Source organism: Bubalus kerabau, chromosome 23 (assembly GCF_029407905.1).
Source record: "Bubalus kerabau isolate K-KA32 ecotype Philippines breed swamp buffalo chromosome 23, PCC_UOA_SB_1v2, whole genome shotgun sequence".
Lineage (NCBI taxonomy): Eukaryota > Metazoa > Chordata > Mammalia > Artiodactyla > Bovidae > Bubalus > Bubalus kerabau.
Window position 1 is genome coordinate 33,993,596 of NC_073646.1, and position 107,665 is coordinate 34,101,260.

The 107,665-nt window shown below is 53.4% G+C and overlaps 1 protein-coding gene across 2 annotated transcripts; it reads right to left on the reverse strand.

The window, feature by feature from the left end:
- Positions 1-6,436: 6,436 nt before the first annotated feature.
- On the reverse strand, positions 6,437-81,915 carry CLIP2 (CAP-Gly domain containing linker protein 2). Of its 2 annotated transcripts, XM_055561917.1 has the most exons (17): positions 81,603-81,915; positions 59,588-59,777; positions 41,927-42,477; positions 38,114-38,238; positions 36,429-36,642; positions 35,196-35,393; positions 33,944-34,047; positions 31,682-31,742; positions 26,434-26,538; positions 23,579-24,514; positions 20,924-20,981; positions 18,163-18,246; positions 16,885-17,041; positions 15,220-15,379; positions 13,256-13,447; positions 12,671-12,733; positions 6,437-8,478 (listed from the first exon to the last, which is right to left on the reverse strand). In XM_055561917.1, exons 2-17 carry the CDS (start codon positions 59,709-59,711, stop codon positions 8,467-8,469), a joined length of 3,144 nt encoding a protein of 1,047 aa, XP_055417892.1. In that variant the 5' UTR covers positions 59,712-59,777; positions 81,603-81,915; the 3' UTR covers positions 6,437-8,466. The 2 variants fall into 2 exon arrangements, with proteins under 2 accessions (XP_055417892.1, XP_055417891.1); XM_055561916.1 differs by lacking the exon at positions 26,434-26,538.
- Positions 81,916-107,665: the final 25,750 nt, after the last annotated feature.

Here is a 107,665-nt window from a genome sequence, read left to right on the forward strand (position 1 = left end):
TGTCTCAGGGCGGGGATAGAGCCATTCGACAACTGTTTACTGAGCATCTACTATGTACAGGCACTGGGCTAAAAGTGAGGGAGATGGATGAGCAATACATACGGCCTGCCTCTGGGAGGGGCAGGTGACACCCAAGTTCAGACTGTGGTCTCTGCCATGAGGGGGTGGGGAGCGTGCAGGGGGAGAAAAACGTGTGTGTGTGTGTGTGTGTGTGTGCTTGGAATGGTTTCTCCAAGGCTGTGGGGTTTGAGCCACGATCCGAGGGCTGAGCCCAGATGAGGGTGATAGGTACCTGGGGGAGGGCCATGCAGGACTGAGGGATGAAGGATAAGAAGGGATGAACCTAATGATGTCTAGGGATACAGACCCGGTTAGAGGGGAAGATGAAGATGCCCCTGGTAAGTTTCAGGCTCAAGGCTTCTGGGGAAATTGGAGGCAAAGTGGTCTGCATAGGTCAGAGGCCAGGGTGGTCGATGCGACCGGGAGACCGAGGCTGTGAGGGACATCTAGATGGGTGTTGGGGAAGCCCTGGAGGCAGCGGGTCCTTCTCTCTGCTGGGATACCCGAGGGAAAGAGCAGAAAGCTTTGCCCAAGATTCCAGAGAAGATTCTAGAACTAAGTCTCCTGTTATTCGCTCCATGCCATATTGTCTCCTAAATTTACACTGGCCCCCAAACTTCTGAATTAAGACATTTTTCAGCCCCTCTTGGGGAGTAGGAGGGGGAACAGAAAAAAGTACCCCGAGTTGGGGCTGGCCAGGGAGATGGGATGAAAAAGTTGAGAGATTCTAGGTCTAGGAGGCAGCTCCACAGAGCGGGGTAGGGCCTAGAGTGAGGAGGGGCACATTGAGACCCTAGGTCCTGCAGAGTGGGGAGGCCACAGTGATGTGAGGGGGGGATGGGTTAGCTCCTGGTCTGTAGGGTCCTGGTGATGGAATGAATGTCCACCTCGAGCTGGCCTTGGTCCCACACAGATACTCGCATAGAGGCCGGAAGCAAGACCGGGAGGCCACAGGGGCAGAAAGCTGGAGGGCCACACGCTGAGACGTCTGGGCCCGCATTCGGTTCTGGTTTGTGAATGTGGCCATGTGCCTTCGTGCTCTGGGCCTCAAGTCTCCTCCTCCCTGTCCAGGTAGTGGATTGATAGGCGGCGGTGAGAGAGCCGAGAGCGACACCTGGTGGCGACTGGGAAGCATCGCAGGCTTGGCCGGTTAGATGAGTCCCCAGGCAGTCAGGGGTGTGTGTTTCATCCATAGGCCAGTTTCACCCCCAGTTCCCTCTGGAGGAGACGGCCAAGACCTCCCAAATGACCTCGAGGGTCTGGCTGATGTCTCCCCAGGTCAGGCAGAGTAAAGAGAGAAAGTGGGACCAGAGAAATCCCAGTTCCTGAGACCTGCTTCCTCCAGGAGACAGACCTTGTGTTATGGGGAGAGGATGTCACATTTGATGTCACAGCAGACCCATGTGGTGTATTCCACTGTCCCTAACAAAGAGAGAGGGGAAACATGGCTCTGTGAGGTTTAGGGGTATGGCCAAGGTTATAAAACCTGCTAAGTGACTGAAATTCAAAACCAGACCATCCAATTCTGTTTGGGGATTTTTTTTTTTTTGGCCATGCTTCACAGTATTCTTGCCTGGAGAATCCCATGGACAGAGAAGCCTGACAGGCTACAGTCCATGGGGTCGCAAAGAGTCAGACACCACTGAGCGACTAACACATATCGCAGCTTGTGGGATCTTAGCTCCCTGATCAGGGATCGAACCTGGGCCCTCAGCAGTGAAAGCACAGAGTCTTAACCACTGGACCGCCAGAGAATGCCCCACGCCATCCAATTCTTAAGCCTGCTCAGGTTCTTTGCACATCCCTGGGAGCCACTCTCCAAGGGCAGTGCTGTGAACATTGGGGCAGAGGTGTCGTGGGGACACCCTGCTCCTCTCTGCAGTCCCCAGGGGCTCAGTCCCACACCCCAGACACTGCTGTTCCAAGTCTTAATCTTCCCAAAGATTAATAGACCCCAGGAGGAGGGACCCAGAGAAATGCTCCCCCTACCCCTGCCCAACTCACCATTCCTAGCATTTCCCTTTGTGATCCTGACTCCTCACACTTGAGGACTGTTCTCCCCATGTACAGATGAGGACATTGAGGCCTTGCCCAGAGCTGCAGGTGATTTGGGGGGCCAACAAAAGACACTCCCGGTGGCAGGGCCAGGACAATGTGAACAACAAAGTAAATAGCAATTGTATTGGATAATAACACAAAGGACAGAATAATTATCTATGTGTCCACGAAGTGAAGTGAAAGCCGCTCAGTCGTGTCCAACTCTTTGGGACCCCAAGGACTATACAGTCCATGGAATTCTCCAGGCCAGAATACTGGAGTGGGTAGTCTTTCCCTTCTCCAATGGATCTTCCCAACCCAGGGATCGAACCCAGGGCTCCCACATTACAGGCAGATTCTTTACCAGCTGAGCCACAAGCGAAGCCCAAGGATACTGGAGTGGGTAGCCTATCCCTTCTCCAGCAGATCATCCTGACCCAGGAATTGAACTGGGGTCTCCTGCATTGCAGGTGGATTCTTTACCCGCTGAGCTATCAGGGAAGCCCTATGAGTCCATAGCAAAATAAATAAATAGATAGATAAATGGGGGAGGAGAAACAACTCTTTCTTAAGGAAGAATTCTAGTCAATAAATGGAGACAGAATAAATGGAGAACTAGCAAACCACTAGAATATCACAGTAATAATTACAGCAGGCAAGCTCTGCACACAGATGCAAAAATCAGTGGCAAGGGAATTCCCTGGAGGTTCAATGGTTGCAACTCCGAGCTTTCACTGCTGAGGGTGCGAGTTTGATCCCTGGCCAGGGAGCTAAGATGCCACAAGCTGTGCAGCATGGCCAAAAAGTAAAAAGAAAAGAATCAGAGGTGAAACTTTAAGAAGAAAGGGGGGCATTTGCATAATCTCAAAGCATTTCCTCCAAAATAGTTATGAATTATAAATGGACAAAAGAGTAAGTTGATGGTGGAGAATCCTAGCACACATTACCTTAACCAAGTGATCCAAGTTAACCCTCACTGGTAGATGATGAAATCAGGTACCCCTGATATGGTGCCCCGACAGGGCACATCACCTTGGGGCTCCATCTAATTCTGAGAAAACACCAAAGTGGGGGACATTGGGCGAGTGTTCTTCAAATGTGTCAAGGTCGTGAAAGACCAGGAAAACTACAGACTGGATGATGCCCTGTGGGATCCTAGCTGGAATTCTGGAACAGGGATAGTTAGAAGGAAAACCAGTGAAATTCAAGTAAAGTCTGTACTTGAGTTCACAGTACCCTACCGATGTCCGTGTTCTACTTGGATTGCAGTCCTGTGATCGGGCAAGAAGTTGACAGGAGAGGAAGCTGGTGAAGGGTGTGTGGGAATTCTTACAATTCTGCACGGCTGACGTTATCTTAACACTTCAAAGTTAGGAAAGTTGACCCAGGGGTGGTGTGGAGACACCCTCTGGAGTGGCAGGCTCCCACCCCCTCCCACCGTACCCCAGACCTGGCCCTGGGGGAAGCACCCTTGCTGCCTCTAAACTGGACTGTCCAGGGGCCCAGCAAGCCAGGGCTCGGGGCTCCCAGAGGCAGATGGAGAAGGAGCAACTTTTCTGCTTGGATGGGAGAGTACAGGAAACCACTGGGTGTATCCTTTAACCTAAGGGCTTCTGTGGACTCAGACTCCACAGTGCACAAGATTGGTTTTATGGTCTCCATTTTACAGATGAAGAAACTGAGACTCATGGAAGTGAAGCAACGCGCCTGGCCCGCAGTCAGAGGGTGGTGGGCTGGGCTGAACCCCAAGGGTGTCTGGTGCTTGGTCTCTTCCAGGGTGATGCAGTCAGAGACCACTGCCCGCCCCCCGCCCCGCCCTCCACCAGCTGAAGGGCTCCAGGCTGCCCTCCCAGGCTTTGACCTTGTAGCCACCTCTCTGAAGCTGCCCACCCCCCACAGCTGCAGCCCTGGGGCTTCCTACCCACCCACCCAGGCTCTGAGCACCCTGTGAGCAGGGCTCTGTGTGGCAGACTGTCGTCACCGCTTCACACCTGGTGGAGGGCCCCCTCACCCTGCTTCAGGTGCCCACCTTCTGCCCTCCACCTTCTGGATGCCAAGCCCTGGGCAGACAAGGACTCAGAAAGCTCCTTTCGTGAGATTCAAGCCCTTGTTCACCCAGCCTCAGGTCCCACGCACCCTCTGGTGGCAGTAAGGGCCAGAGACACCAGGCCCCTCTCCCTCCCCATGACAGTCCCTGTCTGCCCCCACTTCCTTCCTCCCTGCCACCCCTCACAATCCTTTCTTCATAGCAGTTAACATGGGGTTCCAATGACTGCTGGCCTGGGAGCCATGAGTGGGTAGGGATCTCACTCTTCTTTGACCACAAGCTCCCAGCGTTTCCACCAAAGGTTAAACTAGTCCCTGAAATGCTTTACCCTGGGGAGGGTGACCCATTCAGTGTCATTACCTGGCAGGGGACAGGGTCAACCCAGTGCCTTGGGTAAAATGGGGGAAAAACACATAGGTCACAGTGGTGTTTGGTCTCAGAGGAAAGAATCTTTCTGCAGAAGCTCTCTGAATTTCAAAATACTGGGATGATGCATTCTGGAAAAAGAGACCATTTATATTAGAGGCAGCGGAAGCCCAAGAATTGGGTGCTGTTTAAATCCAGCCCCAGGACTTCCCTGGTGGTCCAGTGGTTAGGACTCTGAGCCTCCACTGCAGGGAGCTGGGGTTGGTTCCTTGGTCAGGGATCCCAGGGACATGCAAAGAACATGAGCAGGTTTAAAAACTGGACGGTCTGGGGAATTCTCTGGCTGTCCAGTGTTTAAGATTCCGTGCTTTCACTGCCGAGGGCCTGGGTTCGATCCCTAGTAGGGGAACTAAGATCCCACAAGCTGTGACGCATGGTCAGAGCAAAGAAAACAAACAAAAAAAGAACTGGACGGTCTGGTTTTGAATTTTGGTCACTTACCAGGTTTCTTACCTTCGCCAAACACCTCATGGTGCTGCACAGCAAAGCAAACAAAAAAACAACAGAGAAACAAAAACAAAACCCAAAGACAACAAAACCCACCCGCAATCTGTCTTTGGTGAACACTGCAGTCGACAGCGCTGCTTTACTCCCCACCTTGCCTCCCTATCTCCAGCCCGGCTGTGCCCCCAGGGAATGACCTACACAGCCTCCAATAGGCTCCCTTGCCTTGGGTTCAGCCAATGGGAGGGGCCGGCAGAGGTTCAGCCAATGGGAGGGGCCGGCAGAGATTCGGCCAATGGGAGTGGTCGGCAGAAGGCAGGGACGGGAGTGGAGAGGCAGTTGCCGTCCTAGGGCTTCCATGATAGTTCAGTTGGTAAAGAATTCATCTGCGATGCAGGAGACCCTGGTTCGATTCCTGGGTGGGGATGATCCCCTGGCGCAGGGATAGGCTACCCACCGCAGTATTCTTCAGCTTCCCTTGTAGCTCAACTGGTAAAGACTCCTCCTGCAATGTGGGAGGCCTGGGTTTGATTCCTGGGTTGGGAAGATCCCCGGGAGAAGAGAAAGGCTGCCCACTCCAGTGTCCTGGCTTGGAGAGTTCCATGGACTGTAACCCATGGGGGTCACAAAAAGTCGGACACGACTTTCTTTCACTTTCTTTTTTCTCCTTCCCTACCGGGCCACACTGCCCGCTGGAATTCTGTCTGCAGTTGAGTCCCTCGTGGGTCCCTGTCCACACCTGAGCACACAGGCCCTCCTTTTAAATTCTCATTCCCCCACTGCACAGTCTCACTGCTTCCTCCAGGACTCTGCTGACGCAGTGCCCGACAAAGGGCACAGAGCTGGACACATTCAGCTGTTAACCTCGAGAGCCTTGTTTGGTCTCTATGGAGAGGGATGGGGGGTGGGAGGGACCCTCAATTGAACAGCCTGCAAAATGACCATAAAGCTGGCATAAGTGACTACGTGATCTAAAGACATCTTACTGCAGGGGGCAGCATTAGCTATCTTAAGCGTTCTCACTGAACTCATCAAATTTGTTAGGGGATCCATCACTGTTTTGTACAGGGGAGACTTCGATTTTTCCTTGTGGGCCCACTTACATCTCCAACAGATTCAAATCCAAACCGTCATGCCTCTCTGGCAGCCTTGCCCGGCTTACACTGCTGCCCCCTTTCTCTGGTTCTCTGCCACTTTTGTTGAGCTCCCTCTTCTCAGACAAGGCAGCTCAGTTCCACACTTGTTCCACACCAGGCCCCCTGAGGCCTTTATTAGCCATTCACATTTGAGTAAGAATTAGCTATCAGTCCACCAGGAGAACAGGATCAAGTCAGACTCCTGGAACCTGGGTGTTCATGAGCTAGGAGACATTGGGGGGAGGCCAGGAGGCCCACAGAGAGAGAGAAGCAGAAACTGCAGGGGTCCTGGACCTCAGTCACAAGCTTTATTGTCTCGAGCACGGACTCGCCACACTTCAACAATTCCACTTTGGGGAAGGGAAGGGGAGGGTGCAGGAGGGCTTGGGGAGGGGCACGGCTGAGCACGCACTGGGCAGGCGCAGATGCTCATGGGGAAAGCGCTTGCCACCTGCCAGCCCATCCCGGGGGCTCAACTCCTCTCAGAGTGGGCTTTTGGCTGTTAATAGACTAATCAGTGCCTCCAGTGGGCAGGGCAGCTGCCTGATTTTGCTGGAAAGAGTAGTATTTGACTCTGGGTTAAGCCACTACAGCATTGCTTCTAGACCGTTGTTAATGAAACCGCATGCAAGAGCTACCGAAAGCCAACGGGGAGCGAGGAGGGGCCGATAGGACTAACTGGCTGCCCCCGGGGTGGGCTGCTTTGGGGCAAGGACGTGAAGACCACCCACCTGTACCTGGGAGCACTCAGGGGTGGCCTGGGCACCACCTGCATACCTGTCCTGGTGCAACTGGGGAACACCATGCTGGCCCATCAGGCACCCCCTCTACCCCTAGGGAGAGAGGCCCGTAAGCTGGGGGAGGTGGGGCAGGCCTCCATGGAGACGCTGCAGCGCAAGGCAACCATCTGTAGGTCTCCCGGCTCTAGAGGTGGGGCTTCAGGCAGACGCTGGCTTTCCCATCACAAACGAGGCTGGAGTAACTTGGAAGGCTTGGGGGAAGGTGGGGAGATTTTTCTTCCCCAGTCAATCCTTGGGTTCTTTTCTTGGCTACAGGAGACAGGACTTAAAATACCCCAGGCAGACGCTTCGTACCACTGAAAGGGGACTGTTGGGCTGTGTGTTCAGATGCATGTGCATGGCCACGCCTCCCTGAAGGCTCACCCACGTGTACCTGGCTGATTCTGTGCACGAGGCTGCAGGCACATTTGTAGTGTGTGCAATCGCAGCCCTGCCAGGCCTGGGGCTCCATCCTGGAGCCCGAGGGTGAGCGTCCACGTGGTCCAAGCATGACTGACTGCAAAGGTCTCACCCACACGGCATGTGTGTATGCGTGACCCCTCAGTGTGCCGGTGCCAAGGGTCAGAAGGTGTATATGTCGGGGTCTGCATGGGTGAATCTGCCAGTGGGAGGCTGGTTTCAGAACATCAAGTCAACCCGGGGGACAGCACAGTCCTACCAGTCAAAACACACCCAAAGGGCTGGTCTGGGGCCTCCCTGTGACCTCCCTGCCCCAGCTCCAAGCCAGGTCTCTGGGGATGGGTGGGGGAAGGAAAGGGGCTTCCAGACTTTCCTAATACTGTGGCTCCTGGCCTTGGGGACCACCCTCCGGACATCAGCAGCTTGGAGCTGCGTGTGCGCTGGGGTCAGAACGAAGGGCCCACCTCCCAGCACTTTGAACCTGGGGCCTTGCTGGGCAGACGGGCCGAGGGGAACTTGTACCACTGTTTGCAAGAGGCTCAGTGTGTGGGGACAAGAAGCCCTGGGGACTGCCTTAGTCTGGAAGAGGCTGCAGAAAAGGGGGCCTCCTCCTGCCTCCAAATGACCAGACTTCTCTCCTTGGTGCCTGAAGGGGAAGCTGGGGCCCTCCTCTGGCCCCTTCCTGGGACAATGGCTCTCGGGGGTCTGAGAGGGACCCCCAGGAGAAGGAGGGGAAGAAAGGGAGTGGGGACACGCCCAGGGGCCAAGACGGTCCTCAGGGCAGCGCGTTCTGGGGAGAGGGGCCTGTTCGGATCACCCCAGCCTCCCCGAGCCAACTCCAGAAACTGCCGGGTGTCCAGGGCGTCCAGGCTGCAGGTCCTGGGGGGCCAGGCCAGGGCTGTACCGCTCTCTGTTGAAGGTCGTGCTTGAGGAAGCCTCCTGGTCCGGCAAGGGGGTCGGGGGTAGGGGATTGTCCACGGCGGTGGGTACATCATTGTTACAAACACTGTTCTCGTCTTCAAAGCGACAGTCCTGCCCCCTGCCTGGAGGGGGCGCCGCCGGGGCAGGCTGGAGGAGCTCTGGTCCAGACTGGGCCACTCCACGGTATCCCTCAGGGTCAGTGCTTGTCCTGCAGAGAGCAAGGGCTTGGTCAGCAAGGGTCTCAGGAGGCCCAGGGGCAAGGGGCAGAGGGGGTGGGGCGGGGCTGGGGGAGGAGAACTGGCTTGTGCCAGGAGTGGGAAGAACAGCACGTGCAAAGGCCCTGAGGCAGGAGCACTCTGTGCTGAGTGTTTGGGGCACAGCGAGACAGGAAGCGGGGTGGGAGTGGTTTATGGGAAGTTGAAGGGAAGAGGCAAGAGCAGGCAAGATTTACAAAGAGCTCTGAGGGCCTGTGTGGAGGCTGGATCCGAGGAAAGGAAAACTTGTGCTGAGACTCCAAGCCTCAGTTTTCACATCTGTAAACTGGGATGAACCCCGTGCGCCTTGCAGGACAAAGCCACACAAAGGTCTAGACATCAACTCCCAAGGGGCCCGGTACGGGTGGCTCCTCTGCAGACACAACCCTGACAGGTCCTGCTATAGCTTCCTGTTTCCACCCTGCTCTCAGGTCTGGTGCAGGTTCCCCACCTCCCCACATCCATCTCTCTCTGCTTCTCACCCCCAAGGCCAGGCCCTCGGCAGATGCTGTGGCCAGGGTTCTCTGGTCTCCAGGTGAGTGCCTGCAGCCATGGCCCCATCGGCTGAGCTGGAAGAACAAGCCTTCTTTCCTCCAGCCCAAGGCGCAAGGTCACACAGGGAGCCAGGGACAGAGCCTAACTGGGCTGGCACCTGGGCCCCAGGGGGGCTCTCTAACACTGTAGGCAAATGGCAGGAGCTAACTGTGGGGTGTGGGCCACCAGACACCCCCTTAATACAGAACCCAGCAAAACACATTCCCAGCAAGGGAGTCAGGCCCACGAAAGTCTTGGGAAACCAATTTTCCGCCCACAATTTTATAAAGCGTAGACTTTACAGAGACTGCTTAAAAAAGAGAGAAGATGCTACGTTTAAAATATTCAGTTGAAAAAAACCAGGAGGTGAAATTGAATATTAGAGCATGCTTTGTTGTTCAGTCGCTAAGTTGCATCTGACTCTTTGTGACCCCATGGACTGCAGCGCAACAGGCTTCCGTGTCCTTCACCATCTCCCGGAATTTGCTCAAACTCACATCCGTTGAGTTGGAGCACGCTATCTACTCCATTACATAATTTAGGGAGTTTCCTAGCGGTCAGGTGGTTAGGATTCCACCCTTCCACTGCAGGGGGCCAGGTTAGATCCCTGGTTGGAGAACCAAGATCCCAGAAGCAGTGTGGTATGGCCAAAAAGATTAAAATGAAATAATTCACGTGCTACTTTGCAACCATCACAATAAAGACAGCTCAGGCAAGATTCACAGACCGATGATGAATCCAGGGGGCATTTGAGTCAGGGACAGAGAATTCACAAGGTCTTCCAGGGTCTCCACTGAATATTCATTCAGAAAGAACCAGTAACCGTGCAGTAGGAGTCAGACAACACCTCGACCAGGTGATTAAGATTCACACATGGAATGAAGGGCAGATGGACATCACGTGCCTCAGTCATGATGCCTGGAGAAGAACATGACCTTGACCGAGTATTTCAGCCTGACTGGCAGAACCCGGCTCTAATCACCCCAAAGGACAGTCAAACCTCAAAGGAGGAATCTTCTATTAAACAAAGAGGGAGGGATTGTGTTTCAAAAATGCCAATGTCATCAAAATCCAAGCAAAATGGAGGAAATGTTCCAGATGCAAGGAGACTAAAGAAGACATAACAAGTAAATGCAACGAGCCTCATTAACCTTAGACTGGATCCTGGATTGGGGCAGGGAGACAGCCGTGAAGATACGCCAGGGTCAACTGAAGAAAACAGGTAGGGAGTATGACTGGCTGTATTAACAAATCTCATAACAGCATGACATTTGCTGAGATTGGTAACTGTACTGTGTTTATGTAAAATCACGGCCTGTTTCTCAGGGAATGCAGACTGAATATGCAATTATACTCAAATGGTTCAGAAAAATATTACATGCATATAACACACATCTACACACACGAGAACAAAAAGTAAAGCAAATGGGGCAAAATGTCAACCACGTGTTATGGGGGGAAAGAAGAGCTGATGCTCCAGGCACTATTTACTTTTAGTTTGTATCTGCATATAGGTATTTATGGGCATCCCTGGTGGCTCAGCGGTAAAGAATCCGCCGGCAAGGCAGGAGACGAAGGTTCGATTCCTGGGTCAGGAAGATCCCCTGGAGGCGGGCATGGCAACCCACTCCAGTATTCTTGCCTGGAGAATCCCCATGGACAGAGGAGCCTGGCGGGCTACAGTCCACGGGGTCGCAAAGAGTCAGACATGACTGAGCGACTAACATCATCACTTGCATAGTTATTTATTTATTTGGCTGCACCAGGTCTTAGTTGCAGCACGAGGGATCTTAAGTCTTCATTGCAGCCTGTGGGGTTTTCTAACTGTGGCCTGTGGGATCTAGTTCCCCAACCAGGGATCCAACTGGGGCCCCCTGCAGGAGCTTGGAGTCTTTGCCACTGGACCACCAGGAAAGTCCTTCTAGGTGCTTTTTTAAAATTCTTGTAACTTTTTTGTCAATTAAAAATTATTTAGAAATAAAAAGAATGTGTAGGGACTTCTCCTTTGCCTTCCAATGCAGGAGGTACAGGTTCGATCCCTGGTCAGGAAGCTAAGATTCCACATGCCTTGGGGCCAAAAAACCAAAACAAAAAAAAAGAAGCAATACTGTAACACATTCAATAAAGACTTTACAAATGGTCCACATTAAAAAAAAAAATCTTAAAAATACAACTTTAAAAAAAGCATGTATATATGTCAACTATATGTATTAGTCACTCAGTCATGTCTGATTCTTTGCGCCCCATGGACTGTAGCCTGCCAGGCTCCTCTGTCCATGGAATTCTCCAGGCAAGAAAACTGGAGTCGGTTGCTATTTCCTTCTCCAGGGGATCTTCCCAACTGGGGATTGAACTTGGGTCTCCTGCATTGGCAGGCAGATTCTTTACTGTCTGAGCCACCAGGAATACATTTTTTTTTTTTAAGTTAATGTGTACATAGATTTACAGACGTATATACACACACATAACAATCTTCGTTATTTGCAGGAGTCCTGTTCTATAGAATCAAACTGTCATGGAACCAGCAAAAACTGAACCATTGCTCTCAGTGGAAATACAAGGTTCCTGCAAATCTCTGATCTGACGTTTTCATCAATTGATCAACAGGTAACCATGTTTCATGCGCGCTTCTGTTTAAAACATTTCACTGAATATGTGTTGTTGACTCATTAATAATGAACTCAAGGCCGGCAGCACTATAACTCATGCCTGAATGCAGCTTCTCTAAAGTATTTTCTGGAAGGCACATTGCAGCCTTCCTGCACTTAGGAACTCTAGACGGCTCTTCTAGAACACAAGATGACGCTTGGGGACCATTTTAAACAGTGGAAATCACCAAGAAAAAAAGCATGAAAATGTGAGAAACGTGTCACTAAATAGACCGTGAGAAGGACACTTGTTTGCAGGATGTTTGTACAAGCACGCTGCTTTGTACAGGCTCGTTTGGGAACATGCCATGTCTCAGGCGATTACATTTTTCTCTGCTCTGCACGTGTCTGTGAATGACCACAAAAATGCTGTCAGTGTGGAATGTGGGGTTACAGATACATGTCACCAAGCAGGTGAGTTTGCAAACGGAATAGTTCGGACTGGCTGTACATGTGGACATAAACACACACACACACACACACACACGTGCATGCTTAGCAAAGTAATGTCAGCTTTGGTCATCTCTGGGTAGAAGAGCTACTGGTGAGTGTTTTTTTCTGTCCACGCTGCACAGCTTGTGGGATCTTAGTTCCCTGACCAGAGATCACACCTGTACCCCTTGCAGTGCACGTGAAGAGTGCTAACCACTGGACCACCAGGGAACGTCCAGTGTTTTCTTCCTTGTGTATTTTTGAGTTTTTTCCCCAAAGTTTCCAAATAGGTACATATTATTTTATAATAAAAGGTTTTTTGGAAAGGGGAACAAAGTTAAAAGAGCAGGATGGGAACTGAATCAAGTTTGGCTCCGCGGCCCCCCCTCTATGAGTAGCCCAAAGGCTCTTGCAAAATGTGTCTTTGTTCTTTTGCTGCCTTTTCAAAGTTTCCTCTCCAGACAAGTCAGCCTGCACGCGAGGGCCATAGGAGTGACGGAGCAAATCCCCCCGGGGACAGGGTGCCCCTTACCTCTTGTTTGTGGGCCTTGTCTTGCTGGTGGATGCCGTTTGCAGAACCAGAATTGCCGATGGCCTGTTAAGAGTCAAGGGCGAGAGGCTGAGCGAGGTGCACCAGCTAGCATTTCCCGGTTCGTCCACTAGATGGTGAGGTCTTCCCGACGGGACCATCGCAGGCTCTGAACTCTGAGCGTGCATTTGTGAGTGCTAAGTCTGCTAAGTCACTTAGTCGTGTCTGATTCTGTGCGACCCCATGGACCATAGCCTGCCAGGCTCCTCTGTCCATGGGATTTCCCAGGCAAGAATACTGAAGTGGGTTGCCATGCCCTCCTCTAGGGGATATTCCCTACCCAGGCATCGAACTTGTGTCTCTGTGTCTCCTGCATTGCAGGTGGGTTCTTTACCACCAGCACCACCTGGAAAGCCCAGAACTCTGAGCAGAGCCCATCAAAATGGGGAAATCTAGGCTCTCAGGGCAAGGCTGCATCTCCGCCCTTCGTCTGAGCTCCTCAGGATAAAGGCATGGACCCCTCGGGCTGGGACTTCCAGGGGGCAAGGCTGAGGCTCTCCCCCCAGACCTGGGGGGCACCCAGCTCACCTGGGACTTGTCGGGGCAGCTCCTCATGGCCTCCACGAGCCTCTCCACCTGCTGAGCCTGGTCCAGTGCGTCCCTCAGCGCGTCCTCCGTGCTTATCAGCTGGTGCTGCAGCCGCAGGAGCTCCGGTGCCGAGGATGAGGACGGGTCGATGAGGGAGTAGCGCCTCTGATCCGACAGGGACTTCTCTTTGTCCTGGAAGCAGCAGGAGAGAGGATGAGCATGTGTGTATGTGTGTGCGTGCGTGTGTGTGTAGAGAAGAAGAGTGTGTGTGTCTGTGCGTGCATGCATATGTGTGTGTATGCGTGTATGTGCTGCGGAAGGGTGACTTCTTCTCTGGCAGGACACTCATCTGTCCCACGTCATCTCTGGGTCAGGCCTGGGCATCACCAGGATGCCCCTCAAGCCTCCCTCCCTCACCTGAGGGTCCCTACAGAAGCATCTTTCCTGCTCCCTGCCCTGGATTCCCAGGTTCTATCAAATACTCCACGTTTTCCAAGTCTCCAAACCTAGGACCCCTCCCTCTCCTCTTTCCTTCCGGTATCCCCCGACTCCCTCCACACTGTCTTACGTGGGTCCTTCCTCTTCAGCCCTAGACCACCCATAGCCTCATCCCCTGAACCTCTCCTCAGAAACCCCCCACCGCCCTCCTCAATAGGACATTCCTTCCTTTCCCTTCCAAACGCTCTGCAGCTGACCCCGCCCACGATGGTGGAGGAGATGGAAGAAGAGGGGCCTCACAGGCGGGAGGAGAGCCCAGGACCCGCCTGCTACCACGGAGATGGGCAGACCACAAATCCTCCCTGCACTGCCCTCCTTGGGCGGGTGCTTCTAGGTCCTTCTGCTCTGCTCCGATCCTCTACCCAAACCTCCCACTCCATCCGAACCTCCCTCACTTAAGGAGGTTTCTAACCACCAAGCCCATCCCTAGTTCGCTGTGGTGCTGGGGACAGTACAGTGGGGACAGGGGAGAGGCTGGTCACGTGTAAACTTGACCAGCTTGTGGTTCATGGAGAAGGCGTGGCTCCGCCCCCTCCATGCAGCTCTCGGAAAGTCTTGGAATCAGAACTCCCAAGGCCCCACCACCCCCAGGGTCTTGGTTTCCAAGTCACACCCAAGCTCACAGCACCGTGAGGACCACAGAGGGGTCTGTAACCACTCTCTGCTGGGCAGACCTGCCAGGGCTGAAAGGCCGCAGAGCAGCTGGGCCCGGTGGTCCCCATGCCCACAATCTCGGTGCAAACAGAATAATGGACATCCCCCTCCCTTAACCCTGCAGGTCTAAGGCTGCTCCTATGGCAGCAGGCGGGTCCTGGGCTCCCCTCCTGCCTGCGAGGCCCCTCTTCTTCCATCTCCTCCACTGTGGCTGAACCCCTGTGGCTGGGCAGGTGGGCAGTGAGGGGCTTTGGAGCAGCTTCCCCTGACAGCAAACCTGTCCTCCTGGACCTAACCTGTCCACACCCTGGAGTTGACCAGGCCCAGGAACCGGCCACAGGCTAGTCTTGAATGCTGACCAATGGGGGATGGAGTGGGATGAGTCTGTCCTGTGCTACCAGCCTACCCCACCTGCACTTCTGGGGACTCCGCTCAGTCAGGCCTCTGTTCCCCTCTCGTCCCTGAGATGGATGCTTGAATCGCCACCGCAGGACCCTGAACAAGGAGCTGGCTTCTGGTTGATTACTTCCCTGGAAGGGGAGCTCACCACCTGGCAGTAGGCCACCCCATCTCTGGACTGGTCAGACTCTTAGGGAATCTTCTTTTGCACTGCATCACCCAGAGAGCCACACAACCAGCCATGACGTCTACAAAACCCTGCCAGTGGTTCTAGGGGGTTTTGAACCCTCACTGTGACTTGGCAGTCCCTGGGGTGGCTCCAGAAGGTCACCAATCTCCAAGGCCTGAATAGCAGGTTGCCCCAGCCCCTCCCTGGTGTCCCCTATCCCCAGGCCGCCCCCTTCCCCACGTACCAGCCCCGTCAGCTTTTCCCGCAGGCCTCGGATGTCATCCTTGAGTTTCTGCTCCTTGATCCGCCACTCGGCCTTGTGGACCTCCCGGCTCAGGTCCCTCTCAGGCCCCGGGGAGTGGCGATTGGCCTCCAGCAGCAATACCCGCAGTTCATTCAGACTCCTGTAGGGGGCGGGGGTGGACAGAACAGCAGTCAGTCTGGGTCCCTCAGCTCTCATCCTCCACACTTAGCCAGGTGCCTGAGACTGGCCATCCCAAGGGGGATTCTGGCTACCAAGACACAGCGTCTGTGCCGGGAGGGGCCACAGAGGAAGCAGGAGGCTTGAAACCATCGGACCACAGCTGGAGAGACTAGGGTTTAGGAACCCAACAGTCAAGAGGACTCAGCCTTTCTTAGAATTTTTTTGAAGTTTTTTTTTTTAAGAGAATATATATTTGTTTAATTAAAAATAGTACAGAAGTAGAAATATAATGTATACACAAAACTTTTATAATGTTGTAAATAAATGTAACTTCCATAAAATACTTTTTATTTACTTATTTTTTAAAATATTTATATTTTTATTTGGCTGCATCAGGTCTTAGTTGTGGTGCACAGGCTTAGCTGCTGTGCGGTTTATGGGATCTTAGTTCCCCGACTAGGGATTAAACCTGTGTCCCCTGCACTGCAAGGCAGATTCTTAACCACTAGACCACCAGGTAAATCCCAATAAGATACATTTTTAAGATAATAATAAAATTAAATTAAATAAAAAATAAAGCATTTTTCCAAGAGAGCTCACGGGGCAAGACATTTTAAATACCTGATATCAAATAAGTTTTATTTCCTACGTCAACTCTTAATTAACTGGCAGCAGCTGCCTGGAATACTGTGGTGAGATTGATTCTGAGGTCACATCTGGACTTTGCAGAAAAAGAGTGCAGTGATCAATTAGCAATGTCTCCCATGGGCAGAGGCTGGGAGAAAAGGACACACCCCTTTTAAGTTCTTCCCCTTGCCAGAATCTACTTTAGAGGAGGGGAAAATTCCCTCTCTAGGTGGCCATATGTAGTTAAAAGAATAAAGTAAAAGTTTGCTGGCACTGACCCTTTCCCTTTCTTCCTTCTTCCTACTCTGAATGATGGCACCTGATGGCTGGAGCCTCAGCAGCCACCCTGCAATCATGAGGAAGAGTCTAACAGAACCCAAGAGAGCAAAGGTGTTGGCATTGGTACCTTGAGCCACTGAACCAAATGCCAGCTGTAGCTACCTCCAGATTTCTTGTTATGTGAGGAAAATAAATCTCTACTCGTTTAATCTGCCAACACATTTCTAGCTGATCTCCCACTCCCATCCTAAGTACCAAAGAAGCAAGGAGCAGCTCATGGTAGCCTACATCAACCAAGGAAGGCTTCAAGGAAGAGGAGGTGGGAGTCCTCAATAATTTTTAAGAGTTTCAAAGGGTCCCCAAGACCAAGATATTTGGGAACCACTAATCTTTCCTATGAGCACTGCTTGGAGAACTGTGTTAAGAAGGATTCTGAGGCTTCGTTGGAGCTTAGCAGCAGACAGTATGGTGATCACAGGTGATGCCAGTCATTTGTCTACACCTTCAAAAAAGACTGGGTACTATTAGCTGGTGGAGTGAGGGTCACGCTGGTCTAATCACCGCCCACGGCTTACTCACCGCTCCTTCCGGAGCAGCTCCTGGCTGATGAGGACCAGCTGGCCCGAGGCATCATGGGTCTTCCGGGACACGGCCTCCAGCTCCGCCTCTAAGCGCCGCTTCTCTTTCTGGAGGGTGTCCACCTTCTTCTCCCCCGACCTGCACTTGCTCTCCAGTGCTGAGGCCAGCCAGCAGGGCAAGAAGGGAGAGGGTTGGGATCGCCAAGGAAACCTGTCCCACCCAGGGGCCAAGGCCCGGGCAGGCAGCAGGCTTTCCTGGGGAGAGGGGGGTGTTAACAGGGACACACACCACTGAGCGGACCTCCCTTGTCCTGCAGGGCCAGGCAGCAAGGGGCCGAGAAGAGCTACTTAGGAAAAGCAGACCATGGCCCCCACACAGCAGCCGGGCCCTCTGGTGTCAGGAAAGCAGTCCAGCCTTCGAGAGACAGGGGTGTTTACAATGTTGCCTGGATGAGGGAAATCTACAACTTCACCTTGGCCCCGGAGGAACCTGAGGTCAACTGACCTTTGTCGGGACCCATTAAGCCACGTGAACATGATGGGGAGTGGAGAGAAGGGGGGGTGAGAACCGTTTCCCAGGATGGGGGCCGGCTCACGGGCACCACCACGGGCATTCTGGTGGACAAGAAGCACGGCCAGTTCGTCACCAAGTCACAGATTCCAGGCCCCCTCCCAATCCCCCCGCCCCACCAGGCTACCCTCTGGCTTCATCCCCATTTCCCCTGGGCCTTGACTTTTGCTGCAGCCAAAGTCCTTCCCCTCCCAATTCTGAAGTCCTGGTATTTCTTCCAGGGGCTGGTGACCAAATACTATACCAAAAGGCAGAGAGATTGAAACCCAGGGGTCTTCAAGCCCAGAAAGAGATAAGTTGTGATGCGATTGCGGAACACAGGGCACAGAGGCCTGGCTCTGGGGAGAGAAGGTGGCTGGGGTCCCCCATTTGTTTTTTGTGTCTGTGCCATTCGGCCTATGGGATCTTAGTTCCCCGACCATGGATCAAACTACTGACCCCTGCATTGGAAGCGCAGAGTCCTAACCACCAAACCACCAGGGAAGTCCCTGGGGTCCCCACTTATATTACAGATGAAGTGTGGGCTACCATGCCCCCCTCACCGCTGCCCAGGTGGAAGTCCAGTGCAGGCCACCTGGGCCAGGCTGACTTCTCCTCAAGGCAGAGTGGGGAAGGGCACCCTGACCAGCGTCATCTCCCCCTCCCCCGCTGGACTGGCACGTGGTCCAATGAGAGCCCCCGCATCTGCCCGGAAGGAGGGAGACTTACCACTTACTTGGGCCCTGAGCATCTCGGTCTGAGATGTTAAGGCTGTCACCTCTTTGTCCCTTTTGTTCAGCTTGTCCTGCAGGCCTGGGGAGAAGGGAGAGATGAGGGGCCATCAGTACCCCAGAGCTAACAATGCAATCTGGTGGACGAGGGGCTGGCCCTCCCATCCGAACCCTAAAATGACATCACATTTGGCTTCCAGAGTCTAAGTTCTTTCTCAAGACAATCGACCTTCTGGGTGAAGTGAAAGTTGCTCAGTTGTGTCCAGCTCTTTCCAACTGCATGGACTATACAGTCCATGGAATTCTCTAGGCCAGAATACTGGAGTGCGTAGCCTTTCCCTTCTCCAGGGGATCTTCCCAACCCCGGGATCTAACCCAGGTCTCCTGCATTGCAGGCAGATTCTTTACCAGCTGAGCCACAAGGGAAGCCTGGGTAACCCACCCTGAAGAAGAGATGCCAGTGTTGTATGGTCTTGAGCAACTTAACTCTCAGACTCTCAGCTTCCTCAAGTGAAAAATGGGGCTAATAAAGGTGCTCATGTCACCTGGCCACATGCATTCAATACTGGATAGCCCAGGACAGTCATGAAAAAGATGCAAGCAAAGTTCTAGAAATGTGTTAACTTTCTGTACGTTAATTTATAAATTCAATGTGAAGCCAGTAAAAATGTCAGCCAGACTGTAATTTTTGTGAACCAGATAAGCTAATTCTAAAATCACTTGGAAAAAAAAAATTTTTAATAAGTAAATAAAAATTTTTAAAAAGGAAAAATATTTAAATAAAAATAAACAAAGTCACTTGGAAAAATAAGCAAGATCAGCCAAGAGAATTTGGCAAAAAAAAAAAAAACTTCTTCAAAGAATTAAACACACAATTACCATGGGTGTGTGTGCTCAGTTGCTGAGTCATGTCCGACTCTTTGCGACCCCATGGACAGTAGCCCACCAGGCTCCTGTGTTCATGCAATTTTCCAGGCAAGAATACTGGAGCGGGTTGCCATTCCCTTCTCCAGGGGATCTTCCCGCTCTAAGGATCGAACCTGAGTCTCCTGCGTTAGCAGGCAGATTCTTTACCACTGCGCCACCAGGGAAGCCTGCAATTACTATACAATTTAACAATTCCCCTCCCGAGTATATACCCTCAAAGAGCTGAAAACAGGAGCTCGAGAAGTATCCCCACATGCACTCTTACAGCAACACTGTTCACAGTGGCTGAAAGGTGGAAGCCACCCAGCTGTGCATTGACAGGTGAACGGGTAACAAAACTGGGCGTATGCATACGATGGCCTTTGGTCCCACATGGGAATGAAGCACTGACGCGTGCTATAATGTGGATGAACCTTGAATATATTATGCAAAGTGAATAAGCCAGACATAAAAGGCCACATGTTATATGATGCTATCTATATGAAATATCCAGAAGAGGCAAATCCATAGAGACAGACAGCAGATTAGCACTTGTCAGCAGCTGCAATGAGGGGAACATAAGAGAATGACTGATAATGCATACGGGGCTTGCTCTTGGAGTGATGAAAAAGTTTTGGAACTAGACAGAAGAGATGATTGCACAACACTCTAAATATATCAAAGCTCCTGAATGGTTTGCTTTAAAATGGTTGATTTTACTTAAATTATGTCTCAATTAAAAAAAAAAAACGGTGGGGGGGGGGGGACTTCCCTAGTTGTCCAGTGGCCAAGACTCCATGCTCCCAAGGCAGGACACCTGGGGTTCAATGCCTGGTCAGGGAATTAGATCCCATATGCTGCAACCAAGATCCAGCAAAGCCAAATAAATAAAAAAAGAACGGGCGAGAGAATTTTGAAAAAAACAGAGCCAAAGACCAGCCTTGCCAATAACTGAAATATAAATGAAGCTTCAAAACACTGTTAAAGTGGTACATGAACAGACAGATTGGTCACTGGAAAGGAAAAAAAAAAAATCTAGAGTCAATTACCTGATGGAATTTAAAGACAGTAAGTTTGGTTCATTCAAATCAGTGGAGACAGGGAGATGAGTTTTTCAAAAACGGTGCTGGGTTAAGTGGGCACTCTTGGGGAAAAAAATAAAAGTGGATCCTTACCTCACACCTGGAGTAAGAATTCTACATGAATCAGAGATTTACACAGAAAAAAAAATAAACCCAAGATCCCAAAAACAAAGATTGATTTTTAAAAATCTGCATGGCAAGGGACTTTCCCTGGTGGTCCAATGGTTAAGACTTTGCCTTCCAATGCAGGGCACGTGGGTTCGATGCCTGGTTGGGGAGCTATACTGTAAAACTTTTAAAATGGTCCACATCAAAAAATATCTTGAAAAAAAGAAAAATAACACCACCACACAGACAATCAAGTTCTCAATAAACAGCCTTTGCCCTCCTCCCATGGTGGGTGAGTGTTTGGTGCACACAGCAGGCGGCTCTTGCATGTGTGTGCTAAGTCACTTTAGTCATGTCCAACTCTGTGATTCTATGACTGTAGCCCGCCAGGCTCCTCTGTCCATGGGATTGTGCAGGTAAGAATACTGGAGTGGGTTGACATCCCCTCCTCCAGCCCATCTTCCTGACCCGGGGATTGAACCCGTGTCTCTTACGTTTCCTGCACTGGATGGTGGATTCTTTACCACTAGTGCCACCTGGGAAGCCCAGGCAGCTTTCACCAAACACCAGATGACGCAAAACAAAGTCGAACCGAGCTTGGAGGCAAAACCCACCAGCCTTTCCCCAAAGCCCCACATCCCACCAGGCCCAGTGGCCACTCACCCTCCACAGTCTCCTTCATCCTGATCTTCTCCCCTGAAATGTCGTTGGACTCAATCATCTGAAAGGAGAGCCCTGTAAGGGGGATGCTCGCCTCCCCGTCTCAGCCCCCAGCCCCAGCCAGCCCATGTCTCCCCAGTTCAAGGAGACTTTCATGGACTTGCTGTAGCAGGGGGCACAGATGTTCTAGGTCTGGCTTCCCTGACAAGAGGACCCCCGCTCTGCTCCCAGGGACCCCCAGGGCTGCCTACACAGCATCCATGTGATCACTGCCTGTCCTTTCCTGTTTGCAAATGTCTATCATATTAAACAGATGTCTCCTTCCTGGGGATGCCTACAGAGATGGGTCCTGGGACTGTTTCCACCATTATCCAGAGGCAAGACTTCCAGCCTCGGTTTCCCATCCATAAAACAAGAATCGACTGCCATGGGGCAGCGCATGCAGAGCACGCCTAGACAGCTCCCAGAGGGACTTCAAGAAACGCTACTTTCTTTCTCTGTGTGCGTGCACGCGTGCTAAGTCATTTCAGTCGTGTCTGACTCTGCGCGACCCTATGGACTGTAGCCCGCCAGGCTCCTCCCTCCATGGGATTCTCCAGGCAAGAATACTGGAGTGGGCTGCCATGCCCTACTCCAGGGGATCTAACACTTCCTTTAAAAAACAAACCCAGAAGCAAAGAAGCAAAAAAATCAACTAAGAAAAAAAAAAAATCTGTGTGGCAAACATCAACAGGCTCCTTGCTGCTTCTTGGCAGAAATTTCTGGCTTCCTGCACAAGCGAAGCTGGCCGTCCCCTGAGCCTGCAGTTTGCCAGACCCTAGCACTGCATATCAGGGCAGCGCGGAGTTGAGCAGGCAGTCACCTCCATCCGCCTGCCCCTCATACCTCCGCTCATACATCCCCAGCCCTACTTCAGCCAGTCTGTTGTGATTAACAAAGCCCCCTAGGTCTTTATTTATACACATTGCAGGAAAAACGAGGCACAGGTTAAACTTTTTTTAAAAATTCCCATTCTTACACATGAAAACAAAAATCAAGTTGTCCTTGAACTTAAACCTTTGAATCTGGAGGGCATGTGGGTCCAGACCAAGGTCCCACGTGTGTGGAAATCAGTGGGCGTTTCTAAGGTCACCACCCATTCCCTGGGGTGAGGTCTGTGACAGAGGGGCAGCAAGGCCATCCTGTGGAACCACAGCAACTCCCAACCTCCCTGCTAAGGGAGTCCAGGTCCTGGGGCCCCAAGCCTGACCCTCCTGCCCTGAGCAGCCAACCAGGCCGTGTGCACACAGCTAACCTGGGGCTCTTCTTCTCCCCTCTGCCCAGCATCCTGGGAGGGCATTTGCTAACAGGGGCCCCCGCCTGGGAGAAGGGGGCAGATGGCTGGTGCGGTGGGGCCTTAAGGCATGACACAGGCAGGCCTTTTACAAAAAAGGCACCCCCTGTATGGAGAACTTCTGAATGCTGGTTGCTCAAACACTGAATTCTGGATTAAATGTACAAGGGGAACCAGAAGCTCAAGAACCACTGGGGCTGATAACAAGGCAACCATCTTGGGATTTCCCTGGTGGTCCAGTGGTTAGGACCCCAAGCTTCTACTGCAGGGGCCCGGGGTTCAATCTCTGGTCGGGTAGCTAAGATCCTACAAGCCTCGAGATAGGGGGCAGAGAGTGGGGGGAGGCAACGATTTTGCTGCAAATTGTCCCTTCATATAAGACTTTGTCATTCCGGGTACTTCTCTGGCCCTTAGGCAGTGGGGTTCAACAGGAACTCTGCCACTGATGGGCAAGAAACTCCGGGAAAGCTACTCCGCCTTGGAATCTGGGTTTGCTCATCTATGAAATGGAGCCAATATGGACCCCAAGGGAATCCAGGTGAGATGGGGCATCCTAGGGCCTGCACCGGGTGTGGTGCCCAGATCCACTCACGAGGCCCTTCCTGGCCCACGGGAGCACCTGTTCTTGACACCTGGGGTCCCAGCCTCCCCATTGTGCTCAGCTGGGACTTCTAGATTTGCAGCAAAGCTGATACGGGGGGCAGCAGTCTCCCCAGAGTCACAGCCCTCTGGCCTTGCAGAGCCCACTCCCGGGACCACTCCCCTACCCTACCGCTCCACTTGGGAAAGTGGCTGCCAGACTGTTGTTCCGTCTTGTTGGGACTGGCAAATAGGGGGCCACCCTCAGGTCCCCGAGGTCGGCGCTCGGGTCGGAAATGGGACTCTCTTACCCCTGCCCAGGGGTGGGCAGGGTTTGCCTTCCACATCTCTGCCAGCCCAGTGCTGGAGCTCCTGGTACCAACACCTTGAGGAGGCCTGGGAGCCTGCACGGTGGGACGTGCCTACCAGCTGGGGAGAAGGCTGCTGCCCAGGGACACTCCTTTCCAGGCTGGCCTGTGGGGACCCAGCCAGGTCTGCTCAGACTGCTTGGGGGCCCCACGGTCACTCAGACCTGCTGCCCTTCTGAGAGAGGGGCCAGGGGCTCCTCCTCTGAGCCAGGTGCCCTGTGATCTCAGACTGGTATGCTCCAGGTGGGGCGGGCAACGGGGACGCTTCCCTGGGCTGCAAATAAAAAGGTCAACAGACGCCGGAACCCTCCCCCAGCAGGGCCCTTGAGCCCGGGGCCGCTTGCCGCCCCATGGGCAGGAGGGGCGGCGGCCACCTACATGGGTGTGTTGGGCCGAACACAGGGACTCGACGGCCTGGAGTCTGTTTTCGGTGACCAGAAGCTTCTCCCGCAGCCTCTCGGCCTCCTGCTTGCTCTGGGCTTCGGAGCGCTGCAGCAGCTCATAGTCCAGCATCTTCTTCTCGGCCAGGGAGATCTGCTCCTTGAGGAACTCGATGGCCTGAGCCTGGCCCTGGTACTCCACGTCCAGCTTCTCCAGCTCGCGCACGCGCAGCTCGGCGTCGCGGCATTGGTCCTGGGCCTCCTGCAGCTCCAGCCGGTGCTGGCTGGCCTGCACCTCCAGCTGGGCACACCAGTGCTGCTGCATGGCAGCCAGCTCCTCCTGGGCCTCCTGCAGCTTCTGCCGCAGGCCCTCCTTCTCCTTCACGTGCACGGCTGTCTCAATGTCATGCTTGGCCCTCAGGTTGCCCAGCTCCAGCTGGTGCTCCATCTTGATGCCCTCCATCACAGCCTTCAGCTCCCCAATCTCCTTCTGCTGGGCGCCGGGGCCCGAGTTCAGGGTGGCCTTGAGATCCTCCAGGGACTTCTGGTGGTCCGAGGCCAGCGAGTCCAGCTTGGACTTCCAGTTGTCCATGAGGCCCATGTTCTCGCTGGTGGCCTGCTGGACCTTGGCCTTCAGGTCCACCACCTCCTGCGCGTACTTTTCGTTGGCCGCCCGCAGCTTGTCCACCTCCGCCTGGTAGGCCCTCAGCGCCTTCTCATACTTGTCCCTCAGCAGGCCGCTCTCCCGCTGGCGCTCCTTGCTGGCCGACAACAGTCGCTCTCGCAGCCGCAGGGTCTCGGCGGCCTCAGGGTGGTCAGCGGGTGGTGGGCCCGAGAGGAGCAGGCACTGCTGCAGCTCCTCGATCTCCTCGCGACGCAGGCTGAGTTCCTCCTCCAGCTGCAGCACCCGCGACTTCTCGGCCACCGTGGTCAGCTACCGGGAGAGAGGGAGACCGGGGTCAGTGGGCCGCAGGTGCGGGGGCAGGGGGGCACAGGAGGACACGACAGGGGAAGGTCACGGGAAGGACACCCCATCCCATCTGAGCACCGCCCCCTGCCTTGGGCCCCAGTGATTCGGGAACTCAATGGTCCCCGCTGCCCTAGCTGGCTTGTGACAAATCCGTGGTTAAAAGAAACCATCTGGGGGCTTCCCTGGTGGGTCCAGAGGTTGACTCCACACCCCAATGCTAGAGGTGCGGGTTCAGTCCCTGAAGGGGGAGCTAAGATCCGCGTGCTGCATGGTGCAGCCAAAAATAAATAAATAAAGCAACCAAGGAAGAAAATGGTTGGATGGCATCGTCGACTCACTGAACGTGAGTCTGAGCAAACTCCAGGAGACAGTGAAGGACAGGGAAGCCTGGCGTGCTGCAGTCCACGGGGTCGCAAAGAGGCGGACATGACTGAGTGACTGAACAACAAAGAGGGGGAGAAAAAAAAGGAAACCGTCTATTTGAGGTTATGGTTTTCTTCAAGTTTAAATTATTTTTAAAGGGTGGACATGACAGAGGGGATTTTGCACTATCTTGCTCTAGAAAAGTCTCAGCTAGACTGAGTGGATTCACAGAGAGGCTGTTTGGAGGGGGTGGCCAAAGAAGGGTCTGCCATTTTAATGCCTAACGCAGAAAAAAATAAATAAATAAGGCCCAGACCCATCTTCTAATGGAAAACTCTGAGATCAGAGGCTCCACCTGCCCAAATCCACTTTGATCAAGTCGGTGGTCAGGGATTGCAAAATAATACACTTGAGAGTTTTAAATCTTTTATAAGCTTAGGGAATTTGTTTCTGCAGGTGATCTCTAGTTCAATAAACATGTTTTTGGTTTTTTAAGTTGGGTTGAACCCTTCCTAGAGGAAGATGCCTCAGTGTGGAGGGCTTTAGCCTGTCAACTGTTTCTGCAAGCAGCCGCTGTGTACACACGTGTGTACTGCACACGCAGTCACCTGGCAACGGCCAGCGTGTGGACAGGGACCGTGTGCATCTGCAGACACCCACAGGCACACGCACACTCACTTGTGTGCAGAGGCCAACCTGCAGAAACCGGTGGTCACTCACCCCACACCCACACGCTGTGCACAGTGGTTTTCGTCAATCACTGCCGGCTGTCTGTTTAACTCTATCACCAGGGGCCCTGCAGCTGGGCTGGCCAGCTGTTTGGAGGTGGACCTGCATAGGAGGCCGGCCCCTGGCATGCATGGTGGGCAGGGAGGGGCCAGTAGGGTCTACAGACTGGATTCAGACCATGCCCTAGGACTCCGGGGGGACTTCACTCCCACACAGAGCTTTCCCTGACCTAGGAACCACTCAGACCCTGGGGCTGACGGAGAATCATATGCCCTGGGGATCCCCTACTCCCTCAAAGTCCCAACACTCCTTCAGCCCCAGGTCCTTCAGGCTGGCCCTTCGTGCCACCCTATTGAAGACCTTGGATCCCCAGTCTCCTGACCTCTGCCTTCCCCAGCCTGGGGAGAAGGGAGGGGTGGATGGGTCCTCCACACAAGGGGCAGAATGTTCCCAAGAGCCCCCAGTTGCTGAACACGACAGAGCATTGTCTGGGCAAGGCATGGGTGGGGCGGTGGGAGAGACTCTCACAGGACCTTCCCCAGGCAATAGGACCACGAGCTGGGGCCCAAAGTCCCGGAGAACAAGACCTCCCCCTCCTCCAACCAGCATCACACGGCGGAGGAGCGCAGAAGCACGTTCCTAAACCGGCACTGCCCTCCTAGAAGGGATGCAAAAGGGAGAAACAAAAACCCAACAAAACTGGGAGAAGAGCAGCCAGAGAGAGAGAAAATAATAAAACGGGGACGCTGACAGGGGCGTTGGCGGGCCGAGGCGCTGGCAGCGGCGGTTACCCGGTTGTCGGCTAGTTCTCGGAGCAGCCGCTCGGCCTGCGCTTTCTCCAGTAGCAGGTTTTGCTCCAGCTCCCCGATGCGTGCGTGCTCCAGCTGCGTCTGGGTCTGTCCACCCAGGGCGGGTGGCGAGGTGGGGACAGGAGAGAGGAGCACAGGCGAGAGGAAGCCGGAGAAAGAGAGAAAAAAAGAGAGAGAGAAGCAGGTCATCTTCTGTGCGCAAGACAGGAGAACAGGTGGAAGGAAGAGAGGAGGTCTGGGGAGGTGCCCGCCCCTCGCTGCCAGATCTGTTTAAGGGCGGAGGACAGGCTGCAGCAACCTTGCCCAAGCTGGCCACTGGATGGGGCGACCACGGGCACCCGGGTCCCTTCTGTCACCCCCCACGTGGCCCTTCCTTTCGCAGCTCCTGGGGAAGAGCCCCGGCCTACTGCCCACCTCGCATCAGGGAGCCGAGCCCGTTTCTCACTTTAGGCACAGAAACCGGCGCCCAGGAAACCCCAGGATGGATGGATGAGTAAACGACCCCAGGACTCCTGGTCCCCAGGCCTGTCCTGAAGGTTGAACCAACTGAAAGGAAGGATTTCAAATACACCCACACCATCATGATTTCCCCCCGGCCAGCCTCCTAAGTGGAGGCCGGGCTGTGTCTCCCATCGCCCTGCCCTGAACCCGGCCCCAGTGGTGCCCACTCCCCGGGGCCCCCCGCCGCGGACGCCTGGTCTCCCGAAAGCACAAGGGTGCTTTTGTCCCAGCTTCACAACACCCGCTTCACACGCTAACAAAGCCCGACATTCTCAGGGCATCCAGGCTGGCATTTCGATTTTACCCCAACAGATCTGCGGGGGCAGCAGGAGGCTCAAGGCTCTGGGCATCCAGAAGGGTCTGGACCCCAAGTTCTCAGCAGGGAGAAGCCAGAGGGTTCGCTGCATCCTTCGGCTCAGCCCGTCATCACCAAGGAGAGACGAGGTGATAGCAGACCCGAGCGGCAGTCTGGGGAGGCAGGCTGAGCATCACGGCACTGCTGTGCAAAACCCAAGAATACACACCCAACACGACAAGGGAGACCGTGGCAGAGCAGACTGACAGAATCGCCTCAGCAACTCTCACGCAGTTCATCAAGAGCTATAGAGCCTTTATGTCCTTAGGCTCCCAATCTTATTCCTGTGAATTTTTCTAAAGGAACAAAGGTGTCTCTCTCTCCCCCAAGAGGGCAGCATGGCGCAGTGCTAAAACACAGCCATGCTTGGTCTCTTTCAGAAAGTTAAGGGCTAAAGATGGTTACTCAACCCCAGCCTCGCAGAGGCCATGTTCTCCCCTGCTTCTCTCCCCCTGATGGTGGGCATGGCAACCCTGCCCGGGACCCACACTAAATTGAAGGAAAAAAAAAAAAAAGTGAAAGTGTTGCTAAGTTGTGTCTGACTCTTTGCAACCCCAGGCACTAGACACAGCCTGATCACAAATACCACATTGGTGGTCTCAAGGGCCAGAAAAAGCCTCTAGCTTCACAATTTCAAGGTCAACTTCATTTGGTACCCCAACCACCGCAAAAGCCCCCTTCCTGTCACTTTCAGAACTCTCAGCCTCCTGTTCCCTGGATTGGGGTCTCCCTGTGGGCACAGGGGAACTCATGGGAGGTGCTTGCTTAATTTAATTAAGTTCAGTCCTAGGAGTTTGGGGCGGGAAAGCACCTCTGAAGGCTAGATTTTAGTGAGATGGACAATCTGGCTTTTATTCTGCTCCAAGGACACTGCCCAGGGCGTGAGGAGCAGCAGCCACCACGGTTATCCGCAGGGCGGTGTAAGAGTGGATGTAATTTTTGTCTCACACACCAACTTTAGAACCTACCCCATCCCACGGTGTCTCGGCTGTCTCTCCAACTCACAGGAGAGAGAGGCCATGCCAGCAGGACAACCTCAGGCTCAGAATCACCCAGCAACCTGGGACAGCGTGAAGCCTAGAACTCAGATGTCTGGATTTCGGAACCGGGGCCCCTCCCCAAACCAAGCCTGACTCCACGGAGGAGAGACATGGACTTCTGGCAACAACACGGAGCAGTGATGGAGGCTCCGGCAGTGGGGACTCCCTGTGTCCCCGCCCCCATCCAAATCCTGGAGGCTAGGTGAAGCCTGGCCTGAGTCTTTGACCTACTGTTTTTTCTCTTCTCCTTGCATGCACAGTGTCTACCCTACTCCAAAGCACAAAGCCTCTGCCTTGGGATGCCCTTAAGGTAACAGAGGCCTGGTATTATCAATCAATGGCGAGGGGCCGGCAGAGAGTTACCCCAGCTGCACAAGGGGCTCCTGAAGGTCGTCGCCCCTTTTCATCTCCCTGCAGGCCTCGAGCTGCACAGCCGGTCCCCAACAAACAGCTGATTCTGAGTTCTGTCTCTTCCTGTTACAGAGGGTGTTCCCAAGTCAATGAAAAATAACAGCGAGATGCTATCTAATCAACAGAACAATAACACAAGCCCCCTGGATAAATCCCCAAATTTCCCGTCTATTTCAGAACCTCAGAAGGTGACCTTGTCTTTGTACATGTAAACAGTTATGATGACGTCATCCTGGGTTCCGGTGGGCCTGATGACTTCCTTTTACGGTCACGTGAAGAGACACAGGGACACACAGGGAGGAAGGTCACGTGACCACGGAGGCAGGGATGCTGCGACAAGCCGAGGAACACCAGCGGCAGCCAGAAATCCTACTAGAGTTGAGAGAGAGGCATGGAATTGACCCTGCCCATACCTTGATTTCCGACTTCTGACCTCCAGCACTGTGAGAGCATCGATATATGTTGTCTGGAGCCGCTGCTGAATTGTGACAGTTTTTCCTTCTGCAGCCCCAGAAGGTGCTACAAATGCCTGTCACTTGCTCCTCCTGGGGGAGATGTCCTGTGGGTATGCTGGTGCGGAGTTTGGGGGAGGACCAAGGAAATCGTGGGCTTATAAAGAGCATTTAATGCCACAGACTGGACGCTCTTAGCGAAAGTGAAGCCTGGGACTGAGCCCCTGGACAGGCCAACAGTCAAGGTCAGAAAGGCGGTGAGAGGTTGTCATGGGACATCTCGCACAGTTGGGGGAGGGACGACAAGCAGAGAAATGGGGTCACATAGCTGGAGGGGTCCTAGGAGGAGCTCGAGGAGGTGTCTGGGGGCTTATTTTTGACTTTCAGGTGGATGGGGATGAGAGGGACTTGGGTCCATGTGCCTTCCGGTTGCCATGAATATGGTCACAACAGAAACAGAAGCAATGGGACTCCACTGCCCTTGGACTGAACTAGCTGTCCGTCACCGTCTGCCCCACCCCCTCCTCTCTCAGCCAGGGCTGATTGGATCTGGGGTGGGCACCCGATCCAAAGCGAGACAACCCATTGGCTAGCCTCGCTAGCCAATCAGATTCTCTCAAGAGGACAGCTGGGAGGCAGTAAGTGCTGGAGCCTAGGCGGGGCCGGGCAGGTGGATGTCAGGGCAGAAGGGAGGAGACGTGTCAAGAGATCTGCAGACACAGTGAGAGACAGACAGACTGACCAGGAATCATGAGAAGAGGGAGGCGAGTGAGAGGGGAAGAGACTCCGTTTCTGATGCTGCTCCTCCTTCCAGTTCTCTGAACTGTCTGCCTTTGGTGCTGTGAGATTTCCCTGCAGCCTTTTAGTAACCTGCCCGCCCACCCCCTACCCTTTGATGACTGAAGTTAGCAGCTACCAGATGTCTTTGCAATCACAGGTGCTTTTCCCGGGAGCGACCTCCACCCCCAATCCCTTCGGGAGGGCAGCCACCCCACAGAAGAGATTGCTAAATGTCAACCACATAACTGGCCCCTTGGCTAAGCGAGAAACTTATATTGGAACACCAGATGCCAGGCTGGGGTTCCTATACCAGATTGTGCCCCAGTAGCCATCCTTTAAGCTCAGGCAGCAAAACCCGTCCCAACAGGGGCAGCCGTCAGTGACCCTAGATCACACATATCCCTCCCCAGCCAGGGTCATTCAGGGATAGGACAGCCATTTGTACAATTTTGCTGAACGCTGGAAGTCAGAGGGGTTTTGACACGGCTCTTTCACAAAATCAGAAACCGTAGTTTCCCATCAGAGCTCAGAAATGATCCAGTGCAGTGATTCCCAAAGTGTGGTTCCCAGGTCAGCATCACCTGGCAACTCATTAGAAATGCACACCCTTGGATCCCACCCAGACCTACTGTATGGGCACTTGGGTCCAGAGTTCTGAGTCTGAACACACCTACTGGGTGACGAATTCTTAAGCTGGGAAATCACTGACCTGGTTCAACCTCCTCATTTAACAGAGGAGCAAGTGGAGGTCCAGGGAGAGGAAATGGCTGCCCAAGACCAGTTAGGGTCAGGACTGGAATGTGGAGAGGGACTGCCCTCTGCCTCATCTGATGGCTCTGGGAGTCCACATTTTCTGTCACCTTCCAGGGAGCAGGGAGGGTCATGGCAGAAAGGCATTCCTACCCACCTAACTGTGAGCAGGCCTAGTGAGCCCTGCAGACTCCAGACGGTTTGGTGAGGAGGGCTGGTGTCTGTCTTGGGTGGCAGGGGTCCTTAGGTGCTTTATTAATTGATGTGAGTGTCTTCCATCCCTCAGCTCAGAAAGGGTGGGTGGGATTGAAGAGGGAGAGTGAAATTCCACTGGTGCCCAGACCCCTTGGCCAGGTGGTGTGACTTGAAGAGGTGCTATCACTGGCATCCTTATGGGCTACACTTGGGAGTCAGGAGTCCTGGGTCCTGGTCCCAGTGGCTGCTGAGGTGCGCCATGACTGCATGAATCCCTTCTGCCTTTCTGAGCCTGTTTTCCCATCTATAAATTCTGTGACTCAAACACAAACTATTCCCAGCCAAAGTTTTAGCTGGAATTCAAGATGAACGGAGGGCCCAGGGAACACCTTTAGGGATACTGCCAAGAAAGAAGGGACAGGGAGCCCAGCCACCATGCCCTCAGGCCCAGCTCTGTGGATTCCCCGGGTACATCCCACCCAGCTGCTGACCAGGAAGCATGGCCCCTCTGGGGCTCCTGGAGCTGAGCCATTTGACTTCTGATGCCCGAGTCTCTCGTGATGGGCCCCTCCCCACGCTCCCAGGGTATGACCTGTGACTCTTCCCCAGTTTGTCTACCTCATGGTTCCCATGGCCCCCTCCCACATGGCTCAGAGTTGCTGCCTGGACCTCATGATGATTTTCCCTTTGAGGGCTAAGCCTGGGGTGCAAACCTGGGGGGAAATTTGGGGGCCTTTGACCATTACCTCCAGGTCTCCCTTGGTGATGGACTCCTCTTCCACTCGGAACTGCAGGTCCTCGACCTTCCTGCGGAGGGGGGAGAGGGGGCTGAGCAGGCTTCACCCACAGGGGTCCGTCCATGCTCCTGCTCAGTCGTGTCTGACTCTTTGCGACCCCCTGGACTGTAGCCCACCAGGCTCCTCTGTCCATGGGATTCTCCAGGCAAGAATACTGGGGTGGGTTGTCATTTCCTCCTCCAGGGGATCTTCCTGACTCAGGCACTGAACCCGTGTTTCCTGCATTGCAGGTGGATTCTTTACCCGCTGAGCCATCAGGGAAGCCATAAGTGACCCCTACTCAGAGGGGTGGCCTTTGCCAAGTCAGCAATGGCAGAGAGAGCCAAGGCCACCAGAAGCTGCGAGTCCACATTCAGAGTACCCAGAAGGTACTGTCCCAGAGCCTCATGGCTGATGGGGGTGGAGCCTCCTGGAAACCCCCAGCCCTCCCAATTTCCTGGTCCAAGCTCTACAGAGAGAACATGGACTTCTCTAAAATAGGAGTGCAAAGGAGACATTGCTTAAGGAAAAGATCCCCGGTGTTCTCCTTACTTGCTGCAAGTAATAAATCCTTTCTTCTCCTGCAAAATAGTTGTGTTTAATGCAGCATCTTGCCCCTCTAGGGTGGTTGTGGGAATAAATGATAGAATGGATAGTAAATGAAGCAGAATCAGCTCTGTTTTCATGATAGCAGGGAGCAGATAGGCTGCATGAAACAGTCTATGGGGAAAGACAGAGGGTGGGCTTCTTCCCCTGCTGACCCCATCCTCACTCACTCCTTCCGCTCAGAATCAGGGCCCAGGGTTCCAGCCCCCACCACTTGGGCTGCTCCCTGATGTGGAGGGCCCCCAGTGCCCTGCTGCAGGTGTGGGGCCCACCCTCAAGTACACTCACCCACCCACTCACCCCCGAGAGAGCACTGGGGAGAGACACAGGCACGTTACAGCTCACAAAGTGGCTGCTCCTGGGCCTCCTGATGGCTCTCAGCACACAGAGGATGAAACTGAGGCCCAGAAAGGGCCAGTGACCTGCCCAAGGTCACACAGCAAGCGCCGGGCAATGCTGGCCCTTGTACCCAGGACTTCCTGAACGCAACTCCCATGATGTCTCAGGGATCTGTTTTTGTTTGTTGGCATCAGGCGCGTTGCCATGGGAACCAATTGTGTGGGCCCTGCCGACGGTCTCAGGCAGATATAAATAAGCCCTCCTCTCTCAGAGTCAGACAGTAACAACAGCCCCTGGAGCACATGCCTGGGCTGAAAGCCCAAGAGCAGACCCAAGTTGGGGGAGGTGGGGGCTGGGGCTGGGGGCTGCCTGCTGCACAGGAGGAGCAGAAGAAGCTGCAGAAATCTGTATGTCAGCAGCTCAGAGACAAAGAGAGGCTCCTGGGCCAAAGGAAACCCTGGCCCTTGTGGGCTCTGAACCCCGCCAGGTGCTCCAGGACCAAGTCAGCCCAGAGACCCCACATGGAGGGAACACAAACCCCACTCACCACCCTGGCAGGTCACACAAAGAGCCAGCAGCACCACTAACAAGACTAGTGACCTCGGTAAGTCCCTTCCCTGCTCTGAGCCTCAGTTTTCTCATCTGTGAGCTGGGGGCAATACCTCCCTGGGTTAATAGTAAGACAGAGAGACGGTGCAGGTGAAGCACCCAGCCCGGGGGCTGATCCCCAGGTGCAAGGTGTTTCCAGTGGCCTTTTCCTGCTGCTTCTGAGCCTCAGTTTCCTGACACGTGAAATGTAAATGAAGCTTCAGGACACAGGCTTCACGCTTCACTGGGAGGACCTGCCTAGAGCAGAGGCGGGTATTCCCCGTGCTGAATTGGATCACGGCATAGGCACGTGGGGTGTGCGTCTCCCTAGTGAGAGGTCCACCCCCCGCTGCCCTCCCTGGGCGTCCTCATGATGCTGCACAAGCCAGGCAGGGCGGAACAGTGAACCCCACGTCAGGAAGGAAAGCGTGACAGACATGGTGTCTCCCAGGTGCTCAGTGCTGTTGTCGGGCGCGTCACTGGGGTTATCTTGCAAGTCCTCCCAACAGCCTGCAGAGGTGGGGGTCATCACCCCACTTTGCAGATGGGAGGACTGAGGCCTGCAGGGCTTGTGTCACCAGCCCAGGTGACACAGCCAGTACATGGTGGGGAGGCGGGGTTTGGGCCTGCTGGTCCCGAGCCATCCTCAGCGAGGCTCTGGGAGTGTCCCCCCGGGACGGGGCCCGGGGCGGCACGCACCTCCTCTCCTCCTCCAGCTGGTTGGACAGGTCCACCTTCTCTTTCCGCACGCTCTCCACCAGGAGCCGGGCCCGCTGCAGCTTTTCTTCTGCTTCTGCAACATACTGGGCCCCGAGCGGAGGGCCCGGACAGGGTCAGCCTCCTCCCGGGGGACTGGGAGCGGGAGTGGGGAGGGATGGGGAGCAGCAGGGGAGATGCGAGGAGACAGCCTGGGATCCCAGCCACCCCTACTCCCCCTCCAGCCCAGTCAGGCAGGAACTGTGGGTCTAGATGTGAGGGAAGAGGGCCAGCCTCACCCAGCGGGAACCTCAGGTCCACCTGCCCCCAGGACCTGCCCCCTCCCTCCACCCTTGAGGGCCTATAAGACCTTCTGTCTTGTGAATGCCCCTGTCACAGCACATACGTGAGCTTGGCCTTAATAATTCCAGAGCCCGAGGGAAGAGGGAGCTGGGCTCCAAATGGGGACAGGGGCCCAGGAGGGAGCTCCCAGGTAGGGGACAAGCGCCAGGGAAGAAGAGACACGTGACGGCGGCAGAATCGAGGTGATGGGTGATGCCTTCCTTCCCTGAAACCCAGCCCAGGAATCTGCTCAGAAACGTGATCTGAAATGTGGACTTCTGTACCTCCAAAAAAATTTAGTATTAGAAATTATTTAGAAAAAGTGAGGAACTGGAAAACCACGTGAACACCAGCAGGGAACAGGCCACGTGGGTAAGGACACAGCCTGTGATAGATGGCAATGCAGCCGTTCAAACGGGGAAGAATTTTCCATGACCTAGAAATCATGCTCGGGCTGTGTGTGTCAGTCGCTTCAGTCGGGTCTGACTCTTTGCGACTCCACGGACTGTAGCCCGCCAGGCTCCTCTGGCTGGCCTTGGGATTCTCCAGGCAAGAATACTGGAGTGGGCTGCCATTCCCTTCTCCAGGGGCTCTTGCCGAGCCTGGGATCGATCCCTGGTCTCCTGCATTGCAGGCGGATTCTTTACCGTCTGATCCACCAGGGAAGCCCTGCTCACACTATATGAAGTAGGGAAAAGCAGGATACGCAAAACTGTATCCAGGTTCTGGAGGAATGTGGGCCTGCCACTGGAAGGAAAATCACCAGGAGGACAGGGGAGGCTGGTAACCTGCATCTCAGTGTCTTTTGCACACCCCGAGTTCTCTTCTCTGAGCGTGAGGGATGGACATGACTGGCCCGAGGAGGCCACTGGTACCCTGCTGGGGACCCTACCGCCCCAGCCCGCCTACCCACCTGCTCATGCTGCGCCTTGAGCAGGGCGATTTCCTTCTCCACCTCGCAGATGTGGCTCGTGGCCTTGGCCACCTCGGCCCGCTCCAGGTCCCGTTCAGCCAGCAGCTGCTCTATGTGCTGCTGCTTCTCCTTCAGCGCCTCCTGCAAGGCCGTGGTGCCTGAGATCTTGCGGGCGTAGCGCGAGGAGGTCTCGGTGAGCTGCAGGGAGGTGCCGGAGCAGGCGGGACTCAGGGGTGTGGAGCTCCATCCAGACAACCCCCAGTTACCCCACAGGTTGCGGGGGCATGGGGCCCAAGTGCCTGGACTCTAGGGTCCAGCTCCTCCCCTTCCCAGGGCCCTAGACACTGCCTACTTACGTGGAGGGAATCGTGACGTTTGAGATCCAGGGAACTCCCCGCTCCCAGGCAAGTTACAGCCCCTGGGGCTCCTCCCCACCTCATGGCGGGGTCCCTCACCTGGGCCACCTTCTCCTGGACTAGGAGGAAGCCCGTGTAGACAGAGCTCTGCACGGCAACCTCACCTTCTCTCCTCACCCCAGGTGAGGTATCAGCCTTCCTAAACTGCTTGCCCTCCACCCGTATTACCTGCTCTGCATTTGTATGAACTTCTTTAATTCCTAAGAAAGGGTTTTAGACTAGTGACACATCAGTAATAGAAAAATAACAATAAATGTAAACGGGTCAATTTCTCTGTTACAAAAATGTACACTTGCTTTTTAAAACTTATTTCTTTGTTGGTGGTGCTGGTTGCGGCACCTGGGTGCTTGGTTGCTGCACGCAGGCTTTCTCTAGTTGTGGTGAGTCGGGGGCTACTCTCTAGCTGTGGCCTGTGGGCTCAGTGGTTATGGCTCACGGATTTAATTGCCCTGTGACCTGTGGGATCTTAGTTCCCAGACCAAGGATTGAACCCATGTCCCCTGCACTGGCAGGCAGATTCTTAACCACTGGTCCACCAGGGAAATCCTTACACTTTCATCTTTGTTCAAAAACTCCAAACTTCTACCTTAGCACCTGAAATGTACATTTCAGTTTAAGAGCCTAAGTTACCAAGTTTCCATGTTCTTTTATAGAAACTTCTATTAAATATTTAAAGGAAAAAAAAAAAACAAAAAAACTCCAAACTGACAGATGCCTGGAGCCAAAGCAAGTCAGAGGACGCCTGAATCTCTATGGCCCCACCCTCCACATCCCCATATACACACCAGGGTAGCCCTCCCCAGTCCCCCATCCTTACCAGGCCACTGCGGCTGGGCCGGCCACCCACGGAGGAGGCCACGGAGCTGACAGAGCTGATGGAGGAGCTGCTGGGACTGTGGGTCAGCGCCGACACACCCATGGCCATACGCTTGGTCTTCTTGGCCTTGGCCGGGCTGGTGGACGGGAAGCCGATGCGGATCACCTTGTGGATGGGTGCAAAGAGACCAAACTTGGGTGGGCACTGGAAGTACCTGGAGGGGCAGGAGAGACCACACTGCCATTACTGCCCCACAGCCTGGAGCCTGGCCTGCCTTCCCCACCTTTTCAGAGCCCAGCAAAGAGAGAGAGATTCCTCCTTGGGGACCCATCACCCGTACCCTAAGACCAATAGACAGGACTCCCAGAAAAGGAACAGAGGTGAGCAGGGTCTGCTATTCTGCACAGCCATTGGACATATTTCTGGGGAATGGGGGAATAACAATCAATGAACCCCTGCTCTATGCCAGTCCCTTTTCATAAACGCTCATTTCAATCCCCCAACCACTCTATTGTAATCCAGTTTTCACAAATGAGACGTGGGCTCAGAGAGGTTAAGGAACTTGCCATAGTCACACAGCTGGTTAAATGGCAAAGTTGAGAGTGGATCCAGTGGACTCCAAAGCCCTCAATGTTTTGGCTCCACTCACATACCAGAGGCCCCCAGCCACATCTGCAGCCCTATTTTCATGGCTGCCCCTGGACCACCCCCAGAGCCAAGGCTCTCTGCCCATGCAGCTCCCTGCATAGAGAAGCAGAAATGGGAAGGAAGCACCTTAGGGGTCAGGTGGGGGATGCTGACCAACCTTCCTCTGAATTCTGAATCCAAGAGTAAGTTGAGAGAAACATTCGCCTTGAAAACAGGAAGGCAAATGTTGTCATGGAAACTGGAGCATCTTCTCTCAAAACCTCTCTGGCAGCGGATTCCACACGGGACCGGGAACTAGTCCTGCACAGTTTCCGGCTCACCATGAAACTGCCACACCATCCCGCCACTTCCTGCATTCAGGTCTTTGTTCAGGCTGACCCCCAGCCTAGCAGACCTTCCTTCTCAGAGCTGTCCCAGCCTCACTTGGAGCACAGAATCCAGCCCAGGGATAAAAACAGGCTCGCGGGCCAGCTCCCCTTAGCCCCACACCCCTGACACTGCTCACTCATCACATCACCCTTCCCATCCCCAATGGGCCCAGGAACAGCCTTAGACCCTTTCGATCGAGAATTCCTGACAGTCAATTCCCTTTAATTAGAGATGCTGAGAAACCTGGGACCTAGCTGTGAGCCTAACCTTGACTGTAGAGCACCAAGCACTGATTATTTCCTGCGTCACCCAGGGCATCTCCCAGAAGCAGGGACCACTGCCTCTCCTTTTCTGGTACTCTCACTGCACTTAGCCAAGGTGGCATGGGGAAAGGGACACAGGGACAGATGACTCTCCTAGCACTTGCTCGTGACTCTCTGCGTGATCTTGAGAAATGACCTCTCTGGCCTTGGTTATCTCATCTGTGAAATGGGAGTGACAGTCCCACCACCTGCTTCCATGAGCTGCTATGGCAGCACCTATACATGGTATCAGGCACAGCCACCAGATGCTCAACACGGGCATCCTCAGATGCCCCAACCCCGTCCCCTGCACCCATCCCAGAAGAGGACGCCCCCCTTCTCCTGCCCAGGGGAAGCCCACCATACCTGGTGCCCGCCACCGCCCCATCGTTCTTCCCAAGGGGCTCGTCCAGTTCCACGCCACACCACTCGCCCTTGGCAAAGTCTGTCTCCCCCACATACCGCACCACGCCAGTCTTCGTCCCGCCAACCTGTTGGCACACAGAGAGACTCGGGTCCAGAGGATGCAGTGGGAAGAGCAGAGATGGCACAGGTACCCAGGCACCCAGGCTCATCCCACCCCTTCCTTCCAGTATGCAAGGTTTAGGAGAGATGGAGGGAGGTCAAGGACAGCAGGGAGGGATACAGGTATAACCAGTGCTTCCCAAGGCTGTCCTGGGTGGGAGCTCTGGAGTCAGAAAGACAGACTTGTATTCAAATGCTGCCACTTACAAGCTGTGTGAGCTTGGGCCAGTTTAACTTCTCTGAGCTTTAGCCCTGCTTCATCTGTCAAAAGGGCTCTGGTGAGGATTACGTACTGTTTGTGCAGTGTCTGGTACATACAAGAGCTCAATAAATGTTATCCTTAAAAAATGGCTTGAATGGGGGTTGCCAGGAGCTGGGTGGAAGGGGAAATGGGGTTATTGTTTAATGGGAATGAGTTTCAGTTTCACAAGATAAAAGAGATCTATTGTACTACAACAACATGAATCTATTACTTAACATCACTGAACTGTACTCAAAAATGGTTAAGAAGGTAAATGTTATGTGTATTTTATTTTTTTAATTTTAAAATTAATTTTTACTGGAGTACAGCTGCTTTTCAATGTGGTGTTAATTTCTGCTGTGCAGCAAAGTGAGCCAGCTATACACATACATGTATCCCCTCTGTTTTGGATTTCCTCCCCATTTAGGTCAGCAGGAGCACTGAGCAGAGTTCCCTGTGCTGCACAGTAGGGTCTCAGTTTTCGATTTTATACATAGCAGTGTATAGTGTATATGTCAACCCCGATCTCCCAGTTCATCCCACCTGCCTGTGGGTATATTTTACCACAGTTAAAAAAACTCATAGACCAGGCCAGTAATCTGGAATATTACTGTAAAAAATCATTTAAAAAACTTTTAGTTAAGTTTACATATATACATAACAGGGCTTCCCTGGTGGCTCAGAGGGTAAAGAATCTGCCTGCAATGCGAGAGACCTAGGTTCGATCCCTGGGTGGGGGAGATCCCCCGGAGAAGGAAATAGCAACCTACCCCAGTATTCTTGGCTGGGAAATCCCATGGACAGAGGAGCCTTGTGGGCTACAGTTCATGGGGTCACAAAGAGTTGGACACGATTGAGCGACTAACACACACGTATACATAAAGAGTCAAATACTTTCAAAGCCTTAAAAAGCCCCGGGAATTTCTCCACCTCTCCCCAGAAGCACTTTAACTCTTTATGATGTAGTTTTTGGTGTTGACTGCATATTTCTAATTGACATGCTTATGTTGCTACTTGTCAATTTTTCAGTTTGGGGGTGACATCCATTGACTTCCCATCAAGGAAGGGGAGGCTGAACCCACCCCTACTGGCTCTCTACTCTTCCCACACATCAACGGCTTCATTTGATCAGACTCCAGGCTGACGGTGCTGGGACTTAGGTAAACACTAGTCACAGACACAGATGGGTGGATACAGAAACTTTTCCTTCCCACGACCAATTTTCCCCACAGATAACAACTGTCTTCTACGATTGTTTGTTAGGTTTTCACACTAGATTAACCCCAAACTCTCTCAGCCCTCTAAAATCTCCTGCCAAGATGTGTAGAGCCATTGAGAACTCTATCAGATTCTTTCTGGAGAAGACTCTCCTGGAGCTGGGAGTCCCTCTGCTGCGTGGCCACCACTCCAGGGCCACCTGGCACCATCTCCCTGAGGAGTTCCTCTTCTTCCCTCCTGGGCTGGATTTCCCATTTCTTGGATGCAATATCTTCTGTTTTCTTGGTTTATTCACTTATTTTGGTAGAGCCTTCCACTGCTTTCTAAGAAGAGGTGCAAGAGGAAATAAAATATTTGAGCCTTTGCCTATCTGAAAAAAAAAATTTGCAGGATCTTAGTTCCTTGACCAGGGGTTGAAACCAGGCCAAGCCAGTGAAAGCACTAAATCTTAACCATTAGGCCGCCAGAGAACTCCTGAGTTGCGAAGTTTAGAATTCACATCTTCAATGTGTCTGGTGCATAGCTGGTCCTTAAGAAATGGTGGGAATGAAGTGAGTTCTAATCATGGAGCTGGTTCCTTTGAGGGTACACACCTGAGGCATACTTAGGGGTGTCAGAGAAGGTAACCTTTAGAAAGTCCTATTTTGGTTCACATAAATATGGTAGGGGCTTCCCTGGTGGCTCAGATGGCAAAGAATCTGCCTGCAACGCATGAAGTCCCAGGTTTGATCCTTGGGTCAGGAAGATCCCCTGGAGAAGGGAACGGCTACCCACTCCAGCATTCTTGCCTGGAGAATTTCACGGACAGAGCCTGGCGAGCTACAGTCTATGGGGCCGCATAACACCCAGACACAACTGGGCGACTAACACAAACATGGTAGATAAACACACACATTTATTTTCAGCCTTCCTTCAATTTGCACTAGAAAGACAGTGAAGGGACTTTTTTTTAAAGGTATTAAGCTCTCAAAGGCAGAGAACAGGAGAAAAGATGGTAAGACACAGAGCTGGAAACCCAGGGCAACCAGGTCCACAGGCAGCTGCAGGGAAAGCAGAAAAGCAATCAATGTTTCTCTCAGAAGCCACCTGAGGCAGATCCTTTTATAATTATGGGATGATCTTTATATATATATATATATATATATATATATTTTTTTTTTTTTTTTTTTTTTTTTTTTTTTGGACCACGTCATGCGGCTTGCAGGATCTTAGTTCTCCAAACAGGGATCAACCCGGGGCCCTCGGCGGTGAAAGAGTGACATCCCAATCACTGGATTGCCCGGGAATTCCCAAGAAATATATGACACGTACCCCCCGTTACAGTATCTTACAGAATAGTTTCACTGCCCTAAAAATTCTCTGTGTTCCCCAAAGACCTCGAATAGCCAAAGCAATCTTGAGAAAGAAAAACGAAGCTGGAGGAAATCAGGTTCCCTGACTTCAGACTATGACAAAGTTACACTAATCTAGACAATATGGTACTGGCACAAAACAGAAATATAGATCCATAGAACACAATAGAAAGCCCAGAGATAAACCCACGCATCTGTGGTCATCTAATCTACGATAAAGGAAGCAAGAATATACAATGGAGAGAGGGCAGTCTCTTCAATAAGTGGTGCTGGGAAAACTGAAGAGCTACATGTAAAAGAATGAAATCAGAACACTCCCTAACACCATACACAAAGATAAACTCAAACTGGATTACTAATGTAAGGTTGGACACTATAAAATTCTTAAAGGAAAACACAGGCAGAACACTTTCTGACATAAATCACAGCAAGATCTTTTTAGATCCACCTTCTAGAACAACAGAAAGAAAAAAAAAATAAAATAAACAAATGGGATCTAATTAAACTTACAAGCTTTTGCACAGCAAAGGAAACCATAAACAAAATGAAAAGACAATCCACAGAATGTAAATTGTACAACCATTATAGAGAACCCTATGGAGGCTCCTTAAAAAACTAGCTACAGGCCCAGAAAGGTTAAGACACTTGCCCAGGGTCACACAGCAACAGTCTCCAGGGCCCCCACTTCACTTGTCTCGCTGGCCCCTCTGTGGTTCTGACCAGGTGTGTGTGCCTCAGCCTGAATCCCACCCGAGGCCCGCGGGTCCTGGTCCCTGCCCAGGGCGGGGACTCCAGCTCGCCCACGTGGGGTGGGGGTGGGGTGGGGTGGGGGCTGGGACTCACCAGCACGCGGTCTCCGAGGCGCAGGTCCTTGTCGCCGCGTTTCACGGAGCCGCTGTCCGAGAGGTTGGAGCCCGACTCGTTGCCGGTCTTGACCGAGCTGTTGAGGACGCTTTCCCGCAGGGGGATGACGCGGCTGGTGAGCGGCGGCGTGGCGGTGCCCGAGTGCAGCGACAGGTTCTGGGCGGTCAGCGACTCGACCGAGTGGGCGTCGCTGCCCGAGCCCTCGGCCGCGGGCTGCCGCGTAAGCTTGGAGGGCCGCGTGAAGATGCCCTGCAGGGCCGGGCACTCGAAGTAGCGCACGCCGCCCACCGCGCCGTCGTTCTTGCCCACCGGCTCGTCCAGCACCACGCCCGCCCACTGGCCCGGCGCGAACTGCGTCTCCCCCAGGTACTGCACCACGCCCGGCTTCACGCCGTTCACCCACACGCGCTCGCCCACCACGAAGTCCCCGGCGAACTCGTCGCCCACCTCGGCCGCCTTGGCGCCGGGCTTCTCGGGGGCAGCAGGGGCCGCAGCCGGGGGGCCCGAAGCCTGCTTGTGCAGGGGGGAGCCTGTGGAGACAGGACAGAAGTGGCGGTTAGGGCTCGGGTCCAGGGAGCGGGTGGGGGGCTGGACCCTCGGCGGCCCCCCAGAGCGCGGTCTGGGAGGGGGCCGGTGCTGGCTGACAGATGGGTAAACTGAGGCAGGTGGGGCTGGGAGTGGGGCTTGAGGCGGGTCTCATGGCTCCTGGGCCGTGTGGGTATCCCCTCCTCTGCCAACCCCTCTGGAGGATTCTAAGGATGGAAAGCTCAGGACAGTGCCTCCTCAGAAGGCTTTCCACCCAAAATAAATAAGTAAATAAATAGAGTTATAGGGAGTTCCCTGGTGTCCTAGTGGTTAGGATTATGGTCTTTCACTGACAGGGCCCAGGTTCAATCCCTGGTGGGGAAACAGATCCTACAAGCCCCATGGTGTGGTCCCCCCGCCAAAAAAAAGTTACAGAGGACTTCTCTGGTGGCCCAGTGGTTAAGACTTCGCCTTCCAATGCAGGAGGTGCAGGTTCGATCTCTGGTCAGAGAGCTAAGGTCTCACTTGTGTGCTAAGTCACTTCAGCTGTTTCCAACTCTTTGTGACCCCATGGACTGTAGCCCGCCAGGCTCCTCTGTCCATGGGCTTCTCCAGGCAAGAATATGGAGTGGGTTGTCTGTGCCCTCCTCCAGGGGATCTACCCAACCCAGGGATCAAACCCACATCTCACATCTCCTGCACTGGCAGGCAGGTTTTTCACCACTAGGGCCACCTGGGAAGTCCTAAGATCCCCCAAACTCTGTGCTCAAAAAACCAAAACATGAAATACAAGAGCAGCAATATTGCAACAAATTCAATAAAGACTTTTAAATGGTTCACATAAAAAATATTTCAAAATTTTAAAATTTTAGAAAATTAAAAAAAAAAAAAACTTTCCACTGCTCGGGGTCACTCAAAACTGAGGGCAGAATGAACCCATGATGGAGGGTTACAAGCTGCTACTTCCTCACCCTGGTGGGCTCAGGCCCTCAGCTGTTAATCTGAGACCACCCATGGCCCCATGTAGGACTCAGATCTTGTCGGGGGGATCTCTATGCTCCCCACTTTCCTCCCCAGACAGTTCTGGGCTCCCAACTGTTCCTGGACAGCTAGCCACAGACATCTCAGGACAAGGAAGGAGCCAGTAAACCCTCTTACTCCACTCCTGTTATCTTCCCCTCCTCCCCCACCCCCAAGCTGCAGCCCAAGCCTCAGGGTGCACAGACCAGGAAAAGAGGGGTTGAGGAGTATGGGAGGTGGAAGCAAGCACTTAACCTCATTCCTGGTCTGAACTTCAGGCTCTGTGGCCTGAACTGGGTCCCCTGATTTTGCCCTTCTTTATAGAAAGAATGACCCTGAGGCTCAGGCATGGGCCTTGCCCAAGGCCACACAGCAGAAATGGGGATAAAAACCCTCGCTGGGGGGCCTGACTCCCAGGCCTGGGCTCAGATGTGCTATAAACTCAGAAAAAGAATAGAAGGGGGCCAACCTGCTTGTATACGTGTGTGTGCGTGCCAAGTCTCTTCAGTCATGTCTGACTCTTTGTGACCCCATGGACTGTAGCCTACCAGGCTCCTGTGACCATGGGATTTCTCCAGGCAAGAATACTGGAGTGGGTTGCCATACCCTCCTCCAGGGGATCTTCCCAACCCAGGGATGGAACCTGCATCTCATGTCTCCTGCCTTGACAGGCTTGGTCACTCACAAAAGGACAGAGCAGAGCTCAAACCCACCATGTTTTGTGCATGTCTGGCTCCTGGGTTGCATGCAGGGCCCCGTGTGCAAGTGTTTGGAAAGCCTGCCCAGTTAAACCTCAAGGTTTGGAGGCTGCTCCTCCTTCCTGCCAGACAAAGTATCAGGCAGGGAAGGACTCATCCTTTTTTTCTTCTACTCCAGAGGCTGATGCGGTTGTCAAACAGAGATGGGGACAGAAGGCAAGCAGACACTGCCATGCCCCTATCAGAGATGCTTGTGTTTCTGGATCTTTCCACAGGCAGCCAGTACAGGGGTCACAGGGGCAGCAGCTCTGCCAGCATCCTCCTGGTACCCAAGGTCAAGGAGGCCAGGGCCATAGGCCTGGCTACATGCTATCTTAAGGCTGGAAGGACAGAGCTCCTGGAGGATGAGGAAGTCACAAACTCCACGGCAGGACACACATACGAGGCCAAGCAGGCAGGGATCCGTCTGGGCCACTAGTAATGGTGGGAAAGCACGTGACCACCCAGGGCCTAGGCAGCCAGAATGGGGGTCTTAAGTGAGGGGCAAGGGGCTCCCTCTCAGCTGTGAGCTGGGCTCCCAGGAAATCTGTGAGCTTTGCTAGTGACCTTGATGAACAACCACAGTGACTGCACCCATGAACGGATGCCCTGTGCTAAGAGGTGGAGGTACAGTAGCTCATACGACCCTCACGGTCAACTGTGTGAAGTGATTTTGTGATCCCATTTTACAGATGAGGAAACTGAGGCTCAGAGTCATCAGTTGCTTTATCTAGGGACCCAGGCAAGAGGCAGCAGAGCCAAGCTCCAACCAAAGGCCTCTGGCTCTTGGTGCAGGGCACTTTCATTCATCCAACAAATGTGTACAAAACACTCACCACGTCAAGCCCCAAACTACAACCACTCTAACCTTGGACTCCCCTGCATGGACCCATTTCCTAGATTCTGGCCAAACCCTACAGTTCCCCTTCGAACAGGGAATGGTCTCATCTTATACTCTTCCTGGAGAGGGATGTGTCCTGTTTCTTGTGGGACCCTGGGTGGGTGGGTCCCCAAGGTTCTTCTCTCACACCCCTGAGATCCCCAGAGGTACAGGCCATGGTGGCTAAGGAAGCAGCCTCTGGAGCCCTACCTCCATCTCCTCGCCTGGCCTCCATCACAGGGCTGCTGAGCAGTGATGCACAGAAAGCCTTAGGAAGGGTGCCTGGGCCACACCAGTGAACAAGTGCCGACCATTCTTATTGTGATAGGAAGTGACTGATACTCAAAAGAAAGGATTAGAAAAAATTTAAAATCACAAAAGGCCCAGGGGCAGAAGAAGGGCTTCCAGGGAGATTCTGGTGACCTTGGACCAATAGCTCACCCCACGCTCTGGAGCATCCGACTTCATCCCACTGTTCCCCACACCTGGGCCGAGCTCTGGGTCCCCAGTTTTCATCTAGGACCATCCTGTTACCAGGAACTTCTACTGGGATCACACCTGTATGGGGACTGGGAACCCTGCAAGTTCAGGTGGGTCCCTTCCTTATAAAAAAAAAGCTGCCTCAAAAAGCAGTCATAGCGGGAGGAAGCCACAAATCAGATGGAGCTCCAACCCCAGGTCCTGCATAGCACTGCCCAAGTAGCCCATGGGTCATGCTAACAAGAGTTCAAGGTTATCATCATTAAAACAGCAGCTACCATTCATGGAGTGCTCACTCCGTGCCCTTGATGGACTGGGTGCTTTTTATATTCTTATCTTGCAGATTAGGAAATGGAGTTAACAAAACTTGCTCAGAGTTACCCAGGCGGGCGTATTAAAAAGCAGAGACATCACTTTGCCGACAAAGGTTCACCTAGTCAAAGCTAGGGTTTTTCCATTAGTCATGTATGGATGTGAGAGCTGGACCATAAGGAAGGCTGAGCACCAAAGAATTGATGCTTTCAAACTGTGGTGCTGGAGAAGACCCTTGAGAATCCCCTGGACAGCAAGGAGGTCAAACCAGTCCATCCTAAAGGAAATCAACCTTGAACATTCTTTGGAAGGACTGATGCTGAAGCTGAAGGTCCAATATTTTGGCCACCTGATGGGAAGAGCTGAATCATTGGAAAAGACCCTGATGCTGGGAAAAATTGAAGGCAGGAGGAGGCAACAGACGATGAGATGGTTGGATGACATCATCAACTCAATGGATGTGCGTTTGAACAAACTCTGGGAGACAGTGAAAGACAGGGAAGCCTGGTGGGCTGCAGTTCTTGGGGTCGCAAAGAGTAAGACACGACAGAGTGACTGAACAACAACCCAGGCCAGAGCCGGGCCCAGCTGGTCCGGCTCAGAGCCTCCTGGTAAAGCAGGCCCTGCAGGGGCTTGGTAAGCATCCGTGCCTTTCCCATCGCCGCTTCCAGAACACTTCCTGGAGCAGAGGGGCTCTGTGATGTCTGCTTAACCTAACAGCCACGGCCCAGGTGAGAGCCTACCTGTTGTCTGTGCTGAGAACACAACTGGGACCTCCGGTCGAGGGGGACCCAGCGTGGCTATTCTTGGCCAGAAGCTGCCTACTCAGCTGTCCTCCCAGCTGTCCCAGCCCACGCAGACCCCAGGTAATCTCCATTCTTCCTCAACCCCAACCCTCCCAGGGGTCACAGGCCCAGGGACCAGTTGTTTCAACAGCTGCTAAAATCCAGGAGCTAGGCAGCCGCACTTGGGTGTTCTGCTGTGTTTTTCCTCTTTGGTGGCCCAGGCTGTCAGGCACAAACCTTCATCAAATCCTCCACTCACCCCGGGGCAGCTGGCAGCCGCCTGAGCTGTGGAAGGCATGGCAACCCCACAGAGCCCCTTCCCTCCAGGGAGCCATCCATCACATGCTGGCTGGGCCTGACCAAGCCCCTTCTCAGGTGTGGGCCTTGGTTTCCCCACGAGACTATGAAGGGTGAGGTCAGAAATTGCTAGGGTTCTGGGAAGTACGGACATTCTAGAAGCCTCACCTCTTCTCCCAGAGGAGCCGGCATGTCGTCAAAGACCTGGCTGATGGGTTGAGCCTCTGGGCCGGTTCTGGAAGCTTCCTGAAGGCAGGGCCTGGGCCTCCCTGCCCTCTTAATTCCCTCAGGGACCAGCAGCAAAGCCCCAAGAAAGCAAAGAGCAGCGACGGACCTAACCCTCACACTAGCAGCTGATCCTTCCCCAGACAGCAGGCACAAAGGAACTGACTGCTGGTTTCAAGTTCAAAGTAGAACTTTGATGAAAAGGGCTAAAGATGTGATGTGGAGGGACAGCAGCGGGTCGTCCGGGGCAGTGTGGCGGGGGAGGGGTTGCCCAGATGAGAGTGCATCCTTGCCTTTTCCAGCAAAGTCTTTGGTCCCACCCTCCCCGGGAAGCCATTGCCGTTGTCCAATCACTCAGTCGTGTCCGACTCTGCAACCCCATGGACTGCAGCACACCAGGCTTTCCTGTCCTTCACTATCTCCCAGAGCTTGCTCAAACTCATGTCCATTGAGTCGACGATGCCATCCAACCATCTCATCCACTGTCACCCCCTTCTCCTTCTGCCCTCAATCTTTCCCAGCACCAGGGTCTTTTCCAATGAGTCAGCTCTTCCCATCAGGTGGCCAAAGTACTGGAGCTTCAGCTTCAGCATCAGTCCTTCCAGTGAATTCAGGGTTGATTTCTTTAGGATGGACTGGTTGGATCTCCTTGCTGTCCAAGGGACTCTCAAGAGCCTTCTCCAGCACCACAGTTCGAGAGCATCAACATTTCAGCACTCAGCCTTCTTTACGGTCCAATGGGCAGAGGCATTTGTCACACCTGCTGAATCTCAGCCACCAGGTACCCCATTCGTTGAGCGCCCAGTCAAATGCCAGCTCAGCCAGAGAGGTGGGGAATGCCAGAACCTCAGCTACAACTCTGTGTCTGGCACTCAGTGTCTGGCACTGCCAGACCTCCTGCCTGGCAAGAAGGCACTAAGGGCATAGGGGCCCGGGGTTGGGGAGAGAGGCTCACTGTGAATGGGGGTGGAAGCACCTCCCTGAACCTCTGCCCCGACAGTCACCTGTTCATTCCCTTACCTCCCCCGAGAAGCCTTCTGTGACTGCTTCACCCACAAGCCCACCTGCCTGCAGTACCCTTTACCTGCTTCATTCTTCTAGAGATCTATCCCATCTTCAAAAAGCGCATGTCTGTCTTCCAGACTTAAATGGAAGCTCATAATGTGCTGTGTTTCCACTCTCGCACCCAGGCCGGGATCCCATAGCAGGCCCTGAGTGCCAGCCACTCTGCACAGCTCGCACAGAATTGCGATCCACCTGGCTCTGTGCTGGGTGCATGGAACATTCACTTCCTGTGCTGCAGGGAGTCAGTCCAGGAATCTGAGGCTCACTCCAGGCACCTTCCGGTTCACCTGGTCTCCCTCCCGCTTTTGGACCCCCCTGCTGCTACTGCTGCTGCTAAGTCGCTTCAGTCGTGTCTGACTCTGTGAGACCCCATAGACAGCAGCCCACCAGGCTCCCCCGTCCCTGGGATTCTCCAGGCAAGAACACTGGAGTGGGTTGCCATTTCCCTCTCCAATGCATGAAAGTGAAAAGTGAAAGTGAAGTTGCTCAGTCGTGTCCGACTCTTAGTGACCCCATGGACTGCAGCCTACCAGGCTCCTCCATCCATGGGATTTTCCAGGCAAGAAGCAAACCTCCATCCCCCTTTGGTCCTCCCTGGAACCCACCTCCCCACCACCTCTCTCCTCTCCCCACACCGGCCCTCTGACAGAGGACAGAGCCCACGTGTGGCATGCACACCCTCCTGGCCCACAAAACACCTTCCTTCACCTCACCCCCTCCTGCTGTCGCCCATTCTCCTTCCCAGAAAACAAGCTTTTCTCTCTCTATTTAAATGCTTATTACATGGATCACTCAGGTACACTGCAGAAAAAAATTTCAAACATATAATAGTTACTGATTTTTAAAAAGGACCTAGAGTTCCATGGATGGGGGAGCCTGGTGGGCTGCCATCCATGGGGTCCCACAGAGTTGGACACGACTGAAGTGACTTAGCAGCAGCAGCAGCAGCAGCAGAGTTCCATCATATAAACATAATCACAGTTAACATCCTGAGCTTTGTTTTTCTAGGCTTTGTCCTGTGCACGTACGTGTGTGTGTGTGTGTACACAGTACTTAAAAGTTCAAAACACCAGCCAGGGTGTAGTTAGATACTTATTACTCGTAGACAGAGGAGGCTGGCGGGCTACAGTCCTCTGCTCTTCTTGCAGCGGGTGTTCTTCCATCCAGCAGCATCTAGAAGGGAGTGGTTCCATCCCCCGATAGGACTCTTGCTTCCTCATCCCTCTCTGACCCTCAGCTCCTGACCCCCACCCCTGACCCCTGGCTCTGGAAACTTCTGCAAGGATGCCCTGTCCTCCTCATTCACTGCAAGAGACCCTTCCTGGCCTTGTGGTGCCTGGCCCTGCTGTCCACGCCCCTCTCAAGGCTCCCTGCTCCCATGACAGCACTGGGTCCCCTCTGCCTCCCATTCCAGCCCGACCCCAGTGGTCCTCTCCAACGGGGCAGTCTCCATCTATCTCTTTCCACCTATATTCTGGCCAGTGGTGTGCTGGGAAAGGCTTAACTGATTCTCCAAGAGAAAATAATAGTAATATTGGGTTGGCCAAAAAGTTTATCCTGGTTTTTCTGTAAGATGCTATAGAAAAAACCAAATGAACTTCTTGGCCAGCCCAATAATAATAATAATAACCCTGATTTTTAGCCTATGCCAATTCCCATAATGTAAATTCTACCCCCGTGGTCCATCTCAAGATGCCAGCATGATGCCATTAAACACAGAGTTTGGAAGAGATTATATATAGTACTTCCAATATAGAGTAAAAAACCTCAAAAACAGGCTTCCCCGCTGGCTCAGCAGTAAAGAATCTGCCTGCAATACAGGAGGCGCAGAAAATGTGAGTTCGATCTCTGGGTCAAGAAGATCCCCTGGAGGAGGGCTGGCAACTCACTCTACTATTCTTGCTGGGAAAATACCATAGACAGAGGAGGCTGGCAGCTACCATCCATGGGGTGGCAAAAAGTCAGACGCAATGAAGCGACTAAGCACGCATGCAACCTCAAAAACACAGATGCTAAAAATCTTACTAGGAGTAAACAGTAGTATTTTACCAATAAAACAATAGTCGTATTAGTGGTATAAATTAGTGGTGTAAATGCTACTAGGAGTACTACTAGACGTCATAAGTTTTGAATATTTATTACCTTAGTTTATAATAGAATGTGCTTAATTTTAAGTCCACACACAATCTGATTGTTTAAATAAGGGCTGTGAATCTGGCTTGCAAAATTCCTGACAATTTCACAATTGGTTCTCATGAGCCAGCCTGGGCCAGCGCCAGCACACCACTGGCCATGTCCCAGCCCAAACCCTGGCTAGTGGCCCATCTGAGACCCATCTAAATTCTCCAGACCCTGTGAATGAGAGACAGGAAGAGGAGACAGAGAAAGACAAAGCCCCTGGCCTGTCTCCAACGCTGGGAGCGGGTGGGCAGGAGGCAAGAGGCAGGAAAAATATTCCTCTTCTGCGGTGAGTACCTGGGAACCCTGCTCCGCACTGTGCTCCCCTGTAATCCAACCGTCTCAATCTAACCCTCTCCTGCGCCTTTAGCTACTGTTTATATGCTGCCGTGTTTCTGCCTTTTTAAAAAAGATGTTAATAAATTCTCCTTGTAAAAGATCCAAGTAATGTGGACACAGTGGGGGAAGGAGAGGCGGGACGAGTTGAGAGAGTCACATTGAAACATACACATTATCATGTGTAAAACAGATAGCCGGTAGGAATTTGCTGTGTGACACAGGGAGCTGAAACCTGGTGCTCTGCGACAACCTAGAGGATGGGGTGCAAGGGAGATTCAAGAGGAAGGGAACACATACATGCCTATGGCTGACTCATGTTAATGTATGGCAGAACCAACACAATCAGTCTAGCTCAGTCGCTCAGTCGTGTCCAGCTCTTTGCGACCCCATGGACTGCAGCACGCCAACACAATACTGTAAAACAATTATCTTCCAATTAAAAATAAATAAATTTTTAAAAAAAGATCCAAGGGACACAAAAAGATGGAGAATGGAAAAAAAAAAGAAGATGGAGAATGAAGTTGAACCTCAGTTGTTCTCCCCAGTCCAGATCCCGTCCCTAGCTGCCAGCCTTGCCCTTCCAGCAGTTGCCTCCTCCTGGATGTCCTCCAGGACTTCACACTTGACATTCTGAACCACAGTGACCCTCCACCTCTGTCCTCCCTATCTCAGGAGTGCCTCCACCCACCCATTTTCTCAGGCCACTAACCCTCATTGCTCCTCCCCTTTCCTCCCATCTCTCCACTCCCAATCCAGTTATTCACCAAGACCTGGAAATTTCACAGAAGAAATAACTCCTAAATCCATACCTCCTTCAAGGGTCTCAGAGACCCCTTCTGAGATCAAGTCCTTGAGATTTCACACCTTGCCCAGCAAAGAAGCTTCCAGAAGGGTTTCCTAGCCTCCAGTCTCCAGCCCCCAGCTTCAGGCCCTCTTCCACAGCCATCAGAGCAAGCTCCCTGAAGGCAAACCCACCACATCCTCATTCCCCCGATTCACTTAACTTTCGATTTGGGGATCACTTTTTACGTTAACCTTTGACTTTTATGAGAAGCCCACGTTACTCGTGTAATAAAGTGAATAATGCACAATAAAAAACAAAATAGAATATTTGAGAAAGAAAATAATAAAATAGGGAATGTCATCTGCGGCCAATTCCCCAAGGAAATCATTTAGAAAAAAAAAAAACTGACTCAGTGTCTTGTCATTCACAAAACAAAACCCCCCAAATAGTAAGCAGTTATATAAATTATGATCAAGTCTTGCAGATTATTAAGTACTCTTTAAAAATAATTTTTTTTTAATTTTTCTTTCAAGTGACATGGGGAAGTGTTGATGATGTGGTATTTGGTTAGAAAGGGTTCAAGAGGGTCCCAAGGCAAAGTACACGGGCATGAATATCTAGGTGTGGGGGAAATGGGAACAGGGAACAGGATAAAAAGGAATCAACTTAAAAAAAATCAAGAGAGGCCTTGGAGGGACCCAGGGGCATGATGAAGTCAGCCCTCTGCCCATGAAGGCCAGAGGGGATAAAGCGTATCTGTCCATGTCCCATGGGGCTTCCCAGGTAGTGTTAGTTGTAAAGAGCCCACCTGTCAATGCAGGAGACATAGTAAGGACGCAGGTTCGATCCCTGGGTTGGGAAGACCCCCTGGAGGAAGGCATGGCAATTCACTCCAGTATTCTTGCCTGAAGAATCCCATGGACAGAATCCCTGGACAGAATTCCTGGCAGGCCGTGGTCCATGGGATCCCAAAGAGTCAGACATGACTAAAGAGACTTAACATACACATAAATATCCCATAGAACGTAGTTCCACACAGTGTTAATAGGTCTCATGAAAACAAAACCTTAATCTCAAAATTCAGACAAACTTGAGAAGCAGGGGCTTAAGCAAAGTTAAGGTGACTTTGCTGCAAGACTTGTCAAAGCCTTTAATGTGCAAATGAGCAGTGTGATGACTTAGGAGGGGCCGTGAATGAAGTGACTACATGGTTTATCATCCAAAGCCAGACACTGTGGAGAGAAAGCAGTGCTATTAATACAGTATCATGCTAAGACTGCCAGCGTAAACCAGGGCTGTCCCAGGCAGTACATGGCCACTCTGACCTAAAATTACAGCATTTTTCCTCTCTGTGTCACTTAAGGAAACCCTGCCTGCCCATCAGACCAGCTCCGGCACCACTCGTGGGTACTGCCACGGAGCTCCATTCTGCCTCGGTTTGCACAGCCTGCCACCCAAACTGCCAGGGTACACGTCTGCACCGCTCCACCCAGAACACTAGTCCTGGGAAGCAGGGTCCACACAGACCGCCTCTCCAGCTCCAGAGCCCCAGGACGGGGCTCAAATGCAGCCAGGCCAAGACCCTGATCTCCCCTCCGTGGTGAACCCGAAGTAACACACATAAATGCCCCACAAGCCCCACAGCAGCTTTCTGCTCCAAGACCCCTGCTCTCCCAGCAGGTACTCAACACAAAGGTCGAAGGAAGGGATGGGGTCTCCAGAGCATTCCACAACGGCACCAACTTTCCCCTTGCCTGCTCCACCTCCCATCAGCTCCTTGACAGCACCCGCCCATATCATCTCCCAACGCACCCTGACCAAGGCAGGGCCCACCCTCTGTGGCCACCACAGGCCCAGCATCTCCCCTGCTATGCTGTCCCCAGCCATCCATCCCCCGAAGAAGGGACCCTCTACCAGCCCGCTAGGGGTGGGTCCCAGCCCTAGGGATCGCTCAGCATCCTTCCTGAGCCCAAGGGAACTCAGAAGCCCCTCTTCCATTCCCCTTACTCCCAAACCAGGTGGACAGAGCACCTACCCAGCAGACTCGGCTGGGGCCCCAGGGAGACAAAGACACGGGAGACTTACCCTGGAAAGAGCAGAGCCAGGTCCCCATGGAGAAGCCCTGCTATGGCCACGCCAGCCGTGGCGGGCGGGCGCTGGCAGCTGGGCCCCTGCCTGCCCCTCCCTGCTCTCACCACCCCCCAACCATTCCCGATCGATTCTGGGAGCATTAGGAGGCTGCCCTGCCCCCCACCTGTCCACAGTCCAGCCACAGAAAAGCTCAGCTGGCTTGCCCCATCCTGAGGGCATAAAAAAAGTTTAGGATGTGGTTAGGGGAGGAGAGCAAGAGCGTTGACCTTGAAGGGCGTGCGTGCCGCCCGGGCCAGCACTGGCTCTGCAGGAGCAAGGGCTGGAAGCTCCTGGTTCCGCCCAGGCTTGCACAGCATCTGGGACAAGTCAGTTAAAATGGGCATGATGCCACCTACCCTCCTAGGGGGGACTTCTCAGGTGGCACTAGTGATAAAGAATCTGCCTGCAATGGAGGAGATGCAGGGACTTGGGTTCAATCCCTGGGTCAGGCAGATCCCCTGGAGGAGGGCAGGGCAACCCACTCCCGTATTCTTGCTGGGAGAATCCCGTGGACAGAGGAGCTTGGTGGGCTACAGTCCATGGGGTCACAGAGTAGGACATGACTGAAGCGACTGAGAATGTGTGCGCGCGCACACACACACACACACACACCCTCCTCGGGAGCATGCGGACTAAGCTGAGAGACACAGACCTCCAGGGTGGAGTGGAAGGGGGTCAGTGTCTAGGACCAGAGGCCAGCTGTGAAGCTCTGTGAATGCCCCATCCCAGGCATGGCTGGCGCTCATGTCCAGAGCACCCACAGGGTGTGGGGGCACCCGGGCCCCAGCTCAATAAGCCAGACCTGAAAAGCTCTGTGCCCCTTGGGGGAGATCATAGAATAAGAGGTAGACCCTGTCCTGAGTGGGCACTCCTTGTGTGAAGGGAATGCCCATGCACACCGGTCCTTGGTCTCCTGTCCCCGACGCTCCGAATGGGGAAAGGCCACAGGCCCACAGGTCACACAGATCTCATCCTAATACAGACAGATGGCTCCTCCCACCTGCCCACCAGCTCCAGGTCTGAGCAGAGCGTGGGACTGGACAGCACTCCAGCCATCCCAGCCGCCTTACCCCTGGTGGGGGGCAGTGGGTGCCGGCAGCCTGAACCAGCTTTTTTTTAAAAATTTCTTTCTTTATTTATTTTTTAGCTGCACTGGACCCTCGTTGCTGCGCTCAGGCTTTCTCTAGTTGCAGTGCGCAGGCTTCTCACTGCAGCGGCTTCTCTTGTCGCGGAGCACGGGCTCTAGAGAGCTTGGGCTTCAGTAGTTGTGGCGCATGGGCCCAGCCGCTCCACAGCACGTGGGATCTTCCCAGACCAGGGATCGAACCCGTGTCCCCTGCATTGGCAGACGGACTCTCAACCACAAGACCACCAGGGAGGTCCCCTGAGCCAGCTTTAGACGCGTCTCACAACCCCAGTCCTGCCTCTCTCTGGCCCTGTAACTCTGGGCAACTCAGCTGAGAGCGCTAAGCCTCAGTTTTGTCACCTTTAAAATGGACAAAAGAGCAGTTCTTTTCACTGGCTAGTTAACGAGAAAGAGACGTGAAAAGCCACCTGCTGCTGGACTGGCTTGTAACAAATCAAGTGTCAAACGCCATACCCGCCTAGATGCGACATCTCTGGGGCTAGACCACAGTGTGAGGGATGCGAGAGGGGAGAGACCCTCCAAGGACCCACCTGCCCTAGTTGGGGGCAAGGGCCAAGACCTCAACAGTGGTTTGTGGTCTGTCCCTTCGCTCAGCTGCCCTTGAGTCTCCTCCAGGTCCCTGCGGCCAGTCCTTGTTCCAGAGGGACACCCACGGCCTGGCCTGGCCTGTCCCCGACCTGAGGCTCAGAAGTGGACCCAGAAGGGCGAAGGGTCCTGTGCAAGCCCACCGTGGTCCCATCTTTCCCATGATGGCCCAGAAGTGTTGGACCACCGAGGGCTGCTCCTGACCCACAGCGATGACTGCCACCAGCAGCATCTGGGGGCCTGGAGGCCTGAAATCCCCCCGTTGTCTTCCTCAGGCCCAGGATAGAGCCCCAACCCCCAGGGAAGCCTGGGTTTCAGCACCCCATCTCCCTTCCAGCCCCGCTCTTACCCTGGCCCACTCACAACCTTCCAAGGACCCCTCAACCTGCTCTCCATCCATTCTAGTCCTCAGAGACTTCAGGACTCAGAATCTTCGCCGGGGCACCCTTTTCATGACCTCAGCTGGGCGGCTTCCTGCTCATCAACTCAGATCTTCAATCTGTGTCACCTCCTGAGCGAGTATCCCCCTGCCCCCGCCTGATCTGAAGCAGCCTCCAGGGGTTCCATCCCATCTGGCTGGGCTCCCCTGACCTCAACGCCCACCCAGGCCTTGGTCCACCGGTGGGTCCCAGACTCCCATCCTGTGCACCAGCCCTGACCACCTCTGGGCCAGCTCCTGGTATGGGAGACCCCCTCCCATGTCCCCCTCCACCCCGGGCCGTCCTCTCCCCGTGGGTCACCACTCTGGGAACCGACACAGGCTGGGGTGGGCTGGGGCATCAGTCCAGGCCCGGCCCTTGGCAGACCCTCTGCCCGGAGGCTGAGCTCATACTTTGGGAAGCTGCCACTGCCCTGATTCCCAGAGCAACTGCCCCCTCCAACCACCACCAGGCTCCAGCTTCTGCCAGACCCTCTCTCGGCGCCCCAGTGGCCACCCCCAGAGTCCCAGTGTCCCTTGGGGACGGGCACCTCCAGCACCTTGGAGAGCCGATGGCCAGCTCCATGGTATGGGTGAGGGAGCCCACAGGCCAATAGGAGTTGGGGGCAGACACCATCCTCCCCTGCTGCGGTCCCCCATCCCGGCTCTGCAGGGACTCTTGTTATGAGACCTGCAGCTGTGCCAAAAACGCCTCCCTTCCCCTCTCACAGGGTCCTCGCCCCGGCCAACTACTCCCTCCCCCAGCCCGGGGTCTGCGTCTCTCTGACCTGCAAAGGCAGGTGCCAGGGCAGGAAGGAGGCGGCACCCAGCACAGCTGCCCCCTTGGCCACCAGTATGTCCGTCAGTGGGGGGCGTGGCTCCTGATGGATCGGGCATTCAGGGAGTGGCACCCCCTCTGCCCAGAACAATCCCCCCTGCAGGATTGGGGTCCCGGCAGACCACCAAGCCACCACCCTCAGGGGCTCCCAGACCCGGGTGACCAGGAGGCAACCAGCAGGCCCCACAGTGTGGTCCGATCCCCTTCCCTCCAGGGACCACAACGATGGAGCCGTTCAAGACAAGACGGCAAAGATGACACTGCCTTAGCAGGGGGCACGTGCCACAGAAGGCAATGAAATGCCCAGCAGTCAGATGCTGGTTCGAATACAAACCATGCCTTAACTGCTTGAAACAACACGTGCAATAGCAAAGAAGACCAGAAGGAAATGGAGGACGATGGGTGGGGGGGTGTGATTAGGTTAAATGGAGGAGTAATGGGAGTTCCTTCTTTTATCATTCAGATCTTTCCGTAATGAGATTATGGATGGTTGAAAGGAAAAGAAATTACTCTCTAATGAGCCTTGTGCCTGCAGGCACTTAACGTTTATTAACTCAGTTGATTCCATGAGAGAAATGTTATTATCCCATTTGCGGCTCTGAGAGGTCAAGTAACTCTTTCAAGGTCACACAGCAGGGGCAGAGCTAGGAGGGACGTGAGAGCTGGGTCACCGCCAGAACTCAGGCTTCTCTAGATCAGAGCGGGGGCAAGGAGGAAAGAATCTAGAAGGTGCTATGGGCTCTCTTGAAGAGGGAAGAGGGCCAGCAAGGGGCCTCACTTAAGCCCTTCTCCAATCAGTGTGTGTGTGTGTGTGTGTGCACGCAAGCACACTCAGTTGTGTCTGACTCTCTGCAACCCCATGAACTGCAGCCCACCAGGCTCCTCCATCCATGGAATTTTCCAGGCAAGAATACTGGAGTAGGCTGCCATTTCCTTCTCTAGGGGATTTTCCTGACCCAGAGATCGAGCCCACATCTCTTGTCCCTCCTGCACTGGCAGGCAGGTTCTTCACCTGCTGAGCCATCAGGGAAGCCCTCTCCAATCAAGGGGCTACACAACTCCCGCCCGCACTAGACCGAGCTCAGCCCACTTGGTGCCTCTGCCCAGGCTCTTCCTCCAGGTCCCATGTCACCCTCCTTCACATTTACATTCCTCTCGCCTCCAGGCTGAGCTCACTCACACTTCCTCCAGGAAGTCTTCTGCAGCCCACTCATGGTGGTCGGTCCCTTGACCTCTTCACAGCCCTGGCAGTGAGTGCAAACATCCTCACCTGGGTGACCACATGCCTCCTCGCCCATCTCCCCAATCCCGTTCTTAACCCCTGCAACCCTCTCTCCAAGCTTGAAGGATGCTTAGCAACACCCAGATGTTCTCTGCCATAATAACATCTTCCAACAGGTCCCATCACACTTAAAACAAACCCAGTCCCCCTGCCCTTCATCACCTGCCTCTGCCGCCCTCCCCAACCTCATACGCCTCATTTCCCAATTCCCTCTATCATATTTCTTTTGATTGAAAATTTCTCAGCAGCTTCTCACCATTAGGATGGAAGTGAAACTCCCTGTATAACCCCAACTTGTCCCCCGCAACCAGCCTACCCCTATCTCACCGGCACACTTCCCACTGGTCACGTAGCCACAGTCGCTTTCTTCCCCTCCCTTATACTCACCACGCTCCCTTCTGCCACTGGGCCTTTGCACGTCCTGTTCCCTCTGCCTGGAATGCCTTCCCCTCCTCATCTAGTAAACCGTCACCCTCACACCTCAGCTCACACGTGCCCTCCTCAGGGAAGGTTTTGCTGACCTTCGGGACCGTGTCAGGCCCCAGTTAGAGCACCTCGTGATCCTCAGCACCCCGCCCCCACCAGGCTGGCAGTCCCCTAAGGGCTGGGACCACATCCGGTTTTGCTCAAAATGAGAGCTCCAGTGGTTAGGACTGCGTCCACAGAGCAGGCCCTTGATTTATATTTGTGGAGTGAACAGGATATTCTACAGCCATTTATAAATGATGGACACGTGAGATTTTTAGTGACATGAGAAAATCCACTTGATCATGTTAAAAGGGAAAAAGCAGATTTTCAGGTTGTATATGCAGCATGATTGCAAACAGCTAAGAAAAAAGGGAAAAGATAAAAACCAAAGTAATAATACCAGGTTGGCCAAAAAGTTTGTTTGAGTTTTACTGGTATATCGTACGGAAAAACCCGAATGAACGCTCTGGCCAACCCAGCAGTTGCCTTTAGAGACGATGACTGGTGATTTTACCCCCGCATCAAACTTCAACTAGTACACAGTGGACTATCTTAGTTTTGTCACCAGAAAAAGCCAACAGCTAATACAGCTGTCCTCAACCATTTGCCTTCAGAGCTGGTGCCTCCAGCCAGAGTGCCCGGCCTTAGCCCTGCCCTGCGGGCACCCTGTGCCCACCCGCAGGAGGTTACATGAGTAAAGCAAGCTCAAAGGGCATGGGTCTGGTTGGCACACAAGAAAGCTAGTGTGGGGGACCATCTCAGACCCCAGAAGGGGAATGAGTGGGTGCAGGGAGGTTGGTAGAGGTTGGAGTGCGAACAGGGCTGTGTCTTCCAGGCTGAGTGATGTGGGCAAGGTGCCATGCCTCCCCAGGCTTCCACTGCCTCGTCCCTAAGGGAAGGCAACAGCGGTACCTGCCTCCTGGAGCTGGAAGAGTGTCAAAAGGAACAATGAACCCAAAGCACGTGTTACTGCCCATCGCTAGTTAATTTTCAGACGGATGTGGGCAGACATCAAGAAGAACTTCCCAGAACCACGGGCCTCCGGGCTGGTCAGAAGTGGCTCAAGTCCTTTCAGCTCTTCCAGAAGAACCACTACCCACCACCCCCCTCCAGCCCCTCACCCCTCTACCCTTGGTCCTACGCACCTTCCTTAGAGCCAGTGGGCGCTACGGTGGTAGAGGCCGAGGCTGACGCAGTGGACGTCCGGCCCATGGGGCTTGAGTGCTTCCCCCCACGGCCGGGGGGCTTCAGGCCGCTGGGCTTCTGCATGGTGGTGCCACTGGGTGGGCACAGAAGGCCCGCGCAGGTCACGTGCTCTCCGCCATGGTCACTCACCTGTGGGCAGACAACAGAAGGGATGACATTACATCACCAGATGACATCACACCCCTGGCCCCGTGAAGCAGAGACCACGGTCACCCCCATTTTCCAGATGGGGAAGTTGAGGTACAGAGAAGTGGTCACAGGTGCGGGCTGTGCATGAGCAGATGTTGTCGGGACTCGTGTCCTGGTCTGCCGGACTCTCGGTCTGGCTTGCTCTCTCTGCCCAGGTCCTGGGCCCAGGAGGTGAGAATCGAGAGTGAGCTGGCTCGGGGGTCTGCGGCACTGGCTGTATTAACCCCAGACGCCCCAGAGCAGGCCCACGTGGGTCATCACAGCCACCAACAGCTGGATGCGGCTCTCACCAGAGCACAGGCTGGCAGGTTCTGACATGCAGGGCAACCTGGTGGGTCACTCCCCAGCGGACCCCAGACCCTCTAGGACTAGCCAACAGCTCACATCCTTCTCGATGTGGGCGGACAAAGCAACATCTAATTTAATCAACCAGCTTCACCACGCAGGCCACATGCCAGCTATTGAGTCCAGCATCCGCCCACCCCATCCCTAGTGCAGGGACACACCCACACACAGAGAAGCTTAGACCTGCCCCAACCTCGCACCAGGATGGACTCAGCATGCCCTCTGCCTGCCCTCCCACCGTTACAGCTCCCTGCTTTTATGACTAAGCAGAGAAGAACGCAATGCACGCAGCACACAGGGCACTAGGTCTGACAAAGGGGACTCCTGAGAGGGGAAGTCCCCGTGTCCGTGGTGATCAGTTCAGGGTACCAGGTGACAGCAAGATGGGCCTGGCTCAGAGGGGTTGGGGGAGCAGAAAGGACGGGCCCACCACTCCACCCCCACCGCACTGTGCGCACTCCCTCTCTTGTACGAGGTGCCCGTGGAGGACTCACCGCCCGCTGGGCCCTGTCCCGTCCCCAGAGCCGCAGGCAGGATGCGCCCTCTGCCTTGGGGGGTACACTGTCCAGTGGGGAGAGGGAATACAGAGCACCACGGACGGACAGAGGATTTGGGGAGAAGCATCACCCCCGCCAGGGGTGCCGTATCTCATCCCACTCTTGGACATAGAACACTATTTCTTTTTAGAGAACACTTTTCTCCATTCTTTTTTTCCCCCCCAATTTTAAAATTTTATTATTTATTTTTGGCTGTACTGGGTCTTCATTACTGCACTTGGGCTTTTCTCTAGTTGTGGTGAGGGGGGCCTTCTCTCCAGTTGCAGTGTTCAGGCTTCTCTTGTCATGGAGCACAGGCTCTAGGGCACGCGGGCTTCAGGAGTTGCGGCTCCCGGGCTCTGGAGCACAGGCTCAATAGTTGCAGCGCACGGGCTTAATTGCTCCAAAGCATGTGGGATCTTCCCAGACCAGGAATCAAACCGGTGTCCCTGCATTGCCAGGTGGATTCTTTGCCACTGAGCCACCAGGGAGATCCCCTTTTCTCCATTCTTGATGCATATGATCTGTGTGTGCACACTAAGTCGTTTCAGTTGTGTCTGACTCTGTACAACCCTATGGACTGCAGCCTGCCAGGCTCCTCTGTCCATGGGAGTCTCCAGACAAGAATACTGGAGTAGGTTGCCATGCCCTCCTGCAGGGAAATCTTCCTGAACCAGGGATCGAAACTGCATCTCTTATGTCTCCTGCTTGGCAGGTGGGTTCTTTACCACTAGTGCCACTTGGGAAGCCCCATATGACTTATGTGAGCTGACCCCAAACCCCCACACCTAGAGTGGACACATGACCCAGGCCTGGCCAGAGCCCCATGGTTAGCTGAAGGAAGGTGGTGTGACCCAAGCAGCATCAGGGCCCGGACTCTGGTTGGAAGCTTTGGGAAAAGGTGCTCTTCTTGTTCCGGGGCTGCCTGCTTGGGGGATGAAAGCCAGGAGCTGCAGGGTTACCACATGGCAGAGCCTGCCAAGGAGCAGTGCCAGCACAGAGAAAGCAGATCTGAGTCCCAGGATTCCGAGAGCCTGGATCCAGCTGAACCTGAAGGTGGTCCCCTGAGCCCTTCATTCACATCAGCCAACAAATCCTCACACACACACAGGCATTGTTGTATCTTTTTGCCTAATTCTCTTTGAGGGACACCTGCAATTGACTTCCCAGGTGGGGCAGTGGTAAAGAATCTACCTGCCAATGCAAGAGACGTGGGTTCGATCCCTGGGTCTGGAAGATCCCCTGGAGGAGGGCATGGTAACCCACTCCAGTATTCTTGTCTGCATGGACAGAGAAGCATGGCAGGGTACAGTCCATGGGGTTGGAAAGAGTCAGACGCAACTTAGCAACTGAGCATGCATGCACGTCACCCTCAATCAAATAAATTCTGACTAATACAGAAGCCAACCCACAGTGCTCCCAGCAGGAATATGCAAAGTGTCCCCAGAATGGCTCTCAGGCCAGCAAGATGAGCCAGCAACACTGTTACCCATCCTGGCACGGCCATGGGAAGAGTCAGCTCCTCATACAGGGTGGCTAGACATCAGAGCAGAGGAAAATGACCTCCCCTAAGCCACAGAATGGTGGCACCTACATGCCCAAGTGGGCTGATGGGGGCAAGGCATACGGGCCAGCCTTGACCTGCCCACCCCCCCAGAATCCACCAAATCCAGCATTCTAACCACCTGCTGCTACTGCTGCCGCTGCTGCTGCTAAGTTGCTTCAGTCGTGTCCAACTCTGTGAGACCCCATAGATGGCAGCCCACCAGGCTCCCCTATCCCTGGGATTCTCCAGGCAAGAACACGAGTAGGTTGCCATTTCCTTCTCCAATGCATGAAAGTGAAAAGTGAAAGTGAAATCGCTCAGTCGTGTCCAACTCTTCCGACCCCATGGACTGCAGCCTACCAGGCTCCTCCGTCCATGGGATTTTCCAGGCAAGAGTACTGGAGTGGGGTGCCATTGCCTTCTCCATCTAAGCACCTGACTAACTACCTAATACCCCAGGAATTCTGGGGCCCAGGAGTCACTTGCTGTTAGGCATGGGTCAAGCTACAAATCATGTATCTAATAAACATCATCCATCACCAACATATAAAGAACATTTGGACTTACCTGATGGTCTAGTGGTTGAGGATCCACCTGGCAATGCAGAGGACACCGGTTCAATCCCTAGTCCAAGAAGATTCCACCCACAACTAGTGAAACCTGTGTGCCCTAGAGCCCGTGCTCCAAAACAAGAGAAGCCACCACAATGAGAAGCCCTCACACCGAAACTAAAGCCCCACGTGTAGCAACAGACCCAGTGCAACCAAAAATAAACAACAGATGACTTTTAAAAAGAGAACACTTGACAACCTACTAATAAGACCTAATAAACAAAATGAACAAAAGAGCTGAATACCCACTTCACCAATGAAGATGTGGAAACAGCAACAAGCACGTGGAAAGATGGCCAACATCCTCAGTCATGAGGGTAATACGGATCAAAGCCACACTGCGATACCACTTCACGCTGACTGGAGCGGCTAATCAGAAAAACTGACAATATCAACGGCTGATGACAATGTGCAATAATCAGAACAGATTGTTGGGAGACATGAAAAATGGTGCAAACCCGTTGGAAAACAGTTTTTGACAGTTTCTTGAAAAGTTAATATATACCTACTATATGACCCAACCACCGAAGAGAAATAAAAACATGTATCCATACAAACATTTGTTTTTAAAAAAATTGTTCATAGTGACCTTATTCACAAAACATGAAACACCCCAAATGTCCATCAACTGGTGAACACACGAACACATTTATACAATAGTACACAGAGGTCCCTCGGCATCCTCAGGGGATTGGTTCAGGACCCTCTGCAGATACCAAAATGGGAGGATGCTCAAGTCTCTCATATAAAATGATATCATGCAGTCAGCACTTCTGACTGCAGATGCAGAACCCAACTATCCTTTTTCTTGGCCATGCCATATGGTATGGCCACCAGCGCTTCCCTGGTGGCTCAAAAACGGTAAAGAGTCTGCCTGTAATGCGGTAGACCCGAGTTTGACCCCTGGGTTGGGAAGATCCCTTGGAGAAGGGAATGGCAACCCACTCCAGTATTCTTGCCCAGAGAATTCCATGGACAGAGGAGCCTGGCAGGCTACAGTCCATGTGGTCGCAGAGTCGGACACAACTGAGCAACTGGCACTTCCACTTTCCTGCGGCATGTAGGACCTTATTTTCCCAATCAGGGATTGAACACAAACCCCCTGCATTGGAAGGCAGAGTCTTCACCACTGGACCACCAGGGAAGTCCTTAACTACAGATATATGCAACAATATTGAATGAGCCTCCAAAAACACTATGCCAAGTGAAAGAAACCAGACACAAAAGACTACATATTGTTTGAAATCTCAAAACTATAGACACGGAAACATCAGCAGTTGCTGGGGGCTGGGCAGGGACTGACTTCAAATATGCACAAGAGAACATTCTGGGTGGTAGAAATATTCTAACCTGAACTGTGGTGATGGCTGCCTACCCATATGTTTATACTAAAAGTCATCAAACTGTACACTTAAAATGGATAGATTTAATGGTAGGTAAATTAGATCTCAACTTTTTAAATCCATAAAAAAAAAAAAATTCCTGAAGACTCCCCACAGAAGTTAGTGCAAATAGCCTTCAAGGTCCTCCTCATGCCCTACCATGGCCCTCCCTCGCCCACTCCACTCCAGCCACACTTGCTCACGCTAAGCATGTCCTGGCCTCAGGGCCTTTGCACATGCTGTTGCCTTTGCCTGGAGGGCTTTTCCCTCAGATATGCAGTGTGCCGCTCATCTCCTTCAAGCACCTGCTCCAATGTCCATTTGTAAGAGTACAAGCCCTCCCCACCCCTCCCCACCCCTCCCCTGCTTTGTATTTCTCTACTGCCTGAGGATAGGACTTGAGTCCGTTTTGTTTCCAGAGGTATCCTTAGTCCTGATGTAGGCCTGGTGCCTACAGGTGCTCGGTGAACCACTTGAATGGTTAATGACACTGGCTTATAGCAATGGAAGGCCCGGGAGGCTCCCCTCACCTCCCCAGGGCCCAGGCTTCAGGACTCAGTGGCTTGTAATGATCAACCCAGCTGGTCGTCTCACACCGCAGCTTTTCAAGCAGCTGGTCCGCTCACTAGCTTGCCTGCTCTCTGAGACAGGGACCAGGCATCAAAACTGTGTCTGGCATTCCAGCCTGCCCAGCCAGCCTCGCTGACGACAACCCTGCATTTCCTCACCACTCGCCTGCCACTCCCGCACGTCCCAGACTCTTCCTGTGCCTTTTTCCCCCACCTGCTTCACTTCACATATTCCAGCCACATATGAGACACTTGGCCCAATGCCTCCTCCTCCAGGAAGTCCCCCAGGACCTTTGACCCACAGAGGCTTGAGGATCACACACTGAGCCAAGAAGAGAGGATACTGTTCTCTTATCTTCATCTGCCTCCTGGGAGCCCACGGGCCACCCCGGGTCTCTCTGGGAACCCCAGCTTCAGCAGGGTACCTGGCACAGAGCTCGTGATTCAGAAACTCCATAGGACAGCACATTTGCTGTGGCTCAGAGGACAACAAATCTCCGGGCATACTGCTCTCAGGGGAGGCTTCCAGAGGCTCCCATAGTCGCCCTCCTGCCCTCCCAGGCCCTGATGACCCAGGAGCCTCCAGTATGAGGAACCTACTGTGTGCCAGACCATACGCCCTGGTGAGGCAATGGGCATCCTACAGGTGAACATCCAATGCCCAGGAAAGTCCGAAGATGCACCTAAAGCCACAGACCGCTCAGCAGCTGGGCGGGAGTCAGACCCAGATCTGGCCCCGCCTCCCCGCGCTGCTTGGACCAGGCCTGGAATAACATTTGTAGGACCCCTGGCCTCTGGGGAGGGCGCCCACGTGCCTCACTGACAAAGGAGACCAGAAGAGCAGGCGGAAGAGAGCAGAACCCCGGTGGTGTAACCCAGTCCCGGGAGGGCTGGGGTCAGGGGAGGAGAGGCCAGCCGCCCACCCCAGCCCCACCCCCGCGCAAGGCTCTAGCGCCGGGGGAGCATGGCGAGGGGGAAATGGAACAGGAAGAGGGGGAGGAGGGCCCTTTATGACTCAGGCCCGCTCGTGGGATACAGGAAGAGAAGGGTTTCTTGGAAAAAGCTGGGACGTGGGGACACGCTGGCCTTTGACCACGCTGCGGCCGATGGGGGAGGCCTGGGAGGAAGTATTGCTTTCAGTCTCACGGAGTCCAAACTCTAGACCCATCACGACTAGCTGTAGGGCCCTGGCCGGGTGTGAGCCTCAGCGTCATCACCTGTAAAATGGGAGGGAACACTGCTGCCACGTGGGAAGCACGGCCGTGCAAGGCCGCCGAGGCAGCCCCACGAGGGTGCCTCTGTGCCCAGCACACAGGCTGTGCAGAAAAGGGCGGCGTCTCTACGATCCGGTCTCTCATGCTCTCCGCAGGCCCGGAACGCACACGCCGCCTCCTCCTGGGACCCGGGGCCACAAGGCAGGCATCGCTGAGGCGGGCGAGGGCGGGCGGCATTCAAACCAACAGGCCCCTTTTGTGGCGCCTTCAATCGCCATTGACCGAAGACAAACTGGGCTGCATTTCAGGGTTTCCATTTCAGCTGTCCCGGGGGTGGCGGGCCGCAGTTTGGCGGGGGGAGGGGGAATGGGGCCCAAGAACTTTCTGCCAATCGGAGGCCCAGGATGCGGCCCGGCAGATCGGGGAAGGGTGCCAAATAGGACAGTGGAAAGCCCATGCCCTCGTGCCAGCGTCGCCCAAAGGGCGCGGGAGGCGGCACCAGGAAGTGGGCTTCCAGGACCAGACCTCAGCTCAGCCATCAGCCGCACCCTGGGCTCTCCTGCTGGAGGGCAGCCCTCCCCCTCCGCCCAACAGAGGCGGCTCTCCGGGCGGGGGTGGGGGGCTGCGCCTCCTCCCCACCCCACGGATCCCCGTGGCTGGGGTGCCCACGCTCCCTCTGCTCTTCTGAGCCACGTGGCAACCAGAGATGGACTCAGTGTGGCCCCCTGCCCAAAGGCTGGGGACCACAACAGTGCCATGTGTGGGGTGGGGGAGGGGAGGAAGAGTGCTGTAACCGGGAGCACGGGGTGGGGGCTGGGGGCACAGACCCCACCCTGCCAAGTCGACCAAACAGCTGAGGATTTAGAGTGCTTACAATGGGGCGGGGGTGGGGGGGTATCCAGAGACTGAAAGGGACACTTGGCTGGCGGGGGGGTGGGCTGAGGGTCTCCTAGTGGTGCCCAGACATTGGGATGGGGGGGCGGGGGATAAAGCGCCACGGAAGACGTCAGCAAAGAATCCAACAGTTTGCATGGGCATTTTTTTTTCTTGGAAAGCACAAAGAAATCAACTTTATTATGTTAAGTATGTGTATATACGTTGTAGAGAATTTCTAATCAAATCCTTTCAAGTTTTTTGCTCTGTTTCATTTTTCTACACCTTTGAAGAATATTTGTTTTAATGTTTTAAAAAACTGTATTATTGGAGTATAACTGCTTGATGATGTTCTGTTAGTTTCTGCTGTACAACAAAGTAAAGGATACATATATGCTTTCCCTCTTGAACCTCCCACCCCCTGCCAGTCCCACCCCTCTAGATCCGCAGGGAACACCGGGCTGTGCTCCCTGTGCTACACAGCAGCTTCCCACTAGCTATTCATTTTTATTTATTGATTTTATTTGGAGGACAATTACTTTACAATAGTGTGATGGTTTTTGCCATCCATCGATATGAGTTGGTCACAGGTATACCTGAAGCCCCCTCCCCCAGCTGTTTTTCACACGGCAGGGTGTATATACGGAAGTGCTACAATCCCAATCTGCCCGACTCCCCTGCCCCCCTTGGCCACATGTCCACTCTCCAGGTCTGCGTTTCTATTCCTACCCTAAAGATAGATTCGTCTGTACCATTTTTCTAGATTCCATATATATATGGGTTAATATACAATATTTTTTTTTCTTTTTGACTCACTTGCCTGTGTGTCCAGATAAGCATTTTAGCGAAACCTCCAGGAGCCGATGAGGATGAGGGGGGTGGGGGCTGCTGCGACAGGGACTCCAGGAAGCCTGAACTGAGACAGAGGCAGTGGCTGGAGGGGACAGAGAGGGGACAGACGCTGAGCACAGCGGTGGGGGGTGGGAGGAGGCAGGGTAGGGAGGGCTAAGGAAAGGATGGCGGGAGAGTCAACGCCAGAAGGGACCTGGGAGATGGGAGGGGCTGGGGCGGGGGTGGTGCTCATTTGGGGACACGCTAGGTGGGAAGTGATGGGGGTCTGGGGCGCCCACCCAGTGTGCAAGGTCAGGGGCTAGAGGGGAAGAAGAAAGGGACCCCGGGCACCAAGCTGAGGGCACCAGATGACAGCAGGGTGGGAGCAGGCAGCTTTTGAGGAGACTGGTGGGGCCTCCCCAGTCGCAGGGAAATGCAAATCCAAGCCGCCAGGAGATCCTGTTTCCCACCCAATCAGATGGGCGCAAAGTCAAAGAGCCAGGTGATACCAAGTTGCTGGAAAGGCCTCCGGGTAGAGCTCACCAGTGGGCACCGGTAAGGGAGGGGGGCAGGGAGACGTGAGGGTGCAGAGGACACCCAACCACGGACCTTGGCCGAGCGTCCAGGAAGCACCTCCATGGTGCTAATCCACAGCACCCCCAGCAAATGTGGCTTGACGGATGGGGCTGGGGCGGGGCAAGTGGGTGCTTCATTTCTATTTTTTTTTTAATGCAGGAGGCCTGGGTTCGATCCTTGGGTTGGGAAGATCCCCTGGAGAAGAGAATGGCTACCCACTCCAGTATTCTTGCCTGGAGAATCCCCATGAACAGAGGAGCCTGGTGGGCTACAGTCTGTAGTGTCCCAAAGAGCCTGACATGACTGAGCAAGTAACACTTTCACTTTTCATTATTTATTTGGCTGAGCTGGGTCTTTGATGCAGCACTCTCAAGCTTCAATTTTCCTTGTGGCATGTGGGACCTAGTTCCCTGACTAGGGATCGAACTTGGGCCCCCCTGCATTGGGAGTGCAGAGTCTTAGCCACTGGACCACCACACACAAGTCCTGCTTCATTAGTATTTGTAAGATTTGCTTCTTTCAGTCCTGCATGCTGTACATGGGAGTTCACTGAGCCCTGTCTATTCTTTCGAGTGCCTAAAATATTTCAAAACATTAAAATTTTATTTTTATTTATTTTAAGACTGCCTGGTGAGGCATGCAGGATTTCGTTCCCCAGCCCGGGATCAAATCCATGCCCCCTGCAATAAAAGTGTGGATTCTTAACCACTGGTCTGCTAGGGAAGTCCCTCAAAATACTTTATAAATTAAAAAAAAATTTTTTTTAAGATAGACACAAGAAGAGAGGGAGAGAAAACAGTTTCCTCCCCTCCATGCACACCCACCAGGAGGAATGGGGGGCAGGCCCCAAACAGAGTGAACCCCAGGTGCTGAACCCAGGCTCCAAATGGTGGGCCCTTATACAAGCATGGTATGGGTGCCCCCAGCCCTGGCCCACTGGGCACCCCAATACTCACACCCGCACTAGAACCCCAGTGCTACCCAACCCCCAAATCCAGGGTGACCACTGCCCCCATGAGCCTCCACCCAGCTGGCACCCACGGCCCATCCCATCCTTCTGGGGAAGGAGGCCATTTGTTTGCATGTGACTGAGGCTCGGGAAATTTCAGCCAGTGGTGAGGCTGGGATCCTCACGGTCAAGTGGAGAGTGGGGCACCCTCCCTGGAGCCCTGCCAGCTCAGAGCAGCCGCCCCGAGGCCGGGGAGGGCCGGGGTGGTGGGGCCTGTCTGCCTGTGACCCCGGTCCCACGCCCGCCCCTGCTCTCACCCGGTGGGGGGACCACAGGGCAGAATGTGTCAGCCCAACATTCACACAGCCGCCGGCCAGTGGCAGGACACTCCAGGAAGCATGGGGCAGCAGTGGGCCCCGTCAGGGGTCCGAGTCGCCCTGGGGATGCCTGGCAGCCATTCAAAACGTGCGGAAGGGACCCGGCCCAAGCCTCACAGCTGCGCTAGGGTAGGAACCCAGGCTCCACCAGCTGATGTGGCTTCCAGGAGCAGGGAGAGAGGATGAAGCTGGGGAGATGACAGGGCAGGCACGCCCACAGGACTGAGGAAGGAAGGACAGGCAGACCCAAGAGCCCTGGTCGACCTCCCATCTCCCTGGCACCTGCAGGGGGAGCCACGAGCAGGACTGAGTCCAGAAGGCCGGGATGTAGTCCCACCTGCTTGCCATCCTGCATCCTCACAGCTCCTGAGCTTGGGGCTGCGGTTCTTAATTTGTAAGTCAGTATCTTCCTTGTCCGGCCCACTGCCAGGGCGACTGTAGAGCTCTGGAAATGGCCAGCCTGTCAGTCCTCCCTGAGCTGGACAGACTGGGGTGTGGCCATCTTCCCTTGGGCTGGGAGTTCAGATCCTGTCTCCCAGCAAAGGGGATCAGGGCTTCCCCTCCCTGCCCTGCCAGTCCAGCGAGGGGAAGGAATGTGGATATACTTCTGTGCATTACACACACACACACACACACACACAGCTGGCATGCTCAGAACCAGGGCACAGCCATGGCCCCAGAGCCCCAGCCCTAGCTGTGCAGCCACGCTCCAGACTCAGTGACCGGACAGCTGGGATCCTCCCACTACTGGTCCAGGACACTGGGCAGGCATCAGCCTGACTTTGCTGGATGGGGTCCCCCATTAGGCCCAAAGAGAAGGGCTAGTTGCCCCCTGACCCACCTTTATTCCCATTTCACGGGATGGGAAAACTGAGGCCCAGGGCAGAAATGTGAAGCGAACAGGACAGTAAGAGACAACTGCCCAAATGAAGAAGAGCTGGGCTGGGCAAGAAGGTCCTTGAGACCAGACAAAATTGGAGTCACAGGGAAGGGCGGGGCTGCTGAGGTCACCCAGACATCAGGGCAACAGGAAGGAACGGGCTCTGGTATCCTGCCTCCCCGGCCAGGATGCTGAGCCAGTCGTCTTTCACTACTGCCTCCTTCCCTTCTGGTTTCCATGGCAGCTCCATCTAACCCGTCCAGGCCAGCGCAGCTGCAGGAGGGTCACCCATCTCCTGGGTTCTCCTCCCCAACCCAGCATGCTGGGCCTCCTCCCTGGGGTTGGGATTTGCACAAGCAACTCAAAAAGACCCCTGAGCAAAAGGAGAGTCTTTACAATAAGTGGTGCTGGATCAAATGGATAGCCAAGAGGGAAAAAAACCAAAAACCAAAAAAACCCCATGATCTTTTTTGTGACTGGCAGAATAATGGCTTCATCCTGGTCCTTGTGAATTTATCAGTTTACGTGGCAAAAGGGAATTAAGGCTGCAGATAGAACTAAGCTGCTAATCAGCTGACCTGAGAGGAGAAGATTATTCTGAATGATCCAGGCAGACGCAATGTAATCACGAGGGTCCTTATAGGTGGAAAGGGGAGGCAGGGGAGGCAGGAGAGTCAGAGAGATGGCTGCCTGCAAAGGACCCAGTCCGACATTGCTGGCTTTGAGGATGGAGGCAGGGGCTGACAGCCAAAGAATGCAAGTGGCCTCTAAGAAGCTGGAAAAGGTTTCCAGAAACAGATTTTTCCTTAGAATTCCTAGAAGGAATGTAGCCCTGCTGACATCTTGATTTCAGCCTGCTGAGATCCATTTCAGACTTCTGACCTCCAGAAGTGTAAGATAATACATTTGTGTTGTTTTAAACCACTAAGTTTGTGGTCATTTGTTATAAGAGCTACAGGAAATTAATACGCTTGCTTCACATCATACACGACAATCAGCTCCAGACAGAGGGCAGGATCTAAACGTGAAAGGTAAAACAATACAGTTTTTAGAAGACATGAAAGAGGATCTGCCTAACGCTGGAGAAAGGCAGAGATTTCAACACAGGAAGTGCTGAAAGGGAAGAGATGGAAAAACTGGACAATATGCTTCTGTGACTCAAATGATACCACTGGGGTTGGGGGGAAGGAGAGCGAGAGAATGAATTTGTAATTCCTGTATTCTGCAAAGGATTCCTATTCAGAATATGGGAAAAACTCAACAAATCAAGTCAGAAAAAACTCAGCAAAACTTGAACAAGCACTTCAGCCCAGAAAAGGGTATTCAAACGACCCATAAACAGATGAAAAGAAGTTCACCTTCATTAGTCACCATGACAACACTACATCCGCTGGAATGTATAAAAGGAAGCATGGACCCAAGTGTTGGTGAGGACATGGAATATCCAGAACGCTCGTGCTCTGCTAGCACGAGTGCAAAGTGGTGTCAGCAACGTGGAAAACAGTCTGGCGTCACACACCGCAGCTGAGCATGACCCCACAATCCCACTCCTAGCTATGTGTGCATGCGTGCTCAGTCACTTCAGTCGTGTCCCACTCTTTGTGGGCCCCATGGACTATGGCCCGCCAGGCTCCTCTGTCCATGGGGATTCTCCAGGCAAGAATACTGGAGTGGGTTGTCATGCCCTCCTGTAGGGGATCTTCCCAACCCAGGGATCGAACCAGCATCTCTTATGTCTCCTGTATTGGCTCTTTACCACTAGAGCCACCCGAGAAGCCCACCCTGAGCTATGTCGCCGCAGGAAAGTGCACATACATGCCCCAGGAGACACGGACTGTTCCTAATATCCTCGAACCGAAAATAACCCAAATACCCATCACCATCAGAGTGAGTAAATAAGTGGTGGTTTGTTCACACAACAGAATAAAGCACAGCAGTGAGAATGGGCGAACCACAACTACACGCAACCATATGTGTGAGCCTTGTGAATCTCGAGTGAAAGAAGGCAGCTGTGCAAGTGCTTAAAGTTTGATTGCATGCTTCCATTTAAAAAGAAGGTCGGGGATTTCCCTGGTGGTCCAGTGGTTAAGAATCCCCCTTGCAATGCACGAGGCACCAGTTTGAACTCTGGTCCGGGAAGATCCCACATACTGTATGGCAACTGAGCTTGTGAGCTGCAGCTACTGAAGTCTGCATGCTCTAGGGCCCAGGCTCTGCAAAAGAGGCCACTGCAAAGAGAAGTCCATGCACCATGACTCGAGAGTAGCCCCTGCTCACTGCCACTAGAGAAAGCCCGCACACAGGAACGCAGACCCAGTGCAGCCAAAAATAAACAAAGTTTTTAAAAATAAAAAGAAGCTCAAAGGCAGGCAATGGTGCCAGAAATCAGGGAAGGGGTCACCTTTAGGTCAGGGGTATAGACTGGAAGGAAAAACAAGAGGGGCTCTGGGGGAGCTAGCAGGTTCTGATTCTGGATTTGAGTGCCACACAGGTATTTCAGTTTGAGTAAAGTCAACAAAATACTACACTCATGATACACACACTTGTCTGTATGGATGCTGTACTTCAACAAAAAGGCTTGTTTTTGTTTTTAATTCCCTGGGCTTGGGGGGAGTGGCAGCAGGAGTAGAGGAGGCAGGGCAGGCCCAGATCATTACACCACGCGTAATCCCTGCTGCTCTGGGTCCTCCCCCACCCTGCAGATGACCCCAGCCAGCACCTAAGCACGTGGACCCACTGATGTATCCGACTCTCCCAGGGTCTGTGGACTGCCCACGGGCAGGCTCAAGCCCCACGGGGCTCCAGCTCCCAGGACCTGGCACAGAGGGGTTCTGTGCTCACGGAACAGCCTTCCAGCCCCAGATTTCCTCCCTAAAGAAGGCATGCTGACTCCCACTCCAGCAGCCTCTCACTCCCAGGGCTTCCCCTGTAGGCAGGGGGCAGGGGGAGGCTGAGCCCGCTGAGGTCACAGCCTGGCTCCTCAATCCACACGAGAGGAGAGGACACCAACCGGGGCCCACGAAGAACAGCCAGGATGCGGGTGGCGTGGCGAAGGGATGAACCAGCTAGGGTTCATGGGTACCACCTACACCTCTGAAGGCCAGCCAGGAGGGCTGGCAGGGTGCGGGGGGCAGTGCAAAGGAACGGGGGAGGCAGGGCAGAATTTAGTGGCCCCAGGGCTGAGTTCAGTGACTAACAAGCCCTCAAAGTCTGTATTTTCTTTTATTGCTTCCAGGAAGGCACTCTCCATCAATGTCCCCAGTCACCAAATTCTGGCAGAATATCGCCAACGCCCAGGCACAGCCACGCACAGTCTGTCACATCTCCAGGCCTTTGCACTCTCTGTCCCTTCTGCTAGAATCCCTTCCTGTCATCCACTGGCAAGACCCCTGGCCTCTCTCACTGAGAACAGCTTTAATGGGCAGGTTCCTAGAGTATCTTGTTTGTTGCAGGGCTCTTGGTACCTAGGACAGCGCCCAACCCACAGTGGCGCTCAAAAGATGTTTAAGGAATACATGAATGAATAAAACACCCTCCTCTGCCTTCATCAGCTTCCCAGGTGGCATTAGTGGTAAAAAACCCGCCTACCGCTGCAAGAGACATAAGAGATGCAGGTTTGATCCCTGGGTCAGGAAGATCTGGATGAGGGCATGCAACCCACTCCAGTATTCTTGCCTAGAGAATGCCATGGACAGAGGAGCCTGGCGGGCTATGGTCCATAGGGTTGCAAAGAGTTGGACACGACTGAGGTGACTTAGCATGCACACATGCATGCCTCCAACACCATTCTCATGTTGAGTTGGAGGCCCAGGGCAGCTTGTCACACCCCATGGCCACACTCACTGGCCAGCTTGGCATGATCTCTGGAAAGGAGAGAGAGGAGTAACTAAACATTCCAACTAACTCACATTCTTCTAGAATCCCAGTGCCAAGCACACCTGGCACAGAGCCACTGCTCACCAGTGAGTCCAACAAGCAAAGAATCAGGGAGTGAGCCCCCTGTCACTGGGGGGTAATCAAGAAAGGACTGAAGCCTACTCTCAGAATGGTTCTTGCCTCAGTTCCTGCTGCCCTGAGAGGCTCTTGTAAGCTGGCACGGCTATTATCACTGTCGATAACAACATGAACCAGAACTTGCTGAGCATCTCCCCCAGTCCAGGGCTGGGCCACCACCGCTGCGCTCTGCACTGTGCCTGACTGTGAATCTGGGTGGTGTACCAGGTGCAGGAGTCTGGGTGGGAGAGTGCTGTACCCCCACCAAGCTGTTTCAGCACAAGGAGTCACAGACCTGTAACACTCATTCTGCTGCAGGCACGTCTAAGCCCTTCATAGATATGAACCTGTCCAGCATGCACAGCAACCCTGTGAAGAAGATGCTGTCATGAGCTCCACTTACTAACCGGGAAACTGAGGCCCAGAGCCAGCAGGTCGCTTGCCGGGGATGATACAACTGAGCGGTGGCAGGTGAGATTCCCGCTCAAGTCCCCTGGCCATGGAGTTCACATTCTTAAACACTGCTCTTTTTAAAAACGTATTTATTTGGGGCCATGCTGCACAGCATGTGGGATCTTAGTTCCCCAACCAGGGATCGAACTTGTGTCCCCTGCACTAGAAGCATGGAGTCTTAACCACTGGATCACCAGGGAAGTGCCCCTTAACCACTGCTCTTTACTTCCTCAGAACTGAGACCAACGCTCCTCCAGGCACTGGGTTGGGAGAACAAGGGCACAGTTTGAAGCAGGAGGTCAGGGGGGCATCCCACGGCCCTGGGTGCTGAGACCACAGTCCATAGCGTGTCTGCAAGCTCCTTCCTGCTTCTGGCCTGTTTCCTGGGCCCCTTCCACCCAGCGCCCTGAGCTCCAGCTTCCCTGAGCTTCTCCCTGCTCCTGAAGACACCCCAGCCAGTTGCCTGCTATGCCAGAATGCCCTCACCCCTCTTCTGCATGCGTGCTAAGTCGCTTTAGGCATGTGCAACTCTGTGCAGCCCTAAAGACTATAGCCTGCCAGGCTCCTCTGTCCACGGGATTCCCCAGGCAAGAATACTGGAGTGGGTTGCCATGCCCTCCTCCAGGGGATCTTCTCGACCCAAGGATTGAACCGCATCTCTTATGTCTCCTGCACCGGAGGTGAGTTCTTTACCACTAGCGCCACCTGGGAAGCCCTTCACCCCTCTTCTACCCCTGAGTCAAGTCCTGGGGCCCAGTGGGTGTGTCCAGAGCTTTCTGCACACCCCTGTATCACAGACTCCCAGGCATCCTCGCAGGATGGGGATTCTCTGGCAGGGACCAGTTGGGCTCCTGGTTCCCAGGGTCTCACTCCTTCCCCTAGAGCCCGTCAGGCCCTCGTGGAGGGGACTGGCTGTGAGAACCAGCCCCCGCTCTCGGCTCCCCTGCAGCTGCTGCTAAGAAGCCTCCGGGAGGAGGGTTATTAAGATCACAAGGCGGCTGCGGTCCTCCCTTCCCTCTGCCAGGGACCCCCTCCCAGGACCTGCTGCCCCTCACTCAGGCTTTCATGTTATATATAGCAGGGGCTTACACAAGACAGCATGACAATGCAAAGCCACTCCAAACTCCTATGCCCCCTGGATCTGGCTGCTAGAAAGCTGGGTCAAATTACCACCAATAGAAGGTGCCGCAGCCCCTCCGGCTTCATCTGATGTTTGCTACCCCGGGCTCCCCCTGCTCCGATTGTCTCACGTCTTTTCCATCTCCTTAGACTGCGTTTATCTTTGTAAATCACCTCGAGTCCTTTCTGGATTGGACAAAGAACACAGGAGACCCTTCTGGGCATCTTCTCTCCTCTGCTCTGCATTCCCAGTGCCCAGCGCAGCCCTCGGTCAGAGAGAAGCTGAATGCAGGCTGAGTGAAGTGAACCTACAAGCAGGTGAACTCAGGCAGGGAAGTCTACAGCAGAAGAGGGAACAGCAGGAGCAAAATCAGGATATGTGCCATGCATGTATGTGTGTGCCAAGTCGCTTCAGTCGTGTCCGACTCTGTGATCCTATGGACTGTAGCCTGCCAGGCTCCTCTGTCCATGGGATTCTCCAGGCAAGAATACTGGAGTAGGTGGTCATGCCCTCCTCCAAGAGATCTTCCTGACCCTGGGATGGAACCTGCATCTCTTATGCCTCCTGCATTGGCAGGCAGGTTCTTTACCACTAGTGCCACCTGGGAAGTCCCCAAAATCAGGATACAGGGTAGCAAAAAAAAAATCAGAAAACACCTCATGTCATTTCCTCCTTCATCGCAGGAAGCGGCCTTCAACCAGATGCCTGGCCTCACAGCGGGCCTGGAATAATGGTGGGCTCCATGCTGAGCCTCCAGGCCGGACACTCAATGCCCCACTGCCCCCAAACTTCTTCACTTTTCTCTCTCTGCGCCCCTCAGGAAGGCGCGCCTTATCCACCCCGAGTCCGCCCATCCTTCAGGACACAGCACACTCCTGTTTCCCCCCGAGAACCCCCTCAGCCATCCCACCCACGCCGTGCCCTGCCTCTGAGTCATTCTCAGGGACTTGAACCATTGTCGGGGGCAGTGACCCCACTGGGTATGGAGGCTCTTCTACTCTGGCCTTAAAAATGTTCCTCGAAGGTACTGATGTCATTTATACTTTCAGGAAGGGGACTTATGTCTTCCTGATTCGGCAAACGCCTCTTGAAGGCGGGGTCTGAAACTAAGGTGTCCTCTGCTCTGTCCGCGCTGAGGGGCTCAGCCATCACCCACTCCCACCTACCACGCTGAATGCTGGAGAGTGAGGCTGGGGCACCCCAGGGGTAGCTGAGGCCAGGCTGGGGGCAAGAGGAGTGGATCGGCCCTGAGTCACCTCCTTTAGGGACGAGAGATTGGAAAACCAGGCCCTCATCGTGAGCTCCCAATTTCCCCTCTCCTGGTAAAGAGACCAAAAAGGCGAAGATGGAAGTGAATGAGGGGCGGGCATCTCCCTGGGCTGTGGCTGGAGTCAGAGGCACGTTCCAGGGTTGGAGCCAGGGCGCTCCTTGAAGCCGGAAGCCGGTAAGTGGACGTGGCCCCAAACTCATGCCTTGTTAATCAAAACCACCTGCTATGCTCTACTTTCTATTCAGAGGGGAAATGTTTCATTATCGTTTTGAAGCATTTCCTCTGAAAACATAAGCTCTGTGTTACTGTTTCTGTATGCCGGCAAGGAAAGGAGAGGTGGGATGGGGTGGGTCCCCTGCTGGCACTGCCCCTCCCCGACCCCAGTCCCCTGGTGCCAAAGGGGAGCCCATCCTGGGCCCCAAGCCTGGTGCGGAGGCCTGCAGTGGGCTCCCAGAGATGGCGAGCCCCCACTCCCCTGTCCGCCCTGCAGCCCACACACCCCACATCATAACCCCATACCAGCTGTGCCCAGCCATGTCCCCCACTCGCAGACCCAGAGTCGGCACGGCCTGCCCTCCACCAGCCCAGCAGATGGGGTGGGTGCCCTCACCCAAGCTGGGCCCATCCGGCTCTCCAGCACCCAGAGACTGAGGGGAGCGCCCCTGGGTGGTCCTGTGGCCTCCAGCTGAAGCCACCCTTCAGGGAGGCCACACCAGAGAGAGGAGCCACGACAGAGGCATCAGGAGAGGACAGCAAATGAAACCGGAGTCCAGAGAGAGGAAGGCTGGAGGAGGGGCTGCCTGCCGGCTTCCTGGGTCCTGGGGGAGCCAGGCCGCCTGCAACCGTTTCCTGCAAAGTTCCTTTCCTCTCAACTCCCCTTTCACTTAACCTAATTGGAGGCAGTCCCTGTTCTCAGCAACAGAATAAACCAAAGCGAGGTGTCGGGGGGCCATCCCATCTCTTCTCCCATCCCTTCTCCCATCAAGCCTTCCCCTCAAGGCCTGCCCATCAAGCCTAGGTCACTAGACAGTTTATAAAAGGTGAGGCCCTGGGTATATAAAAGGCAGGGCCCCACCAGCTGGGAGCGGGCCCTGAGAGCCAAAGAGGGTCTGGACTTTGAACCTGAGCCCACGGGATGGAGGCGTCTGAGGAAGGGATGGCCAAAACCTTGCTTTCCGGAAGTGAACCAGATGGGCAAGTGGGATGGCAGAAGGAACTTATGTTGTCCAGGCACACTACTAGTGGGTGCTCAATAAATGCATGGAGGGACTTCCCTGGTGGTCCAGTGGCTAAGACTCTGAGCTGCCAATGCAGAGGGGTCAGGTTTGATCCCTGGTGAGGGAACTAAAGAGCTTGCATGCTGAAACTAAGACCCGGAGCAGCCAAAATAAATAAATAAATGTAAATGCGTGGCGGGCAAACAGGGATACCTCTCCTCGTCTTGAATTCCTCATCCATAAAATGTAAGCAATGTTATCAAGATATCCACAAACTAAGACACGCGTTCAAAGAGCTTAAAACAGTTCCTGGCAGAGTAAGCACTCAGCATTGTTGTTGCTGTTTTTTAACCTAAACAAAGGCTGACATTCTCCCCAAAGACCGCTGGGCAGCGGCTTTGGTCTGAAGGTGCCCTCCCTCCTCCAGCTTCATAAGTTGAAATCCTATCCCCCAGGGAGACAGTATTAGGAGGTGGGGCCTTTGGGGTGATTAGGTCAGGAGGGTGGAGTGCTCATGAATGGGATTAGTGCCCTTGTAGAAGAGACCCCACAGAGCTCCAAGCCCCTCTACAGCTTGAGAACACAAAAATAAGTGTGACTCGGAAAAGGGTCCTCACCCAACCATGCTGACACGTGGATCTCAGCCTTCCAGCCTCCAGAGATGTGAGAAGTAAATGGGCTGTTTAAAGCCACCCAGTTTGCAGTCGTTTGTTAGAACCGCTCAGACTAAGGTAACAGGGAACCCGGAGGGTCAAGAATACAGCTTCTCTCCTCTGGGTGCTGAAGCACAGGTGGGGGGAGATGGCATCAAGAGGGCAGGATCAATCTTTAGGGTGGCAGCTCTAGGGACAGAAAGGTCAAGAGGAAATTGTCCCCCACCTCGTGGGCTGGAGCAGAGGGAGCAAGAATGGCATCACCAAGGGAGGCTGGACCAGGAAAGACAGAACAGCCCAGGGAGGAGGCTGCACTGAGGCAGAGAACAGCACGGCCTCGGGTGAGGCTGACCGGCAGGACTGCCTGACAGGGGACAAACAGCAGGGGACAAACCCACGGGCCACTCGTGTGTGGAGATGGAGGCTGAAGGGCTACAAACACCGGGCATGCTCTCCATTGCAGTACACGCACTTCGCACACACTTATCTATCCATTCAGTTCTCTCAACAACCCTAAAAGGTGACACCTTGAGTATCCTCATGTTACAGATGGGAAAACTGAAGCGGAGAGAGGTATCACGACTTGTCTGAGGTCACACAACTAGTAAGTGGCAGGGCTGGGCTTTGAACCCAGGCTGTCAGGCTCCAGCAGTCAAACTTCATTGCCAGAGGGGAGAGCAGATGCTGAAAAAAGATTGCTGCCTCTGCGAGTGGGTTCCTCACTTGGGACTCCAGGCTCTGGGTACAGAATTCGAGGCACCTCCTTCCCAGCCTTCTGGCTGCACCTGGGAACCCACAGGTGCACAGTCCTGCTTGCTAAGGCTCCCTCCAGGTCTCCTCTGCCAGACTCTTCTGCCTTTGAAACTCCCCTCCAGCCCATCCCCCTTCACCAGTCCCACCATCCCTCCCAGGCCAGGACTGCAGATGCCAACACATCCTGGGCTTATGGAGAAGGGCATCATGCCCCAGTCACCCACATCCTTTGCTGCCCTTCTGACCCACCAGCCACCTGGTCTCTTGCCTCTTTTTCTGACTCCCACCCCTTGCCCACGCTATGTCCTCTCTCTCCAGCCCCCCTTTTGGGATCCTGGCAGCAAACTTCTACGCCCAGGCTCTGTCAAGCTTCCTGCTCCACCCCATCCTCCAGGTATGCTCCCAGCTCCCGATGCTGCTGGGCTATGCTGCATGGGGGCCAGGAAGCACCAGCCCTGTATACCTGCCAGCCCCTGGCAGTGCTGTGCCAGGTGACAGCAGCTGGATGAATGAAGGGCTCATTGTTTACGGTTACAACTGGTGTGGAGTCTTCCCCCCACGTGGTCCTCCCAGCCTCCTCCTCCTCCTCTGCCTGCTATCCCTAGACCAGCACCATCCCCCACAAGCCTCCCTTGGGCATCTCATAGCAGCAAGGGCAGCCCCCCCCCCCCCCCACCCCCACCCCCCCCCCCCCCCCCCCGCCAAGCTGGACCTCCCACTTCTCACCCAGAAGGGAAGAGGCGGCAAATCAGAGGTTGGGGCATTCGCAGCTGAGTGGGTGACTTCCCCCCAGGTGCCCCCTCTTATCCAGGGTGAGGCTGGGGCTTGCGTGGCAGTGCCCAGTGGGCACCCTGCCCCGCCCAGGCCCCGCCTAAAGGACCCAAACGGGCGGGCCCTGGAGGCCCAGCTGTAGCATCCTTGGGGCAGCCAGGGCCCCTCCCCGTAGGGAGGGCAGAAAATGTGCTGCCTCACCAGCCACCAGCGCCAGCCTTGGGGGGGAGGGGGGCACCCTGCGGGAAGACGCCCCACCTCATCCGTCTATTCCCCCTGCGCCATGCACTTTAACCAAGTTTTGCAAAGGGCATTGCCCAAGCGACCACAGCCCGTGGGGCGGGGGCTCCACGTCCTCCGAGACCCCGGGTCTGGAGAAGGGCCGTGTGGCCGCGCCCACCAGGCTCAGCTCCCCCCATCCCCCGCGCGGGGCCTGGGAGCCCAGAGCCCTGCAGCGCGTCCAGCCGCTCAGCGCTGCCCTTGGAAGGAGCGACGGGCGGCTCCCTAGCATCTGTGCCGAACCCCTGTTAGGGGCACCGAGGGCGCTGGGAATGACTCCACCGAGGGGACCCGCAGGTCGGGAAGGGTTCCCCAACGCCGGCAGCAGCCCCTCCTCGCCTGCAGGCGACGGGGAAGTTGGGGCGGGGGGTGCACCCAGAAGGAGCTCCCGCTCACGCCCACCCGCCGGGCCCCGACCCCTTCAGCCTCCCCTCACTCCCCGACAATGCCTCCGTGTCGGCCGCCCGGCTCAGGACCAGGCCCGGGACTACCGCCGCCTCCCGCAATCCCTCGGTCCTTTGTTGCCCGGCGAGCCCCCTCCCTCGGGGTTCGTCCGGCTGTTCCTACCTTCGCCCCTCCAGCAGCAGGCGGAGCGGCGGGCGGCGGGGGCGCCCGACCCCCGTCCTCTCCCGGCGCCGGGGCACCGGCGGGGGCAGAGGATGCTGCGGTCCCCCTCCCCGCGCGCCGCTGCCCACCGCCTGCAGCCCCTCCCGGCGCCGGGGTTCCGCGTTCGCGCTCCGGGTCCGGGCCTCGCGCGCCGCGTGTGCGGCCGGCTGGGCGGCGGCAGGAAAGCGGATAAGCGCTGAGCGAGGCAGCCCTAGCCGCCGCCTGCGCTCCTTGCGGCGGAGCCCGAGCCGAGCTGAGCGGGAGCGGAGCGAGCGGCCCGGCTCCGGGAGGGAACAAAAGGGGCCGGCGCTGGGGCGGGCGCGGGAGGGCGGGGCCTGGCGCGGCGGGGGTCAGGCGGGCGCTCGCGCGGCCTCGCGTTTCTCAGGCTGCAGCGCAGCGCCGCAAGGGGGCGGGCGGGCGGAAAACGCCCCGGCACCTCGTCCACCGGCTCCTAGAGGCGGTCAAGGGCGTCCGAAGCGTGCCAGCCCCCCACCTCGGCGCCGGGCACCTATCGGCGCTTCCATCGTATGTGACGGAAGAGAGCATCCTCAGCCTTGCTCGGCTCACAAGGATGTCCCAGACCCCTGAGAGAGGTGGAAGCTGCGCAGAGGGCTGGGGAGGTTTCTGGAGTTTCCGGGAAGGCTTCACTGGGGCGGTGACGTTTGAACTGGACAGGATGAGGAGGAGACAGTGTAACGGAGCTGCAAACTCCAGGTCTTCCTGGACGGTCCAGAGGCCAAAACGGGAGTCTTGGTGATTTGCTCCCAACGCTTGTTTGGAAAAAGTGGTCCCCAAGATACAGATTGAACCCTGCACCATCCTCCCAAGGCAGGCGCTGTCTCCCGGAATATCAGAGGACTGATGCGGCTACCCGCCTACCCCGCCTACCCCTCCACCCCGGGGGAAGTCGAGGGCACAGGCTAAGTGGCAGCCGAGGGGTGAGAAGGAACTGGGTCCCAGCACGCATAGGTGCCTGGCTGTGGTTGGTCGCTGTGCTTTTTGTTCTCCTTTTCTTTTCCCCTCAATGAGCTAACCTCAATGCCTTTGCCCCTTGCTGGTTCCTCCCCACTTTCTCTGTCTGACAAGTCATCTTTCCCCTTGAAGCCCACCTTTAATTCACCTCCCCCTTACTGTATGGGAATGTGGGTGTTGGGGGAGGTGCGGTCAGTACAGTAGGACTCTGGGGAGGGCAGGGACCAGGCCCAGGCTTGTTTATATGCCCTAAGGCATCCAGTGCAGAGCTTGGCCCAGCAAGCCTTAGAACACATAATGACACCTGTTGAGTTGGGCTTCCCCTGTGGCTCAGCAGTAAAGAATTTGCCTGCAGTGCCGGAGATGAAGGTTTGATCTCTGGTGGCTCAGATGGTAAGGAGTCTGCCCAAATGCAGGAGACCCAGGTTCGATCCCTGGGTCAGGAAGATCCCTTGGAGAAGGGAATGGCAACTCACTTCAGAATTCTTGCCTGGAGAATTCCATGGACAGAGGAGCGTGGTTCCCTACAGTCCACTGGGGTCCCAAAGAGTTGGACATGACTGAGCACACACATACACACATTTCCCTCCACTGGAATCCATAATCTTTGAGAAATGAGTTAATTTATTTAAATATATATATATACATATATATATATATATACACACACATATATGTGTGTATATATATATATAGGCCACCTGGGACTTCCCTGGTGGTCCAGTGGCTAAGACTCTAAGCTCCCAATGCAGGGGGCCAGGGTTTGATCCCTGATCAGGGAACTAGATCCCTCATGCCACAAGGAAGATGGAAGATTCTGTAGACCGTCACTAAGACCCAGCATAGCCTAAATAAATATATTTTTAAAATTTTTCAGCTGTGCCACATGGCATGCACAATCTTAATACCGAATCAAGAATTGAACCCATGTCCCCTGCAGTAGAGTCTTTACCACTGGACCACCAAGGAAGTCCTCTTAACCTCTTAAACTCAGTTTGCTGCTGCTGCTGCTAAGTCACCTCAGTCGTGTCCGACTCTGTACGACCCCATAGATGGCAGCCCACCAGACTCCCCCGTCCCTGGGATTCTCCAGGCAAGAACACTGGAGTGGGTTGCCATTTCCTTCTCCAATGCATGAAAGTGAAAAGTGAAAGTGAAGTCGCTCAGTCGCGTCCAACTCTTAGCGACCCCATGGACTGCAGCCTACCAGGCTCCTCCATCCATGGGATTTTCCAGGCAAGAGTACTGGAGTGGGGTGCCAAAATTGGGTATAGTGTTTCCCTTCACCTCAGCAAACTGGTCATGGTATTGATGATGGAGGCTGGAGCACTGGACCAGCCTTGAGAAGGTCCTTGGCTGGTTGGGAGAGCCAGACCTGGAGACCAGACCAGAGCCTGGTGGACTGCAAGCTTCTGGAGGAGGTCTCCACATGATGGGAAGGATATGAAGAGGGCTGTGCTCAGAAAACATGGAGTGAATTGTTCCACATGGCTGGGATGGACAGTCTTGCTACTAAGAAATAAGATCCGGGGCAAAGTGCAGTGATAAGAATCCAGCTCCATCACCTACCAGCTAGTGGGCAGTCCTCTCTGGGCCTTGGTTTCCTCCGTCTGTAAAATGGTCTAGTGACGCACTTATCTGCCAGGGCCGGCCATTATCGAGCTTGAATACATTAATCTAGGTGAAGTGCTAAGAATGAATAGCGCCTGCATTCATGAAATATGACCCTTTTTTTTCCAAAGGGCGAGGTTAGAAAAGGACTTGAGTGCATATTGTGAGCAGTGCCCTCCCACAGCTACCCAACTTGGGCTTCCCTGGTGTCTCAGATGGTAAAGAATCTGCCTGCACTGCAGGAGACCTGGGTTGGGAAGATTCCCCTGGAGAAGGGAATGTCTACCTACTCCAGTATGCTTGCCTGGAGAATCCCGTGGACAGAGGAGCCTAGCGAGCTACAGTCCACCAGGTTACAGTCAGACACGACTTAGTGACTGAACAACGACGATGACAGGAAGGGAGCCCAGGATGATCCCGGAGGCCACGGGGCGCCTGATGACGGAAAGTAGGTAGGACCCAATCAGAAGCAACTCAGGAAGTTCTCCAGGCAGCTGGTGGGGGCAGACTGAAGCCCTAAGAAACCAGCTGGAAGGCTGTGGGGCTCCAGGCTAGAGCTGGGGGGCTGGGAAGCTGTAGGGGAGGAGGACAGCACGGGAAAGAAAGGGACGGGGACAACCAGGGGTTCTCACACGTCTTTAGGGTCGCACGTGCCTTGGAACTCTGAAATGCACGGATACTCTCCCCAGAAACACGCAATATGCTTACCCGCCTACATGTGTTCACACATGCACACACACACACACACACACACACACACACGAGTTTTGCAGCAGGTTCAGGCCATTCACAGACGCTGGAAGCCCACCTGGTCTGTGCACCCAGGTTTGAGGGTGGTAGAGAGAGCTCAGAACAGACAGGGGTCAGTAGGATGTAACAGAAAGTGTGATTTGTTCAAATTAGGGCGGTGGGGGTGGGGGGAAGGGAGTGACCCAGATCAAAAGATACCTGGGCCCTGGAGGCACCTCTCCCTTCTGTGACATCCAAGGCTTCCGGAACCAGAAAATTGGCCAAAGTTCCCAGGACCTCAGCCCACCAGGGATGAACTAAGAAGTTTAAGTTTCCTTGCTGGAAATGAAACCACCATTTAGTCCTGGTCCCTCTTTGCACAGGTGGGGAAACCAAGGTCTAAAGAGAGGCAAGTGGACTCCCCTGGTGGTTCAGCGTTTAGGATTCTGTGCTCCCAATGCTGAAAGCATGGGTTTGATCCCTAGTCGGGGAATTAAGATCCCACATGGCAAAAAATAAAAAAGAGAGGCAAGGGTTTACCCAAGTGCCACGGCAATACACCTGAGCCCACCTGTGCTGCCCCAGCAGGTTCAGTCACCGCCTCCTCCCACCTCAGCCCCCACCAGCCCCCTCCTCACTGACAGCCGCACCCCCACTTATTCAGAGCAGCAAGACACACCCCAGGGTACTAGCTTCCCCTCACCTGAATGGTGTGGGCAGAGCTGCAAAGGGGCGACTGCCCTGAGAGGGAACAAGCCAGGCTTGTTCCAGATGAGCAAGGAGACCGGCTTCTACCCTGGTGAAGCTCGGATGGGCGTTTCCTGCTGTGGATGTGGACAGTGGAGCCAGGCACAATGTCCTGGGCATCAGACCTGGGGAGGGGGACTGGGGGGGCCGGGGGAGGGGCTCTCCCCGCAGACCTCTCACCCAGCCCTTTTGTCTCCACAGAAAGTGCTGATTTGCCCGTTTTCTTGCTGACACGGGCAGTGACTGGCAGCCCCACAAGAGGTGGGGGGGGGTTTCATGGGAAGAGCCTGTTGGGAATAACTGGCCAGCCAGGGCAAAGCTCTCTGGGGAGGCGGGGGGTGCTTGCAGGGGGGACAGTCCCTCTCCTGGGACACTTGTTATTGTTTAATTTGTTAGGACCAACGGGACATTCACCTGATAGAATTTTGTAACCTCCGAATTGCTGTTCACAAGGAATTTGTAATAACCTGAGAAACACGCCTGGATTTCTGTCAAATGAAAAAAGCAAAGCATGAAATCGTGGTCCAGTTGAATCTCATCCTGGTAACCCATCGAGAGGGGAACTTGTAACCGTGGTGACCTTTGGGTGGGCAGAACCAATGGGACTTTTCCCTTTTCTGCCTTTTCCAACAAAAGAAATGTAAACCCAATCCTATCTCTGTTCAAACAACTGCTTGGATGTTGTGGGTCTGTTAAAAACAAAAAAAATGATTGTTTGGATGTTGTCCTGGCCTTGGACTGGGAGTGACATCACCATGGAGACGTCAGCTGAGGCCGCCTCACTCTGAAAGCCACACCCTTACTTTCAAACACAAGGACGTTGCCTGAGCCCTGTTCTTTCTCAAGAGGAAGCCGTGTCCCCTCCCTCCAGTGGATAGAGGCTTGATAACAGCCCATACGGGCTCGATGAGTGACCCAATGCTGGCATTTGAGTAATTATTACAGGGTGAAAGTGAAAGTCACTTAGTCATGTCTGACTCTTTGCGACCCCATGGACTATACAGTCCATGGACTTCTCCAGGCCAGAATACTGGAGTGGGTAGCTGTTCCTTTCTCCAGGGGATCTTCCCAACCCAGGGATCGAACCCAGGTCTCACGCATTGCAGGTAGATTCTTCACCAGCTGAGCCACCAGGGAAGCCCTTATTACAGGGTGGTTGTATGGATTGTGGAAATCCACAAAGACCACCCAGAGGAGAACCAGCAAAGGCTGTTCATTCAGTGCTTGCTTTAGCAAGGGAGTCAGAAGCATCACTTGTGTTTGGCAGAGACTCATGGGCCTCCAGGGAGTGGGAGTGCTTCAGAGAGGACCTGAGGGAAGACACAGGGATATCTCTTTTTTCCAACTGCGCCAAGTCTTAGTTGTAGCCAGAACTTCAATCTTCATAGTGGCATACAGGATCTTCTATTTTTTTATTAGTTTCAGCATGCAAGGTTTAGTTCCCTGACCAGGGATCAAACCCGGGCCCCCTGCAGTGGGAGTGCGGAGTCTTAGCCGCTGGACCAAGAGGGGAGTCCTTCAGGTGTGCCTTGATGGGAGGCTGTTAGCCAGAGAGGCTGGAGGCCATGTAAACTAAATCATCTCTGTGATTGGTGAGGTGGGCCTATTTGGCTTTGCAATTGGTCCTAAGCTGGTAGTAGAAGCAAAAACTTCAGAAGCCAGCCGTAATTATGAGGTCATTTTAGGATAAAGGAAATCAAGTCACGGAGAGGTTAAGGGACATGCCCAAGGTCACACAGCTTGTGAGGGCAAGCTTAGCCAGGCTCCCTGACTTCAGGGGGCTTCCCTGATGGCTCAGCAGTAAAGAATCTGATCCCTGGGTCAGGAAGAACCACTGGAGGAAGGAATGGCAACCTACTGCAGTGTTCTTGCCTGGAGACTCCCACGGACAGAGGAGCCTGGCGGGCCACAGTCTATGGGGTCGCAGAAGAGACATGGCTGAGCAGCTAAGTACGCATGCACACGCGTGTACACTAGGCTTCAGAGCTGGGCTCCCTCCTGCCAGTAAGGAGAGAGCAGGGAGATTCATGCCATCTTAAACTCCAATCTGAGGGACTTCCTGGGGGTCCAATGGTTAAGACTCTGCACTTTCACTGCAAGGGGCTCAGATTCAATCCCTGGTTGGGGCACTAAGATCCTCTGTGCTGCACAGCCAAAAAAAGAAAAAATTTCTGAACTGAATAAAAATGAAAATATAGCACATCAACTTAAAAAATTTTATTTAAAAAAATAACAACTCCTATCCAAGCTCTGCTTGCTCCCAGCTTTGTGACCCTGGGCAGGTGACACAGGAATCTCACCTCCCCCACAGGGTGCTTGCAAAAGTGCCAGCTTCACGTGCACATATTGAGTGCCTACTGTATGCTGCATTGATTAGTCGCTATAGGCCAGCACCTGAGATTCTATAAGCTCACATCCTCCTCAGGATGCCCCAGGAGCAGGGGCTGTACCTGCCCCATCTACAGGTGAGGGTCTGAAACTCATAGGCAGGTAGGGAGCAGTGCTGCATGGGATCCAGGCCGCCCGGAGCCAGAGTCTGTTCTTTCCTGAGTTTTGCTTTTGGCTGCGCTGGGGCCTCGCTGCTGCGCGGAGGCTTTCTCCAGTTGCTGCGAGCAGGGCCTCCTCTTCGTTGCGGTGCACGGGCTCAGTCGTTGTGGGACACGGGCTTAGTTGCCCCGCGCATGTGGGGTAATCTTCCTGCACCAGGGATCGAACCCATGTCCCTGGCTTTGGCAAGTGGATTCTTAACCACTGGGCCGCCAGGGAAGTCCCCAGAGTCCATGTTTTAATCCCTACACGTCCTGCCTCTCGGGGGAAGCAGTGGCTGTGAGAACGCAGCAGGGGGGCACCTGGGAGGAGGGACAAGGGGACCTCAAATCCTCAGATGAGGCCTGATTGAAGGGGCACTTTTCCTGGGCTGACTCCTGAGTGGGCTCCTTCAACAAGGAGCCTTGGAAATGGGGGACTATGGAGGGAAGACACCAGCCCTTCTGTGGGTGGACAATGCCCCCACTCATTGGGCATCAGGTGAGGTGTGTCTAAGGGCTTTGCTGCCACCGTGGCTCCCGCTGGGGTGGTTCCTCTGGGTGGAAATCTGCCTCTCTGAGAAGAAGACTTAGGCCCCTGTGCTGGCCACACCCCCTGGGCTACCTTCTCACTGGATCCCTGGCTGGGCCACAAGCACCCAGCCTGCCCTGGCCCAGGGAGGTCTCTGGAAGGGGCTGTCCGCCGGGCCCCTCTGCTGTCTAGCCTGAGCCTGCCCCCCCCTGCCCAGCTGCTATTCCTCATCCCTCTCTCCACGCCCCAAGTTTGCACATCTGTGCATTGCATCATCGGCCAAGGTGGCGACACACCCTGGAATCATGTTTATTCCGTTTCTGGGAGCCTCTTGCCCGGGGAGCCTGCCAGTGTCTTCCTGCCCAGGACGCTGGCCACGGGCCCCTGCTCCCCCCAGTGACACCTGCCCTGCACAGGCTGCACCCTCCCTGCAGTCCCCACTGAAGGGTACATCTCTTCTGGTCTCCTGTGTCCTTCTGAGAAGTCACATCAGTTACCAGTCACCCTCCCCACCAGAAATACAAAACTCGAAACTGACAGAAGGTTACCCGTTTGTGATTTTAGCATGAAAAGACACTAGTGGAAAAAAAAAAAAAAAAAACCCAGCAACTGAGCCATCACCATCATTTCCTGCAAGAAAGGACATTTCAGCACCAGAAAAAGGTAAGAGTATCGTTTTGGAATAAAGGACAGCCCTTTGAATGAAGTAAATCTGGGTCTCTGGAAAATTTTTGTTTTGTTCACTTCGAGGCAGATAGAGGTCCAGATTGGCAGTTGTCCCTGGAACATTTGGGAACCAGTGTCCTAAGGAGGCTCAGTCTGGCCTCCAGGCCCCGGTGGCGACTTTCCTGGTCCCGCCCGCTCCTGGCGCTCTCAGTCACCCTGGTTGCCTTACCAAACTGCACTGCCTGATCTGGCTTTTCTCAGATCCACCCACACACCCTTCCATCCTCCCCATTCCCACCTTCTGGCGCCCCCTGAGCCTTACTGTCCTTCTACCCCAGTGTCTATGAGCCAGATGTTTGGGGAGAAGCTAGGAGGCCATTTGTCCAACCCCTGTTGCTTTTCAGCAGGAAAGATGAAGTGCAATTAGACAAAACATCACTGAGAAAACCATGGACCCTCTTCAAACAGCAGCCTCCTTTCTCTAAAGCTTACCCCTGTGGCTTCACCATTCATAAACTGGTCCCTCAGCCCACAGATGTGCATAATAGACAACAGTTAGAACTCATATTCAAACTTCTAGTGTCCCAGTCACAAAACCCTTCACTACTTTTGAATACCTTCACCACTTTTCTGCCCAATGTGTGTCTACAAAATTGCTTTGAAAAGATTTAGGCACAGATACCTCAGTATAGGGGTGATGAGAGCGCTGATGAAGTTGTAGGCAGAACGCTTTGAGCCACATTGAATTCTCGATGCGTGGAGCCAAGGGCAGCTTCCTAGAGGAGGAGACAGCCCACAAGTTTCTGAAAGAATAAGCGTGTGGCAGGCAGGGGGAGCAGCGTAAAAACGACGTGGGAGGAACTTTGAAGGGCTCCGCCCACAGAGCAGCAGGGAACTGGGACTGAGGTGAGGGTGGAGGGGCAGCCTCAGTCTCCTCGTCTGCAAAATGGGAATGACAGGCTCTGACTCCACCTACCCAGACAGATGGACAGACAGAGTTCAAAGCCTGAGCGCTCTGACGGAGGCATGGCCAGGCTGCCTGCGGTCACGTCTACCTCCCAATTGTGGGGCTATGAAGTCAGGGCGTGTGCTGGGGGATTTAGGGCAGTAGGGCTGCGGCCTTAAAGCATTTGCACGCCCGTCTTTTCCTGTTGGCCGGACAAGAAGAGGCAGAAGCCATGATGCTGGCTCCGAGTGGGCAGCTCTGAGCAAGATTTAGCAGGGAAGAGAGGAGGAGGAGGAGCCTTTTTTGTCTTTGGCAGGAGGGAGGGTGTCTGTAAATGTCATCAGCGAGCTGGTTCCTCTCCTCCTCCCCCACCCTGGGGAGCTGAAAGCAGCTTATGCACAAACCTTCCACAGGGCTCCGAGCAAGACACCTAAGAGCTCCCTGACTCAGTTTCCCCATCACACACAGAAGAGCACCTTCTCCTGGCTAAGCCCTCCCAGCCCTCCCTGCAAAGTCCCAGAGCTGGTGCTGGTGCTGGGCGGGGTGGTGGAGGGAGCCATGTCCGGAAGCCCACCCCACCTCCACCCCCACCCCCAACCATGTGCTTCTTTTCTCTCTGCAACTCCATCCTCCCAGCCAATGCCCTGAAGTGTCCAGAGGCCCCAGAGCAAGTCAGAGGGGCCGCCACAAATGAAGAGGGTGTCAGCGGGACTTCCTAGTGGTCCAGTGGTTAAGAATCTGCCTTCCAATGCAGGAGACGTGGGCTCAAACCCTGGTCAGGGAGCTAGGATCCCAATTGCTCTTGGGCAACTGAGCCCGCCTGCCACAACAAAGAGCACACACACCCCCTCCCCGGCTTCTCTGGTGGCTCGGATGGTAAAGAATCTGCCTGCCGTGCAGGAAACCAGGTTCAATCCCTGGGTCGGGAAGAGCCCCTGGAGGAGGGAATGGCTGCCCACTCCAGTATTCTTGCCTGGAGAATCCCGTGGACAGAGGAGCCTGGTGGGCTACAGTCCATGGGGTCGCAAAGAGTCAGACATGCCTGAGTGACTTAACATTTTCACTTTCATAGCGAAATAAATAAATACATACTAGAGAAAGCGGGTATCACCTGCTGAAGGTCACTCAGCATCATCTACCAAAGGGCCTCCATCTCTCAAATCATGGGGTGCCCACACAACACCCAGCCTTCAGCTGCAATCTCCCCGAGTTGCTGCCTGAGGCCCTGTGTGATTTTCAAGGCCACCTCTCCCCACTGTCGTGCGTGCCAGCTCCCCATGAGCACCGGTGCCTTGGGGAGAGTTCACCGGCGGGGACTGATTCGCCCTCTGGCCCCTTTGCCCCGGGTCAGCACACTGACCCTGGTCTCCTCCCTGGAACCTCGTGGAAACACCTGGATCAGAGCCACAGCAAGGCTCGTAGACCAGAGGAAGGGGGAGAGGTGAGGCGTGGTATCTAGAGCATGTAGGAGTGGGGTGGAGGGTCCCTAGACAAGAGTGGGGATGGGGTAGTGGAATCTCCAGATCAGACTGCTAATGGGTGGGTGTAAAATAATATAAAGAATATACTGGTCTCTGCCCCTGCAGTCCCCAGCACAGAACTCCTAAGATTCTTACAGTTCCCTAAGTGAGAAGAGCGCCAGCAGCATCTTTTGCTCCGATACTTGGTCTTTGACCCCTGGTTCCTGATACAGGGCTCCTGAAACCCTTGGAGTTTCCTGGGTGACAGGAGTGTCTTCTGGTCTAATGAGCCAACTCTGGGTGGGCTCCTGGACGGGAGCTGATCATCAGAAAGACCAAGCCATGATAAAGGCTTAGAACTTTTAACCCCACCCTCCAAGAAGGGGAGAGTGGTTGGAAATGGAATTAATGATCCATGGTGCCTACATGATGAAGCTGCCATACAAACCCACAAAGTATGTAGTTCAGGGAGCTTCTGGGTGGGAGAACTCATCCATGCGCCCGGAGGGTGATGCACCCCAACTCTATGAGGATGGAAGCCTCTGCACTCGGGACCCCTCTGGTCCTCCTCTAGGTATTTCTTCATATGACCACCCGTCTTTTTAAAAAAATGTATTTATTTATTTATTTGGATGTGCTATTTATTTGGGTCTTAGTTGCAGCATGTAGAATCTTTGACCTTCATGGCAGCATGCGGGATCTTTAGTTGCAGTGGTGGAATCTAGTTCCCTGGCCAGGAATCAGGAGGTCCCTACACTGGGAGCACAGAGTCTTAGCCACTGGACCACCAGGGAAGCTCCTGGCCATTCGTCTTTATTCGTTATCATATCCTCTGTTAGTTCGTTTCAGTCACTCAGTCATGTCTGACTCTTTATGACCCTGTGGACGGCAGCACACCAGGCTCCCCTGTCCATCCCCAACTCCCAGAACTTGCTCAAACTCATGTCCATCGAGTTGGTGAAGCCAGCCAACCATCTCATCCTCTGTTATATAATAAACCAGTAAATAGAAGTGTTTGCCTGAGTTCTGTGAGCTCGTCTAGCAAATGACTGAACCCAAGGTGGGGGGGATGTGTGGGAACATCCAATTTACAGTCAGTTGATCAGACGCACAGGTGACAACCTGGACTTATGACCAGCATCTCGGTGGGGGTGTGTGTGTGGGGGGTTGGAACAGTCTTGTGGGACTCAACCCTTAATCTGTGGGTTCAGTGCTAACTCCAGGTAGAGAGTGTCAGAACTGAGTTAAATTGTACGACCCCTGGGAATTCCCTGGTGGTCCAGCATGTGGTTAGGATCCTGCACTTTCACTGCCTGAGGACCAGGGGTTCAATCCCTGGTGGAACCTTGTGGTACAACAGAAAAAGCAAAAACCAAAATTGATGGGCCATGTGAGTCTCCTCCACAATGAAATAGTTATCCATGCACGTGTTTGTGTTCTGTGGGGTGGTTTGTCTTTTCTCGTAATGATTTGCAGGATTATTCACACTTGACAAGGCTGGCGAAGAAAGTTTTTTAAAGAGAAGGCATCAGATTATTCATGAATTGACAAGATGTCTCCTAGTTTGTGGCTTGTTATTCAACTCTGTTTATCATGTCTGTGAATGGATAGAAGTTTTAAATATGTTTCCAGGTGGCCTGCCAATGGGAAAGAACCCACCTGCCAATGCAGGAGACAAGGAGACCTGGAGTTCAAGCCCTTGGAGGAGGGCATGGCAATCCACTCCAGTACGCTTGCCTAGAGAATCCCACAGACAGAGGAGCCTGGTGGGCTAGAGTCCATGGGGTCACAAAGATTCCTACACGACTGAAATTTATCATCAAATTTATCAGCGGCCCAGGACACAGTGGGAGAGAATGACTCCAATGTCTTGCAAGGGTCCACCCAGCCCCAGACAGGCAGGTTCTCCAAATGCCCCTCAAGGTTGATTCATCACCCCATCAGCCCTGCCCCCAACCCACCCCCCCGGACCCCCGCCCCCATCCCCCATGCAGCTGGGGCAGACAGAGCTCCTGCCTTTCCGGCTTCTCTCCCGAGCCTGGGCCTTCAGTCCAGATGTCGCCCACCCCCTCCCTGACTCCTGACCCCCGTGGGAAGGCAGATCCAGCCCGGGCTCTTTGCAGACGGGAGCCCCTCGCCCGTCTCCTCTGGGCCCAGGGTGAAGCTTGCAGCCTGGCCCACGGCAGGGCCAGATTCTAGCAGATTCATAGATGGTTGCTGAAGCCAGGAATGCTTGACTTCCTGTTTTGTTTTCCGTCAGCAGTTCTAAACCAGAACTTTCTTTCCCACAAGAAGTATTTCCTCAGGTTAGGAACATTGTCGCTCCACTCTGAAACCAGGGGAAACTTGGGAGACTTTTTATTTGGATCCAAATTAAAATTAAGGCCATCCAAGGAAGCAGTGAGCGCAGAAGAATTGATGCTTTCAAACTGTGGTGCTGCGGGAAGACTCTTGAGAATCCCTTGGACAGCAAGGAGATCCAAGCAGTCAATCCTAAAGGAAATCAACCCTCAATATGCATTAGAAGGACTGAAGCTGAAGCTGAAGCTCCAATACTTTGGCTATCTGATGTGAAGAGCCTATTCACTGGAAAAGACTCTGATGCTGGGAAAGATTGAGGGCAGGAGGATAAGGGGGTGACAGAGGATGAGATGGTTGGATGGCATCACCGACTCAATGGACATGAGTTTGAGCAAACTCTGGGAGATAGTGGAGGACAGAGAAGCCTGGTGTGCTGCAGTCCACAGGGTCGCAAAAGAGCTGGACACAACTTAAGTGACTAAACAACGACAACAAGGGAAGCAGTGAAAGTTTAGAGCCTAGACCTAACTGGGTTCAAACACTGCCCCCCATTCCAGGCATTTGCTGGCTGCCTGGCTTTGGGTTAATGGATCAAGAACTTGTTTGGTTCTCTCGTGTATAAAAATAGGAAGAAGGATTTCTTTGCTACAAACTTGTAGAGATTAAATAAAATGTCGCAGGAAATAGCTTCCAGCACTGAGCTTGGTGTAGGAAAAACAGTCCATGTCCAAAAAAACAAAACTTCTCCCAACTGAGGTTTTGTACAGAAGTCGAAACTGAGACCAAGACCATGTAAGAGGCGAAAATGCATGACAAGAAAGGCTGGTGAAGAAATTCTTTTTAAAGAGGAGGCATGGGAAAGACAAGGGAGAAAAATTGCTGAGGCTCAAAGACGCAAGTCTAGGTACCAACCTGAATTCATCTCTATAATTAAGGGAGAACTTTGTGTCATTTTCCAGGAATTTCTACATCTTTGAAAGGAGCAAAGAATGTGAAATATTCAATCAACCTATAAGATCATGGCATCCGGTCCCACCACTTCATGGGAAATAGATGGGGAACCAGTGGAAACAGTGTCAGACTTTATCCTTCTGGGCTCCAAAATCACTGCAGATGGTGACTGCAGCCATGAAATGAAAAGACGCTTACTCCTTGGAAGGAAAGTTATGACCAACCTAGATAGCATATTCAAAAGCAGAGACATTACTTGGCCAACAAAAGTTCGTCTAGTCAAGGCTATGGTTTTTCCTGTGGTCATGTATGGATGTGAGAGTTGGACTGTGAAGAAGGTTGAGCGCCAAAGAATTGATGCTTTTGAACTGTGGTGTTGGAGAAGACTCTTGAGAGTCCCTTGGACTGCAAGGAGATCCAACCAGTCCATTCTGAAGGAGATCAGCCCTGGGATTTCTTTGGAAGGAATATGCTAAAGCTGAAACTCCAGTAGTTTGGCCACCTCGTGAGAAGAGTTGACTCATTGGAAAAGACTCTGATGCTGGAAGGGATTGGGGGCAGGAGGAGAAGGGGACGACAGAGGATAAGATGGCTGGATGGCATCACTGACTCGATGGACGTGAGTCTGAGTGAACTCCGGGAGTTGGTGATGGACAGGGAGGCCTGGCGTGCTGCGATTCATGGGGTCGCAAAGAGTTGGACACGACTGAGCGACTGATCTGATCTGATCTGATAAGATCTCTATCACTCCTGCATGCTTGCATGCTAAGTCGATTCAGTTGTGTCTGACTCTTTGTGACCCTATGGATGGTAGCCCATCCGGCTCCTCTGTCCATGAATTTTCCAGGCAAGAATACTGGAGCGGTTTGCCCTTTCCTTCTCTGGGGGATCTTCTTGACCCAGAGATCACATGGGCATCTCTTGTGTCTCCTGCATCAGCAGGCAGATTCTTTACCACTAATGCCACCCAGAAAGCCCATATACACCGCTTATGGCCAAATGAAAGAGCCAATCTGAAAAGGCTATATACTGTGTGATTCCAGTTATAGGACATTCTGGAAAAGGCAAACCATGGCAAAAGCAAAAAGATGAGTGATCGCCTGCGACTGGAAGGGAGGAGGATTGAACAGGTGGAGCACAGGTGATTTCTAGGTACCGAAACTATTGTGTCTGCTAGTGTCATCGTGAATACATCCACAACATCACATCTTTGTCAAAATCCATAAACCGATGAAAATAAAGAGTGAACCTTGGGAATTCCCTGGTGGTCCAGTGTTAGAACTTGTGGCTTCACTGCCGAGGGCCCAGGTTCAATCCCTCGTCGGGGAACTAAGATCCCACAAGCTCCGTCGTGTGGCAAAAAAAAAAAAAGAATGAAACTTGATGTAGACTATGGGTTTTAGTTAATAATAAGGTATCAATGTCGGTTCACTAATTGTAATTAAGGCACCACACTAAAGCAAGATGTTAATAGTAAGGGAAGCTCAGCCCCCAGGAATTGGGTTATAGGGGAACTCTGTATTATCTACTTAATTTTCTGTAAATCTAAAACTGTTCTGAAGAATACAGTATTAATTTTAAATTTTTGTGTGATACAGTGGAAAGAACCAAGTGATAGGGAAGTGAGACAGATTATCATTAATCAGCTGAATTGGTCTGAGCAAGCCCCTTGCCCTCTGAGCCTGTTTTCTCCTCTTTAAACTAGGACACTGCGCTAGATTTTCTCTAAACACCCTCTCCAGCTCTAAGATGCTCTGACTTTAACATTTCTGAAGGATAAACCAGAGTGTTAAGTTTCTCAGGGAACAGCCCTGTGAAAAAAGTTCAGGGTACATGCGCTGCAAGTAGTTTAGATCCAGGAACCCTCAGATAATATAGAAAAAGCCAAATCTCCCGCCCTGGGTCACCTTGACCCGGCCAATTCAAATTTCCTCCAAATACCACGCGGGCGGCGACAGTAACCGAAACGCTAAACTGCCTCTGGTCCCTACCAGCTGGCGGGGGTTTCTTCCCCTTCTTGGCTCGGCCTGGAAACTCATCTTTTATTCATGAAAATTGAGGCCCTAGGAGGCCTCGGCATAAACAGGATGTAAATATTTGCGGCTGGTGGGGGAGAGGTGGCATTTGATCGGGACTGTCCAGAGTGGCGGCCGCCTGGACAATGCTTACTTGGGACCCGCCCACCTCCATCTCCTCTATAGGTTGGGTTTGGGGGGCATGTGCAGGCTCTCCCTCCTGATTGGAGACCGGGTTTGGGACTCCTGTGCCCTCCAAGTCAGACCGGATGCCGCTTAACCCTCGGGGCATCCAGCTCTCCTAGTCGTCGGCTCCCTTCATCCGCATTCCTCGGTGTAGGGGACAGGATTGGCTTTCTGGCCCTGACAGAAGTGCCTGGTCTCCTCTCCAGCCCCTCACCTGCCCTTCCTGAAGCCGAGCATCCTTTGTCTCCGCTACATAGAGCGCTCCTAACACCCGCTCTCCCTCGCCCGTCGTTCCCCCGAACTGTACCTTCTCAAGGCGCTATCCCTTTGCTTCTTCCAATTGCTCCACCGGGTGTGAACTCACCTCTGTGAACTTCAACTGTTCTCCGAGCACACCCCCCCCCCACCAGATGTTTGCACGGACATCTTTCCTGGTACCCAGGGCCACCCCATCTCGGGGTGGAGCGGGGCGGGGCGGGGGGACGGGGTGGGGGGAGGTGCTTGCCCAGGAGAATAACTCCCTGTCAGCTGTCAGGGTCTAGCCGGGGTGTCACTTCCTCCAAAGAACCATCCTGATGCTTCCTCCAAATCTGGGTTCAGAGTCCTCCTCCCCGCATCCCAGACTTGGGATTTTCCCTTACTGGAGCACCTTCTGCTGAGCGGCAGCCCATCCTCATCCATATCCCACACTTCAACAGGGCTTAGACTCTCTAGCCCTGTTCACTAAAGAAATAACTTATTGAATAAATGAATGGATGGAGGGAAAGATGTATGGATGGATGGGGGAAGGGATGGATAGATGGATGGATGGATGGATGAAGGGATGGAGCCGTGGATAGATAGATGGATGGATAGATGCATGGACAGATGGATAGATGAATGAATGGATGGAGGGATGAATGAATAGAGGGAGGGATAGATATATGGATGGATGGAGGGAAGGAGGGAGGGATGGAGGGATGGGTGAATAGATGCATGGGTGGATGGATGGATAGATGCATGGATGGATGGATGGAGAAAGGGATGGAGGGAGGGAGGGAAGGAGGGAAGAAATGGATGGATAAATGGATGGATGGATGGATGGATGAAGACATGACTTAATTACCAACTTTGTCAGTGGCCATCTCTTCTTGTTCCCACCCTCAGATGGAACCCTTCACTCCCACACATCTGCTCCACGGACATCAGGCCCTCCTCGTTTAGGACCTTACACACACTGTGACCTTACACTTGCTGTGTCTCCCCACGTCCTCCCCAACTCCACCTGTGTACTGCACATCTCTGCACCCAGGACACTTCCTGGAGCGTGTAAGAGGCTGTGGTCTTGCCTGGAATCTGGCTGGGCAGGAGGCACCCAGCTGCCTCAGGTAGGAAGAAAACATTTCCATCTGTGAGACATTCTTCTTGGAAATGATGCCCTCGGGACTTCCCAGGGACTGTGGCATGCTGGTGTGAGCATGAATGGGCATGCTGGGATTCAGCTTTGTTTAAAATGTTCAGCATGCCTTCTTCAGATGAGATCTATGCTTTGCCATGTCTGGGATTAGGGCAGACATCAAATATACCTCCCCAAATTGGGGCACCGGCTAGCCAGACTGGACCCACGTGAATCATTTGCAGAGGAGGTGGTACGGAAAGAGTGGACTTGAGAAATAATGTCCTGGGGAAATTGCTTTTAAAGGAATGTCAAACTGCTTAAATGAGGTTTTTTGAATGCAATTAATCAACCCCTAATTGATCCTGTGAGGACACACAGTTTTCTTCAGTATAGGACCTTTTTTCTCCCCTTTCTTTAGCCAAGCAGCTTGTGGGATCTTAGTTCCTGACCAGGGATTGAACCCACACTCTAGGCAGTGAAAGCACAGAGTCCTAACCACTGGACCCCTAGAGGATTCCCGTGGGCTTCCTGATCTGGCAGTCCAAATACCCCAGGCCACAGAGTACCTAACAGGAAGGGGAAAACCAACAAAACCCACGGATCAGCCTGCCCCTGGCTCTGACGTTCTTATTGGGAGTGTCCCCCTCTCCCCCGACCTGCACCGATGCCCCTGCATTTACTGACACCTTAGCCGGGGTTCAGCCTGGCTGCATGCCCAGGCTCCCAGGCCTATTAAATCAGAACCTCTGGAGTGGATTCGAACCTCTGCGTTTATGTAAAATCTCTAGGTGATTCTCTGGAGCCGGGCTTAAGCAAAAACCTGCTGTCTTAGCAATCATCTTCATAGTGTTAAAATGTAGTCATTTTAACCTTACCGAGAGGGAGAGAGTAATGCGACGAAGTGGGTGCTTAAACAGCTAATCCCACTAGGAGATTGTAAGTAAAGGAAAAAGTACGGGAGAAGCTGTCAGTTAATGATCACTCAAGAAAGCAGGTTTGCCCAACCACCAACCAAGCAGGCTTGCTGAGCAACAAAACCACACAGCAGGAGCATGAGGCATGCCCCCAAACAATAAAACAGTGATGGCATTAGAACCACATTCTGCCCAGTGAGCTCAGGAAGGTACTAATCCCCAGGACATGCTTCTCGGTGCCCATGCAAACAAAAATATAGGGAAACGGTGACGTACTGAAACCTGAGATGATTTACTGTGTTTTAGTATATGCTACCACCTTTTTGCTCTTTTCCATTGCACCCTGACAGTCTTGGCTTGACCATGTAGGGAGAGGAAACCTCCTCCACCCTAAGCGGAGGAGGAACTGTTGATGGAAACTTGAGGTCTACTCAAGAATGAGAAAGAGGGCTTCCCTGGTGGCTTGGTGATAAAGAATCTGCATGCCAATGCAGGAGATTCAGGTTTGAACCCTGGTCCAGGAAGATTCTACATGCCCTGGAGCAACTAAGCCCATGCACCATAGCAACTGAGCCCAAGCTCTAGAGCCCGGAAGCCACAACTGCTGAAGCCTGTGTGCCTAGAGCCTGTGCTCTGCAACAAGAGAAGCCACACGATGAGAAGCCCGAGCACTGCAACTACTGAAGCCCGAACGTTCTAGAGCCTGTGTCCAAAGCTGAGAAAAGCCTGTGCAGTAATAAACACCAAGAACGGCCAAATAAATAACATGTTTTAAAAAGGAATGAAGAAGGTAGTCTTCTCCCCCTCCCCACTTTTCCTTTGATTATAAAACTGTAGCCCACTAAATTCTCGAGGTGGAACGCCCTTACCTGCCCACTTGTACCTCTCACAAGCGTCCTATACAAATAAACCCCTTTCTCTACTTGTCACTCTGCCTCTCGCTGAATTATTTCCATGCCAGGACAGAAGAACCTGCACTCTACTGAGTACTGAGATGCGTTCTGCCGGTTTCATTATTAGTGGAGGGATTCGTGGGACGCTGCATTTCTAACCTGTTTCCGGCTGGTACTGATGCTGCTGGACCCTGGACCACACCTGAAGTGGTGAGACTTTGGACAAAATGTGCAAGTGCTAAGTCGCTTCAGTCATGTCTGGTTCTTTGTGACCCTGTGGACTCCTCTGTCCATGGGATTCTCCAGGCAAGAATACTGGCCTGGGTGCTATGCCCTCTTTCAGAGGATGGTCCCGACCTGGGGATCAAACCAGAGTCTGTGTTGCAGGCAGATCCTTTACCGTCCGAGCCCACTGGAGATAGCTTGGATGAAACTGAACAGACTTCAAGCTCTAGTGTGGTATCCAGACCAGATTGAGACGGGAGTGGATTGAGAGGTAGTCACACGGAGGCCAGGGCAGGCACGCTGCCTGAGAGCAGGAAGCGGGGAGAGCTTGGATGGGTAAACAAAACAGAATAAAATGAGAAGCAAAAAAAAATCCAAACAGACTGATGATCTGGGCTCTCAAATGTGGGGGCAAATGGTCTGGCAGACCCAGCAGCCCTGGGTTGGCAGCCTACCCTGTTTCTACCTCCCACCTCATCACAGTGCACAAGTCAGGCGGCCCCTGTTGTGAAAACCCTAAGGCATGGGGAAACATTCGTTCTGGTTTAAGAAGGCCAGGAAGTGCGTAAAGCAGCTTTCAAATTTTCCCAAGCGAAAAACTTTGCATGCAAAAGCCACTGAACTGAAACTGCATTTGTGTAGACTAGCTGGTTCTCCGGGAGGGTTCTCAAAGGATCTTTACTGAGGGGTGTGTGTGTGTGTGCGTGTGTTAAGTCACTAAATCGTTTCAGTCGCGTCCGACTCTGTGTGACCCCATAGACTGTAGCCCGCCAGGCTCCTCTGTCCATGGGATTCTCCAGGCAAGAATACTGGAGTAGGTTGCCATGCCCTCTTCCAGGGGATCCTCTCGACCTGGGGACTGAACCTGAGTCTCTCAGTCTCCTGCATTGGCAGGTGGGTTCCTTACCACCCAGGACAGGTGCTCTGAAATCCCCAGCCCCACCCCTTCTAAAATGCTACCTTGCAAGGGAAAATGAAGGCCTTTTAGAAGGTACATCTCAAGGTTCTATGTAGGCATCTCGCCCCCGCCCCTCTAAACGGAGATGTCTGGGGGCTGGGGCCTGAGCTTTTCCACTGAGGGGTGTAGACTTTTAAAAATCACACATCCTCTGGACACTTTTGCTCTGGAATGTCGATTTAAACTTGACCTGTGCTTCCTTTTTTTAAATGATTTGTCTTCATGATAATTTTATTTGTTTGCTTATTTTTGGCCATGCACTATGCGGGATCTTAGTTCCCCCACCAGGGATCGAACCTGTGTTCCTTGTATTGGAAGCTCAGAGTCTTAACCACTGGATCACCAGGGAAATCCCAGGCTGGGCTTCCTTTTACAGCTGAGCTCAAAGGTTGTTGATTCCTGGATTGGGAAGGTTCCCCTGGAGAAAGGAATGGTAATCCACTCCAGTATTCTTGCCTGGAGAATTCCACAGACAAAGGAGCCCGGCGGGCTACAGTCCATAGGGTCGCAGAGTCGGCAGGACTGAGCAAGTAACACTTGCACTTTTCACCAATCGTCTCTCCGTGGGGCCTGGGCCACTCCAGCCACCAGCGACCCTTCCTCCCCAGGCTCTCCAGGTGCGAGGACCTTTGGCTCACAGGCTTCTCACGGGACTTAGTTTAGTATCTCTCGCTGTGGTCAGAACTCCGAGCTCACTCAGGGCTGGTCCTTCGGGGACTGACCGTGTGAACATCACGTCCTGGCTAGAGAGCCAGGACTCTCCTGGTCAATGGACTGCCTTCTCTGGGGCTCCTGGGAGAGAGCCGACGGGAGGACACTCTGTGACCTCATGATCCAGAATGAAGGAGCAGGCCACATCCCCAGAGACGCCAGATTCAGGGAGAGAGACTCCGAGTGAGGCCGAGACAGGCATGGAGGGAGGGCCTTTCAGGTGGCCGGTGCGCCTTCTCTGAGACCAGACTGACCCTAACCCCGAGTCATCAAGGCTCTCAGGAAGGTCCTGGAGAGGTCACAGTGTCCTCAGAGACGCAGACTGAATCTCAGTGACCCTAGGCTCTCTCATCTGTAGTAATAACAGGACTGGAGCTTTGAAGAGCACTTTATTTATTTATTTTTTTAAAACCTTTTATTTCTGATTAACCTCTCCACCTTTCCTGTGGAACGCACAAGCACTTTAAAAAAAAAAATGCCTCCTGGTGCTGCGGTGGGACGGAGGAGCCCGGCAGGCTGCAGTCTGTAGGGTCACAAAGAGACAGACACAACTGAAGCGACTCAGCACACACGCTGCGGTAGGAGTGTGTACTGCTACAATGCTGTGGGACACAGTGTCAACACTCAGGGGAAATATGGGGTATCTGGTGGGCCCGGAGACAATTTTTCTGCGTTGAAAAGTTTACTTGCAAAATTACTAAGATTCCTTTGACTGGTGAAATTTCCACATTTGAAAACCCTTGTTCCTTCCTCAAGCTTTCAAGTTCATTTTACAAATCTTATTTTCCTTCTCATCACTGTAGCTAATTTTTTTTTTTTTTTAATTTGGACATACCTCGAGGGTTGCTGAATCTCAGTTCCCCCAACCAGGGAAAGAACCCGGGTCACAGAACCCTAACCTAACTGTTGGACCTCCACGGAACTCCCCCCATAATATTTTCTTTCTTTCTTTTTAAAATTTTTTACTTTTTAAAGGAGGCAAAGCTTTAGCTTCTGTCTTGGTAGTGAGTCCAGGAAGGTTGATATTATTTTCAGTATATTTGAAACGCTTTACAATTCAGAAATTAAGAGAGCACCCAAAACAATTCTGCACACGTTTCCTCCACACGTACCCTTGCCTCCCTCCAGACCACTTGACGCATGGCAACCGGAACGATCGAAACAGTAACTGGGTCGTGCGGCTTTTACCCAACCTCCTCCAGGGGCTCCCTGCTCTTGTCCTGCATGATCTGACCCCTGCAGGCCTCATCTCTCTCCTATCCCGACACCCACGCATCCCGGATTGATCAGCCTCTCTTGCTCTCAGTCATTCATCCCTTCAGGACAAACGGAGCCTCCACTCTGGGCCAGCGCTACGGGCAATGGGGAGAAGTGGTGACCAGGACGGAGTATCTGTTCTTAACAAGCTGTCATTCTAGGAGGGGAAACAAACAATAAATAAGGCAATGTTGTGTGTTAGGCGCCCAGTCGTGTCCGACTCTTTGCCACCCCACAGACTGTAGCCCACCAGGCTCCTCTGTCCATGGAATTCTCCAGGCAAGAAAGAATACTGGAGTGGGCTGCCATTCCCTTCTCCAGGGGATCTTCCCCACCTAGGGATCAAACCCAGATCTCCTGCATTGCAGGCAGATTCTTTACTGTCTGGGCAACCCGGGAAGCCCAAACAAGGCAATAAACCCAGATAATTGTGGGGAAGTACAGTTTAGAAATGAACAGGGTAAAGGAAAGACACCAGTGGGGGAGGAGGAGGGTGTTGTGTTAGGAGGTGTTGTGTTTGCCTGCCAGGCAAAATAAACTGATGTTCAGGTCTCAGGTTCAGGGTTCAAATCTCAGGTAAAATGCCTCCTCCCGGCAAAGCCCTTCCTTACTTCCCAGGTGGGGTGGTACCCTAGGGTTGATATCCTAACAGCCTAACAGTGCTTTTTATTTTTCTTAATAATTTTATTTATTTATATTTAGGGCTTTCCTGATAGCTCAGTTGGTAAAGAATCTACCTGCAATGCAGGAGACCCTGGTTTGATTTCTGGGTGGGAGAATCTGCTGGAGAAGGGATAGGCTACCCACTCCAGTATTCTTGGGCTTCCCTTGTGGCTCAGCTGGTAAAGAATGCACCTGCAATGCGGGAGACCTGCTTTCGATCCCTGGGTTGGGAAGATCCCCTGGAGAAGGGAAAGGCTACCCACTCCAGTGTCCTGGCCTGGAGAGTTCCATGGACTGTGTAGGCCATGAGGTTTATTTACTTATATTTAGCTGTGCTGGGTCTTCATTGCTGTGTGGGCTTTTCTCTAGCTGAGGCTCCAGGGCTCCTCATTGCCTTGTTTATTGTTTGTTTCCCCTCCTAGAATGCAGTTTGTTAAGAACAGATGCTCTGTCAGTCCTGGTCACCCCTTCTTCCCATTGCCTGTAGTGTTGGCCCAGAGTGGACACTCCATTTGTCCTGAAGGGATGAGCCACCCACAGAGAGAGAGAGGCTGATCGATCTGGGATGATCAGCAATGAGAGGCTTCTTGTGTTCTTTTGTTGCGGAGCACCAGCTCTAGGGCGCACAGGCTTCAGTAGCCGCGGCACGTGGCTCAGTAGCTGCAGCTCCCGGGCTCTAGAGCACAGGCTCAATCGTTGTGGCTCTCGGGCTTGGTTGCTCTGCGGCATGTGGGATCTTCCTGGATCAGGGATCGAACCTGTGTCTCCCGCATTGGCAGATGGACTCTTTACCGCTGAGCCACCAGGGAAGCCCCATTAGCCCTTTGCCTAACGCATCATAATCACGATTGGCTGCTGGCTGTCTGTTTCCCCGCCTACAATGTAAGCTCCAAGGTGCCCTGTTCACTCATCCAGTGCTTATAACAATGGCTGCAGGCTCCCAGTTGCTATTGTCAGACAGAAACTGAGAGTCAGGCTAAATGGCTTCCAGCTTCCAAATCCCACACCTCTAATCAGAGCACTTCCTGAGGACAAATCCTTATAGTGTAGAGAAGTTTAGGATATATGCTTTTTCAAGCAATGGCACCCCACTCCAGTACTTTTGCCTGGAAAATCCCATGGACCGAGGAGCCTGGTAGGCTGCAGTCCATGAGGTCGCTAGAGTCGGACATGACTGAGCGACTTCACTTTCACTTTTCACTTTCATGCATTGGAGAAGGAAATGGCAACCCACTCCAGTGTTCATGCCTGGAGAATCTCAGGGACGGGGAAGTCTGGTGGGCTGCCATCTATGGGGTTGCACAGAGTCAGACACGACTGAAGTGACTTAGCAGTAGCAGTAGCAATGAGCCTTTTAATATGGAACATGCTAAGGAGAATGTTAGGAAGACTGTACTGATGATGGAAGGCTGCAGTGTCTGAGGGCAATTATTTCAGTGACAGAATCACCATTAGAAAGATAGCTAAAACTCCTAAAGAAATTCACTGGACAGCAACAAATGAATTTTTAAAACTTCAGTGCAGGACTTCCCTGGTGGTCTAGGGGTTGACAATCTGTCTGCCCATGCAGGGGAGGAGGGTTTGATCCCTTGTCCAGAAAGATTCCACATGCCAAAGGGCAACGAAGTCCTCGAGCAGCAACTCCTGAGCCCGCCTGCCCTAGAGCCTATGCCGTGCGACAGAAGCCACCACCATGGGAAGCCAGAGCACTGCAACGAGACAGCAGCCTCCAGTCGCTGCCACTAGAGAAAGCCCAAGCAGCAACGAAGACCCAGCACAGCCAAAAATAAATTAAAAAAAAATTCAATGTAAACAAAGTAAAGCAGAAAGTCAGTTCAACGTTCTGGGCCAATGAAGTGGAAAGCAGGAGAGTCTGCCTATCCTGGGCTTGAGATGCCACCAGATTTCCAACCCCAGATCCTGCGGTGTCACAGGGGAAGTAAGCGATACTTTAACTGTCAAAGTCAAGGTGTCACTTTAACCAAGATTTGTTGCCTGTCCTGTTTGATAAATGGGATTGAAAGCCTCTGCCTTTAGGTAAAGGATTTTGTTTTCAGCTTTCTTTCCTTTCCACATCTTTGCTCTTTTCTCTAATTGTCCTCTTGTGATAAGAGTCTGAGAGCCCTTGCCCTTTCACAAGAACCTGTGGTTTCCCCATCACCCCCTGGTCCCCACCCCCCATGTGGCTGCTGTGTGGCCCTGAAGGAGTGGCCAGAGTTTTCAAGATCTAAGCTCTGTCTGGGCCCAAGTCCAACAAATCACAGAAGGCTCAGTCTAGAAAAAAGAAAAAAATGTCCTGATGGTATAGTTCCCCCAAAGGTCGCCTCCTTCTGATTTTTCTGGTATTCCAGGCACATCAGTGGACTTGGGGTCCTGGGAGCACCAACAGGTCCTCTGTAGAGTGGAGGGTATTTTTTGGAGAAGCAGGAAAGGGGAAAGATTTATACACCATTTTCTGCATTTATTGAAAATGTTTAGTTTCTAAACTGCATATGTGGTGGAACGTGTGTGTGTATCTGTGTATGATAGCTGACTCTAAGGAAAATATGAATATTAAACCACATAGGAACAATCCCAAGGGAAAAAAACCACAAAGAGACATTTCAAAAAAAGTTTAGATTTCAAGAAAATTTGTATTTTCTCCTGCAGAGAAATAAAGGACCTGTGAATAGTGATTCTAAAAATATACAGGATGGCTCTGGTAGTTTCAAGGGGAATGGAAGAGAGATAGCCAACTTCAAGTATTTTTTCTGAAATCGTATAAAAGAAGGGAAGAAAAACACTGAGTTAGTTTTTGAACCTGGAGACTTGAGTAATTACCGTCATTAGAACAAACTGCTTCAGAATCTGAGTCATTTGAGGTTTTTACCCAACTGGCAATGACTCGAAAAGAATGAGGAAGCACATGTTTTCTTCCCAGCTGTATAACACAATGGTAAATTGTGCCCACTGCCTTGAACTTGCGAGCCTGGCTGCATAACTGGAATAAGCAATTTGCAGACATCAATTCCATGCCCCTATTTACGTACAGAGGAAGAAACCAGGAATCGAGGGGCAGGTACCACGTTCTGAAGGAGCTAAATAAACACTCAGGTTGGAAAGATGAAGCACAGAGTTTTCACACAGGAAAACTGAACAGAACAGCAGGATTGTCTTTCCCAATAAATTTCCATAATGCGCAGGGTTTCTTGAGAGAAAGAAAACTGAAAGGATAAAAGGAGAGAACAATTACTTGCAATAGAGACTCTGGTACGTGTCAGTCGCTCAGTCGTGCCCGACTCTTTGCAACCCCATGGACTGCAGCCTGCCCGACTCCTCTGTCCATGGGATTCTCCAGGCAAGAATACTGGAGTGGGTGGCCATTTCCTTCTCCATAGGATCTTT

Excerpts from the sequence above, each read along its gene's own strand:
- CLIP2 (XM_055561917.1), bottom strand. The coding sequence starts at position 59,711 with ATGCAGAAGCCCAGCGGCCTGAAGCCCCCCGGCCGTGGGGGGAAGCAC. Across the intron at positions 38,239-41,926 it reads GCCTCGGAGACCGCGTGCTG|GTTGGCGGGACGAAGACTGG; the intron begins GTGAGTCCCAGC and ends GTGTGCCAACAG. Across the intron at positions 36,643-38,113 it reads GGGGCGGTGGCGGGCACCAG|GTACTTCCAGTGCCCACCCA; the intron begins GTATGGTGGGCT and ends CTGCCCCTCCAG.